This window comes from Salmo trutta, chromosome 25, assembly GCF_901001165.1.
Source record: "Salmo trutta chromosome 25, fSalTru1.1, whole genome shotgun sequence".
NCBI lineage: Eukaryota > Metazoa > Chordata > Actinopteri > Salmoniformes > Salmonidae > Salmo > Salmo trutta.
The window spans coordinates 4,080,901-4,181,925 of record NC_042981.1 but is presented as its reverse complement, the minus strand read 5'-3'; the positions used below and the strand labels follow the sequence as shown (position 1 = coordinate 4,181,925).

Below are 101,025 nucleotides of genomic sequence, written 5' to 3'. Positions count from 1 at the left end.
TGCCTATTTATACAATTTATCATCTTTAAAAATTAAAAATAAACACACTGCTAATCTTAAATTAAGAGCAAAAAGCATTTTTTTTTTTTTTTCCTATATTTTTACGATATAGCCATTTTGACTTTGTGCCTGTGCTATCTAATGGAAACCCACAAATGGAGAAGATGGCTACAAATAATTTCAAGAAAACAGTTTGAAGCACAGTCTTTCACAATGAAACATATTGCACACCGAAGAAGAGTGATGCTCCAGTAGCTTTACCAGGGGGGCTGTTTAAAAAAAATTATAATAAAGTATTTAACTAGGTAAGTCAGTTAAGAACAAATTCTTATTTACAATGACGGCCTTCCCCAGCCAAACCCGGACAACGCTGGGCCAATTGTGCACCACCCTATGGGACTCCCAACCACGGCCCGGATGTGATAGCCAGGATTCGAACCAGGGACTGTAGTGATGCCTCTTGCACTGAGATGGGGAGCCCTATTTGTTTAGCGAATCTTAAATTGTGAATTTGAAGATGTGTTTACAGTCATGACAGACGATTGTTTTTATTAAAGCGGCAGTGAAGTTAAATTAGATTTTCCTTTTTAGATATATATATATATATATACTTCCACACAATTGAAAGTTTGAAATGACACACAAAATTGTGAAAATTATGATAATGCCCTTATTGTGTAACAAATGTTTTGAAGGGGAAAAAAATCTGGAATTTCATGCTGTTTGGGATGTAGTTTTGAGACCGTTGCTCTCCAGGAAACGGGTTGGAGAGCCCTGGTCTACTCAGTACACAAGTGTTTTTTTTCCCCCAACGTCCTCCTCAGAGTTATCAGGCTCCAAAACATCCAAGTTGTATTGTTTTTCCTCTGGAATAGTGTTCAATACACATAGCAGGTTGTCAGGTACAATAAATGTGGCTCAATTCACATTTTTTTTTTGTATTTCTTTATTTCACCTTTATTTAACCAGGTAGGGCCAGTTGAGAACAAGTTCATTTACAACTGCGACCTGGCCAAGATAAAGCAAAGCAGGGCGACACAAACAACAACACAGAGTTACACATGGAATAAACAAACGTACAGTCAATAACACAATAGAAAAAGTCTATATACAGTGTGTGCAAATGGCATAAGGAGGTAAGGCAATAAATAGGCCATAGTAGCGAAGTAATTACAATTTAGCAAATTAACACTGGAGTGATAGATGTGCAGATGATGATGTGCAAGTAGAAATACTGGTGTGCAAAAGAGAGAAAAAAATAAATTAAAACAATATGGGGATGAGGTAGATAGATTGGATGGGCTATTTACAGATGGGCTGTGCACAGCTGCAGCGATCGGTAAGCTGCTCAGATAGCTGATGCTTAAAGTTAGTCTGGGAGATAAGCAGCTGTGCTGAAGTAGAAAAAACATAAATACATTGGCTATAGGAAGAGAAGACGACACTTGGTTCCAAATAAGGCAACAGGCCACTGTGGGTTGAATAGTGGCCTGACAACTAGACTTGAGTTATGTAGAAAAGGCCATAAATACATTTAGGATGGTCAAACAGAAGGGCACAGAGGAAAGGATGGCAGCAAAATGACCAAACATGCATTATTTTTGTACCACACGCGGGGGTTTCAGCCACCATTATGATATAGTCAGAAGCAGATATAGGCGTTATCCTCAAATATGGGCGTTATTCATCGGGTTGAAAGATAACGGTGGCAGAAGACCTAAGACAAATGACTTCATTTACATAAGGGATGTGCCTATGCAATGTATGGATATAAAGGCAGAGCCGGGGCTTGGGAAAGGCAGTTGTTCCGTGGACCGGCTTGGCTTTGTTACTCTGTATTAAAGTCTATATTGAATTTACAAGTTCTTGTAAGAGTGTTATATTTTTAAGACGATTTTCCACGACATTAGTGAGGGAGATATAAGTCTCCAACTTCAGCGATTTTTTTTTTGCAATTCGTTCCAGTCATTGGCAGCAGAGAACTGGAAGGAAAGGCAGTGGTTTCAGAGTCCCGCAATAAGCTAATACTTACATAGATTCCTAAATCCTTGCTAAGAATGATGAAAATGACTGCAGATTGTTTTCAGGCAGGTTACATTGGTGCTAGCTAGGTAACGTTACCAAGCTAAAGTTAGCTAGCTATCCCAGAAGTTGCTAATAACATCTGTATTTTGATCCGGCTCGTTTGATTCTAATCTAATTTCAAATGCTCACACAGATGTTTTCCCATTTGATGGAAGAAATAATGCCTTATTATCAACACAGTATAGTACAGCTTGATCGGAATGGTGGTGATTGGCTTGCACGTGCAAATTCTATAATATAATTGTGTTATTTGACGTGTCAAATTAAAAGCTTATTTGACGTGTTTTTTTTTTTTGACAATCAAAGACCCAAACGGCGTTCCATAGATATGCGTGTGAACAATAGGTACAACTAAGGCATTGCCAGAATGCCACATGCATCCACTTTATATCAGTACGTTTGTAACAGCCTAAACATTACGAAACTTCTATTCGATTAAATAAGCCTCACGCAATTAGACACTCTCACATAGACCTCCATACAGAAAAAAGGGTTTATCTCAAACGGGATTTGATTTTTAGTATCAAATCAAATCAAATTGTATTAGTCACATGCGCCGAATACAACAGGTGTAGACCTTACAGTGAAATGCTTACTTACGAGCCCCTAAACAACAATGCAGTTTAAAAAAAAATACAGATAAGAATAAGAGATTAAAGTAACAAGTACCAAGATCACACAGTCTTCTGGAACAGCTGGTACTCTCATGCATGTTTCAGTGTTATTTGCCTCGAAGCGAGCATAGAAGTAGTTTAGCTCATCTGGTAGGCTTGTGTCACTGGGCAGCTCTCGGCTGTGTTTCCTTTTGTAGTCTGTATTGGTTTGCAATACCTGCCACATCCGATGAGTGTCAGAGCCGGTGTAGTACGATTTGCCTCTTTTGATGGTTCGTCGGAGGGCATAGCGGGTTAGAGTCCCACTCCTTGAAAGCGGCAGCTCTAGCCTTTAGCTCAGTGCGGATGCTGCCTGTAATCCATGGCTTCTGGTTGGGGTATGTACGTACAGTCACTGTGGGGACGACGTCATCAATGCACTTATTGATGAAGCCAATGACTGATGTGGAGTACTCCTCATTGCCATCGGAAGAATCCCCGGAACATATTCCAGTCTGTGCTAGCAAAACAGTCCTCTAGCTTAGCATCTGCTTCCTCTGACCACTATTTTATTGCTCTAGTCACTGGTGCTTCCTCCTTTAATCTTTGCTTGTAAGCCGGAATCAGGAGGATAGAATTATGGTCAGATTTGAAAAATGGAGGGCGAGGGAGAGCTTTGTATGCGTCTCTTTGTGTGGAGTATAGGTGGTCCAGAGTTCTTTTTCCTCTGGTTGCACATTTAACATGCTGATAGAAACTTGGTAAAACGGATTTAAGTTTCCCTGCATTAAAGTCCCCGGTTACTAGGAGCGTTCTCTTGTTTGCTTATGGCGGAATACAGCTCATTCAATGCTGTCTTAGTGCCAGCTTCTGACTGTTGTGGTATGTAAACAGCTACAAAGAATACAGATGAAAACTCTCTCGGTAGGTAGTGTGGTCTACAGCTTATCATGAGACACTCTACCTCAGGCGAGCAATAGCTCGAGACTTCTTTGTACATCATGCACCAGCTGTTGTTTACAAAAATACATAGACCGCCGCCCCTTGTCTTACCAGACGCCGCTGTTCTATCCTGCCGGTACAGCGTTTAACCAGCCAGCTGTATGTTGATGTTGTCGTCGTTCAGCCACGACTCCGTGAAGCATAAGATGTTACAGTTTTTAATGTCCCGTTGGTAGTTGAATCTTCCCAATAACTCGCCCATTTTATTGTCCAAAGATGTTTGCGAGTAGAATTGAGGGAAGTGGGGGTTTATTCGATCGTCTGCGAATTCTCAGAAGGCACCCCGACCTTCGCACCCTCTTTCTCTGCCTCCTCTTCACGCAGATCATGGGATCGGGGCCTGTTCCCGAGGAAGCAGTGTATCCTTCGCGTCGAGCTCGTCGGAGTCGTGAAAGGAAAAAGAGGATCCTGCTAGTCCGTGGTGAGTAATCACAGTCCTGATGTCTAGAAGTTATTTTCGGTCATACGAGACGGTAGCGGCAACATTATGTACAAAATAAGTAACAAAATAAGTTACAAACAACGCAAATAAACAATTTTAAAAAACACATTGGAGGCATGTAAAACGTCTGCCATCCTGTCCAGCGCCATCTTACAATTATTTAGATGAGGGATTTGGACTACTGATATTGAAATAAAAATGAATATGACACATTTTTCAAATTAATATTAAGGAAATAGTAATAATCAAAGCCCAATGCAATATTTATATAACCATTATTTAACTAGGCAAGTCAGTTAAGAACAATTTCTTATTTACAATGACATCCTACCCTGATCAAACTCGTACAACGCTGGGCCAGTTGTGCACCGCCCTATGGGACTCCCAATCACAACCGGATGTGATACAGCCTGGATTCGAACCAAGGACTGTAGTGATGCCTCTTGCACTGAGATGCAGTGCCTTAGACCACTGCGCCACTCGGGAGCCCTAATATAACAGTGGTCAACAATTTCTCTCCTGAAATGTGTTCAAAACCAATTATTTGTTATAACTAAACCAAGATAGACAATGGCCTGTCGTTTCCAATAGGAGCAAATGAATCCTAGTGGGCAGACCCAAGTACGAGTTATCGAGATCCTATTGGTGCGTTCTATCATTATTTGCATATTTCAGTTAGGGAACGCCAACACTGAAGTGCCCTTGCACTCCATCTAAACAACAAACACATTTTAAACTTTGGAAAATGGTAAAGTCTACAAATTTAGCCCCTCTCTGTTCGTAACATATTGTAGTTTTGGGAACACAAAACAGTATTGAGATCAAATGTTTCATGATGAGAATATTTGTAGAAAGTCTGCCAAATTGCATCACATTCAATATCCCCCCGCCCCTCCACTTGGATTCATCTCATCACCTTGGTGTTGAGTGGAAATGCCAACCGGATACTTCAGATTTATACATTCGGTGAAACATCTGGTTTTACTGTTCTATCTGTGTTAAAATTCTTGACAGCTGGGTTGTATTTTAATCAGGCATTAAGATAGGCGTTCTGTTTTTTGGGGGGGTCCTTGCGGTAGTTCCTGGTCCACGTATGAGACAGATCCAAACGCAAATATTTAGCTAACAAAGATTTACCAGATAATGTGTAAATGTGACACTATAATCTATCTGTTGATGATTCATCCCGGTCTATAAATTGTCTGGGATATTTTTAGTTTTGGACGTCGTCGTCGTTGTTATACGGTAAGTCGACTAGCTAGTTAGCGCTAATGGATACTAGTATGTTAAGATAGTTTAGTTGTCGAAACCTGTGTAATCCATCCCTGATTTATGCTGAAAGTTGATATCTCACTATGTTGTTAAACCTACCCACACAGACCATTTATACTATTTTGAGGGTTAACTTGAGGGTTGAGGGTTAACCCGGATTTCTAGCTAGGCTTCAAAGATGTTAGCCATAACATCAACAATCTTGCTATCTGTTGGACGGTAGAAGCTATGTCATCATAACATTTTGCATTATCTTTTGGTTTTAGGAGACGGTCTTTTGACATGAGATTTTGTCACAAAAGCTATTTTGTTATTTAATTTCTGAATCTGACAAACTGATTTAATTTGTGTTTCTAGGATGCAGAATGTCTTGGTTGGCCGACCTGGCAGGGAAAGCTGAAGACTTCCTGAATAAAGTGGATGCAGGAGCTGCCAGCCTGACCAAACCCCAAGGCCGCACCTCCTCCTTCTCCTCGGCCTACGATGCTCCTGACTCCACCGAAACCTCTCAGTACAGTAGCACCGGCTACAGCACCAACACATCAGAGACACAGCAACACCCCTATGGGAACTCCACCTCCCACAATGCACCAGGATCTGGTTTCATTACTGCAGCTGCTGGCAACATCAAAAAATCCAAAGGGTCCCTGTTGACTAGCTCAACCACAGTCTCCACTACCAGCACCCTTCCCCTGGGGTCTTCCAGCACTGCCTCCTCCTCCAGCTCCATCAAACCCTCCTCCAGCTTTGTGAGGCCCAGTAAGAAGAGTCAGAGTGAGCAAGATGTGGATGATGACCTGTTGTTTGACTTCCTTAACAGCTCAGATCCTCCGGCGGCCAGCGAGAGGAGGGAGGTCAGACCAAGAGAACCTCTCAGAGTGTCTCCTGAAGGATCAGGCTCCCCACAGCCAGCACCTCCTGCCTTGGCTGCTGCCCCCCTCATGGTCCCCTCAGCCCCCTCCACGCCCCCCTCCCTACGGGGCATGTCTCGTACCTCTAGCTACAGCTCTCTATCCACCAGTACTCACAGTGCCAAAACAGGGGGTTCAGAGGACGGCTCTGCCAAAGAAAGTCAAGGTACTGACACTTAAACTGGTAATGTTAATGTCCTGGCACATACGTGTATGCCTTTTTTGTTCTTTTATCTCAATGTTTGGTCGACATCATACAAGTTGCTGAAATAATCGACACAGTGTTCTAGTTACAATTGCTAATTTAAGTCAGCTCAATGTTCCCTCCTTTATATGTATTCTCTCTTTCTCCCAGACACACCTGATGGTTCTGACTCTGGGTTGGCTGTTCCCCAGTCTATCACCTACATATCAGAGTCTCCGGCCACATACGAGGCCCCTCCCCCAGCCCTGGCCCCGCCCCCTATAGAGGAGCAGCAGAGTCAGATGATGTCCAGTCTGCGTTTGGAGAACCAGCTACTGAGGTCAGAGGTCACCTCCCTCAACCAGGAACTGGCATCCATCATCCAGAGAGCCAAAGACACTCAGGAGGGTGAGAGAGCTGAGAGAGAGAAGACTCATGTCCGGTACCAAATCTGTTTATGCTGTCTTGCCAACTCCTATGGTCGTTGTCATGCCGATGGATGTTGTCTTGCCAACACAGCACTGACAGATCTGGGACCAGGTTATGCTCATGTATGTGTAGTAGACACCTAAATAATGTGGGTTGGTTATGTCTGTCGTGGGCGTAACTATGGTCATAATCTCTTTCCTACAGAATTGAACCAGGCACGGTTACGCACAGAGAAGTGGAATTCGGACCAGTCTCGCACAGACCGCACGGTCAGGGAGCTGCGGTCGCAGGTTGATGACCTCACGGAGGCCCTCGGTGCTAAGGACGGGCAGTTGGCCGTGCTGAAGGTCAGGCTAGATGAGGCAGATCAGTTACTGAAGTCACGGAGCTCTGCTCTGGAGGAGGCACAGACTGAGAGGTCCCGGTATGTTTACAATCTTTGTAGAAGTACTAAATCTGTCTGCTTCATTCATTATTAGTTAAAGACAACTACATTTGTCAGAAGGTATGTTTAATTAACCAAATCTTTGTGAATGAATAGATCCAGTCAATGAGGCTGTCCTACTGCTTCAACGTTTATATATTAGTAAAAAATATATATATATTTTTTTAAAGTCTAAGAATAATCAACATGCAACAGTGCTTACATGGGTAAAAATGGTGTTGACTCCGGAGGCTCTGTGTGAGGTGCTCTCTGAATAGCTAGTCTATGTGTAACGGAGGTAAGAACGTGCCGTAAGCTCACTCCACAGCTAGCTTGAAAGGTCGCTATTGAATCGGATCCTTTTCTGTAGGACAACTGGTCGGTACGTCGTCAAGGAGGCCGGTCACGTGTCTTTATGGTCCGAGCCCAGTAACTAAGGGAACCGGGACAGTGGAGGAAGCGACGCTGTTAGCATCACACTGAAGTTGGTTTTGTATAGCACTAGGGAGACAACAACTAACTTTGTACCCCCATCATGTCCAGGATCCTCCAGGACCACACAGAAGGAAGCAGTATGCAGTCCCAGGCCATGACGACCATGCAGGAGAGACTGAGGGAGGCAGACATGGCTCTACGCAGGGAACAGGACGGCTATAGACAGATGCAGGTAGATATACATACACACACACACACACACGGTCCCAACTCTCAAGTACACATTGATATTTGTTTTAAAATCTTTTTTTATCTTTAATCTGTCAAATACAAATGAAGGATGGCATGTGTAACTAGTGGAAACGGGGCACGTTCTTCATGTACAGTGCATTCAGACAGTATACATCCCTTGACTTTTTCCACATTTTGTTACGTTACAGCCTTATTCCTAATCAATCTACACACAATACCCCATAATATCACATTTACATAAGCATTCAGACCCTTTACTCTGTACTTTGAAGAAGCACCTTTGGCAGAGATTATAGCCTTCTTGGGTATGATGCTATTTACCCGGGGCGGCAGGTAGCCTAGTGGTTAGAGCGTTGGACCAGTAACCGAAAGGTTGCTAGATTGAATCCCTGAGCTGACCAGATAAAAATCTGTCGTTCTGCCCTGAATAAGGCAGTTAACCCACTGTTCCCCGGTAGGCCGTCATTGTAAATAAGAATTTGTTCTTAACTGACTTACCTAGTTAATTAAATAAAAATACAAGCTTGGCACACCTGTATTTGGGGAGTTTCTCCCGTTCTTCTCTGCAGATTCTCAAGCGCTGTTAGGTTGGATGGGGAGTGTTGCTGCACAGCTATTTTCAGGTCTCTCCAGAGATGTTTGATCGGGTTCAGGTCCGGTCTCTGGCTGGGCCACTCAAGGACATTCAGAGACTTGTCCTGAAGTCTTGGCTGTGTTCTTAGAGTCGTTGTCCTGTTGGAAGGTGAACCTTTGCCCCAGTCTGAGGTCCTGAGCGCTCTGGAGCAGGTTTTCATCAAGGATCTCTCTGTACGTTGCACCGTTCATCTTTCCCTCGATCCTGACTAGTCTCCCAGTCCCTGCCTCTGAAAAACATCCCCACAGTATGATGCTGCCACCACCATGCTTCAACAGAGGTATGGAGCCAAGTTTCCTCCAGACGTGACTCTTGGATTCAGGCCAAAGAGTTGAATCTTGGTTTCATTAGACCAGAGAATCTTGTTTCTCATGGTCAGAGTCCTTTAGGTGCCTTTTGGCAAACTCCAAGCTGCTGCAGAGATGATTGTCCTTCTGGATTGTTCTCCCATCTGGAGCTCTGGCAGTGACCATTGGGTTCTTGGTGGCCTCCCTGACCAAGGCCCTTCTCCCCCGATTGCTCAGTTTGGCCGGGCGGCCAGCTCTAGGAAGAGTCTTGGTGGTTCCAAACTTCTTCCATTTAAGAATGATGGCAGCTACTGTATTCTTGGGGACCTTTCAATACTGCAGAAATGTTTTGGTACCCTTCCCCAGATCTGTATCTCGACACAATCCTTTATTTAATAAAAAAAAATATATATTTTTACTTTTACCCCCTTTTTTTCTCCCCAGTTTTGCAGTATCCAATTGGTAGTTACAGTCTTGTCTCATCGCTGCAACTCCCGTATGGACTCGGGAGAGGCGAAGGTCACCTGGTGACTGTGTCAGCGTACACTGCGCCCGGCCTGCCACAGGAGTTGCTAGAGTGCGATGTGACAAGGACATCCCTGCCGGCCAAACCCTCCCCTAAGCAGGACGACGCTGGGCCAGTTGTGCGCTGCCCCATGGGTCTCCCGGCTGCGACAGAGCCTAGACTCTAACCAGGATCTCTAATGGAACAGCTGGCAACTGCGATGCAGTACTTTAGATCACAGCGGCGCTCGGGAGGCCCTGCCTCGACACAATCCTCTCAGTGCTCTATGGACAATTCCTTCGACCTCTTGGTTTTTGCTCTGACATGCACTGCCAACTGTGGGACCTTATACAGTATATATTTGATCCCCTGCTGATTTTGTACGTTTGCTCACTGATAAAGAAAGGATCAGTCTATAATTTTAATGGTAGGTTTATTTGAACAGTGAGAGACAGAATAACAACAACAAATATCCAGAAAAACGCATGTCAAAAATTTTATAAATTGATTTGCATTTTAATGAGGGAAATAAGTATTTGACCCCCTCTCAATCAGAAAGATTTCTGGCTCCCAGGTGTCTTTTATACAGGTAACAAGCTGAGATTAGGAGCACACTCTTAAAGGGAGTGCTCCTAATCTCGGCTTGTTACCTGTATGAAAGACACCTGTCCACAGAAGCAATCAATGAATCAGATTCCAAACTCTCCACCATGGCCAAGACCAAAGAGCACTCCAAGGATGTCAGGGACAATATTTGTAGACCTACACAAGGCTGGAATGGGCTACAAGACCATCGCCAAGCAGCTTGGTGAGAAGGTGACAACAGTTGGTGCGATTATTTGCAAATGGAAGAAACACAAAAGAACTGTCAATATCCCTCGGCCTGGGGCTCCATGCAAGGTCTCACCTCGTGGGGTTGCAATGATCATGAGAACGGTGAGGGATCAGCCCAGAACTACATGAGAGGATCTTGTCAATGATCTCAAGGCAGCTGGGACCATTGTCACCAAGAAATCAATTGGTAACACACTACGCCGTGAAGGACTGAAATCCTGCAGCGCCCGCAAGGTTCCCCTGCTCAGGAATACATATACATGCCCGTCTGAAGTTTGCCAATGAACATCTGAATGATTCAGAGGACAACTGGGTGAAAGTGTTGTGGTTAGATGAGACCAAAATGGAGCTCTTTGGCATCAACTCAACTCACTGTGTTTGGAGGAGGAGGAATGCTGCCTATGACCCCAAGAACACCATCCCACCGTCAAACATGGAGGTGGAAACATTATGCTTTGGGGGTGTTTTTCTGCTAAGGGGACAGGACAACTTCACCGCATCATTTGACGGGGCCATGTACTGTCAAATCTTGGGTGAGAACCTCCTTCCCTCAGCCAGGGCATTGAAAATGGGTCGTGGATGGGTATTCCAGCATGACCCAAATGACCCAAAACACACGGCCAAGGCAACAAAGGAGTGGCTCAAGAAGAAGCACATTTAGGTCCTGGAGTGGCCTAGCCAGTCTCCAGACCTTAATCCCATAGAAAATCTGTGGAGGGAGCTGAAGGTTCGAGTTGCCAAACGTCAGCCTCAACCTTAATGACTTGGAGAAGATCTGCAAAGAGGAGTGGGACAAAATCCCTCCTGAGATGTGTGCAAACCTGGTGGCCAACTACAAGAAACGTCTGACCTCTGTGATTGCCAACAAGGTTTTTGCCACCAAGTACTAAGTCATGTTTTGCAGAGGGGTCAAATATTATTTCCCTCATGAAAATGCAAATCATTTTATAACATTTTTGACATGCGTTTTTCTGGATTTTTGTTGTTGTTATTCTGTCTCACTGTTCATATAAACCTACCATTAAAATTATAGACTGAGCATTTCTTTGTAAGTGGGCAAACGTACAAAATCAGCAGGGGACCAAAACATTTCCCCCCCACTGTATAGACAGGTGTGTGCCTTTCCAAATCATGTCCAATCAAGTTGTAGAAACATTTCAAGGATGATCAATGGAAACAGGATGCACCTGAGCGCAACTTCGAGTCTCATAGCAAAGTGTCTGAATACTTATGTAAATAATGTATTTCTGTTTTTTTTTTTTTTTTTTTTATAAATATGCAAATAAAAAAATATGTGGTACTGTGTGTAGATTTGATTTTGTTTTATTTAATACATTTTAGAACAAGGATGTAATGTAACAAAGTGGAAAAAGTCAAGGGGTCTGAATACTTTATGAAGGGTCCTGGTCTCTAAGTCAATCATAGATTAGAACATGTCGTCTCCTTGGTTTCCACAGAGTGAGTTTGCGGTGCGGCTATCCAAGATGGAGGCTGAGAGGCAGACGCTAGCGGAGGCTGTGACTGGCGCAGAAAGACGGGCATCGGAGGATAAGCACCGGGTCGAGGACCTCCAACAGCAGATGAGGAGTGCCCGGAACACAGCCGAGACTGCCAAGCAGGAGTTACAGGACTATAAACACAAAGCCTCCCGCATACTACAGGTAGGAGATAGAGATTGACTCTTTTTTTAATTTATTTTTTATCCGTCACATATGGGAGATTTAGGACACAACTCACTATTTCCTTTCTAATGCTTTTGTTTTGTTGTACCACCTGTATGTGTGTGTGTCCTCTCCAGTCCAAAGAGAAGCTGATCAGCAGCCTGAAGGAGGGGTCAGGCTTGGATGGTCTGGAAGGAGGAGGAACAGGTGCTTTGGAGCTGGAGGAGCTTAGACATGAGAAGGAGCTCCAGAGAGATGAGATTCAGAAACTACAGGGACAGATGCAGACGCTCCGAGCTGAGATACAGGTGAGAAGGGACTGGAGATGGTTTCAATGATATATCCCTCTCTCGGCCACCCCCCCCCCCTCCCCTTAGCACACATACAAAGCAACTTACAGTACAGTGTGAGTGCATACAATTCTGTAGTATGTTGATGTGATTCCTGCAGTATCCCTGCGGGAATTGAACTCCTCACCTTGCCGTTGCTAGCACCAACTGAGCCACACAGGACATGCTTACTTCAAGACAACCTTGGTGGCTGGATGACCTGGCTGTAAGAGTGAGATGTTGTGACCTTTTTTCTCCCAGGACTTGGAGGTAGCGGCCCTGACTGAGGCAGAGACGTGGAGAGAGCAGCAGCTGGAGATCCAGGAGCAACAGACCCGACAGACCAGAGCCAAGCAGGAAGTGGAGGCCGAGGTGGAGCGCTACAAACAGGTAGCGGAATATATCTTCTTATACCACGCCGTTGTTGAATACTCCTTTCTGATTGGCTCTGAAGGGCATTCTAGAGCATGCGTTATTTCTCTGTAATGTACAGTATAATTCAATGGCTCTGAAGTTCATTCTTGTATGTTTTATGTTTGAGCTGCTTTTGAAAGCAAAAATCGTTTTTTTTTTTTAAACATTATTGGCATTGTTGAAAAATCGAATTTCATAATAGCAAGCTAGGACCGACGCTTTGGTTAGCAAAGCTAGGAAGTCTTTTTGTTTTGGCCACCAAGGCAACTACTGTAGCAGTCTAGTAAACTTGCTAGCTTCTTCAGTGGATGTTGAATACATTTCTTGCAGCAAAAATAGCCTTTGTATAAGCGGGAAAATATTGCAACTCCGTGGGAAGTGAGATGGGAGGAATCACTTGTGTCTTACTAGTGGGTAAGATGGCGGCGTTCAGGAGGTTGCCGGTTCCTGCTCAACTTTGATTATAATTTTCTTTATGGTCATTTTTTGCGTTAATTGTTACTTTGTTTGCTCAGAATGTTTCTTGCAATAATTTTCTACGACCAACAAAAACACTTCAGCGAACTGTACAAGATCATAAGCCATTCTACAAATCCTCTCACCCGGGAGAAGTCTTTTATTGTTGCTGGTGATCATTTGGGTTTATCACCGACATGTATCCTGCGGACGACCACACCGTGTTTCGCTCCTATCAGGTAAAAACAAGAAGTGGCTCCTGTGGGCACGCGATCAGCACGGATCCCGGTTATTGTTGAGTCAGGATTTGGCCCCATCATGTCATCCTGCCTGTTTAATGGTACAGGCTTGTGGTGTAATGGTGCGGGGGGGGAACGTTTTTTTCTGGAACACGTTAGTTCCCTAAATATCAATTGAGCAATGTTTCCATGCCTCAAAGAATTCAGGCTGTTCTGGAGGCAAAGGGGGTTCCAACCAGGTACTAGATGGGTGTAGCTAATAAACTGTGTGCACATCAGTCACAGGCTTTATTAGGAAATATGTTGAACCCACAATAACAATCTGGACCAATAAAAATCTGTTCAATGTCAGCAGCACGAACCCTGATGACTCTGTGACGTGCGACGTGTACAAGGCAAGCAGGTACAAGCTCCGCAAAATCCATTAGGGGGACAAACTTCAATTGATGTTCCACTCAGACTCACGTCGCAAATGCAGGTGTGGTGTGCCCCCCCCCCCCCCCCCCCCCCCGAAGCCTCCCTCCCAGACGAGCTTAATGCATTCTATGCTCGCTTCAAGGCAAATTACCTGACAATCCAGGAGGACTCTCGCTGCTCTGGACGACCAGGTGCTATCACTCGGCGTACAATTGGCCCAGCGTTGTCTTGCTTAGGGGAGGGTTTGGCCGGCAGGGATGTCCTTGTCCCATCGCGCTCTAGCGACTCCTGTGGCGGGCCGGGCGCAGTGCACGCTGACACGGTCGCCAGGTGACCGGTGTTTCCTCCGACACATTGGTGTAGCTGGCTTCCGGGTTAAGCGGGCATTATGTCAAGAAGCAGTGCGGCTTGGTTGTGTCGTGTTTCGGAGGACGCACGGCTCTCGACCTTCGCCTCTCCCAAGTCCGTACGGGAGTTGCAGCGATGAGGCAAGACTGTAACTACCAATTGGATACCGCGAAACTGGGGAGAAAAAAGGGTAAAAGTTTTTTAAAAAACGTTTAAAAAGAATGCTGTTCATTGACTACAGTTCAGCATTCAACACTATTGTTCCATCCAAGCTCGACACGGGTCTGGACACCACCCAGTGCAACTGGATTCTGGTCTTACTGACGAGCAGACTACAGGCTGTGCGTTTTGGCAACAACATCTCCTCCACGACTGACTCTTAAAACAGGGGCCCCCCAGGTATGTGTCCTCAGTCCTCTGCTGTACTTCCTGTTCACCCACGACTGGGCGGCTTTGCACGACACCTACTCCATCATCTGGTCTCCATGACGACACCACGATTGTAGTCCTGACAACTAACAGTGATGAGTCAGCCTTTAGGGAAGACGTCAGTGAACTGGCATTGTGGTGTCGTGACAACAACCTCTCTCTCTCTCAATGTCAGCAAAACAAAGGAGTTGATTGTTGACTTCAGGAAGCAGAGGGGACATGCCCCTGATTCACATCAATGGGACTGCAGTAAAGAGAATCACGATTTTTAAGTTTATTGGCGTCCACATCACCAAAGACTTGACACGGACCAACAACACCACCACTCTTGTCAAGAGGGCGCAACAGCGTCTCTACTTCCTAAGGCGGCTGAATAAATTCGGCATGCCACCCCTCCAGATCCTCACCAAATACTACCGCTGCACCGTCGAGTGCGTCCTACCAGTTGCATCACAGCCTGGTAAGGGAATTACTCCATATACGACCGCAAGGCCTTCCAGCGGGTGGTGAAGATGGCTCAGTACATCCCTGGGACCAGAACATCTACTCAAAATGGTGTCTGAGGAAGCATCATCAAGGACCCCACACACCCCAGCCACGAGCTGTTCTCTCCCTAACCGTCGGGCAGACAGTATCGAAGCACGAGGTCTGATACCAACAGATTCAGAGACAGTTTCTATCTACAAGCCATCAGACTGCTGAACACTTGAGCTGGACTGACCATCTGCTCTTATTCTCCACACCTCAGCACTCGCTCACTCACACACAGACATACACAAAGTATGTGGACACAGCTTTTTCAGCCACACCCGTTGCTGACAGGTGTATAAAATCGAGCACACAGCCCAGCAATCTCCGTAGACGAACATTGGCAGTTGAATAGCCTTACTGAAGGATGCCACCTTTCCAACAAGTCAGTTTGTCAAATTTCTTCCTTGCTAGAGCTGTCCCGCTCACCTGTAAATGCTGTTATTGTGAAGTGGAAATGTCGAGGAGCAACAATGGCTCAGGCGCAATGTGGTAGGCCAGACAATCTCACAGAACGGGACCGCCGAGTGCTGTCCTCGGTTACAACACTCACTACCTAGTCCCAAACTGCTTCTGGAAGCAACATCGGCACAAGAACTGTTCATCGGGAGCTTCATGAAATGGGTTTCCATGGCCGAGCAGCCGCACACAAGCCTAAGATCGCCATGCACAATGCCAAGCGTCGGCTGGAGTGGTGTAAAGCTCGCCGCTATTGGACTCTGGAGCAGTGGAAACCCGTTTTCTGGAGTGATGAATCACGCTTCAACATCTGGCAGTTCGACTGACGAATCTGGGTTTGGCGGATGCCAGGAGAACTGCCCGAAATATAGTGCCAACTGTAAAGTTTGGTGGAGGAGGAATAATGGTCTGGGGCTGTTTTTCATGGTTCGGGCTAGACCCCTTAGTTCCACTGAAGGGCAACCTTAACTCTACGGCATACAGTGACATTCTAGACGATTCTGTGCTTCCAACTTTATGGCAACAGTTTGGGGAAAGCCCTTTCCTGTTTCAGCATGACAATGCACAAAGCAAGGTCCCATTCAAAAATGGTTTGTCGAGATCGGTGTGGAAGAACTTGACTGGCCTGCACAGAGCCCTGACCTTGACTCCATCGAACACCTTTGGAATCTTTTGAATTGGAACACCGACTGCGAGCCAGGCCTAATTGCCCAACATCAGTCCCCAACCTCACTAATGCTCTTGTGGCTGAATGGAAGCAAGTCACCTGCAGCAATGTTCCAACATCTCGCCTTTCCATGAAGAGTGGAGGCTGTTATAACAGCAAAGGGGGGGACCGACTCCATATTAATGCCCATGGTTTTGGAATGAGATGTTCGACGAGGATGTGTTTCACATACGTTTGGCCATGTAGTGTACGTTCATGCTACACACATCACAACTGCTGCTACCAGACTCATATTATACTACATTTACATTTACGTCATTTAGCAGACGCTCTTATCCAGAGCGACTTACAAATTGGTGCATTCACCTTATGCTCAGTTTATACACTGCCCCCATCCCCCCTTCTCCAATACACGTGTAAATATTATAAATTGTGCCTTCCTGTATTATACCGATGCTAAAATGTGTATTATATATTCTTTTGTATTGTTATTTTTTTCTTAATTGTTGCATTGTCGAAGTAACCTGCAAGTAAGCATTTCATTGGACAATATCTACCAAGCATATCCAATGCATCCGACTAATAAAACTTTAAACTTAGGTCCTATTCATTTAAGGCAATGGGAAAAACATTTATGATACGTTTTGCAATGGAAAATGTGTGTTTCTTAAATCGACCACATGTCCAGGTAGTCCCTGCCTGTTTCTTTCTCTATATCTGGGCTAAGGGGAACTTTTTGTGTGTGTGTGTGATGTAGGAGCTACAGTATGTAGAGGAGGAAAACCATCGTTCCAAGACCACACTGCAGAGTCGCATCAAGGATCGGGAGGATGAGATACAGAAACTCAGAAACCAGGTATATAGACATACCAGTTGGAAGTCCGAAGTTTACATACACTTAGGTTGGAGTCATTTAAAAACTTGTTTTTCAACCACTTCACAAATTTCTTGTTAACAAACTATAGTTTTGGCAAGTCGGTTAGGACATCTACTTTTGTGCATGACACAAGTAATTTTGCCTAGAAGGCCAGCATCCTGGAGTCGCCTCTTCGCTGTTGACGTTGAGACTGGTGTTTTGCGGGTACTATTTAATGAAGCTGCCATTTGAGGACTTGTGAGGTGTCTGTTTCTCAAACTAGACACTCTATGTACTTGTCCTCTTGCTCAGTTGTGCACCGGGGCCTCCCACTCCTCTTTCTATTCAGGTTAGAGCCAGTTCGCGCTGTTCTGTGAAGGGAGTAGTACACTGCGTTGTACGAGATCTTCAGTTTCTTGGCAATTTCTGAGCATGGAATAGCCTTAATTTCTCAGAACAAGAATAGACTGACAAGTTTCAGAAGAAATGTATTTGTTTCTGGCTATTTTGAGCCTGTAATCACACCCACAAATGCTGATGCTCCAGATACTCAACTAGTCTAAAGAAGGCCAGTTTTATTGCTTCTTTAATCAGGACAACAGTTTTCAGCTGTGCTAACATAATTGCAAAAGGGTATTTTAATGATTAATTAGCCTTTTTAAAATGATAAACTTTGATTAGCTAACACAACGTGCCATTGGAACACAGGAGTGATGGCTGCTGATAATGGGCCTCTGTACACCTATGTAGATATTCCATAAGAAATCAGCTGTTTCCTGCTACAATTGTTAATGTTGTAAATTACTCTGTCTACACTGTATTTCTGATCAATTTGATGTTATTTTAATGGACAGAAAATGTGTTTCTCTTTTAAAAAAACAAGGACATTTCTAAGTGACCCCAAACTTTTTTGAACGGTAGTGTATGTCAATGAAGTTCACATAATAAACATATAAAATGTGACTTTTATTGACATTCTACTGCATTGTTAGGAGCTAGGAACGTAAGCATTTCACTGCACGTGTTTATAACATCTGCTAAATTGTATGCAACCAATAAACTTATTTGATTTTAGAAGTAGCACAGGTAACGTTACATTTCCCTGTCCCGCCCTCTTCCTCCTCCCTCCTGCCTCCCTAGCTGACCAATAAGGCTCTGAGCAGCAGTAGCCAGGTGGAGCTAGAGAGCAGGTTACACCAGCTGACAGAGACTCTGATTCAGAAGCAGACCATGCTGGAATCCCTGGGAACAGAGAAGAGCTCTCTGGTCTTCCAGCTAGAGAGGCTGGAGACTCAGCTGAAGAGCGTCCAGGGAGGAGGGCAGACCGGGGGGCCGGCCATTAACATGAGCAGCATGGAGAGCCCAGGTGAGGCTGAGGCTGTTTTTAAAAAGAAAAATACCACCCTATATACATTAGTACACTATTTTTGACCAGCTGAGGTGAGACTGATGTCGTGTGTGGATGGATATGATTAGGTAGCCTGGTTGGCCCAGATATGTTAATAATGTGTAACCAACTCCTTTCGGTATTGGTCTGGGTCCAGGCTAATGGCTAGTTCAGGGTGGGGAATTATTATTTTGGGGGGGAAAAGCAAACTCCAGGCTACTCTTAAATGTCTAAAACTAGATAAAGTATGTAGAAATTATAATGGACCTTTTTTTTTTATATATATATTTTTTTAAATAACTGCCCTTTTGCTGGCCTGCAAATTGTTTTTGACGAACAAATCGGTCTGAAAATGAATCTGTGCTCGCGGTGTTACCCTCGAGCCAAAATGTTTGCCAACCCCTGGACTAGTTGGTTAAAGTTAGTGCTTTTCTTGATGCTCAGCTAACTTTTATTTGATAGATCGTCGTTGCAAGTAAATAAATACATTGATTTTGAGATTTGGGAAGTATTTTTTTTGATGAACAAGCACTCAGCTCAAGCTCTTTACTTGATTTATTATTAAAAAAAAATTTATTTGTGTTCAGATGGCCACTCAAATTGTTGGTGTATGTAAAGCATTTCCCACACTGAGAGCAGAGGTAGGGTCTCTCCTGTGGGAACTCTCTTGCACTTACTGAGTGTGAAGGAATGACGACAACTCTTTCCACACTCTGTAGAAGAGAAGGCTATTTCTTCTGTGTGGATCACCTGGTGGCTTGTAAGATCACTGGTGTTCGGCAAATGTCTTCCCACATTCAGTGCAGTGATAAGGGCGTTCTCATGTGTGCCGTGCCTCGTGTCTCTAAGTTTACACTGCTAGTGAAATTCATCACAGGTCTTTAATCCAGTGTGGATCATCATGTGTTTATCAAGCTCATCTTTTCGACGAAGATGTACCATATTGTTGGCAACAGTGGTGTTTTTCCTCCTGTGTGGATTATCTTGTGCCTACTGAGAGTGTACGACGGAAACTCTCTTTACACACGCTGTACAAGAGATCTTTCTCCTGTGTGGATCTGCGCTGGTGCTTTATAAGATCCACAGTGTGAAAACATACTCCCACATTCAGTGTAGTGGTAGTGCTTTTCTCTTGTGTGACCTGGCTAGTGTGTCTCTTAAGTTTTTTTCTCTGCTGGTGAAGCCCTTCCTGTATCCATCACAAGATGTATGATCTTTTCCCCAGTGTGTTATCATGGGTCTTTTTCAGCAGGTATTTTTTTTGACCGAAAGCTTTTCCACACAGAAATGATTTCTGTTTCTATCTTCCTTTTCGTCTCCTTTGGATTTCTAACCTTGTGTGTTTTTGTTCAGATTATTTCCAGGTGTTTTGGTGGGTTGGGAACCTGTTTTGTTCAGATCTGTGCATTTAGGATGTCCTTTATCTGACATCGTGGCGCATTTGTACTTTAGAGACAAACTCGGATCCTTCTCTCTTCTTCAAACTCGCTTAACAACAAGACATCAGCCCGTTTCATTTCGATGTTCAGATTCCTGTATAATCCCCCTTTTTGATTCTCAAAGTCTCTATTTAAAAAGTAATCGAGGCATTCAGACGGGTGACTCTTCAAACCCGCTTCAGTTTTGATGTGAATATTTGGCCCAGGAGTAATACTTATGTATTGACAACATGTTTCCAGGCTTCTTCACACTCCTGTCTGGAAAAGGCCTGTTTGTTGGTCAGCTGCTGGTCCAAAATCAGGCTCACTTTTCACAAAAACAGGAAGCAGGGAGGAAAAGCTGGTTCTGGTCAACAAATCACAGCTCACCTCACAGCTAGATCCTATATGAAAACACACCACAAAAGTGTTATTCCATGTGGACTAAACATGGCCAAGACATGAATACTTTATTTTACAACAGACAACATTTCTCTAGGTTTTTCTACAGAAGCTTTTTAGACATCTGCATAAAATCATAACTGAGAAATATTTAATCAAAGAAATCTGTAGATTTAAAAAATTTGCAGTGTGTGTGTGCTCACTACTCAGAATAACAACTTCAATATTAATTTGAGTCTTCACAACGTTTTTCAGAGATTGAACCAACAAGATTACATTTAAACATGACAACCAACAGAACTAAACAAAACTGATTCACTTTCAGTTCTCTACTCTCTTACAATGTTTCATTGCCCCTAAAGTTCTTTGTTTTTGTCATTAAGTTAACTGTAGCATAGTGTATCAGAGGCCTTACAGCTACACCCCAAGAGGAAAAATACAACTAATACAACAAGAAAGCAGAATCAAAATGACCAGAGTCCAGTTGTACATCGGAAGACTCATAGATTCACCATTTTTTATATTGACACTTCTCGGGGGCAACAGCAAGATTAGGGGGCAACAGCAAGATTAGGGGGCAACAGCAAGATTAGGGGGCAACAGCAAGATTAGGGGGCAACAGCAAGATTAGGGGGCAACAGCAAGATTAGGGGGCAACAGATAGTAAAAAGGAGTCCCATGTTGTATAGAAGTCTTCTCCCTTGTTCCTAAATATAGCACTCCTTTTCTCCAGTGGTGGTAGGACTTTTTAAAGATCTCACAATTCCACAGATTTTATTGTTCGTGGCTGTTTTTTTTTATCCAGTTCAAGAGAATGTATTTGCAGGCCTCAGAGTCATTTTTTTGTTGTTTTTTTTTTAAGGAGATTTGAGCAGATTTTTGGGGAAGTTGAGATGTTACTAGTAAAAGATGTGAGATTTGTTTTGTTTCACCATAACCTCTTGGATGGCAGGACTGAAAAGGTCTTTATGTTAACTTCACACAGGGACACGACAGAGGAACGCACCAATCCTGTTCAACGACCACGACAGTCCAGGAGTGTATGGACAGGTACGCAAGGCAGCCAGCACCATCGACCGGTTCAGGTGAGCTATTATACCAGAGGGTTGGCCTTATCAAAACAGACTTTTTCTTGTGTTATTTAAAAGGAGTGTTTTTAAAAAAAAAAAATTATGCTTTATTCAGACAGTACAGAAACAGAGGTAGACAGGCCAGACAGGGCAATCAACCACAAGACCTTTAATAAGGCTCTTATGTTAGTTTCAGGAATGTTACCATACAACTATACCTCCAAGTTAAGTTTTGAGGAATTGTTTAGTAATGTTAACTTGTCACAAATACATGAGCTGTTTTTTGTTGTTGTTTTGTTTGTTAATAAAGAGCCAGTGGAATTTCGTTCTCGTTCTGTATGTTGTGATGCTGTATTCAGATTTTATAGGCACGAATGTTTACCATTCAGCCACACCAGTGTCACATTTTTATATCTCACCTCGTCAATAATCAGGAAAATCTTGTCCTTCCAGCATCCGATTAGGAATCTTCCTGAGACGCTACCCCGTTGCTCGGGTTTTTGTAATACTGTATATGGTGAGTGTCTTTTTTGTATCGCAAACTTTTATCGCAACTACTATATTTACTGCACGTGTAACGCTGACCAAAATATACGTTAAAATTCTCTCTTCCTTTTTTTAACTAAATAAAACCAATGAAACCAGTACAGAACTCAGAAACCAGTACAGAACCAGTACAGAACTCAGAAACCAGTACAGAACCAGTACAGAACTCAGAAACCAGTACAGAACCAGTACAGAACTCAGAAACCAGTACAGAACCAGTACAGAACCAGTACAGAACCAGTACAGAACCAGTACAGAACCAGTACAGAACCAGTACAGAACTCAGAAACCAGTACAGAACCAGTACAGAACCAGTACAGAACTCAGAAACCAGTACAGAACCAGTACAGAACTCAGAAACCAGTACAGAACCAGTACAGAACTCAGAAACCAGTACAGAACCAGTACAGAACTCAGAAACCAGTACAGAACCAGTACAGAACCAGTACAGAAACCAGTACAGAACCAGTACAGAACCAGTACAGAACTCAGAAACCAGTACAGAACCAGTACAGAACTCAGAAACCAGTACAGAACCAGTACAGAACTCAGAAACCAGTACAGAACCAGTACAGAACTCAGAAACCAGTACAGAACCAGTACAGAACTCTTGCTGTTTTAAAAAAAAATAATACATGTTTTACACTTTTTTTTGTTAGAAATAAACGTGTCACAATGATCTTTTAAAGCCCAGTTTGTTTGTTTTTTTTCAGGCACTACTGCACCTATGGGTCATGATTGTTCTGTTGACCTATTCCCCAGAGATGCATGAGATCCACGACCATCCTGCAGGGAGATAGAACACAAGGCCTGAACACAAGGCCTGAACAATGTCATGATAGAGCTTTATATATATATATATGTTGTTGTGATTTAGGGTAAGGTGAAGATGAGTTCTCTTTGCCATCGAAGACTAGCCTGGTGCCAGGTCTGTTTGTGCTGTTCAGACCTGCCTACCATACACGCAACTTTAGGTCAAAAGTACGCTGGTATGGAAGAGGGGGGGGAAGAAAAAAAAAACATTTTTTTTTTTAAATAGCACAAATAGGCTTTTAGTTGGCGAATTGTGGCTTTTGACTCAACCGTCTGAAGTTGGAGCTGAGCCAATCAGAGGACATGGGCGAGGAGGAAAAATCTCTCTCTCAGCTACAGCCCGTAACCCTAAAGTCAGTACTATTTCCCTCTCTCAGGCTTGGCTGGCAGCTCTCCGCCACGTCCGTTGATACTACTGATGTGTGAGGGGAAAAAGGAGAACGAATTGTTTTTGCTTAATTAATACGTTTTCCCAAAATTGTGTGTTTTTAGTCAAGCACATAATCACTATTATTTAGTAGTTAGCTCCTTGGTTAAGGCGTCACTACGACGAAAGTAGTTAGCTACAGCGTTTTATTAAACGAACCCGAGAACATTTTCTTGACCGTACATGCTTTTGATCTCCGCAACAGCGCATTGACGAGCAAAGGGGAAATGTGCGCGTCGCTGCGCGGATGGAAAACGGTCATGGCAAGGAGAGCTCTTCCGCCGGTACCGTCCTTCACAGAAAAGTTCTGTTTATAGACCTTTTTAACGATTTAGTAGGCCAATGTTAATGAATCAGTTTCTTGATTATAGCTAAATGTCAACAGTAGGCTGCTAATGCTGTGGTAAATCAGTTCACCGATGACGACGGGGCATGTTGAATAAATCCTAGTCTAGTCGTCAGGCCTGATGAATTTAACTAGATCAGGGATAGAGATCTGAAACCAGCTCCGATACCATCTCTGACAGCCCTAGTTGTTTCATATTCCATATAGCCTACAGTAAGCTAGACTAATACATTACATCCAGTAATTGAATTATTCTGAATTCTCCCCAAACAAAATGAAGAAGCCAGTTTACACTTTCACTAAACTCTATCCACATAAAGACATATATTAATTAGAATTACCCCTAAATTGAACCTAGAAAAAAAATGTGAAAGTGTCATTGAGACCAGCTCAATTTTATTTAGGATCAATCACAAGACTACATTTTGATATCATTTAGGACTAGGTTTCAGGTAATGGCAGTTTTTTTTTACGTTTTTTTTTTTTTTAAAGAAAATTTGCAAAATGGCGTCTGTGGTGCCGCGCTGAAGTGATACTTCAAGGTTGGCAGGTCTGTGTTTTGCCAGCTCCGTTCTCCGTTGGCATGACGATGACCATAGGAGTTGGCTAGAAAGCACACCTAGATCTGAGACCAAAAGGCTAGTTGGAGTAGGGATGGAGCAAGCTGCTGATTTAAAATGATTCAATAACGCACAGAACTGACATGCTATCTACTCTATGGGACACTGACTGACTTGGGATCACTTTTCCCCGTTTTCTACCTCCTTAAAGGGTTGCAAAATACTTGTAACTTTCCCCCAAAAATTTACAGGTTTTCCAGACATTCTCTTTGGAGGTTTACTGGAATCAGGAGAATAACCAAGGAGGGAATCGGGGGGGAATCCACTAACTGGAATCCTCCAACTAGGATGTCTGGGGAAACCTGGGAATTTGGAGAAGTTACTAGAATTATGCAACCCTCCCTGTCCCTTGTCCCCCCCTGTCCCTTGTCCCCCCCTGTCCCTTGTCCCCCCCTGTCCCTTGACCCCTTGTCCCCCCCTGTCCCTTGACCCCTTGTCCCCCCCCTGTCCCTTGACCCCTTGTCCCCCCCCTGTCCCTTGACCCCTTGTCCCCCCCTGTCCCTTGTCCCCCCCTGTTCCTTGTCCCCCCCCTGTCCCTTGTCCCTCCCCTGTCCCTTGTCCCTCCCCTGTCCCTTGTCCCTCCCCTGTCCCTTGTCCCTCCCCTGTCCCTTGTCCCCCCCTGTCCCTTGACCCCCTGTCCCCCTCGTCCTACCTAAAGATCCACAGGTCAGTCACAGTAGAATGGGGTTTTATAGCTGTTACACAGTCAGATGCTGGTGGGTAGTGCAGTGATGACGGCATATTCATTACAGTTATATTCATTTCTCCTTATCCCTTCTCCTGTACGATGTTACTCTCCCTATCTTAAATCTGTTCGTTTATTTTCCCCCATAGAAACTTATGTTTCCATTCACAGTTTTTATGTGAGTAAAGTCATACCTAAAAAAAAATAAAGATCATTTAAAGCTGGGATGGAAACCGAAAAGTTTCGGTACAATTGTAGAAATGCCGACGGATAATTTGTTCGTTCAACATGGTGGGTTCTTTTTTGTGTCGGTAAAATGTATTACGCGAGAAATGGCAGTGGAAACGTCTTTTTTTTTTTATGCGCAGACGTAAACTTGGAGTCACGCAATGATATGATGTGTGTGTGTGTCTGGTCCTTCCACTACGACTGGGGAAACCATGCAGTTTACTAGGCTACAGATGAAATAGGTTATGATGAACTTCACAGGGAGGTGTAAAAGTGCACGGTGATCTTGATGCACTTATCCAATAAATATCGAGGGTGTTATTCTGGTGACATGATGATCGATGCTTGACTGCTGTTTTGACAAATAAACATTTGCATATTTTCTTTTATGAGGATTCTAGAATATTCACATGAAAATCTGTCTCTCCAATTGGATGGAAATTTAGCTACTGAGGATTATTTAAATGTGAAAAGGATTATTTTAATAAACATCAAACCTGAAGATAAAAACACTTTGTTTTTGTTTCATCTGTCTGTGGATGCATAAATTATTTGCATCAGTTAAAACACAACACTGCTTTTCTTAGCAGTGCATAGTTGCCTGACAGGAAATTGCCATGCTGTAGATTAATTATAGCCGATTCCTCCTTGGAAACTATCGTAGGCCTACATACCCTGTTGGAACAACCAGAGGTGAGTCCCTGCTAACACTGGCCTGGCCAAAACTCATTATCTACCTGACCCTACATGCACTACATGACCAAAAGTATGTGGACACCTGCTCGTTGAACATCTCATTCCAAAATCATGGGCATTAATATGGAGTTGGTCCCTTTTGCTGCTATAACAGCCTCCAGTCTTCTGGAAAGGCTTTCCACTCGATGATGGAACATTGCTGCGGGGACTTGCTTCCATTCAGCCACAAGAGCATTAGTGAGGTCAGGTACTGATGTTGGGAGATTAGGCCTGGCTGGCAGTCGGCGTTCCAATTCATCCCAAAGGTGTTCGATGGGGTTGAGGTCAGGGCTCTGTGCACGCCAGTCAAGTTCTTCCACACTGATTTCGACAAACCATTTCTGTATGGACCTCTGGCTTTGTGCACAAGGGAATTGTCATGCTGAAACAGGGAAGGGCCTTCCCCAAACTGTTGCCACAAAGTTGGAAGCACAGAATCGTCTAGAATGTCATTGTATGCTGAAACGTTAAGATTTCCCTTCAGTAGAACTAAGGGGCCTAGCCGGAACCATGAAAAACAGCCCCAGACCATTATTCCTCCTTCACCAAACTTTCGTTTACACAATGCATCGGGGCAGATGGCATCCGCCAAACCCAGATTTGTCAGTCGGACTGGTCATGGCTCATAACACCAGTGGAGGCTCCTCAGAGGAGGAAGTGGCGGACCATCCTCCAGTGATTTTCATAAAAATAAAAATTGTCAAACATATAAAAAGTTGTACTTTTATCTATAAACTATACTAAATATATTCACGTCACCAAATAATTGATTAAAACACACTGTTTTGCAATGAAGGTCTACAGTAGCCTCAACAGCACTCTGTAGGGTAGCACCATGGTGTAGCCGGAGGACAGCTAGCTTCCATCCTCCTCTGGGTACATTGACTTCAATACAAAACCTAGGAGGCTCATGGTTCTCACCCCCTTCCATCGACTTACACAGTAATTATGACAACTTCCGGAGAACATCCTCCAACCTATCAGAGCTCTTACAGCATGAACTGAAATGTTGTCTACCCAATCAAAGGATCAGAGAATGAATCTAGTACTGAAAGCATAAACTACAGCTAGCTAGCACTGCAGTGCATAAAAAGTGGTGAGAATTTGACTCAAACAGAGAGAAAGACAATAATTGAACAGTTTTGAACAAATTAATTTCTTCCAAAATGGAGGCGAGAGAGATTTTCAGTTTCATTGTAAGCAAATGCAGCTAGCTAAGTTTAGCCTATTCAGCATCCCTCTGTTTGCAAGGCACTACAGAGGGTAGTGCGAACGGCCCAGTACATCACTGGGGCCAAGCTTCCTGCCATCCAGGACCTCTATACCAGGCGGTGTCAGAAGAAGGCCCTAAAAATTGTCAAAGACTCCAGCCACCTTAGTCATAGACTGTTCTCTCTGCTACCTCACGGCAAGCGGTACCGGAATGCCATGTCTAGGTCCAAAAGGCTCCTTAACAGCTTCTACCCCCAAGCCATCAGACCGCTGAACAGTTAATCAAACGGCTACCCAGACTATTTGCATTGTCCGCAGTTGCTACTCGCTGTTTATTATCTATACATGGTTTGATTTGATTAGATTTGAACATTGTCATACAAAAAGGTCATATGAACTTGCAAAAAAGGTCATAGGAACTTATTGATAATATGAAATCTACATTATGGAGAAAAGCGCATTATAATTTCCATGACAGCATTTAATAACAGTGTGGAAAGCATTGTGGTCTCGGAAGAGGGTAGCGTATCAAATAGGCTGCTGGAAGGCATGAAGCGAGACGGTGGAACTTGGCTGAGTTTGTTCTCGGGCTGCGGACGGTGGAACTTGGCTGAGTTTGTTCTCGGGCTGCGGACGGTGGAACTTGGCTGAGTTTGTTCTCGGGCTGCGGACGGTGAAACTTGGCTGAGTTTGTTCTCGGGCTGCGGACGGTGGAACTTGGCTGAGTTTGTTCTCGGGCTGCGGACGGTGGAACTTGGCTGAGTTTGTTCTCGGGCTGCGGACGGTGGAACTTGGCTGAGTTTGTTCTCGGGCTGCGGACGGTGGAACTTGGCTGAGTTTGTTCTCGGGCTGCGGACGGTGGAACTTGGCTGAGTTTGTTCTCGGGCTGCGGACGGTGGAACTTGGCTGAGTTTGTTCTCGGGCTGCGGACGGTGGAACTTGGCTGAGTTTGTTCTCGGGCTGCGGACGGTGGAACTTGGCTGAGTTTGTTCTCGGGCTGCGGACGGTGGAACTTGGCTGAGTTTGTTCTCGGGCTGCGGACGGTGGAACTTGGCTGAGTTTGTTCTCGGGCTGCGGACGGTGGAACTTGGCTGAGTTTGTTCTCGGGCTGCGGACGGTGGAACTTGGCTGAGTTTGTTCTCGGGCTGCGGACGGTGGAACTTGGCTGAGTTTGTTCTCGGGCTGCGGACGGTGGAACTTGGCTGAGTTTGTTCTCGGGCTGCGGACGGTGGAACTTGGCTGAGTTTGTTCTCGGGCTGCGGACGGTGGAACTTGGCTGAGTTTGTTCTCGGGCTGCGGACGGTGGAACTTGGCTGAGTTTGTTCTCGGGCTGCGGACGGTGGAACTTGGCTGAGTTTGTTCTCGGGCTGCGGACGGTGGAACTTGGCTGAGTTTGTTCTCGGGCTGCGGACGGTGGAACTTGGCTGAGTTTGTTCTCGGGCTGCGGACGGTGGAACTTGGCTGAGTTTGTTCTCGGGCTGCGGACGGTGGAACTTGGCTGAGTTTGTTCTCGGGCTGCGGACGGTGGAACTTGGCTGAGTTTGTTCTCGGGCTGCGGACGGTGGAACTTGGCTGAGTTTGTTCTCGGGCTGCGGACGGTGGAACTTGGCTGAGTTTGTTCTCGGGCTGCGGACGGTGGAACTTGGCTGAGTTTGTTCTCGGGCTGCGGACGGTGGAACTTGGCTGAGTTTGTTCTCGGGCTGCGGACGGTGGAACTTGGCTGAGTTTGTTCTCGGGCTGCGGACGGTGGAACTTGGCTGAGTTTGTTCTCGGGCTGCGGACGGTGGAACTTGGCTGAGTTTGTTCTCGGGCTGCGGACGGTGGAACTTGGCTGAGTTTGTTCTCGGGCTGCGGACGGTGGAACTTGGCTGAGTTTGTTCTCGGGCTGCGGACGGTGGAACTTGGCTGAGTTTGTTCTCGGGCTGCGGACGGTGGAACTTGGCTGAGTTTGTTCTCGGGCTGCGGACGGTGGAACTTGGCTGAGTTTGTTCTCGGGCTGCGGACGGTGGAACTTGGCTGAGTTTGTTCTCGGGCTGCGGACGGTGGAACTTGGCTGAGTTTGTTCTCGGGCTGCGGACGGTGGAACTTGGCTGAGTTTGTTCTCGGGCTGCGGACGGTGGAACTTGGCTGAGTTTGTTCTCGGGCTGCGGACGGTGGAACTTGGCTGAGTTTGTTCTCGGGCTGCGGACGGTGGAACTTGGCTGAGTTTGTTCTCGGGCTGCGGACGGTGGAACTTGGCTGAGTTTGTTCTCGGGCTGCGGACGGTGGAACTTGGCTGAGTTTGTTCTCGGGCTGCGGACGGTGGAACTTGGCTGAGTTTGTTCTCGGGCTGCGGACGGTGGAACTTGGCTGAGTTTGTTCTCGGGCTGCGGACGGTGGAACTTGGCTGAGTTTGTTCTCGGGCTGCGGACGGTGGAACTTGGCTGAGTTTGTTCTCGGGCTGCGGACGGTGGAACTTGGCTGAGTTTGTTCTCGGGCTGCGGACGGTGGAACTTGGCTGAGTTTGTTCTCGGGCTGCGGACGGTGGAACTTGGCTGAGTTTGTTCTCGGGCTGCGGACGGTGGAACTTGGCTGAGTTTGTTCTCGGGCTGCGGACGGTGGAACTTGGCTGAGTTTGTTCTCGGGCTGCGGACGGTGGAACTTGGCTGAGTTTGTTCTCGGGCTGCGGACGGTGGAACTTGGCTGAGTTTGTTCTCGGGCTGCGGACGGTGGAACTTGGCTGAGTTTGTTCTCGGGCTGCGGACGGTGGAACTTGGCTGAGTTTGTTCTCGGGCTGCGGACGGTGGAACTTGGCTGAGTTTGTTCTCGGGCTGCGGACGGTGGAACTTGGCTGAGTTTGTTCTCAGGCTGCGGTGAAGCGAGACGGTGGATGGTGGTTGGAAGAGCGTTGCGGTAGCTTTTGATGAAAAAGAAGATCGAGACGAAGCGGCTGCTTTATAAGTGGGATGAACTGTTGAGCGCTATACATCCCGAGGGGTTCGTGCTGATTGTACGGAGATTGTGACAGCCGGTTAAATGGCGTCCCTTGACAAGGCAAGAACTAGATGTATGTTAGGAGAAATGCAGTATTATCATAAGGAGACGTATACTTGGAATACAGAGGAGGAATGGAGGGAAAAAGAGAGGCAGAGGAGGTCTGAGAGAGAGGGAGGAAGAGGGTGAGCTTGAGTCGGTTAAAAATGGTGGAAAAAGGGAGATGGTTTGTTAAAGAAGAATGGTAGAAAGTGTAAGCAGAGTGAGTTGAAGACAGGAGGAGAAATGGAAGTGAATGAGGTCAAAGTATCAGAGGTCGTAGGTGTGGTGAAATTCTCGGAAAACGAGGCTGGCACCGAGGGTCAGGTTAAAGATGAATCTGTGACGTTTTTGGAAAAAGTGGACCCTTGCCTTTTGGCTGATCCATTTGTGGTTTCAGAGAGGGTGAAAACAGAGTTGGGTGCTGTGGAATCGGTGAGGGTAAACAGAAGTGGTCTTGTGATAATTGTTTGTGTGTTTCTGCTGGTCAGAGAGAGAAGGCGCTCCGCTTTAAACGAACAGGGGCAAGAAATGTGAATTGTTTTGCTCTCAAGAAAAGGGCGCCAATGAAAGGAGTGATTACTGGTGTAGCAGTAAATGTAAAAGTTGACCAACTGAAGGGGAAGATTCCCGGTGTTTGTGATGCTCGTCGTTTGGTGCGACGCAGACAGGGTGGCGTGACTCAGACCGGGTGGCGTGAGTGGTGAAACAGAAGAGTCATTGTCTGTTCTTTTGAGTTTTGATGTTGAGTCTTTCCCCGACAAAGTGATGTTAGGATATATAAGTTATCCTGTATGAGCTTTTGTGCCGAATACATTACGTTGTTACAGATGTCAAGCTTATGGGCATGTGGCAGCAGTGTGTATGTGGGAGGATCCTGGGTGTGAGAAATGTGCAGAAGTGCATGAGACAAAGGAATGTGTAGCATCGGGGAAAGTAGTGGTATGTGTTAATTGTAGGGTTGCCCGTGGGACTGGGGATCAGAAATGTACCATGCGAGAGAGAGGCAGGTTGAGATTTCCAGGGTTGGAGTAGTGAATAAGTTGTCATATGCTGAGGCAGTGAAGAAAGTAGAGGAAGATGGGTCAAGGTGGAGGGATCCTGAGAGGAGTGGTGTGACTAATAGATCTGTACCAGTACAGCGGGATAAACCAACAAGTGATATATGTTTCAGTAAGATTGGATTTATAGCATTGGTTATCAACTGTACTGCAGAGATGGAACGTAAGTTGCAGAAAATGGAGGTTGTGGTGGCAGATGCATTTGGTGTGGTATTTGGGTGTGTGAGACTTGACATCAGTAGAGTTACAGGGTGTTGGCTTGAAGTAGGACTAAATATATTTAAATAGTGGAGTAGGGTGGTGTTAGTTAGATGGTATGGTATTTGATTATTTATTTACTTTTCAAGCTAAGTGTAAGGGAGTTGTACTCCAGTCTAGTAGGTGGCGGTAATGCAACATTTATTGGATGCCAACCGCCGTTAAACCTCGAAGAAGAACATTGTGGCCTTGAATGCAGCCCAAGTATAATCAAATATTTGTATAACTAAACCAAGATAGACCACATCCTGTCGTTTCCAATAGGAACAAATGAGTCATAGTTTGCAGAACAAGCAAGGAGGTGGGCAAAGCCAAGAACGAGCTAGCGAGATCCTATTTACCTGTTATAGCATATATCTGCATATTTCCGTTAGGGAACGCCTAGTTCTGTGAAGTTCACGCTTGCACTCCTAAACAATGCGATTTAAAAATAAAATTAAAAAAACACGTAGTCCACACTGTTCAAAACAGATTCTAGTTTTGGCAACAGAAAACTGTATTGAGATTAAATGTTTAATCGATTAGGAAATTAGCAGAATGTCGGCCCCAAAATCCATCTCCTTCCATCTTCTCCCACCGTTTGCCACTGGGCTTCCTACTCACTACCATATTTGGTAATGAGTGAAAACACCAACCGGATGCTTCACATTTATACATCCGGTGAAATATCTGTGTCATTGTTCTATCTTTTATGTTCCTCCAATGTCCCATGATTCCGTGTTGCGGCTGGTCTGTCCACGTCAAGCTCTGTCTGTGACAACACAGCACCAAGCTGAGATGGCAGACCTAGTACGTTGTCTGAACCGGTATATATACATACACGATAAAGACGACTGATATAATAGACCAGATAATCCTCTCGTTTAAAATGTTACGCGGATTATCCATTATCGAGTTTGTTTAGGTTCGTAAATCCACGGGACAAATCTGACTGCAGTAAGTGACACATCCAGCTAGCAAGCCTACGTTAGCATACCAGCTAACTAGCTATCCGGCTAACTACAGTAGCTAGCTTGTCAACCAGTTTCACTCTACCAAATTGACAACTTCACAAAGTTGACAAAAGCTAGTTTTAAGAAGTGCAAGAAATCAGGAAGAAAAAAAAACGTTTCTATGAGTTTTGACAGAGAGCTGAATTGTATGAAGGTAGGGTCGAAGTTGATCGCCACTTTACTAGCTAGTTAGCCTAGCCAGTGTTAGGCCTGTTTGTTATTGTTTAGCTAACTAGCTAACATTAGTTATTCTCCAAAATGTCATCGTGGCTGGGTGGACTGGGCTCCGGCCTGGGCCAGTCTCTCGGCCAGGTCGGGGGAAGCCTCTCCTCATTCACCGGACAAATATCAACCTTCACCAAAGATATGCTTCTGGAAGGAGTTGAAGAAGTTGGAGGTGAGTAAAAACAGATGGCAGAAGTTTAGCTACAGTAGGTTCCTCACAGCCAGCAGGGAACTCAAGTCAACAGGAAAGTAATAGCTAGAAGCTATTTAACTGAGCTGTTTCAGTTCTTAGGTGAGCAAGTTCAGGGCTACTACACAATTGTGAAACGTCTGGGAGAGGAGAGGTTTGAGAACCACTGCGCTACAGGACATGTTGCTTGTTGTTTATTCTATAACCGGACTACAGTAAGCCTGATCAAGATAGCTTTCTATTTGAGCTATGATCAGATTCCAAGATTGCAATATGAGCATAACATATCAGTGTCAATGTAAACGTTAATGGAGAATAGCATTTGCTTTCTAGTATGTATGTATGTATGTATGTATGTATGTATGTATGTATACACTTCCGGTCCAAAGTTTTAGAACACCTACTCATTCAAGGGTTTTTCTTTATTTTTACTGTTTTCTACATTGTAGAATAATAGTTAAGCCATCACCACTATGAAATATCACACATGGAATCATGTAGTAACCAAAAAAGTGTTATATATATTTGAGATTTTTCAAATAGCCACCCTTTACCTTGATGACAGCTTTGCACACTCTTGGCATTCTCTCAACCAGCTTCATCTGGAATGCTTTTCCAACAGTCTTGAATGAGTTCCACATATGCTGAGCACTTGTTGGCTGCTTTTCCTTCACTCTGCGGTCCAACTCATCCCAAACCATCTTATTTGGGTTGAGGTCTGGTGATTGTGGTGGCCAGGTCATCTGATGCAGCACTCCATCACTCTCCTCCTTGGTAAAATAGCCCTTGCACAGCATGGAGGTGTGTTGGGTCATTGTCCTGTTGAAAAACAAATGATAATCTCGCTAAACCCAAACCAGATGGGATGGCGTATGACTGCAGAATGCTGTGGTAGCCATGCTGGTTACGTGTGTCTTGAATTCTAAATAAATCACAGACAGTATTACCAGCAAAGCACCCACCCACACCATTTTTTATTTATTTTATTTAACCTTTATTGAACTAGGCAAGTCAGTTAAGAACACATTTTTATTTACAGTGATGGCCTAACCATAACAACACCTCATCCATGCTTCACGGTGGGAACCACACATGCAGAGATCATCCGTTCACCCACACGGCGTCTCCCAAAGACACGACAGTTGGAACCAAAACTCTTACATTTGGACTCCAGACCAAAGGACAAATTTCCACCGGTCTAATGTCCATTGCTCGTGTTTCTTGGCCCAAGCAAGTCTTTTCTTCTTATTGGTGTCCTTTAGTAGTGATTTCTTTGCAGCAATTTGACCATGAAGGCCTGATTCACACAGTCTCCTCTGAACAGTTGATGTTGAGATGTCTGTTACTTGAACTCTGTGAAGCATTCATTTGGGCTGCAATTTCTGAGGCTGGTAACTCTAATGAACTTATCCTCTGCAGCAGAGGTAACTCTGGGTCTTCCTTTCCTGTGGTGGTCCTCATGAGAGACAGTTTCATCATAGCGCTTGATGGTTTTTGCAACTGCACTTGAAGAAACTTTCAAAGTTCTTAAAATGTTCTGACCTTCATGTCCTTCATGTCTTAAAGTAATGATGGACTGTCGTTTCTCTTTGCTTATTTGAGCTGTTGTTGCCGTAATATGGACTTTGGTCTTTTACCAAATAGGGCTATCTTCTGTATTCCCCGCTACCTTGTCATAACACAACTGATTGGCTCAAATGCATTAAGGAGGAAAGAAATTCCACAAATTAACTTTTAACAAGGCACACCTGTTAATTGAAATGCATTCCAGGTGACTACCTCATGAAACTGGTTGAGAGAATGCCAAGATTGTGCAAAGCTGTCATCAAGGCAAAGGGTGGCTATTTGAAGAATCTCAAATATAAAATATATTTTGATTTGTTTACACTTTTTTGGTTAGTACATGATTCCGTATGTGTTATTTCATAGTTTTTATGTCTTTGCTATTATTCTACAATGTAGAAAACGGTAAAAATAAAGAAAAACCCTCGAATGACTAGGTGTGTCTCTAATTTTGACTGGTACTGTAAATGTAATTTTGTTTTGTAATACATTTCTGTCTCTATACTTTAGTGTGTGGAGGCTTTCACTAATCCTCTTACTTTGACCAGAAAGACTACTGTTGTCATAAGTAAACAATGTTTGACTGATAGACTTGTGACAGAGAGACGGACAGGAACCACAGAGAACTTTGATCACTACGTTCCAACCGACACATACTGTAACACAAAGCAAGATTACGCATGACTCATATCAGTAACTCGTGGAGGGCTGCTTCAGTTCTGAAATTAACACACAGCCTACAGTACATTTTTGTTGTTGTTGTTGTATTAAATAAACATATTACATAACTATTGAGAACAAGGCTAATTGGACTGAAAATATGTTTTTAATTATAGGATTTAGTTAGAAAATGTATTTTGTTTGTGGGATCATGTAGAGAGTGCTGGTGAAGGTATGCTTGTTTGCCTTTTAGAATGTTGTTTTGTCACGTAAAAGACTTTAAGCAGATCTCTTCATATGTGTCACATGTAGTTGCCAACCCCAGTAGTGCCTCATAGCTGCCGGATAGATAAAATACCTCATCACCTTCCAGACAATATCAGATAACCTCGGAATGGCAGTAGCCTATTTTAAAAGCACAAAAATCAATATTCTATCAGGGTTTCCCAACCGTAACGTCATTAAATGTAGATAGTTGCTCAGCGATAAATCCATATTTGGTGAGTAATGAATGTATTTTGACATTTTTATAACGCTTGCAGAGCTGTCTAATGGGATTTTAATCTCAGTTCAGGAATGTAATCTAGGTTAAGGACTGTTGCTGCCACTATGGACTGTAATCTAGGTTCAGGACTGTTGCTGCCACTATGGACTGTAAACTAGGTTCAGGACTGTTGCTGCCACTATGGACTGTAAACTAGGTTCAGGACTGTTGCTGCCACTATGGACTGTAAACTAGGTTCAGGACTGTTGCTGCCACTATGGACTGTAAACTAGGTTCAGGACTGTTGCTGCCACTATGGACTGTAATCTAGGTTCAGGACTGTTGCAACAGGATGAGGTTAGTTAGTTCTGGCTTGTAAGGCCTGTAGGTAGCCAGGAAGGTTAGGATGTACATTTTTTTTTTTTTTACATTTTAGTAATTTAGCAGACGCTCTTATCCAGAGCGACTTACAGTAGTGAATGCATACATTTCATACATTTTTTTTTTCTCCCCGTACTGGTTCCCCGTGGAAATCGAACCCACAACCCTGGCGTTGCAAACACCATGCTCTACCAACTGAGCCACACGGGACCTGTATTAGGATGAGGTTAGGAGTTGTGGCTTGTAAGGCCTGTAGGTAGCCAGGAAGGATGTATTAGGATGGATTTGATTTGTGTAGGTACAATTACCGGCTAACAGCAACTGTATATTAGGCCAAGACACACCCAGTACAAATGAAGTGTTGAACTAAAACTTGATTGGTTTTAGCAAATGTTATTTTTTACATGTGGCACATGGGTATGTGGAGGATGCATGTGGAGGATGCATGTGGAGGATGCATGTGGAGGATGCATGTGGAGGATGCATGTGGAGGATGCATGTGGAGGATGCATGTGGAGGATGCATGTGAAGGATGCATGTGGAGGATGCATGTGGAGGATGCATGTGGAGGATGCATGTGGAGGATGCATGACTGTGATTGGTAGTCCACTTGTTATTACAAAGTATTTCCTACTTTTCTTCCAGATGCTTCCACTGAGCTGCTGGTGTCCAGTTCTAAGCTGGAGCAAGTGGAGGCTGAGGTACGAGGATTCTTACCATAATAGGGGCCGGGTTTCCAAGACACAACATTTAAATCCTAATCCTGCACTTAAAAGCAATTTCAATTAAGATTCTCCATTGAGTTATGTTTTGAAATCCAGGACTAGATTTAATAGTGTCTGTGACAGCATTCCTAAAAGTATAGATTTGTAACAGATTCCCTGTGTATTTATTGTTCATCGGAGTCTGATAGTTGTTTATGTCCTTCTTCCTGTTTCTCTGTGTTGCAGTATGAGGGTTTTTAAGGGTAAAAAATATATTTTTTTTTTTACAAAATATTTTTTACAACTGCTAACTTCAAAGAATTGGTCTGATGGTAATTTGTGATGTCATCAGCCTCCCCCTCGCTTGGGGAACAAAAGAGGACCCCCCCCCCCACTTGTACCATGTTATACCTGGACCACCTATTTATTAGTTCATTAAATCAATATTTAAATGAGGTGAAAAGGAGACTGGAGAAGGACTTTAATTATTTTCTTTTCATCTTGTTTCAGTATGAGCGTTTAAAGAGGATCCATGCAGAGCAGGAGGAGAAGCTGGAGGCCTCAGAGATCCAGAATAAACGGCAGTCTGCTGAATACAGGACCCTGATGCAACAGAAAGATGTACGGTCTGATACATAGAATTATATTATACACTCAATGAAACTGAAAATGTCACCATCTTGGAATATGGATACATAAACTACAGTTTTCTGAGAGAGCATTTCACAGTGTGCTGGTATCCATCTGTCTGTCAGGACATAACTTTTTTTTTGTACCTTTTTAAACCTGCAAGTTACTGGATGTGTCTTCTCTACTTTTAAACTGTGTCGTCATGTCACCTGTCCAGGTGGAGATCAGTCACCTGAAAGCCCGTCAGAGTGGACTACAGGAAGAGGTCCAGAAGCTACAACACTCTGCTCAATCAGTTTCCTCCGACCCTGCTGTACTTCCTGTCACCGCCGCCTCCACCACCACCACCGCCGCCGCCCTCCACCAGGGTTTCCATGGCAGCGACGAGATGGACTTCGGCGACGTCATTTGGTCCCAGCAGGAGATTAACCGCCTGTCTACGGAGGTGATGAGGCTGGAGGCTGAGGTCTCCCATTGGAGACGAGTGTCTCAGGTCGGTTTCTCTGCAACGTCGTTCGTTACGTCGACTATTAACACATTTTGATCTATTACCGTTTACTATAAGGATTCTAAAGGTTCATGTTAAATTCCAATTTAAAAAATCCTCGGTATGAAATTCAGAGGTTTCTTCTCTAGTAATACATACACGTAAAAACCCACATTTTAAATTGAGGGATGGAATCATATCTTAATTCTGATGTTTCTATTTTTCCGCAGGCATCCGTAGCCCCAGGGGCAGGAAACGGTGACCAGGGAGAGGTCCTGAAGCTTCAGAGGATCATCAAGGTGGGAGTTTGCATGTGCTTTCTCCTTGGTAGTCTAGGCCGGGTTACTGTAAAGCAGGGCTCTCCAACCCTGTTCCTGGGGAAAGACCCTCCTGCAGGTTTTAACTCCAACCCTGTTCCTGGAGAGATACCGTCCTGTAGGTTTTAACTCCAACCCTGTTCATGGAGAGATACCCTCCTGTAGGTTTTCACTCCAACCCTGTTCCTGGAGAGATACCCTCCTGTAGGTTTTAACTCCAACCCTGTTCCTGGAGAGATACCCTCCTGTAGGTTTTCACTCCAACCCTGTTCCTGGAGAGATACCCTCCTGTAGGTTTTAACTCCAACCCTGTTCCTGGAGAGATACCCTCCTGTAGGTTTTCACTCCAACCCTGTTCCTGGAGAGATACCCTCCTGTAGGTTTTCACTCCAACCCTGTTCCTGGAGAGATACCCTCCTGTAGGTCTTAACTCCAACCCTGTTCCTGGAGAGATACCCTCCTGTAGGTTTTAACTCCAACCCCAGTTGTAACTAACCTGGTTCAGTTTATCAACCAGCTAATTATTAGAATCAGGTGCAGCTAGATTAGGGTTTGAGTGAAAACCTACAGGAGGGTATCTCTCCAGGAACAGGGTTGGAGTTAAAACCTACAGGATGGTATCTCTCCAGGAACAGGGTTGGAGTGAAAACCTACAGGAGGGTATCTCTCCATGAACAGGGTTGGAGTTAAAACCTACAGGAGGGTATCTCTCCAGGAACAGGGTTGGAGAGCCTTGCTGTAGACCCCTTTTGCCAACTGTTTATGTAAAAAGGGCTTTATGAATCCAATTAAAATGATTGTTGAAAACCCTGCTTGGACTAAGAGAGACTGACCGTCTATATTTCCTCTTTGTGTGGAACATTCTATATGATTCTATTCTACTGGGACAGGAGCTGCGTGAGGAGATGGGTCGTGAGGTAGACGAACACCAGCACGAGTTAGCAGCGCTGCAGGACGCTCAGAGACAGAAGATGGCCGACGTCATACGGCGCCACCGGGACGAGCTGGCAGAGTACGAGGAGAGGATAGAGGAGCTGGAGGAACAGAAACAGACTGGAGGTGAGGAGGAACAGGAGGAACAGGAACAAACTGGGAGGAGGAGGAGAGGATAGAGGAGCTGGAGGAACAGAAACAGACTGGGGAGGGGGAGCTGGAGGAACAGAAACAGACTGGGGAGGGGGAGCTGGAGGAACAGAAACAGACTGGGGAGGGGGAGCTGGAGGAACAGAAACAGACTGGGGAGGGGGAGCTGGAGGAACAGAAACAGACTGGGGAGGGGGAGCTGGAGGAACAGAAACAGACTGGGGAGGGGGAGCTGGAGGAACAGAAACAGACTGGGGAGGGGGAGCTGGAGGAACAGAAACAGACTGGGGAGGGGGAGGAACAGAAACAGACTGGGGAGGGGGAGCTGGAGGAACAGAAACAGACTGGGGAGGGGGAGCTGGAGGAACAGAAACAGACTGGGGAGCTGGAGGAACAGAAACAGACTGGGGAGGGGGAGGAACAGAAACAGACTGGAGGTGAGGAGGAACAGGAGGAACAGAAACAGACTAGGGGGAGAACAGGAACAAACTGGGAGGAGGAGGAGAGGATAGAGGAGCTGGAGGAACAGAAACATATTGGAGGTGAGGAGGAACAGGAACAGACTGGGGGGAGGAGCTGGAGGAACAGAAACAGACTGGAGGGGGGAGCTGGAGAAACAGAAACAGACTGGGGAGGGGGAGCTGGAGGAACAGAAACAGACTGGGGAGGGGGAGCTGGAGGAACAGAAACAGACTGGGGAGGGGGAGCTGGAGGAACAGAAACAGACTGGGGAGGGGGAGCTGGAGGAACAGAAACAGACTGGGGAGGGGGAGCTGGAGGAACAGAAACAGACTGGGGAGGGGGAGCTGGAGGAACAGAAACAGACTGGGGAGGGGGAGCTGGAGGAACAGAAACAGACTGGGGGGAGGAGGAGGAACAGACTAGGAGGGAGGAGGAAGCATGGGCTTTAGCTTACTCTGTGTTTGCATTTCAAAAACATGCAATGTGTATTTCTGTTCGTTTAAGGCCCAATGCAGCTGTTTTTATATCAGTATCAAATCATTTCCGGGTAACAATGAAGTATCTTAATGCAGTGGGGAGAGAAACTGAAAACTAGTTGTTATTGGCAGAGAGGTTTAGAACTCATTTTTTTCTTATTGGTCTATTAACCAATTGACCGCATGGCAGTGTTGTGTTCAAGACCATCTCAAGTCAGTCCGAGTTAAGACCACAACAACGCGAGTCCGATACTTCCACCGTGATTGGAATTTTGTCAGATCGTCACCGTAATAATTGCTCAAAATGTCCGTTATTTTTGTGTTAAAAGATATTCTCCTGTACTTTTTGTATACTTTTTAGCCAGTTGTTCTGAAAGTAGCACCCACGAGCCCATAAAAAGTGGTCCCCGAAAATTGCGTTCTACGTCACATTTGTCCATATATGTGCACCACTTCGTTTCTCGCTCTCTGCCGTGTGTGTATCTTTCTAGCTGTGACTCAAATTACGAGGGGCTGGTACTCATTGGCTGAATCTTGAATTGCTAGGCTGCTGGCCCACACGGGGGGGGGGGGGGGGGGGGGGGGTAAATGTAGGGAAAATGGTGCTGCACAGGTTCCAGAAAAGTTGCTTTCAAACTAGGGATTTCGTAGCTAATTGAGGTAAAACAGTAATTCTGCTCATATTATGCATGTATGAACTACACATTGACACATCCAGCCCAAAGCGGGAGGATTAAAAAGTACTTACTAGTCGCCAGCGTACGTTAGCCAGCGCCGTAGCCAGTATTAATGAATGCAGTTAAAAGTCTTTTAATATTTCAGAAGAACATATGGATTCTTCAGCCGTTCAGAATGGTAAAACAAAATGGACGCTGAGGGCAAATAGTCACTCTACAAACTATCACTAAATAATAGATTAGACAAATAGATATGTTAGAATTCACGGTCTCTCCATAGCGAGCCAGCTACTCAAAAACACTTACATTTTAGTCATTTAGCAGATGGTCTTATCCAGAGCAGCTTAGTTAGGCCATTCATCTCCACAAAGTTACAACAGATACAACAGATGTAAAAGATAGTAATGTTATGAGTAAAGTAGGAAGCCCGGGTTTCAATAGGTGATATGATATACAGGGCATTCCAAAAAGTATTCAGACCCCTTGACTTTTTCTACGTTTTGTTACTTTACAGCCTTATTCTAAAATGGATAAAATTGCTTTTTCCCCTCATCAATCTACAAACAATACCCCATAATGACATCACAATACCCCATAATGACATCACAATAACCCATAATGACATCACAATACCCCATAATGACATCACAATAACCCATAATGACATCACAATAACCCATAATGACATCACAATAACCCATAATGACATCACAATACCCCATAATGACATCACAATAACCCATAATGACATCACAATTCCCCATAATGACGTAACAATAATCTACAAGGACAATGCAAAAACTGGATTTTAGCCATTTTCACATTTACAGTGAGGGAAAAAAGTATTTGATCCCCTGCTGATTTTGTACGTTTGCCCACTTACAAAGACATGATCAGTCTATAATTTTAATAGTAGGTTTATTTGAACAGTGAGAGAATGAATAAAATAAAAAAAATCTAGAAAAACGCATGTCAAAAATGTTAGAAAATGATTTACATTTTAATGAGGGAAATAAGTATTTGACTCCTCTGCAAAACATGACTTAGTACTTGGTGGCAAAACCCTTGTTGGCAATCACAGAGGTCAGATGTTTCTTGTAGTTGGCCACCAGGTTTGCACACATCTCAGGAGGGATTTTGTCCCACTCCTCTTTGCAGATCTTCTCCAAGTCATTAAGGTTTCGAGCTGACGTTTGGCAACTCGAACCTTCAGCTCCCTCCACAGATTTTCTACGGGATTAAGGTCTGGAGACAGGCTAGGCCACTCCAGGGCCTTAATGTGCTTCTTCTTGAGCCACTCCTTTGTTGCCTTGGCCGTGTGTTTTGGGTCATTGTCATGCTGGAATACCCATCCACGACCCATTTTCAATGCCCTGGCTGAGGGAAGGAGGTTCTCACCCAAGATTTGATGGTACATGGCCCCGTCCATCGTCCCTTTGATGCGGTGAAGTTGTCCTGTCCCCATAGCAGAAAAACACCCCCAAAGCATAATGTTTCCACCTCCATGTTTGACGGTGGGGATGGTGTTCTTGGGGTCATAGGCAGCATTCCTTCTCCTCCAAACACAGCGAGTTGAGTTGATGTCAAAGAGCTCCATTTTGGTCTCATCTGACCACAACACTTTCACCAGTTGTCCTCTGAATCATTCAGATGTTCATTGGCAGACTTCAGGCGGGCCTGAAAATGTATTCTTGAGCAGGGGGACCTTGCGGGCACTGCAGGATTTCAGTCCTTCATGGCGTAGTGTGTTACCAATTGTTTTCTTGGTGACTATGGTCCCAGCTGCCATGAGATCATTGACAAGATCCTCCCGTGTAGTTCTGGGCTGATTCCTCACCGTTCTCATGATCATTGCAACTCCACGACGTGAGATCTTGCATGGAGCCCCAGGCCGAGGGATATTGACAGTTCTTTTGTGTTTCTTCCATTTGCGAATAATCGCACCAAATGTTGTCACCTTCTCACCAAGCTGCTTGGCGATGGTCTTGTAGCCCATTCCAGCCTTGTGTAGGTCTTCAATCTTGTCCCTGACATCCTTGGAGAGCTCTTTGGTCTTGGCCATGGTGGAGAGTTTGGAATCTGATTGATTGATTGCTTCTGTGGACAGATGTCTTTTTTACAGGTAACAAGCTGCGGTTAGGAGCACACCCTTTAAGAGTGTGCTCCTAATCTCAGATCGTTACCTGTATAAAAGACACCTGGGAGCCAGAAATCTTTCTGATTGAGAGGAGGTCAAATACTTATTTCCCTCATTAAAATGCAAATCAATTTATAACATTTTTGACATGCGTTTTTCTGGATATTTTTGTCTCTCACTGTTCAAATAAACCTACCATTGAAATTATAGACTGATCCTTTCTTTGTCAGTGGGCAAACGTACAAAATCAGCAGGGGATCAAATACTTTTTCCCCCCACTGTATATAAAAAAAAAAAACTGGAAATGTCACATTTACATAATTATTCTGACCCTTTACTCAGTACTTTGTTGAAGCGCCTTTGGCAGCGATTACAGCTTCAAGTCTTCTTGGGTATGATGCTACAAGCTTGGCACGCCTGTATTTGGGGAGTTTCTCCCATTCTTCTCTGCAGATCCTCTCAAGCTCTGTTAGGTTGGATGGGGAGCGTTGCTGCACAGCTATTTTCAGGTCTCTCCAGAGATGTTCAATCTGGTTCAAGTCCGGGCTCTGGCTGGGCCACTCAAGGACATTCAGAGACTTGTTCCAAAGCCACTCCTGAGTTTTCATGTCTGTATGCTTAGGGTCGTTGTCCTGTTGGAAGGTGAACCTTCACCCCAGTCTGAGGTCCTGAGCGCTCTGGAGCAGGTTTTCTTTAAGGATATCGTTGTACTTTGCTCTGTTAATCTTTCCTTCGATCCTTTCTAGTGTCCCAGTCCCTGCCGCTGAAAAACATCCCCACAGCATGATGCTGCCACCATCAGATGTGACGCTTGGCATTCAGGCCAAAGAGTTCAATTTTTGTTTCATCAGGCCAGAGAATCTTGTTTCTCATGGTCAGAGTCCTTTAGGTGCCTTTTGGTCAACTCCAAACAGGCTGTCATGTGGCTTTTACTGAGAAGTGGCTTCCATCTGGCAACTCTACCATAAAGGCCTGATTGGTGGAGTGCATCAGAGATGGTTGTCCTTCTGGAAGATTCTCCCATCTCCACAGAGGAACTCTGGAGCTCTGTCAGAGTGACCATTGGGTTCTTGGTCACCTCCCTGACCAAGGCCCTTCTCCCCCGATTGCTCAGTTTGGCCGGGCGGCCAGCTCTAGGAAGAGTCTGTGGTTCCAAACTTCTTCCATTTAAGAATGATGGAGGCCACTGTGGTCTTGGTGGCCTTCTATGCTGCAGAAATGTTTTGGTACCCTTCCCCAGATATGTGCCTTGACACAATCCTGTCTCGGAGCTCTACGGACAATTCCTTTTACAATTACAATTAAACCTCATGGCTTGGTTTTTGCTCTGACATGTACTGTCAACTGTGGGACCTTATATAGACAGGTGTGTGCCTTTCCAAATCATGTCCAATCAATTAAATTTACCACAGCTGGACTCCAATCAAGTTCTAGAAACATCTCAAGGATGATCGATGGAAACAGGATGCACCTGAGCTCAATTTAGAGTCTCATAGCAAAGGATCTGAATACTTTTATGTAAATATTTCTAAAAACCTGTTTTTACTTTGTCATTTTTGGGGGTATTGTGTGTAGATTGATGAGGGATTTTTTTTTATTTAATCCATTTTAGAATAAGGCTGTAACGTAACAATATGTGGACAAAGGGAAGTGTCTCAATACTCTCCGAATGCACTGTACCTGTGACTGATTTCTCCACCCTGACCTAAGACTCTCATACATTTCCCTTACATGTTACCCTCTGTATCCAAACTTTTCCAGGTACTAGTCCAGCCACAGCCAACACTCTTCAGGAGTCCTCCATGCTCTCAGACCTCCAGAACACCATCCAGTCCCTACAGGAGGCAGCAGAGGAGCAGGAGGAGCGGCTGAAGGAGGTGACAGCTAATCTGGAGGAGGCAGGGAGGAGACAGGCCACGCTGCAGCAGGAGAAAGAGGAGGCGCAGGCAGAGAACGCCGAGCTGCTGCAGAACTACACCCGGCTGCAGACGTCTGTCACAGAGCTCCAGTCCCGTGTCCAGGAGCAGGAGGGGAAAGCCCGGAATAAGGCTCAGCTAGACCAGGAGATACAGGGGCTGAGGAATGCTCTCGCAGGTACAGTCTCCGTATTTATTAGATTTTTAATTTTTTTATTTAACATTTATTTTAACAGGTAAGACATATTATGAGACCTAGGTCTCTTTTACAAATGCTCCCTGTATAATACAATATAAATATACACAAAGTATAGTGAGGGTAAACTGAAATTCAAATTTTCCGTTCAGGTTACTGACTGAATTGATTCTATCCCTTGACTGGGTTTTAGTTATTTGTCAAAAGCTCAGGTTAACTCCAACTTTTTTGGGGGTCATCTTTTCAAGGTGCAGAGAAGGAGATCTCTACTCTGAAGAGTCTTCAGGTATCTATCCTGATCACGTAATGTATTTACAATGGTGTCGAAATATGTCGTTTATTCTGTGATCGTCCTGCTTTAATGATCGTGTTGATTGTTTGGAACAGAGTGAAACAAAGATGGAGGTGGAACACGCCGACATTCTAGAACTCAACACTATCATCGGGACGTTGAGGAAGGAGAACGAATTGGTGGAACAAGACAAGGTGGGTGTTTACTCTCAAATGGAAACTTCACTTGGGAAATTACTTTTTTATACAAGTTAACACAACTTAAAGTTGTATATGAGTTGAGTTCTGTTTGCTAATGGCCATCATTTGTAAAATAATTTGTTCTTAACTGACTTGCCTAGTTACATAAGGTTCAATAAAAAATGTAATATATATATATATATATATCAAATGTATTTATAAAGCCCTTCTTACATCAGCTGATATCTCAAAGTGCTGTACAGAAACCCAGCCTAAAACCCCAAACAGCAAGCAATGCAGGTGTAGAAGCACGGTGGCTAGGAAAAACTCCCTAGAAAGGCCAGAACCTAGGAAGAAACCTAGAGACGAACCAGGCTATGAGGGGTGGCCAGTCCTCTTCTGGCTGTGCCGGGTGGAGATTATAACAGAACATGGCCAAGATGTTCAAATGTTCATAGATGACCAACAGGGTCAAATAATAATAATCACAGTGGATGTCAAGGGTGCAACAAGTCAGCACCTCAGGTCAGCACCTGCCGCAGGCAGAACAGTTGAAACTGGAGCAGCAGCATGGCCAGGTGGACTGGGGACAGCAAGGAGTCATCAGGCCAGGTAGTCCTGAGGCATGGTCCAGAGCCTTTCCGTTCACCTTCACACTCCTGGGCCAGATTACACTCAATCATAGGACCTACTGAAGAAATTAGTCTTCAATAAAGACTTAAAGGTTGAGACTGAGTCTGCGTCTCTCACATGGATAGGCAGACCATTCCATAAAAATGGAGCTCTGTAGGAGAAAGCCCTGCCTCCAGCTGTTTGCTTAGAAATTCTATGGACAGTAAGGAGGCCTGCATCTTGTGACCGTAGCGTACGTGTAGGTATGTACGGCAGGACCAAATCGGAAAGATAGGTAGGAGCAAGCCCATGAAATGCTTTGTCGGTTAGCAGTAAAACCTTGAAATCAGCCCTAGCCTTAAAACTTCTTTGGGCTATGTGGGACGCTAGCGTGCCACCCGTGGCGCACCCTATCAACAGCAGGTGCATTTCAAGAGCGGCAAATTTGAAACCAAATAAATGTCAAAATTCAAGTTTTTCAAACATACAACTATCTGACACCCTTTGAAAGATAAACATCTCCTTAATCTAACCACGTTTTCCGATTTCAAAAAGGTTTTACGGCGAAAGCATAAAGTTAGGTTATGTTAGGAGAGTACATTGACAATAGTTGTGTGTAATGTATTGTCAATTCAAAGACAGGCGTCACCAAAACCATAAAATCAGCTAAAATTATGCACTAACCTTTTACAATCTCCATCAGATGACACTCCTAGGACATTATGTTAGACAATGCATGCATTTTTAGTTCTATCAAGTTCATATTTATATCTAAAAACAGCGTTTTACTATGGCGTTGATGTTCAGGAAATCGTTTCCCTCCAATACCGGCAGTCAAGTCATCACAACAAAATAATTAATTAATATTAGAAAACATTGGTAAAATATTATATTGTCATTCAAAGAATTATAGATTTACATCTCTTGAACGCAATCGACTTGCCAGATTTAAAAATAACCTTCCTGGGAAATCACACTTTGCAATAATCTGAGCACTGCGCCCAGAAAAATACGCTTTGCGATACAGACTAACCGCCATGTTGGAGAGATCTAAAATCGAAAATACTATGTAAATAATCCATTACCTTTGATTCTCTTCATCAGATGTCACTTCCAAGGAATCCCAGGTCCATAACGAATGTAGTTTTGTTCAAAAAAGCTCATCATTTATGTCCAAAAAGCTCCGTGTTGTTAGCACATGATCTAAGCCAGCCGGACTTGTCTTCATGAACGAGGGGAAAAAATATATTTACGTTCGTTCAAACATGTCAAACGTTGTATAGCTTAAATCATTAGTGCCTTTTTTAACCAGAACATGAATAAAATTCAAGGCGGACGATTGGGATCTCTTTTAAAACGTTTCGGAACGAGAGTACCCACCATCAACTCGCACGCCAGGTGTCTAATGGGCCATCACCGTTCCATGGCTCTTGTTCGGTCAGATCTCACTGTAGAAGACTCAAAACACTTTGTAAAGGCTGGTGACATCTAGTGGAAGCAATAGGAAGTGCCAAAACATTCCTTAGCCCCTTTGTTTTTCAATGGCATAGGCTTAAAGTCAATTCAACACATCAGGTATCCACTTCCTGTCAGAATCTGTCTCAGGGTTTTGCCTGCCAAATGAGTTCTGTTATACTCACAGACACCATTCAAACAGTTTTAGAAACTTTAGGGTGTTTTCTATCCAAACCTGAACAATAATATGCATATTCTAGCTTCTGAGTTGGTGTAGGAGGCAGTTAAAAATGGGCACATATTTTTTCCAAAATTCTCAATACTGCCCCCTAGCCCGTAGAGGTTTTAACAGGAAGCCAGTGTAGGGAGGCTAGCACTGGAGTAATATGATCACATTGTTTGGTTCTAGTCAAGATTCTAGCAGCCGTGTTTAGCACTAACTGAAGTTTATTTAGTGCTTTATCCGGGTAGCCGGAAGGTAGAGCATTGCAGTAGTCTAATCTAGAAGTGACAAAAGCATGGATACATTTTTCTGCATAATTTTTGGACAGAAAGTTTCAGATTTTTGCAATGTTACGTAGATGGGAAAAAAGCTGTCCTTGAAACAGTCTTGATATGTTCGTCAAAAGAGAGATCAGGGTCCAGAGTAACGCCGAGGTCCTTCACAGTTTTATTTGAGACGACTGTACAACCATCCAGATTAATTGTCAGATTCAACAGAAGATCTCTTTGTTTCTTGGGACCTAGAACAAGAATCTCTGTTTTGTCCGAGTTTAAAAGTAGAACATTTGCATTGTATGTATGTATGTATGTATGTATGTATGTATGTTTAACTGTCCCGGCACCTCTGTTAGAAGGTGTAATATAAACTATGCCAGTTTATTAGGTACACCATCCCGTTCATGAAAATGGTTCATTCCTACAGACAGTGAGTCGCGTGGCTGTGGCTTGCTATATAAAGCAGCCAGACAGGCATCGAGGCATTCAGTTACTGTCTGATTGAACGTTAGAATGGGCAAAACGAGGTATGATCGTCGGTGCCAGTCGTGCTGGTTCCGGTATCTCACAAACGGCTAGCCTCCTGGGCTTGTCAAACACAAGTGTATAGGGGTTTTACCGATAACGGTGCGACAAACAAAAAAAACATCCAGTCAGCGGCAGTCCTGTGGGTGAAAAACAGCTCGTTGACGAGAGAGGTCCAAGGAGAACGGCAAGAATTGTGCAAGTTAACAGGCGGGCCACAAACAGGCAAATAACGGCTCAGTACAACAGCGGCGCGCAGAACGGCATCTCAGAACACACAACTCATCGATTCTTGTCACGGATGGGCTGTTGCAGCAGACGACCACACCGGGTTCCAGTCCTATCGGCTAAAAACAAGAAGAAGCGGCTCCAGTGGGCACGTGATCACCAACACTGGACAATTGAAGAGTGGAAAAACATATCCTGGTCCGATGAATCCCGGTTCCTGTTAACATCATTCTGATGGCGTTGTCAGTTTTTGGCATAAGCAGCATGAGTCCATGGCCCCATCCTGTCTGGTTTCAACGGTACAGGCTGGGTAATGATAACTAGGCTATATACACAGGGTACCAGGCTATATACACAGGGTACCAGGCTATATACACAGGGTACCAGGCTATATACACAGGGTACCAGGCTATATACACAGGGTACCAGGCTATATACACAGGGTACCAGGCTATATACACAGGGTACCAGGCTATATACACAGGGTACCAGGCTATATACACAGGGTACCAGTACTGAGTCAATGTGCAGGGGTACGAGGTAATTGAGGTAGATACGTACATATAACTATGAATAAAGTGTAATAGTGAGTTGCCTCAGAGAGGGTTAGACTGGGCCCTGAGAAGGGTTTTCTACGTTGGCGTTTGCTGTTCGATGAGAGCTATTTTCAGTTGGATTATTTCATTACTGTTGACATTTTTTTGTTTTAATGTTTTTCTTTTTTCCTCCTCAGCGGGATCTACAGGAGAGACTTGCCAGGCGCGAGGAGAGAGGGGAGTCAGACAGCCTTGATGGAGGGGAGTCCTCCCTAGCCGCCACAGAGCAGGTATCAGTGCTGAGGGCAGAGCTAGAGAAGAGTGAGCAGTCGTTGAGAGAGATCCAGGAGGAACGAGATACCCTCCTCAACGAGCTGGAAGAACTGGACAGACAGAACCAGCAGGCTACACAGGTCTGGTTTGAACTTGTACAGACTACACTGGGTTTTTTTTTTACAGGGAAATGGTCATTTCATTGTGAATTTATTTAAAGACAAGGTTACGTGATCAGTTTGATTTGTCACTCACATTTGTGTTATGCTATCAAACAAGTCTACAGTCTACAAAGCTTATATTAGTCAGACACACAGCAAAGTAACACTACTTAGACGAGGTTATTGACATGCTGTCTATTGTTTTTTGTGTTGTGTCTCCACTTTACAGCATGTGATCTCAGTGAAGGAGCAGCTCTCTGTTCAGCTAAAGGAATCTGAAGCTGTTGTGGCGAGGCTTCAATCAGAGCTCAGTACCACCACCGACCAGACGGTGGCACTGCAGCAAGAGCTACAGACCCAGCAAGAGAAACTGAGCCAGAGTGCCTTCACTCTCAACGACCTACACATGGGCAAGCAGCAGCTGGAGGGCACCATTAAGGAGCTGAGAGACAAACTTGGACGGGTAACAGAGATGGGCAAGGAGGCACGCAGGGAGACCCAGGAATTCCAAAGAACCATACTGGAGAGGGAAGAGCAGCTGTCTGCTGCCCGGGCAGAGCTGTGTGAGGCTGGGGAGAGAGGGAGAGAATCCGGGGGGTCCAGAGAGGAGCTGGAGGAGCTCAGGAGAGAGCTGGCTGAGATGAGGAGCTCCCAGGAGGAAGTGATGTCAGAAGACTATGAGATGAAGATGGAGAAGCAGAGGCTGAAGACAGAGGCTGAGCAGGCCCAGGGGAGGATAGAGGAGCTGGCCAGGCAGGTCAGGGAGGTCCAGGCCGCTCTCACCAGGACGGTCCTGGAGAAGGACACCCGTATCGAGGCTCTGAAGCTGGAGAAGAGCCAGCTGGAAGGGGAACTGAGCCAGGCAGAGAAGGGACTACAGGAGCAGGCCAGGCAGTACCAGCTAACCATCGAGGAGCTGACCGCTGCCCGCTCCATGGACGCCTCGGCACTGCAGGTCCACTGTTGTTTTAATCAATTTATCTATCTATCTATCTTAATTTCATTTTTATTTATATATTTGAGATATTTTCAAGCTATTTTCTGATGTTTATTGAACAGAGAGAGATGGATGTCAGTGGGCAGGTACAGAGAGAGGTAATGTCAAAGGCCCCTAGTCTGGATTTTAACATATGCAGACATTGTAAGCCAGGGGTGTCAAACTCATTCCATGGAGGGATTTGTGTCTGCAGGTTTTTTGGGTTTCTCCTTTCAATTAGGACCTAGACATCCAGGTGAGGGGAGTTCCTAACTCATTTGTGACCTCATTTCATCAATCAAGTACAAGGGAGGAGCAAAAATCCGCAGACTCTCGGCCATCCGTGGACCCATGTTGTAGACAATGTGTGCCGGAGACTGCTGCATTAGGATACTGCTAGACCAGCCAGGACACTTAATATATTTGTTTATCATTAGGATACTGTTAGACTAGCCAGGACACTTAATATCTTCGTTTATCATTAGGATACTGTTAGACCAGACAGGACACTTAGTATCTTCATGTATCATTTGGGGAGGCAGGTAGCCTAGTGGTTAGAGCGTTGGGACAGTAACCAGCAGGTAGCCTAGTGGTTAGAGCTTTGGGACAGTAACCGAAAGGTTGCTGAATCGAATCCCCGAGCTGACAAGGTACAAATCTGTCGTTCTGTCCCTGAACAAGGCAGTTAACCCACTGTTCCCCGGTAGGCCGTCATTGAAAATAAGAATTTGTTCTTAACTGACTTGCGTAGTTAAATAACTTTTTTTTTTTTAATTAAGAATTTAAAAAATCATTAGGATACTGTTCGAGACCAGCCAGGACACTTAATATCTTAATTTATCATTAGGATACTGTTAGATTAGCCAGGACACTTAATATCTTCATTTATCATTAGGATACTGTTAGACCAGCCAGGACACTTAATATCTTCATGTATCATTAGGATACTGTTAGACCAGCCAGGACACTTAATATCTTAATTTATCATTAGGATACTGTTAGACCAGCCAGGACACTTAATATCTTCATGTATCATTAGGATACTGTTAGACCAGCCAGGACACTTAATATCTTAATTTATCTGTCTTCATTTCATATCTAGAAAGTTGTTTTATCTTTCTCACTTAATATTTTCATTTAATTTGTTAGGCATTGACTTTCAACCAAATGTTTTGTTTAAAGTGCTATATAAATCAAGTTTGATTTGATTACTTGCAGACGGAGCATGAGAGGACCGTGAGGCTGAACCAGGAGAAAGATCTGGAGATCTTCCAGCTCAGAAGAGATGTGGAGCAGATGGCCTCCGACCACAGAGACACCAACGAGATGTTGTCCATCACCGTGGCCGGACAGAAACAGCTGACCGACCTCCTCCAGGTCAGCTGACATACCATAGAGTTAGATAGAGGACTCATCTTTTACGTTATAAACGGGTATATCCACGAGTCCTTTTTATCTAACTCTGTGACAGACCTTTCTGACATTAAAGGGTCAATCTGCAGTTAAAACAACTACAAAGCGGGTCACCCCGCCACCCTTTGGGGTATTAAGGATAGATATGGCTGCAGAAATGTAATGACTCTCATAATTCATAGATGCAAGGACTGACTACAAGATCAAAATGATCAATGGAACCGTGTGTTGGAGCTATACAGTGTTTGTTTACAATTACGTTGTTTACAAACAATGGAGTGAAATGTTTGCTTTCTGATGGGGACAGTTGAACGAAGCTCATGAGACATTTCTAAGTTATATATTTTTTTTCTATAATCAATGCCGTTATATATCACTAATTTATAAGTCCAAAAATGTATGTAGGAATTGGAGATTGCGCCTTTAAAAAAAAAAAAAAAATTTTATGATTCCAAATGTGAATCTCCAGGAGAAGGACTCCTTCACAGAGAGCCTGAGAGCTAACATGGCCGCCACCCAGAGGGAGCTGGAGGCTGTGGTCCAGGCAGCCACCCAGGAGGCTGAGACCCTGAGAGGAGCTCTGGAGGAGAAGGACAAGCAGCTGGGAGGCATGAAGGAGGACAAGAGCCACCTGAAGGTACGTCTACAATATGTATAACATGGGTAACGTGCGATGTATCTATTATGCTATTAATTTGGGTAGTGACACATGTTGAGTGTGTAATGTACAGTGTCTATTTTGTATACAGCAGTACTGTGTGTCTGTTACTTTTCCCCTCGGGGAAATTAAAGTTCATTCTCACGCTTACCTTTCTCACTGACAACTCAACCATGACTGAACTCCCCGGCCTGCCTTGACTGAACTCCCCGGCCTGCCTTGACTGAACTCCCCGGCCTGCCTTGACTGAACTCCCCGGCCTGCCTTGACTGAACTCCCCGGCCTGCCTTGACTGAACTCCCCGGCCTGCCTTGACTGAACTCCCCGGCCTGCCTTGACTGAACTCCCCGGCCTGCCACGATTGTCCATCTAATCATTAGTTATTTGTTTTTGTTTTTTTAAATTGCAGTGTTGTAAATAAATAAATGAATGTAAATAAAAGTGTAATAACAGATGATTATCCTATCAGGAGGAGATTGATCGCCTCAGGGACCAGCAGAACAGACCCCAGCACTCCGGCCTGGCCGAGCCACGCACCCTGGACATCATCACGGGTAAATAGAATTGGCTGTCTGCTGTTGTTTATAATATGATGTGATTTCGTCTGTATGTATTGTCATAGCTCCAGACTAACGTTTTCCCTTGGTGGCACCAGCCCATGATTTGGTGTCACCCCCAAAAAATAAGTTTTGCAGCCGTCACGTAATAAATACATTTCAAATCAAAGTTTATTTGTCACGTGCGCCGAATACAACAGGTGTAGACCTTACAGTGAAATGCTTACTTACAGGCTCTAACCAACAGTGCAATTTTTAAGTAAAAAAATAGGTATTAGGTGAACAATAGATAACTAAAGAAAAAACAGTAAAAAAAAAACAACAGTAAAAAGACAATAAATAATAACAGTAGAGGCTGTATACAGTAGAGGCTGTATACAGTAGAGGCTGTATACAGTAGAGGCTGTATACAGTAGAGGCTGTATACAGTAGAGGCTGTATACAGTAGAGGCTGTATACAGTAGGGGCTGTATACAGTAGGGGCTGTATACAGTAGGGGCTGTATACAGTAGAGGGGCTGTATACAGTAGCGAGGCTATATACAGTAGAGGCTATATACAGTAGAGTGGCTATATACAGTAGAGAGGCTATATACAGTAGAGAGGCTATATACAGTAGAGGGGCTATATACAGTAGAGAGGCTACATACAGTAGAGAGGCTACATACAGTAGAGAGGCTACATACAGTAGAGGCTATATACAGTAGAGAGGCTACATACAGTAGACAGGTTATATACAGTAGAGAGGCTATATACAGTAGAGAGGCTACATACAGACACTGGTTAGTCAGGCTGATTGAGGTAGTATGTACATGTAGATATGGTTAAAGTGACTATGCATATATGATAAGCAGAGTAGCAGCAGCGTAAAAGAGGGGTTGGCGGGTGGTGGGACACAATGCAGATAGTCCGGGTAGCCAGTGTGTAGGGGCACTGGTTGGTCGGGCTAATTAAGGTATGTACATGTAGATATGGTTAAAGTGACTATGCATATATGATAAGCAGAGTAGCAGCAGTGTAAAAGAGGTGTTGGGGGACACACACAATAAGTGTAATTATTGTGATAATTATTTATATTATTATATAGTAATAATTTGTATTATTATTATTATTATAAATAATTATAATTATTTATTCATAGGTAATTATGAAGTCATTCACAATACTTTATTAAGAAGTGTAATAGACTCGTGAAATTGTATTCAATAAATATGTTGTTACGTCTAACAGTCCAAACAGGAATACGTGATAATAAATATTTTGTTATGCATCCTCAATCCACTGATTTCATATGAGTTTTGGGTTGAACATTGCTCATTTTATTATATCTTACTGTCAAAACAGGGCTCAAGGAATTTTTATATATATTTTTTTGGTTCGATTTTGAGTCATTTTCCTTCATCTTTTATATGCGACGCACTAACATTTTTTTATATATAGGCCTAATTCGATTGGTTCTAGCTCACCACCTGAGGAAGTAGAAACACTAAACACGTTAGCTAGATCGCTAACTTTAAACACGTTAGCTAGATCGCTAACTTTAAACACAACACCAGGTATTAATCTAACAGTAAATGTAAAAGTTTGAATAAAAAAATCAGTTGCGATGTGGCCTAGTTCACTCGTGATGGCCGATGTTGTCACGTATTACAAAGCCATACCAGATTAGACGTCTTGATTTGTAAAATAGTTTGTACTTTGCGCTCGGTAATGAGCGTTAAGAAGTAAACATTACACCTATAGAAAGCGTTGACCGTCCTCTCTTTAATTTGGTCAAATAATTACTTCCAAAGTAGTCGTTTTGAAGCAATTCTGAGAGGTGTGAGAGAGGCTCACTCATTACAGCAGCCGGTCCCAGCGAAACAGGCACAGCGGTAGGGGCAGACCCTTTTTTATTACAGCAATCATGAGGATAATGCCTTTTACTGTTTAACAAATTCATGGTTTTATCCGCCCCAGAAAATAGGAAGTTTTGATTGAGGTGACCAGGTAGAATGTTCAGTGCGAACAATTAAAAATATAACTCGTACAAACGGTCGCAAAATACTTTAAAAAAAAAAAAGTCGCAGTCTGGAGTCCTGCAAAAAGGAATTGCCTCATTGACGACAGTCACATTCAGATTCAGAAAATGTGAATCACAGAACTGGAGAATGAGATCAGCCAGCTGAAGAGCTCCAGAGACGGGCTGGAGGACGAGGGGCACTCCCTGAAGAGGAGAGTGGAGGAGCAGCGGGGTCACCTCCTCTCCTCCCAGCAGTCTCTCCTGGCGCAGCAGAATGAGTTGGAGCAGGCCCACCAACGCCACGAGCAGAGCAGAGAGAACTACGATAGGCTGATCCACGCCAAGGACGAGGAGATTGGGCGCCTGCAGCAGGAAGTAGATCACCTCGGCCACACTCACTCCTCCCAGGAACAGGAAGGGGTCATCCTCCAACAGGAAGACAAGACCCAGTCGTCCCTGAATAACGGAGAGAACGACAACGAGAAACATGACCTGTCGAAGGTGGAGATAAACCGTCTGGTGAAGGTATTTCCTGCATTTTATTATTTCATATTATTATAATAATCTACAAAATAATCTGACTTCTGTTAAATTACAAAAAAAAAAAAGAAAAATAAATGTAATGACATCATCCATCTCACTTGACTTGAGCAACAGTGGGCCTTCTTGCTAATACATCTGATCTGAACCTGAAGGGCATCAAGGAGAAGGAGACTGAGATCAGCCAGCTGAATGAGAGGAACATGAACTTGACCAGACAGCTGGACCAGCTGGTGGTCTCCAGAGAGGAGATTGGGAAACTCTCCCAGATGGTCTTGCAGAAGGTATGTATCTTTAAAAGGACAATATGCAGTTCAAACAACTGTTTTAGTAAAAAGCTGGAGGGATGGGGGCTGGAGAAATGTAACGTCTCTCAAATTCATCGACGGTACTATGGATGCGAAGAATTGACCATCCTTGATATCAAATGTATAGTTTAACCATGTTTTGAGGCTACGTAACGTTTTGTCTTATTGAAATTTACTGTTTATTTCTCTCAAGGACCTGGAGATCCAGACACTGCATGCAAGAGTCTCCCTTGGGGGAGGAGGCCACAACCAGGACGTGATATTCCTGCAGCAGCAACTGCAGGCTTACGCTGTTGAGAGAGAGCAGGTCACAATCACAATCAGAATAAACTTTATTTGTCAAGTAGACTGCATGTAGACTACAGTTCAAAAGTCTGGGGTCACTTAGAAATGTCCTTGTTTTTGAAAGAAAAGCACTTTTTTTTTTTTTTTTTCCATTTTTAAAATAGCATGAAATTGATCAGAAATACAGTGTAGACATTGTTGATGTTGTAAATGACTATTGTAGCTGGAGACGGCAGATTTTTTTTTATTGAATATCTACATAGGCGTACAGAGACCCATTATCAGCAACCATCACTGCTGTGTTCCAATGGCACGTTGTGTTAACTAATCCAAGTTTTATAATTTTAAAAGGCTAATTGATCATTAGAAAACCATTTTGCAATTATGTTAGCACAACTGAAAACTGTTCTGGTTAAAGAAGGAATAAAACTGGCCTTCTTTAGACTGAGTATCTGGAGCATCAGCATTTGTGGGTTTGATTACAGGCTCAAAATGGCCAGAAACAAAGAACTTTCTTCTGAAACTTGTCGGTCTATTCTTGTTCTGAGAAATTAAGGCTATTTCATGCGAGAAATTGCCAAGAAACTGAAGATCTCGTACAACGCTGTGTACTACTCCCTTCACAGAACAACGCAAACTGGCTCTAACCAGAATAGAAAGAGGAATCGGAGGCCCCGGTGCACAACTGAGCAAGAGGACAAGTAGGTTAGTGTCTAGTTTGAGAAACAGACGCCTCACAAGTCCTCAACTGGCAGCTTCATTAAATAGTACCCGCAAACACCAGTCTCAACGTCAACAGTGAAGAGGCGACTCCGGGATGCTGACCTTCTAGGCAGAGTTCCTCTGTCCAGTGTCTGTGTTCTTTTGCCCATCTTAATCTTTTCTTTTTATTGGCCAGTCTGAGATATGGCTTTTTCTTTGCAACTCTGCCTAGAAGGCCAGCATCCCGGAGTCGCCTCTTCACTGTTGACGTTGAGACTGGTGTTTTGCGGGTGTTCTGCATTTGCCTAATGACAAATTAGCCTTTTAAAATGATAAATCTTGGATTAGCTAACACAACGTGCCACTGGAACAAAGTAGTGATGGCTGCTGATAATGGGCCTCTGTACGCCTATGTAGATATTCCATAAAAAATCTGCCGTTTCCAGCTACAATAGTCATTTACAACATTAACAATGTCTACACTGTATTTCTGATCAATTTGATGTTATTTCAATGGACCAAAAATGTACTTTTCTTTCAAAAACAAGGACATTTCTAAGTGGCCCCAAACCTTTGAACGGTAGTGTATATATGTAGTATGTAGTCTACATATAGTATATAGTATAGATGTAGTAGTCTACATATAGTATATAGTATAGATGTAGTAGTCTACATATAGTATATAGTATAGATGTAGTAGTATATAGTATAGATGTAGTAGTAATAGTCTACATATAGTATATAGTATAGATGTAGTAGTATATAGTATAGATGTAGTAGTCTACATATAGTATATAGTATAGATGTAGTCTGTATATAGTATAGATGTAGTAGTCTACATATAGTATATAGTATAGATGTAGTAGTAGTAGTCTACATATAGTATAGATGTAGTAGTAGTAGTCTACATATAGTATAGATGTAGTAGTAATAGTCTACATATAGTATATAGTATAGATGTAGTAGTAGTAGTCTACATATAGTATAGATGTAGTAGTAATAGTCTACATATAGTATATAGTATAGATGTAGTAGTCTACATATAGTATATAGTATAGATGTAATACTCTACATGTAGTATATAGTATAGATGTAATACTCTACATGTAGTATATAGTATAGATGTAGTAGTCTACATGTAGTATATAGTATAGATGTAGTAGTCTACATGTAGTATATAGTATAGATGTAGTAGTAATAGTCTACATGTAGTATATAGTATAGATGTAGTAGTAGTAGTCTACATGTAGTATATAGTCTAGATGTAGTAGTCTACATGTAGTATATAGTATAGATGTAGTAGTCTACATGTAGTATATAGTATAGATGTAGTAGTCTACATGTAGTATATAGTCTAGATGTAGTAGTCTACATGTAGTTGTCTACATGTAATATATAGTCTAGATGTAGTAGTAGTCTGTATATAGAGGTAGTAGTAGTCTACATGTAGTATATAGTATAGATGTAGTAGTAGTAGTCTACATATAGTATATAGTATAGATGTAGTAGTCTACATGTAGTATATAGTATAGATGTAGTAGTCTACATGTAGTATATAGTATAGATGTAGTAGTCTACATGTAGTATATAGTATAGATGTAGTAGTCTACATGTAGTATATCGTATATAGTAGTAGTCTACATGTAGTATATAGTAGTAGTCTACATGTAGTATATCGTATATAGTAGTAGTCTACATGTAGTATATCGTATATAGTAGTAGTCTACATGTAGTATATCGTATATAGTAGTAGTCTACATGTAGTATATCGTATATAGTAGTAGTCTGTATATAGAGGTAGTAGTAGTCTACATGTAGTATATAGTATAGATGTAGTAGTAATAGTCTACATGTAGTATATAGTATAGATGTAGTAGTCTACATATAGTATATAGTATAGATGTAGTAGTATATAGTATAAATGTAGTAGTAATAGTCTACATATAGTATATAGTATAGATGTAGTAGTAATAGTCTACATATAGTATATAGTATAGATGTAGTAGTAATAGTCTACATATAGTATATAGTATAGATGTAGTCTGTATATAGATGTAGTAGTCTACATGTAGTATATAGTATAGATGTAGTAGTCTACATGTAGTATATAGTCTAGATGTAGTAGTAGTAGTCTACATGTAGTATATAGTATAGATGTAGTAGTCTACATGTAGTATATAGTCTAGATGTAGTAGTCTACATGTAGTATATAGTCTAGATGTAGTAGTCTACATGTAGTTGTCTACATGTAGTATATAGTCTAGATGTAGTAGTAGTCTGTATATAGAGGTAGTAGTAGTCTACATGTAGTATATAGTATAGATGTAGTAGTAGTAGTCTACATATAGTATATAGTATAGATGTAGTAGTAGTAGTCTACATGTAGTATATAGTCTAGATGTAGTAGTAGTCTGTATATAGAGGTAGTAGTAGTCTACATATAGTATAGATGTAGTAGTAGTAGTAGTCTACATGTAGTATATAGTATAGATGTAGTAGTCTACATGTAGTATATAGTATAGATGTAGTAGTCTACATGTAGTATATAGTATAGATGTAGTAGTCTACATGTAGTATATAGTATAGATGTAGTAGTCTACATGTAGTATATCGTATATAGTAGTAGTCTACATGTAGTATATCGTATATAGTAGTAGTCTACATGTAGTATATCGTATATAGTAGTAGTCTACATGTAGTATATCGTATATAGTAGTAGTCTACATGTAGTATATCGTATATAGTAGTAGTCTACATGTAGTATATCGTATATAGTAGTAGTCTACATGTAGTATATAGTATAGATGTAGTAGTCTACATGTAGTATATAGTATAGATGTAGTAGTCTACATGTAGTATATAGTATAGATGTAGTAGTAATAGTCTACATGTAGTATATAGTATAGATGTAGTAGTAGTAGTCTACATGTAGTATATAGTCTAGATGTAGTAGTCTACATGTAGTATATAGTATAGATGTAGTAGTCTACATGTAGTATATAGTCTAGATGTAGTAGTAGTAGTCTACATGTAGTATATAGTATAGATGTAGTAGTCTACATGTAGTATATAGTCTAGATGTAGTAGTCTACATGTAGTATATAGTCTAGATGTAGTAGTCTACATGTAGTTGTCTACATGTAATATATAGTCTAGATGTAGTAGTAGTCTGTATATAGAGGTAGTAGTAGTCTACATGTAGTATATAGTATAGATGTAGTAGTAGTAGTCTACATATAGTATATAGTATAGATGTAGTAGTAGTAGTAGTCTACATGTAGTATATAGTATAGATGTAGTAGTCTACATGTAGTATATAGTATAGATGTAGTAGTCTACATGTAGTATATAGTATAGATGTAGTAGTCTACATGTAGTATATCGTATATAGTAGTAGTCTACATGTAGTATATAGTAGTAGTCTACATGTAGTATATCGTATATAGTAGTAGTCTACATATAGTATATAGTAGTAGTCTACATGTAGTATATCGTATATAGTAGTAGTCTACATGTAGTATATCGTATATAGTAGTAGTCTACATGTAGTATATCGTATATAGTAGTAGTCTACATGTAGTATATCGTATATAGTAGTAGTCTGTATATAGAGGTAGTAGTAGTCTACATGTAGTATATAGTATAGATGTAGTAGTAATAGTCTACATGTAGTATATAGTATAGATGTAGTAGTCTACATATAGTATATAGTATAGATGTAGTAGTATATAGTATAAATGTAGTAGTAATAGTCTACATATAGTATATAGTATAGATGTAGTAGTAATAGTCTACATATAGTATATAGTATAGATGTAGTCTGTATATAGATGTAGTAGTCTACATGTAGTATATAGTATAGATGTAGTAGTCTACATGTAGTATATAGTCTAGATGTAGTAGTCTACATGTAGTATATAGTATAGATGTAGTAGTCTACATGTAGTATATAGTCTAGATGTAGTAGTCTACATGTAGTATATAGTCTAGATGTAGTAGTCTACATGTAGTTGTCTACATGTAGTATATAGTCTAGATGTAGTAGTAGTCTGTATATAGAGGTAGTAGTAGTCTACATGTAGTATATAGTATAGATGTAGTAGTAGTAGTCTACATATAGTATATAGTATAGATGTAGTAGTAGTAGTCTACATGTAGTATATAGTCTAGATGTAGTAGTAGTCTGTATATAGAGGTAGTAGTAGTCTACATATAGTATAGATGTAGTAGTAGTAGTCTACATGTAGTATATAGTATAGATGTAGTAGTCTACATGTAGTATATAGTATAGATGTAGTAGTCTACATGTAGTATATAGTATAGATGTAGTAGTCTACATGTAGTATATCGTATATAGTAGTAGTCTACATGTAGTATATCGTATATAGTAGTAGTCTACATGTAGTATATCGTATATAGTAGTAGTCTACATGTAGTATATCGTATATAGTAGTAGTCTACATGTAGTATATCGTATATAGTAGTAGTCTACATGTAGTATATCGTATATAGTAGTAGTCTACATGTAGTATATAGTATAGATGTAGTAGTCTACATGTAGTATATAGTATAGATGTAGTAGTCTACATGTAGTATATAGTATAGATGTAGTAGTCTACATGTAGTATATAGTATAGATGTAGTAGTCTACATGTAGTATATCGTATAGATGTAGTACTCTACATGTAGTATATCGTATATAGTAGTAGTCTACATGTAGTATATCGTATATAGTAGTAGTCTACATGTAGTATATCGTATATAGTAGTAGTCTACATGTAGTATATCGTATATAGTAGTAGTCTACATGTAGTAGTACAGATGTTGTAAAAACAGAACAATAAGAGGATATAATAAACAAATGAACAATTTTTTTAAAACTTGGTTTTACTTGATTATTGGTGACTTTGTAAAGTGAATTTGGGTTTCTTAAAGTAAAATGTATTATTATTAATTTAGGTGCTGGCGGTGCTGAATGAGAAGACGAGGGAGAACAGTCAGCTGAGGTCAGACTACCATCGCATCATGGACATTGTAGCAGGGAAGGAAGCTGTGCTCCTCAAGGTCCAGCAGGAGAACCAGAGGCTGTCCACCATGTCTGACCCCTCAGGCAGCCAGGAGATGTTCAGAGAGACCATCCAGAACCTGTCCCGGATCATCAGGTATAGTTGTGTTGTACATTTGGTACAAAAATACAGTAACTCAGTTGGTAGGACAAGGCGCTTGAAACTCCAGGATAGTGGATTCCATTCCCGGGAATGCGTACATGACTGCAAGTCCATTTGAATTAAAGTGTTTGCTAAATGATATACACTACCGTTCAAAAGTTTGGGGTCCATAAAAAAAAAAAGCCGTATCTGAGACTGGCCAATAAGATTAAGATGGGCAAAAGAACACAGACACCGGACAGAGGAACTCTGCCTAGAAAGCCAGCATCCCGGAGTCGCCTCATCACTGTTGACGTTGAGACTGGTGTTTTGCGGGTACTATTTAATGAAGCTGCCAGTTGAGGACTTGTGAGGCATCTGCTTCTCAAACCAGACACTCTAATGTACTTGTCCACTTGCTCAGTTGTGCACCGGGGCCTCCCACTCCTCTTTCTATTCTGGTTAGAGCCAGTTTGCGTTGTTCTGTGAAGGGAGTAGTACACAGCGTTGTACGAGATCTTCAGTTTCATGGCAATTTCTCGCATGGAATAGCCTTCATTTCTCAGAACAAGAAGAGACTGACAAGTTTCAGAAGAAAGGTCTTTGTTTCTGGCCATTTTGAGCCTGTAATCAAACTCACAAATGCTGATGCTCCAGATACTCAACTAGTCGAAAGAAGGACAGTTTTATTCCTTCTTTAATCAGTACAACAGTTTTCAGCTGTGCTAACATAATTGCAAAAGGGTTTTCTAATGATCAATTAGCCTTTTGAAGATTGCTGATAATGGACCTCTGTACGCCTATGTAGATATTCCATTAAAAATCAGCCGTTTCCAGCTACAATAGTCATTTACAACATTAACAATGTCTACACTGTATTTCTGATCAATTTGATGTTATTTTAAAAATGGACAAAAACTGTGCTCTTCTTTCAAACACAAGTACATTTCTAAGTGACCCCAAACTTTTGAACTGTAGTGCATGTATGCATGTATGCGTATGCGTGTGTGTGTGTGTGTGTGTGTGTGTGTGTGTGTGTAATATATAGTTGTGTTTTCGTGCCATCGTGCCCCCTCTAGTGTTCTGTGCCCTACTTGGTAATGTTATGTTTCTATGTGCTGTTTAATTCTATTCTCGTGTCCTTGAGTATGCAAATACAAATTATTATTATTGTTGTTGTTGTTGTTATCAGAGAGAAGGACATTGAGATCGACGCGCTGACACAGAAGTGCCAGACCCTGGTGTCGGTGCTGCAGGCAGGAGACTCTGGAGGCGTCAGCTCCAACCAGTTTGAAGAGCTGCTGCAGGAGAGGGACACACTGAAACAACAGGCAAGATAAAAAAATATTAGCGTTTTGTCTGTTTTTACGAAACTATGCCATGTGTCATAAAACCTTCTCACAGGACATAGAAACATTATTCACATCACAGATGAGGAATCACTGTTTTTAAAGTGCAATAGTGCAATTCCTTATATAAAGATTTGTCTAATGTATATATTGAAGGTGCCTAGTGTAGCTGAGGCCTAGTGTAGCTGAGGCCTAGTGTAGCTGAGGCCTAGTGTAGCTGAGGCCTAGTGTAGCTGAGGCCTAGTGTAGCTGAGGCCTAGTGTAGCTGAGGCCTAGTGTAGCTGAGGCCTAGTGTAGCTGAGGCCTAGTGTAGCTGTGTCTTTTAATTATTTCACTAGGCAAGTCGGTTAAGAACAAATTCTAATTTACAATGACGGCCAAACCCGGACGACGCTGGGCCAATTGTGCACCGCCCTATGGGACTCTCAATCACGGCCGTATGTGATACAGCCCGGATTCGAACCGAGGGACTGTAGTGACGCCTCTTGCACCGAGTGTCTAATGTAGCTGTGTCTAATGTATGTATTGTAATGTATCCAGGTGAAGAAGATGGAGGAGTGGAAGATGCAGGTGATCACCACGGTAAAGAACATGCAGCATGAATCTGCCCAGCTGGTAGAAGAGCTCCACAAGCTACAGGGACAGGTAACCATGATAACATATTAAAATAATGAATCGTGTGTAATACGTAATGATAATGAGCCTCCCCAGCAGTAATAATGTTGAGATAGAGTACTAACACGGTTGGCGAAGTCACCCTAAACGGAAACTCCCGCAGATGAACCCAATGTCCCGTCCCCCTTCCCAAATGAAAAAGATGGCGAGAACTTGTGAAATCCTGATTTTTATCCAAATAATCATTATTGAAATATTCTGCATACCTGAACAAAGGTACAACTAAACGTCTGTTGACTGATGCTACGATGACAGTTCTGTAATGTGTGTCTGTCCACCAGAGATTATGATAATGATGACTGTTATCATCGTGGGGATATTTAGTATGCAGCTCTTGTGCGTACATTAAAATATCATCAAGCATGCAAAGGACACAACAACAAATACACACAATGGATAGAGTAGACATCACCGTAACCGTAGACCCTATAGACATCACCGTAACCATAGACCCTATAGACATCACAGTAGACCCTATAGACATCACCGTAGACCCTATAGACATCACCGTAGACCCTATAGACATCACCGTAGACCCTATATAGACATCACCGTAGACCCTATAGACATCACCGTAGACCCTATAGACCCTATAGACATCACCATAGACCCTATAGACATCACTGTAGACCCTATAGACCCTATAGACATCACCGTAGACCCTATAGACCCTATAGACATCACCGTAGACCCTATAGACATCACTGTAGACCCTATAGACATCACCATAGACCCTATAGACATCACCATAGACCCTATAGACATCACCGTAGACCCTATAGACCCTATAGACATCACCGTAGACCCTATAGACATCACCGTAGACCCTATAGACATCACCGTAGACATCACCGTAGACCCTATAGACATCACCGTAGACCCTATAGACATCACCATAGACCCTATAGAAATCACCGTAGACCCTATAGACATCACCGTAGACCCTATAGACATCACCGTAGACCCTATAGACCCTATAGACATCACCATAGACCCTATAGACATCACCGTAGACCCTATAGAAATCACCGTAGACCCTATAGACATCACCGTAGACCCTATAGACATCACCGTAGACCCTATAGACAGCACCGTAGACCCTATAGACAGCACCGTAGACCCTATAGACATCACCGTAGACCCTATAGACATCACCGTAGACCCTATAGACCCTATAGACAGCACCGTAGACCCTATAGACATCACCGTAGACCCTATAGACCCTATAGACATCACCGTAGACCCTATAGACCCTATAGACATCACCGTAGACCCTATAGACCCTATAGACATCACCGTAGACCCTATAGACATCACCATAGACCCTATAGACATCACCATAGACCCTATAGACATCACTGTAGACCCTATAGACATCACAGTAGACCCTATAGACATCACCATAGACCCTATAGACCCTATAGACATCACCGTAGACCCTATAGACATCACCGTAGACCCTATAGACATCACCGTAGACCCTATAGACCCTATAGACCCTATAGACATCACCGTAGACCCTATAGACATCACCATAGACCCTATAGACCCTATAGACATCACCGTAGACCCTATAGACCTTATAGACATCACCGTAGACCCTATAGACATCACCGTAGACCCTATAGACATCACCGTAGACCCTATAGACATCACCGTAGACCCTATAGACATCACCGTAGACCCTGTAGACCCTGTAGACATCACCGTAGACCCTATAGACCCTATAGACATCACCATAGACCCTATAGACATCACCGTAGACCCTATAGACATCACCATAGACATCACCGTAGACCCTATAGACATCACCGTAGACCCTATAGACCCTATAGACAGCACCGTAGACCCTATAGACATCACTGTAGACCCTATAGACATCACCATAGACCCTGTAGACATCACCGTAGACCCTATAGACCCTATAGACATCACCATAGACCATATAGACCCTATAGACAGCACCGTAGACCCTATAGACATCACCATAGACCCTGTAGACCCTATAGACAGCACCATAGACCCTATAGACATCACCGTAGACCCTATAGACATCACCATAGACATCACCGTAGACCCTATAGACATCACCGTAGACCCTATAGACCCTATAGACATCACCATAGACCCTATAGACATCACCATAGACCCTATAGACATCACCATAGACCCTATAGACATCACTGTAGACCCTATAGACATCACCGTAGACCCTATAGACATCACCGTAGACCCTATAGACATCACTGTAGACCCTATAGACATCACCATAGACCCTATAGACATCACCATAGACCCTATAGACCCTATAGACATCACCATAGACCCTATAGACATCACCGTAGACCCTATAGACCCTATAGACATCACCGTAGACCCTATAGACCCTATAGACATCACCGTAGACCCTATAGACCCTATAGACATCACCGTAGACCCTATAGACCCTATAAACATCACCGTAGACCCTATAGACCCTATAGACATCACCGTAGACCCTATAGACCCTATAGACATCACCGTAGACCCTATAGACATCACCGTAGACCCTATAGACCCTATAGACATCACCGTAGACCCTATAGACATTACCGTAGACATCACCGTAGACCCTATAGAAATCACCGTAGACGCTATAGACATCACCGTAGACCCTATAGACATCACCGTAGACCCTATAGACATCACCATAGACCCTATAGACCCTATAGACATCACCATAGACCCTATAGACATCACCGTAGACCCTATAGAAATCACCGTAGACCCTATAGAAATCACCGTAGACCCTATAGAAATCACCGTAGACCCTATAGACATCACCGTAGACCAGTGGTTCTTAACCTGGGTTCGATCGAACCCCAGGGGTTCGGTGAGTCAGTCTCAGGGGTTCGGCGGAGGTCAAGACACACACCCGACTCATATGATTCGTGATGACACGCCCCGCTTGGCCATCATTGGCTGCAGGTGATCACGCAACATCGCTTGGCCTATCTGTGCTGCAGGGAATTTGGCGCGCTCAGTAGTCGAATTGTGACTGTCGTGATGGTACGTCGTGTGATTTCTTTCTTAATATTTTAATCCCTTCATACTAACTATGTCGAGCAAAAAACTAACAAAACTAAGAGAAGACTTCCTTAAGCTGCATGGAGATGGACAATACAAGAACACAACGCTCGCTGAATTCAAGGTGAAGAGAGCCATTTTTCCAATTAAGAAGGGTTCGGTGAATGCACATATGAAACTGGTAGGGGTCAGTACCTCCAACAAGGTTAAGAACCACTGCCATAGACCCTATAGACATCACCATAGACATCACCGTAGACCCTATAGACATCACCGTAGACCCTATAGACCCTATAGACAGCACCGTAGACCCTATAGACAGCACCGTAGACCCTATAGACATCACCGTAGACCCTATAGACATCACCATAGACCCTGTAGACATCACCGTAGACCCTATAGACCCTATAGACATCACCATAGACCCTATAGACCCTATAGACAGCACCGTAGACCCTATAGACATCACCATAGACCCTGTAGACCCTATAGACATCACCGTAGACCCTATAGACCCTGTAGACAGCACCGTAGACCCTATAGACATCACCGTAGACCCTATAGACATCACCGTAGACATCACCGTAGACCCTATAGACATCACCGTAGACCCTATAGACCCTATAGACATCACCATATACCCTATAGACATCACTGTAGACCCTATAGACCCTATAGACATCACTGTAGACCCTATAGACCCTATAGACATCACCGTAGACCCTATAGACCCTATAGACATCACCTTAGACCCTATAGACATCACTGTAGACCCTATAGACATCACCATAGACCCTATAGACATCACCATAGACCCTATAGACCCTATAGACATCACCGTAGACCCTATAGACCCTATAGACATCACCGTAGACCCTATATACATCACCGTAGACCCTATAGACATCACCGTAGACATCACCGTAGACCCTATAGACATCACCGTAGACCCTATAGACATCACCATAGACCCTATAGACATCACCATAGACCCTATAGAAATCACCGTAGACCCTATAGAAATCACCGTAGACCCTATAGAAATCACCGTAGACCCTATAGAAATCACCGTAGACCCTATAGACATCACCGTAGACCCTATAGACATCACCATAGACCCTATAGACATCACCGTAGACCCTATAGAAATCACCGTAGACCCTATAGAAATCACCGTAGACCCTATAGAAATCACCGTAGACCCTATAGAAATCACCGTAGACCCTATAGAAATCACCGTAGACCCTATAGACATCACCGTAGACCCTATAGACATCACCGTAGACTCTATAGACATCACCGTAGACCCTATAGACAGCACCGTAGACCCTATAGACAGCACCGTAGACCCTATAGACATCACCGTAGACCCTATAGACATCACCATAGACCCTATAGACATCACCGTAGACCCTATAGACAGCACCGTAGACCCTATAGACATCACCGTAGACCCTATAGACATCACCGTAGGCCCTATAGACATCACCGTAGGCCCTATAGACATCACCATAGACCCTATAGACATCACCATAGACCCTATAGACATCACCGTAGACCCTATAGACATCACCGTAGACCCTATAGACATCACCGTAGACCCTATAGACATCACCGTAGACCCTATAGACATCACCGTAGACCCTATAGACATCACCGTAGACCCTATAGACATCACCATAGACCCTATAGACATCACCATAGACCCTATAGACATCACCATAGACCCTATAGACATCACCATAGACCCTATAGACATCACCATAGACCCTATAGACATCACCATAGACCCTATAGACATCACCGTAGACCCTATAGACCCTATAGACATCACCATAGACCCTATAGACATCACCGTAGACCCTATAGACATCACCGTAGACCCTATAGACCCTATAGACATCACCGTAGACCCTATAGACCCTATAGACATCACCATAGACCCTATAGACATCACCGTAGACCCTATACACATCACCATAGACATCACCATAGACCCTATAGACATCACCGTAGACCCTATAGACCCTATAGACAGCACCGTAGACCCTATAGACAGCACCGTAGACCCTATAGACATCACCGTAGACCCTATAGACATCACCATAGACCCTGTAGACATCACCGTAGACCCTATAGACATCACCATAGACCCTATAGACCCTATAGACAGCACCGTAGACCCTATAGACATCCCCATAGACCCTGTAGACCCTATAGACATCACCGTAGACCCTATAGACCCTATAGACAGCACCGTAGACCCTATAGACATCACCGTAGACCCTATAGACATCACCATAGACCCTGTAGACCCTATAGACATCACCGTAGACCCTATAGACCCTATAGACAGCACCGTAGACCCTATAGACAGCACCGTAGACCCTATAGACCCTATAGACATCACCGTAGACCCTATAGACATCACCATAGACCCTATAGACATCACCGTAGACCCTACAGACATCACCATAGACCCTATAGACCCTATAGACATCACCGTAGACCCCATAGACCCTATAGACATCACCATAGACCCTATAGACATCACCATAGACCCTATAGACATCACCGTAGACCCTATAGACATCACCGTAGACCCTATAGACATCACCGTAGACCCTGTAGACCCTATAGACATCACCGTAGACCCTATAGACCCGATAGACATCACCGTAGACCCTGTAGACCCTATAGACATCACCGTAGACCCTATAGACCCTATAGACATCACCATAGACCCTATAGACCCTATAGACATCACCATAGACCCTATAGACATCACCATAGACCCTATAGACATCACCATAGACCCTATAGACATCACCGTAGACCCTATAGACCCTATAGACATCACCATAGACCCTATAGACCCTATAGACATCACCATAGACCCTATAGACCCTATAGACATCACCGTAGACCCTATAGACATCACCATAGACATCACCGTAGACCCTATAGACATCACCATAGACACCATATACACTCATCACACAGTCACTGGTCCATCATGATGTAGTCCTATAACCTAACTCACTACGTTAAGGCAACCTGTTCCTCATCAGTCACTGGTCCATCCTATAACCTAACTCACTACGTTAAGACAGCCTGTTCCTCATCAGACACTAGTCCATCCTATAACCTAACTCACTACGTTAAGACAGCCTGTTCCTCATCAGTCACTGGTCCATCACTGACACACAGACAGACCTCTTCTTCTCCTCCACCTGAAAGGAAAGTCTTTCAACAACATTATCATTTGTCATGTTTTTTTTTTGTTTTTTTTAGCTGAGTTTTCTGTTTTGTTTTTTTGAGGGTTCCCAATTGGGGTGTAAATCATAATGTTTTATGGGTACATGATCACGATAGGACGAAGGTTGACATCGCCCAACCCTACTGTCAACTACAATGTGACGTGTAGGCCAGCCCGCTGAACCTACTAGTGATTGTCACTCAGCAGCCTTATTGGGATGAATAAAGGAGTGTTTGGCTCTAATCCTATAGGTGGATGCTGACAACGACTGCACCTCGAATCTCTCCGTGGATTACAGCCGTCTGATCCACAGCTATGAGCAGAAGGAGAGGAAACTAGGCAGTCTCAGTCACGAGCTAGCCCACGTCCAACAGACCATCAGCCAGCTGAGCAGTACTAAAGATGTCCTCTTGGGGAAACTGGACAGTGTGGCGCAGAGTCCCCAAGTCACCACACTGTCTGCTGCTCTGACGTCTACTGCCCAGCCTCCTACTGCAGTGGAACCTCCCAGACACCAGGTGGCAGCACCTGCAACACCAGGGAACCAGGAAGGGCTGAGACAGGAGCTGGAGTCTGTGAGAGCCCTCCTGTCTGAGAGGGAGACTATGATCAGGACCTTGCAGGAGAACAACCACCGCTTGTCTAACTCAGCCCAGGTTTCAGACAGCGAGCAGCGCGGCCAAGCTGAGGAGTCCAGACAGGTCAGAGAGAGACTGGACGCTCTGCAGCGCTCTGTCAGGGAGAAAGACCTGCTCATCAAGACTAAAGGAGATCAACTCACCCAGGTGTGTGTGTGTGTGTGTGTGTGTGTGTGTGTGTGTGTGTGTGTGTGTGTGTGTGTGTGTGTGTGTGTGTGTGTGTGTGTGAGAGATATAAGGAAGGCACAGCGTATGCTGTTAAGACATGTAACTTTAAATAAGATCTATATTCAATAGAATCTATATTTAATAAAATCTATATTCAATTGCAACTGAATCAAGTGAGTAATGACCCCTTCATTAGAATGAGTACAACGGTCAATTCAGGTGAATTATATTATAATGGGTGGACTGGCACATAGGTGCAAAGCAGGAAGTTGTAGCAGCCATTTTGAGTGTCCACATAGGTGCAAAGCAGGAAGTTGTAGCAGCCATTTTGAGTGTCCACATAGGTGCAAAGCAGGAAGTTGTAGCAGCCATTTTGAGTGTCCACATAGATGCAAAGCAGGAAGTTCTAGCAGCCATTTTGAGTGTCCACATAGGTGCAAAGCAGGAAGTTGTAGCAGCCATTTTGAGTGTCCACATAGGTGCAAAGCAGGAAGTTGTAGCAGCCATTTTGAGTGTCCACATAGGTGCAAAGCAGGAAGTTCTAGCAGCCATTTTGAGTGTCCACATAGGTGCAAAACAGGAAGTTCTAGCAGCCATTTTGAGTGTCCACATAGGTACAAAGCAGGAAGTTCTAGCAGCCATTTTGAGTGTCCATATAGGTGCAAAGCAGGAAGTTCTAGCAGCCGTTTTGAGTGTCCACATAGGTGCAAAGCAGGAAGTTCTAGCAGCCGTTTTGAGTGTCCACATAGGTGCAAAGCAGGAAGTTCTAGCAGCCGTTTTGAGTGTCCACATAGGTGCAAAACAGGAAGTTCTAGCAGCCGTTTTGAGTGTCCACATAGGTGCAAAGCAGGAAGTTCTAGCAGCCGTTTTGAGTGTCCACATAGGTGCAAAGCAGGAAGTTCTAGCAGCCGTTTTGAGTGTCCACATAGGTGCAACGCAGGAAGTTCTAGCAGCCATTTTGAGTGTCCACATAGGTGCAAAGCAGGAAGTTCTAGCAGCCGTTCAATCTGTGTATTTGTTTATTTCTCCAGGTGAGCGAGAGCCTGAGGAACCGTGAGAGCGACAACGAGGTGTTAAAACAAGCCGTGACCAACCTGAAGGAGCGAGCCCTTATCCTGGAGATGGATACCAGGAAGCTGAAGGTAGGTAGCCCAGCGGCTAAGGAGTTAAAGCTTTTAGCCGGAAGGTAGCCAGTTCCAATCCTGGGCTGGATTGATCTGAAATCTGGAGGGCTGCTAAGTTCACATCCTAAAGATGTTGGGTTCTTGAGCAAGGCCCTTAAACCCACAACATGCAGCGGCACTGCACTGCAACTGTGAGGGTCAAGTGTGAGGGTCAAGTGTGCTGTCTGGAGGGGGTTGAGAGTGGAGCAGAAGACACATTTCCCTTGTTGGCTGAAACCTGGACCATAAAGTTGTGTTGTTTTGAAGGATGAGAACGAGGCTGTGGCTCAGCGGAGCCGGGAGAAGGAGTCAGAGTTCAGAGCCCTGCAGGAGACCAACATGCAGGTGTCCCTCCTCATGAGGGAGAAGGAGTTTGAGAGGAGCACCATGTCGGAGAAGGCTGCCGCCATGGAGAAGATGCTCAAGGACAGAGAACAGGTTAGGATGTTTGTACTGTACAAAATAATTTAATGTAAACTACTAACTACACATTTTTGAGAGAATGATCATTTGAGACTTGAAATGCTATAACTTAAATCCTTTATTGAAGCAGGAAGACCAGAGGAGGAGTGGTATATGGCCAATATACCACGTCTAAGGGCTGTTCTTAGGCACAACACAATGCGGAGTACCTGGATACAGCCCTTAGCCGTGGTATATTGGCCATAATCCACTAACCCCCGAGGTGCCTTATTGCTATTATAAACTGGTTACCAACGTAATTAGAGCAGTAAAAATACATGTTTTGTCATATCCGTGGTATACGGTCTGATATACCACAGCTGTCAGCCATTCAGCATTCAGGGCTCAAACCACCCAGTTTATAATGAGTAATACATTACAGATCTAGTGAAAGAAAAGAAAAATTCAATCGAAGTAAAATAGGCTATTAAATAGTTTAAATAAATTGACAAACACTTGGTTAAATCTTTTCACAAACCGATCAATAATGTATTATTTCCTGACCCTGTAAAACAACACATTTCACTGCACCTATCCGGTATATGTGACTATATATATATATGTGTGTGTGTGTGTGTTTTTATAACCTGACCGTTCCATTGCGGTGTCCCATGGCAACAGTCAGAAGTCCGGAGAGCTGAACCAGCTGATTGATTTGTATTGATACGTTTCCCAGGGCAACAGTCAGAAGAGCAGGAAGCTGAACCAGCTGATTGATTTGTATTGATATGTTTCCCAGGGCAACAGCCAGAAGAGCAGGAAGCAGAACCAGCTGATTGATTTGTATTGATATGTTTCCCAGGGCAACAGTCAGAAGTCTGGAGAGCTGAACCAGCTGATTGATTTGTATTGATATGTTTCCCAGGGCAACAGTCAGAAGTCTGGAGAGCTGAACCAGCTGATTGATTTGTATTGACACGTTTCCCAGGGCAACAGTCAGAAGTCTGGAGAGCTGAACCAGCTGATTGATTTGTATTGACACGTTTCCCAGGGCAACAGTCAAAAGTCTGGAGAGCTGAACCAGCTGATTGATTTGTATTGACACGTTTCCCAGGGCAACAGTCAGAAGTCTGGAGAGCTGAACCAGCTGATTGATTTGTATTGATATGTTTCCCAGGGCAACAGTCAGAAGTCTGGAGAGCTGAACCAGCTGATTGATTTGTATTGACACGTTTCCCAGGGCAACAGTCAGAAGTCTGGAGAGCTGAACCAGCTGATTGATTTGTATTGATACGTTTCCCAGGGCAACAGTCAGAAGTCCGGAGAGCTGAACCAGCTGCTGAATGAGCTGAGGTCCATGCAGGAGAAAGCTGTGGCCTTCCAGCAGGAGAGAGACCAGGTCATGCTGGCTCTCAAACAGAAACAGATGGATACCACAGCCCTACAGACAGAGGTAGGATGGATGGATACACACCAGGGTTTCCGTTAGGAAAATGGTGGCCTTTTATTATTCAAAAACATAATGGCGTAGAAAATGTTAAATGTATCGTAAGATATTTTGGCCATATCGCCCACCCCATCACATACTGCTATTATTAACACCTGTTAGGGGGGTTGTTACACAGTCATAACCACTACGTAACACATTCATAACCACTACGTAACACGTTCATAACAATACATAACCAATAAGTAACACATTCATAACCACTACGTAACAGTCATAACAATACGTAGCACGTTCATAACCAATACGTAGCACGTTCATAACCAATACATAACACATTCATAACCAATACAAAACACATTCATAACCAATACGTAACACATTCATAACCAATACGTAACAGTCATAACCAATACGTAACACATTCATAACCAATACGTAACACATTCATACCAATAAGTAACACATTCATAACCAATAAGTAACACAGTCATAACCAATACATAACACATTCATAACCAATACGTAACACATTCATAACCAATAAGTAACACAGTCATAACCAATACATAACACATTCATAACCAATACGTAACACATTCATAACCAATACGTAACATTCATAACCAATACATAACACAGTCATAACCAATACATAACACAGTCATAACCAATAAGTTACACATTCATGATACATTCCTTATCAGATATATTTATGGATAGTATATGGCAATCAAATATTATTTGCAGTGAAATATTCTGCTATTGGTAAATATCAAACCCCCATGTGACCACTCTCCCTGTGTCTCTCTTTCCCTCTCTCTCCCCCCTGTCTCTTTCTTCTCTCTCTCCTTATGGCTCTCTCTCTTTTGGTCTGTCTCTCTCTCCCTGTCTTTCTCGCTCCGTCTGTCTCCTCTCTCTCTCCCTCTCTTTCTCGCTCCGTCTGTCTCCTCTCTCTCTCTCCCTCTCTTTCTCGCTCCGTCTGTCTCCTCTCTCTCTCTCTCTCTCCCTCTCTTTCTCGCTCTGTCTGTCTCCTCTCTCTCTCCCTCTCTTTCTCGCTCCGTCTGTCTCCTCTCTCTCTCTCTCTCCCTGTCTTTCTCGCTCCGTCTGTCTCCTCTCTCTCTCTCTCTCTCCCTCTCTTTCTCGTTCCGTCTGTCTCCTCTCTCTCTCTCTCTCTCTCTCCGTCTTTCTCGCTCCATCTGTCTCCTCTCTCTCTCTCTCTCCCTGTCTTTCTCGCTCCGTTTGTCTCCTCTCTCTCAGCTGCAGCATGTGAAGGACAGAGAGCAGCGGTTAAAGTTGGAGCTGGACCGGCTACGTAACCACCTGCTGGAGATAGAGGACTCCTACACACGGGAGGTCCTGGCTGCTGAGGACAGGGAGGCGGAGCTACGCAAGAGAGTCACGCTATTGGACGACAGACTGGCCACTTCCTCCAGTCAGGTGGAGAGCACCAGGTAAACATGTTCAGTAGGCACAAAGATGAAACAGGGAAGTACTATCTGAACGTTTTGAAACGTCTTGAAAACATTTTTTGCTACTATGTGTCCTAATGAACAAGACCCTGAAAACAGATGGTCTGTTTATCACTGGTGATGGTTGAGTTACAGACGGATAAATACTTTATCGTCCCGTGTCCACGAACACAGAAATGTACGTACAATGGAAAGTTTGTGTTCTGCACTATCCCAACCCCTCTGAAAGAGGTTTGGGTAGCAAAAAAGGGGAGTAGAAAAAACCATAAGTCATCTTCTTTATTTGTCTTGTAGCCACCAGGCATCTCTCCAAGTGGAGTCTCTCCAAGAGCAGCTGAGTGGAACGGTGAGGCAGAGAGACGAGGCCTTGATCCAGCTCAGAGCAGCACAGGACCAGGTCAACCAGTACGCCATGTCCCTGTCCAACCTCCAGATGGTGCTAGAGCAGTTCCAGCAAGGCAAGACTACTGGCCCTCCCGCTAGTCTGATCCCAGATCAGTTTGTGCTGTGTAGATAGCGTCTATGATCGTCGTAATGCCATGATAAGGACCATTGGAGTTGGCAAGACCACTAACCGGTCTGGGACCAGGCTAGCCTCTCTGCTGCAATGCATGTTGATTATGTTTGGTATCCAGATCTGTTGGTGTTGTATAGCCAACTCTATGGTCTCTGAGGCTGTAGGGAGAATATAGCCTAGTGTTGTATAGCCAACTCTATGGTCTCTGAGGCTGTAGTGAGAATATAGCCTGGTATCCAGATCTGTTGGTGTTGTATAGCCAACTCTATGGTCTCTGAGGCTGTAGTGAGAATATAGCCTGGTATCCAGATCTGTTGGTGTTGTATAGCCAACTCTATGGTCTCTGAGGCTGTAGTGAGAATATAGCCTGGTATCCAGATCTGTTGGTGTTGTATAGCCAACTCTATGGTCTCTGAGGCTGTAGTGAGAATATAGCCTGGTATCCAGATCTGTTGGTGTTGTATAGCCAACTCTATGGTCTCTGAGGCTGTAGTGAGAATATAGCCTGGTATCCAGATCTGTTGGTGTTGTATAGCCAACTCTATGGTCTCTGAGGCTGTAGGGAGAATATAGCCTGGTATCCAGATCTGTTGGTGTTGTATAGCCAACTCTATGGTCTCTGAGGCTGTAGGGAGAATATAGCCTAGTGTTGTATAGCCAACTCTATGGTCTCTGAGGCTGTAGTGAGAATATAGCCTGGTATCCAGATCTGTTGGTGTTGTATAGCCAACTCTATGGTCTCTGAGGCTGTAGGGAGAATATAGCCTAGTGTTGTATAGCCAACTCTATGGTCTCTGAGGCTGTAGTGAGAATATAGCCTGGTATCCAGATCTGTTGGTGTTGTATAGCCAACTCTATGGTCTCTGAGGCTGTAGGGAGAATATAGCCTAGTGTTGTATAGCCAACTCTATGGTCTCTGAGGCTGTAGTGAGAATATAGCCTGGTATCCAGATCTGTTGGTGTTGTATAGCCAACTCTATGGTCTCTGAGGCTGTAGGGAGAATATAGCCTAGTGTTGTATAGCCAACTCTATGGTCTCTGAGGCTGTAGTGAGAATATAGCCTGGTATCCAGATCTGTTGGTGTTGTATAGCCAACTCTATGGTCTCTGAGGCTGTAGGGAGAATATAGCCTAGTGTTGTATAGCCAACTCTATGGTCTCTGAGGCTGTAGTGAGAATATAGCCTGGTATCCAGATCTGTTGGTGTTGTATAGCCAACTCTATGGTCTCTGAGGCTGTAGGGAGAATATAGCCTAGTGTTGTATAGCCAACTCTATGGTCTCTGAGGCTGTAGGGAGAATATAGCCTGGTATCCAGATCTGTTAGTGTTGTATAGCCAACTCTATGGTCTCTGAGGCTGTAGGGAGAATATAGCCTAGTGTTGTATAGCCAACTCTATGGTCACTGAGGCTGTAGTGGGAATATAGCCTGGTGTCCAGATCTGTTTGTGCTCAATAGCCAACTTGATGCTATCCCACACACAGATCTGGGACCGGTCTAATCTAAAGGCAACATCAACTCCGATAGAGAAAATAGAGCTCTTCTGGTCTTTATAAAGATATGAACCTCTTCTCTCTGTTCTCTTCCCAACAGAAGAGAAAGCGATGTATTCGTCAGAGCTTGATAAATACAAGAGGGAGAAGGACGAGTGGAGGAGAAAAGCACTTCAACTGGAGGACAGAGCCTCAGCACTTCAGGTAGGACACTTCATAACGACTCTCATCAAGTACACATTCACTCCTCAATCATATAGTCCTTATGTTACATTCTGACTTATTGGTCTACTTATCATATCCCTGTCTCGCTCTGTCTCTCTCGCTCTCTGTCTCTCTCTCGCGCTCTGTCTCTCTCTCGCGCTCTGTCTCTCTCTCGCGCTCTGTCTCTCTCTCGCGCTCTGTCTCTCTCTCGCGCTCTGTCTCTCTCTCGCGCTCTGTCTCTCTGTCTCTCTCTCGCTCTCTCTTGCTCTGTCTCTCTCGCTCTGTCTCTGTCTCTCGCTCTGTTACTCTCTCAGATCAACCTAGATGAGGCTAATGCAGCGCTGGACTCAGCCTCCAGACTCACTGACCAGCTGGACCTAAAGGAAGAACAGCTAGAAGAGCTCAAGAAACAAGGTGGGAGAGAGGAGGGGGGGAGAGCAGCCATCTTATGTCAGGCTTTTTTATCCAGCATGAAGGAACATGAAGAAGAGAGAGCTTATAATAAAGCCAGGCTGAGTTTGGAGGCCTGTGTAAGAGGTTTTATATAGTGGTCAAGGCTGTGGTTTTAGGCATGGAGGACTCTATAGTATCCCTTCACTTTACATTTCATTCTTATCATATAAAATAACATAGTAGAAACAGAGTGTCCTCATTGTCTCCTAACCCAACATGTCTGACCTGATGTTCTGTCTGGATCAAACACCTGTCCTCCTCCTCCTGCTGTAACTAGAGATGTTCTGGATGACATGCGTTCCTGTTCCGTTCCTCTGCTGTCTTCCTGACAGTCTGTACATGTCATACCTGTTGGCATCGTCAAGTTCCTCTTTTGAACACTGGTCTGCTTTTTCCTTTGTCTTCATAGTAGGTTTAGCGAGGCTCTAGATGGAACACTAGTTCCCAGTGTAGTGTTCTACTTCTGACTAGGGCCTTATGGGAAATAAAGTGTTCTACTTCTGACTAGGGCCTTATGGGAAATAAAGTGTTCTACTTCTGACTAGGGCCTTATGGGAAATCAAGTGTTCTACTTCTGACCAGGGCCTTATGGGAAATAAAGTGTTCTACTTCTGACCAGGGCCTTATGGGAAATAAAGTGTTCTACTTCTGACCAGGGCCTTATGGGAAATAAAGTGTTCTACTTCTGACCAGGGCCTTATGGGAAATAAAGTGTTCTACTTCTGACCAGGGCCTTATGGGAAATAAAGTGTTCTACTTCTGACCAGGGCCTTATGGGAAATAAAGTGTTCTACTTCTGACCAGGGCCTTATGGGAAATAAAGTGTTCTACTTCTGACTAGGGCCTTATGGGAAATAAAGTGTTCTACTTCTGACTAGGGCCTTATGGGAAATAAAGTGTTCTACTTCTGACCAGGGCCTTATGGGAAATAAAGTGTTCTACTTCTGACCAGGGCCTTATGGGAAATAAAGTGCACTACTTCTGACCAGTCAAAGTGGAATGCCAAGAAAGTGTGTACCAGGTTCCTCTGTCTAAGCTGATGAACCTGGTACACCCTTTCAGCTTCAGACGGGGTCCTCTGGGTGACAGGATCCTCTGGGGTATAGTTTCACCCTTTCAGCTTCAGACGGGGTCCTCTGGGTGACAGGATCCTCTGGGGTATAGTTTTACCCTTTCAGCTTCAGACAGGATCCTCTGGGGTATAGTTTCACCCTTTCAGCTTCAGACGGGGTCCTCTGGGGTATAGTTTCACCCTTTCAGCTTCAGACGGGGTCCTCTGGGGTATAGTTTCAGCTTCAGACAGGGTCCTTTGGGGTATAGTTTCACCCTTTCAGCTTCAGACAGGGTCCTCTGGGGTATAGTTTCACCCTTTCAGTTACAGACAGGGTACTCTGGGTGACAGGGTCCTCTGGGGTATAGTTTCACCCTTTCAGCTTCAGACAGGGTCTTCTGGGGTATAGTTTCACCCTTTCAGCTTCAGACAGGGTCCTCTGGGGTATAGTTTCACCCTTTCAGCTTCAGACGGGGTCCTCTGGGGTATAGTTTCACCCTTTCAGCTTCAGACAGGGTCCTCTGGGGTATAGTTTCACCCTTTCAGTTACAGACAGGGTCCTCTGGGTGACAGGGTCCTCTGGGGTATAGTTTCACCCTTTCAGCTTCAGACGGGGTCCTCTGGGGTATAGTTTCACCCTTTCAGCTTCAGACAGGGTCCTCTGGGGCATAGTTTCACCCTTTCAGCTTCAGACGGGGTCCTCTGGGGTATAGTTTCACCCTTTCAGCTTCAGACAGGGTCCTCTGGGGTATAGTTTCACCCTTTCAGCTTCAGACAGGGTCCTCTGGGGTATAGTTTCACCCTTTCAGCTTCAGACAGGGTCCTCTGGGGTATAGTTTCACCCTTTCAGTTACAGACAGGGTCCTCTGGGTGACAGGGTCCTCTGGGGTATAGTTTCACCCTTTCAGCTTCAGACGGGGTCCTCTGGGGTATAGTTTCACCCTTTCAGCTTCAGACAGGGTCCTCTGGGGTATAGTTTCACCCTTTCAGCTTCAGACAGGGTCCTCTGGGGTATAGTTTCACCCTTTCAGCTTCAGACGGGGTCCTCTGGGGTATAGTTTCACCCTTTCAGCTTCAGACAGGGTCCTCTGGGGTATAGTTTCACCCTTTCAGCTTCAGACAGGGGCATCACAACACATTCTCAGACGAACACACACACTTATATACACACACGAGACACACACACACATGTTTTCATACGCCATAGAAATAGACATTTGTGAGCTGTGAGGGTATCCATTTTATTAAACTAATAAGGCTGTTAAAGGGTGGGGGTCTGGATTTTGTCCTGAGGACCAGCATGCCCTGATCTGCCTCCCTGATGACTGAAGCTTTCTTTGGCATGGTTGCCTCTGTTACACAAATATGTCAACGTTTTAGTCCAACGGACAGACTTAACTGTTGAGGTATAGCCACACTAACCGTGCTTCAGACTTCTGAGGAGCTGCAGCGCATTGAACGTGTGTTTGTGTGTGTGTGTGTGTGTGTGTGTGTGTGTGTGTGTGTGTGGGTGTGTGTTACAGTTGATGTGAGGCAGGAGATGTTGGAAGAGTCTCAGGACAAGTTAATGAACCTGCTGAATAGCACAGAGGGACAAGTAGACCAGTAAGTCCAGCACTACACTGACTAAATATCATGCATTTAGACACTACACTGACTAAATATCATGCATTTAGACACTACACTGACTAAATATCATGCATTTAGACACTACACTGACTAAATATCATGCATTTAGACACTACACTGACTAAATATCATGCATTTAGACACTACACTGACTAAATATCATGCATTTAGACACTACACTGACTAAATATCATGCATTTAGACACTACACTGACTAAATATCATGCATTTAGACACTACACTGACTAAATATCATGCATTTAGACACTACACTGACTAAATATCATGCATTTAGACACTACACTGACTAAATATCATGCATTTAGACACTACACTGACTAAATATCATGCATTTAGACACTACACTGACTAAATATCATGCATTTAGACACTACACTGACTAAATATCATGTATTTAGACAATACACTGACTAAATATCATGCATTTAGACACTACACTGACTAAATATCATGCATTTAGACACTACACTGACTAAATATCATGCATTTAGACACTACACTGACTAAATATCATGCATTTAGACACTACACTGACTAAATATCATGCATTTAGACACTACACTGACTAAATATCATGCATTTAGACACTACACTGACTAAATATCATGCATTTAGACACTACACTGACTAAATATCATGCATTTAGACACTACACTGACTAAATATCATGTATTTAGACACTACACTGACTAAATATCATGCATTTAGACACTACACTGACTAAATATCATGTATTTAGACACTACACTGACTAAATATCATGCATTTAGACACTACACTGACTAAATATCATGCATTTAGACACTACACTGACTAAATATCATGTATTTAGACACTACACTGACTAAATATCATGTATTTAGACAATACACTGACTAAATATCATGCATTTAGACACTACACTGACTAAATATCATGCATTTAGACACTACACTGACTAAATATCATGCATTTAGACACTACACTGACTAAATATCATGCATTTAGCCACTACACTGACTAAATATCATGCATTTAGACACTACACTGACTAAATATCATGCATTTAGACACTACACTGACTAAATATCATGCATTTAGACACTACACTGACTAAATATCATGCATTTAGACACTACACTGACTAAATATCATGCATTTAGACACTACACTGACTAAATATCATGCATTTAGACACTACACTGACTAAATATCATGTATTTAGACACTACACTGACTAAATATCATGCATTTAGACACTACACTGACTAAATATCATGCATTTAGACACTACACTGACTAAATATCATGCATTTAGACACTACACTGACTAAATATCATGTATTTAGACACTACACTGACTAAATATCATGCATTTAGACACTACACTGACTAAATATCATGTATTTAGACACTACACTGACTAAATATCATGCATTTAGACACTACACTGACTAAATATCATGTATTTAGACACTACACTGACTAAATATCATGCATTTAGACACTACACTGACTAAATATCATGTATTTAGACACTACACTGACTAAATATCATGCATTTAGACACTACACTGACTAAATATCATGTATTTAGACACTACACTGACTAAATATCATGCATTTAGACACTACACTGACTAAATATCATGTATTTAACAGGGCTGGGGACAATTCAAATGAAAGTCATTAAATTCAGGAAGTGATTTGAATTTATAATTAAAAGATGGAATAACTTTTTTAAATAGTTTTTCCTTTTTCGGGCTTATTGAATTGGAATTTCAGTTTACTTCCTGAATTGTCTGACTTCAATTGGAATTGACCCCAACCCTGGTATTTCATCTCATATTTCATCTTTCATGTAAATTGATCAGAGGTTGTGATTATAACGACTGAAGTTTACAGTGTTAACAACATCTTAATGTATTTCTTCTCAAACGAATGTTGAAAATTTCCGTTTGATATTGTCCACCACACAGAGCTATATGTAATAGAGTGTAGGCCGTGTTAATAGAGCTATATGTAATAGAGTGTAGGCCGTGTTAATAGAGCTATATGTAATAGAGTGTAGGCCGTGTTAATAGAGCTATATGTAATAGAGTGTAGGCCGTGTTAATAGAGCTATATGTAATAGATAGTAGGCCGTGTTAATAGAGCTATATGTAATAGAGTGTAGGCCGTGTTATTAGAGCTATATGTAATAGAGTGTAGGCCGTGTTATTAGAGCTATATGTAATAGATTAATAGAGCTATATGTTAATAGAGCTATATATGTTAATAGAGCTATATGTTAATAGAGCTATATGTAATAGATAGTAGGCCGTGTTAATAGAGCTATATGTAATAGAGTGTAGGCCGTGTTAATAGAGCTATATGTAATAGAGTGTAGGCCGTGTTAATAGAGCTATATGTAATAGAGTGTAGGCCGTGTTAATAGAGCTATATGTAATAGATTGTAGGCCGTGTTAATAGAGCTATATGTAATAGATTGTAGGCCGTGTTAATAGAGCTATATGTAATAGATAGTAGGCCGTGTTAATAGAGCTATATGTAATAGATTGTAGGCCGTGTTATTAGAGCTATATGTAATAGATTATAGGCCGTGTTAATAGAGCTATATGTAATAGATTGTAGGCCGTGTTAATAGAGCTATATGTAATAGATTGTAGGCCGTGTTATTTTCCCTATCATGCATGTGTAATGACTCTGTGGTTGAGTATTTTGTCCACTCAGACGTCCTCTCCAGGGGGTGTACTTGTACATCAAGCTGCCTCACGCTACAGAAACACGAGATAGGGGAGGAGCCTATGTGCTGTTCTGGCTCGGATATGGCTGCTTACTTTTCTTTATATTCTGTCTGCTCAGGGCTCTGATGCGGAACCTGTTCATGGGGTACTTCCACACCCCCAAACCCAAACGCTCCGAGGTGCTGAGGCTCATGGGTAGTGTCCTGGGACTGGACAAGGATGAGGTCAACCAGGTGACTGACAACACCCCTCCTCTTTTCTACCACTTTCTGCCCCTCCTCTCCTTACTTCCTCTTTCTGACCTCCCTCTCCTTACTTCCTCTTTCTGGCCCTCCTCTCCTTACTTCCTCTTTCTGACCCTCCTCTCCTTACTTCCTCTTTCTGACCCTCCCTCTCCTTAATTCCTCTTTCTGCCCCTCCTCTCCTTACTTCCTCTTTCTGACCCTCCTCTCCTTACTTCCTCTTTCTGACCCTCCCTCTCCTTATTTCCTCTTTCTGACCTCCCTCTCCTTACTTCCTCTTTCTGCCCCTCCTCTCCTTATTTCCTCTTTCTGCCCCTCCTCTCCTTATTTCCTCTTTCTGACCTCCCTCTCCTTACTTCCTCTTTCTGCCCCTCCTCTCCTTATTTCCTCTTTCTGACCTCCCTCTCCTTACTTCCTCTTTCTGACCTCCCTCTCCTTACTTCCTCTTTCTGACCTCCCTCTCCTTACTTCCTCTTTCTGCCCCTCCTCTCCTTACTTCCTCTTTCTGACCTCCCTCTCCTTACTTCCTTGTTTTTATCTCTTATCCTTATTTGGGATCCTCTCCTATGCTTCTGTTTGTTCTTTTTTCACTTCAATCATCTGTTTTATTCATCTTGTCTTTTCAAACCTGTATCTGTCTCCCTCTGTGATTTTCTGAATATCTCTTGGCTAGAAGGCTGAAAAGGTATGGAATGTTTTTACATTTAGACATGTTTGTCATCCCTTTAGTCCAACCACAACTGATCTGGCGTCAGTCTCTAGATAATGACACGTTAACATTCTCTGTGGCTTTGAATCCCTAGCTTGGTCCTAGATCAGTTTGTGTTGTCTTGCCAACTCTTGGGGTCGTTGTCATTTGCTAGTAAATCCCCTGACCATTCTAAAGGCGTCCTCATACATAGGCTGGGTTTGCTCCTAGCTGAACTTGGCTAGGCGAAGTGAGAGTCTCGCATACTCCCTTAAAATACCTTCGCTTGAAAAATAAATTAACTCAATGTGTTAATTCATTCGGAGGTTTTTTTTGTCACGGAGGTCTGTTTCCACTGAGAAGCATACATTCCTACCAAGACAGCAGTTGAAAACACGTGTCTCGTGGACTCCTGTTTGTTTGTTTGCGAGGGTTTTGTTATAATCATTCCAAATACAACGGTATTTTTTTCTGTTCTATCCTGTATTTCTATCTGATAGTATGACATCTAGTTTCCCTTCTGGGTACTTTAGATTACCACTGTTATCTGCAATTACCTCTGGCTCGCTGTGTGGCATTATCTGTCCCACTATTGACTGTGGAGATATGCTCTGATGGAGGTCGACTGATCGAAAGCTCAGCTATATTAAAATACATTTCCATCTGACGAAGTGTGCAGAGACTTTTTTTCGGTTGCTTCTTAAAATACAATTTCTAGATGGTCTGAGAAGAACAACATTGGCAGGGCGATTCAAGTTAAGCCCAATATACAGCGATTAATGTATTGGGCCTATAGTTTACTGCACAAACCTCATTGCTACAGAACTGTTTTTAATCGGTTAATTTTGCATAGGCATATGTTGTTGTTTTTTATCATCTTGGCTTGCATTCTGACTCAGATGAGGTTGGTGACCACTGCTGTTCAGTATCCCCTACTGTTGTAGTTTCCCCTCAACTTGCTATTGTTTCAGAACAGTGTTTTGAACCAATCAGCGATTACTCAAGGAGTATTGTACTGGGTTGGAACAGTGTTTTGAACCAATCAGCGATCACTCAAGGAGTATTGTACTGGGTTGGAACAGTGTTTTGGACCAATCAGCGACCACTCAAGGAGTATTGTACTGGGTTGGAACAGTGTTTTGGACCAATCAGCGACCACTCAAGGAGTATTGTACTGGGTTGGAACAGTGTTTTGGACCAATCAGCGACCACTCAAGGAGTATTGTACTGGGTTGGAACAGTGTTTTGGACCAATCACTCAGTCTCACTGATTCAAAACCCTTGTCTGTAGGTGTTTTTTTTACGTTCCGTTGAGGAAGCATGTGTTTTTCCTGGTTTTACACCACTGAGCTTATCGGGACAGGAAACAAGCCCAGATCAGTGACCCCGGTCAGAGTCCAACCACAGATAGGCTGACCCCTCCGGCCTGGCCTGAGGTGATTATAATGTGTCCTCTGAGAGCGCAGCACTAACTGATGATGTGAGGACTGCCAGGGTTTGAATTATAGAAGCTGGGCAATGGGCCCCCCCATAGCAAATCAGAACCCCCCCCATAACAATTGAAATATCCCCTAGCCTCAAGTGTCCAAGATATAATTGTCGGGAACCCCCCCACCCCTATCAAGACTTAGCAAGAGTCAATATGTAAAACTCTTGAGTGTAACACTAAGTGCTGACTAGCTGTGGACGACTTCAAAGATCTGTGGACGACTCCAGGGCTCTGTGGACGGCTCTGTGGACGACTCCAGGGTTATGTGGACGACTCCAGGGTTATGTGGACGACTCCAGGGCTCTGTGGACGACTCCAGGGCTCTGTGGACGACTCCAGGGCTCTGTGGACGACTCCAGGGATCTTTGGAGTCGGCTCTCTCCCGACTTCTACATCACAAAACTAAAATGAGCTATAATTAGCTACAGCTGCGACGTCAGTATGTTTGCGCAAACTAATGCACTGATTAGCACTGATTAGCACTGATTAGCACTGATTAGCACTGATTTAGCACTGATTAGCACTGCATATGGAGCCGTCTGACAATCACTACTAAATATTCAAGGATAATCAGTAGCCTACGTCAGCTGCCTGGGGGGGGAAAATGGAACGACTCTGGGATTTTTTTTAAACATTTTTTAGAGTCGACTCCGGCTCTCGGTGGTCGAGGAATCAACTAATTTGAAGTCGACTATCCACCGCTATGTAACCTCTAATCCCGGATTGGTGGGTCACCTCACTCTGTCCCTGACTAATGGTGAACTCTGACCTCTGTCCCTGTAGCTGTTGGAGGAGGAGGGAGGCCATGGTGTCGGCGGCTGGGTGTCCGGCTGGTTGGGAGGCAGAGCTGTACAGAGTGTCCCCAACACACCACAGAGACCAGGAGCAGGACAGGGGGGCTTCAACAACGTGAGTATATGGACATTATGCACACAGATATGGACACACACAGATATGGACACACACAGATATGGACACACACACACAGATATGGACACACACACACAGATATGGACACACACACACAGATATGGACACACACACACAGATATGGACACACACACACAGATATGGACACACACACACAGATATGGACACACACACACAGATATGGACACACACACACAGATATGGACACACACACACAGATATGGACACACACACACACATATGGACACACACACACACAGATATGGACACACACAGATATGGACACACACACACACAGATATGGACACACACACACACAGATATGGACACACACACACACAGATATGGACACACACACACACACACACAGATATGGACACACACACACACAGATATGGACACACACACACACAGATATGGACACACACAGATGTGGACACACACACACACAGATGTGGACACACACACACACACACACACACAGATATAGACACACACAGATATAGACACACACAGATATAGACACACACAGATATAGACACACACAGATATAGACACACACAGATATAGACACACACACACAGATATAGACACACACACACACAGATATAGACACACGTACCTAAACTAACTTTGGTACCTAGCTTCCCTACTTTGATCTTCTTTTCCTGTTCTCCTGTAGTTCTCTGTTGTTCTCCTGTAGTTCTCTGTTCTTCTTCTCCTGTAGTTCTCTGTTGTTCTCCTGTAGTTCTCTGTTGTTCTCCTGTAGTTCTCTGTTCTTCTTCTCCAGTAGTTCTCTGTTCTTCTCCTGTAGTTCTCTGTTGTTCTCCTGTAGTTCTCTGTTCTTCTCCTGTAGTTCTCTGTTGTTCTCCTGTAGTTCTCTGTTCTTCTCCTGTAGTTCTCTGTTCTTCTTCTCCTGTAGTTCTCTGTTCTTCTTCTCCTGTAGTTCTCTGTTCTTCTCCTGTAGTTCTCTGTTCTTCTCCTGTAGTTCTCTGTTCTTCTCCTGTAGTTCTCTGTTCTTCTCCTGTAGTTCTCTGTTGTTCTCCTGTAGTTCTCTGTTCTTCTCCTGTAGTTCTCTGTTCTTCTTCTCCAGTAGTTCTCTGTTCTTCTTCTCCTGTAGTTCTCTGTTCTTCTTCTCCTGTAGTTCTCTGTTCTTCTCCTGTAGTTCTCTGTTCTTCTTCTCCTGTAGTTCTCTGTTCTTCTCCTGTAGTTCTCTGTTCTTCTCCTGTAGTTCTCTGTTCTTCTCCTGTAGTTCTCTGTTCTTCTCCTGTAGTTCTCTGTTGTTCTCCTGTAGTTCTCTGTTCTTCTCCTGTAGTTCTCTGTTCTTCTCCTGTAGTTCTCTGTTGTTCTCCTGTAGTTCTCTGTTCTTCTCCTGTAGTTCTCTGTTCTTCTCCTGTAGTTCTCTGTTGTTCTCCTGTAGTTCTCTGTTCTTCTCCTGTAGTTCTCTGTTCTTCTTCTCCTGTAGTTCTCTGTTCTTCTCCTGTAGTTCTCTGTTCTTCTTCTCCTGTAGTTCTCTGTTGTTCTCCAGTAGTTCTCTGTTCTTCTCCTGTAGTTCTCTGTTGTTCTCCTGTAGTTCTCTGTTCTTCTCCTGTAGTTCTCTGTTCTTCTCCTGTAGTTCTCTGTTGTTCTCCTGTAGTTCTCTCTTCTTCTCCTGTAGTTCTCTCTTCTTCTCCTGTAGTTCTCTCTTCTTCTCCTGTAGTTCTCTGTTCTTCTCCTGTAGTTCTCTGTTCTTCTCCTGTAGTTCTCTGTTCTTCTCCTGTAGTTCTCTGTTGTTCTCCTGTAGTTCTCTGTTGTTCTCCTGTAGTTCTCTGTTCTTCTCCTGTAGTTCTCTGTTCTTCTCCTGTAGTTCTCTGTTCTTCTCCTGTAGTTCTCTGTTCTTCTTCTCCTGTAGTTCTCTGTTCTTCTTCTCCTGTAGTTCTCTGTTCTTCTCCTGTAGTTCTCTGTTCTTCTCCTGTAGTTCTCTGTTCTTCTCCTGTAGTTCTCTGTTCTTCTCCTGTAGTTCTCTGTTCTTCTCCTGTAGTTCTCTGTTCTTCTCCTGTAGTTCTCTGTTCTTCTCCTATAGTTCTCTGTTCTTCTCCTGTAGTTCTGTTCTTCTCCAGTAGTTCTCTGTTCTTCTCCTGTAGTTCTCTGTTGTTCTTCTCCTGTAGTTCTCTGTTGTTCTTCTCCTGTAGTTCTCTGTTCTTCTCCAGTAGTTCTCTGTTCTTCTTCTCCTGTAGTTCTCTGTTCTTCTTCTCCAGTAGTTCTCTGTTGTTCTTCTCCTGTAGTTCTCTGTTCTTCTTCTCCTGTAGTTCTCTGTTCTTCTTCTCCTGTAGTTCTCTGTTCTTCTTCTCCTGTAGTTCTCTGTTCTTCTTCTCCTGTAGTTCTCTGTTCTTCTCCAGTAGTTCTCTGTTCTTCTTCTCCTGTAGTTCTCTGTTCTTCTTCTCCTGTAGTTCTCTGTTCTTCTTCTCCTGTAGTTCTCTGTTCTTCTTCTCCTGTAGTTCTCTGTTCTTCTTCTCCTGTAGTTCTCTGTTCTTCTTCTCCTGTAGTTCTCTGTTCTTCTTCTCCTGTAGTTCTCTGTTGTTCTTCTCCGGTAGTACTTCTCTGATCTCTTCTGTTCTTTTCCAGTCGTTCTCTGAGATGTTTGTAAAGTTCCTGGAGGTGGAGTCTAGGCCGGCGCTCCCTGCCCCCAGACTTCCTGTCTATGATATCAAACCTCTCAGTGCCCCGCCTCCTGGGAGGACCACCAGCTCAGCCTGGGCTCAACAACCAGAAGGTAATGCTGTCATGGTTATATTGTTCCAGGGTGAGGTAATGCTATCATGGTAATATTGTTCCAGGTTGAAATAATGCTGTCGTGGTAGTATTGTTCCAGGGTGAGGTAATGCTGTCATGGTTATATTGTTCCAGGGTGAGGTAATGCTATCATGGTAATATTGTTCCAGGTTGAAATAATGCTGTCGTGGTAGTATTGTTCCAGGGTGAGGTAATGCTGTCATGGTTATATTGTTCCAGGGTGAGGTAATGCTGTCGTGGTAATATTGTTCCAGGTTGAAATAATGCTGTCATGGTAGTATTGTTCCAGGGTGAAATAATGCTGTCATGGTTATATTGTTCCAGGGTGAGGTAATGTTGAAATGGTTATATTGTTTCGGGTGAGGTAATGCTGCCGTGGTTATATTGTTCCGGGTTGAGGTAATGCTGTCGTGGTAATATTGCTCCAGGGTGAGGTAATGCTGTCGTGGTAATATTGCTTCACGGTGAGGTAATGCTGTCGTGGTAGTATTGCTCCAGGGTGAGGTAATGCTGTCATGGTAATATTGTTCCAGGGTGAGGTAATGCTGTCGTGGTAATATTGTTCCAGGGTGAGGTAATGCTGTCATGGTAGTATTGTTCCAGGGTGAAATAATGCTGTCATGGTTATATTGTTCCAGGGTGAGGTAATGTTGAAATGGTTATATTGTTTCGGGTGAGGTAATGCTGTCGTGGTTATATTGTTCCAGGGTGAGGTAATGCTGTCGTGGTAGTATTGCTTCAGGGTGAAGTAATGCTGTCGTGGTAATATTGTTCCAGGGTGAGGTAATGCTGTCGTGGTAGTATTGCTCCAGGGTGAGGTAATGCTGTCATGGTAATATTGTTCCAGGGTGAGGTAATGCTGTCGTGGTAATATTGTTCCAGGGTGAGGTAATGCTGTCGTGGTAGTATTGCTCCAGGGTGAGGTAATGCTGTCGTGGTTATATTGTTCCAGGGTGAGGTAATGCTGTCGTGGTAATATTGCTCCAGGGTGAGGTAATGCTGTCGTGGTAATATTGTTCCAGGGTGAGGTAATGCTGTCGTGGTAATATTGTTCCAGGGTGAGGTAATGCTGTCGTGGTAATATTGTTCCAGGGTGAGGTAATGCTGTCGTGGTAATATTGTTCCAGGGTGAGGTAATGCTGTCGTGGTAATATTGTTCCAGGGTGAGGTAATGCTGTCGTGGTAATATTGTTCCAGGGTGAGGTAATGCTGTCGTGGTAATATTGTTCCAGGGTGAGGTAATGCTGTCGTGGTAGTATTGCTTCAGGGTGAGGTAATGCTGTCGTGCTTATATTGTTCCAGGGTGAGGTAATGCTGTCGTGGTAATATTGTTCCAGGGTGAGGTAATGCTGTCGTGGTAATATTGTTCCAGGGTGAGGTAATGCTGTCGTGGTTATATTGTTCCAGGGTGAGGTAATGCTGTCGTGGTTATATTGTTCCAGGGTGAGGTAATGCTGTCGTGGTAATATTGTTTCAGGGTGAGGTAATGCTGTCGTGGTAATATTGCTCCAGGGTGAGGTAATGCTGTCGTGCTTATATTGTTCCAGGGTGAGGTAATGCTGTCGTGGTAATATTGTTCCAGGGTGAGGTAATGCTGTCGTGGTTATATTGTTCCAGGGTGAGGTAATGCTGTTGTGGTAATATTGTTCCAGGGTGAGGTAATGCTGTCGTGGTAATATTGTTCCAGGGTGAGGTAATGCTGTCGTGGTAGTACTGCTTCAGGGTTAGGTAATGCTATCGTGGTAGTATTGCTTCAGGGTGAGGTAATGCTGTCGTGGTAATATTGCTCCAGGGTGAGGTAATGCTGTCGTGGTAGTATTGCTCCAGGGTGAGGTAGTGCTGTCGTGGTAATATTGTTCCAGGGTGAGGTAATGCTATCGTGGTTATATTGTTCCAGGGTGAGGTAATGCTGTCATGGTTATATTGTTCCAGGGTGAGGTAATGCTGTCATGGTAATATTGTTCCAGGGTGAGGTAATGCTGTCGTGGTAGTATTGTTCCAGGGTGAGGTAATGCTGTCGTGGTAGTATTGCTTCAGGGTAGGTAATGCTATCGTGGTAGTATTGCTTCAGGGTGAGGTAATGCTGTCGTGGTAGTATTGCTTCAGGGTGAGGTAATGCTGTCGTGGTAGTATTGTTCCAGGGTGAAGTAATGCTGTCATGGTAGTATTGTTCCAGGGTGAGGTAATGCTGTCGTGGTTATATTGCTTCAGGGTGAGGTAATGCTATCGTGGTAGTATTGTTCCAGGGTGAGGTAATGCTGTCATGGTAATATTGTTCCAGGGTGAGGTAATGCTGTCGTGGTAATATTGTTCTAGGGTGAGGTAATGCTGTCGTGGTAGTATTGCTTCAGGGTGAGGTAATGCTGTCGTGGTTATATTGTTCCAGGGTGAGGTAATGCTTTCGTGGTAGTATTGCTTCAGGGTGAGGTAATGCTGTCGTGGTAATATTGCTTCAGGGTGAGGTAATGCTTTCGTGGTAGTATTGCTTCAGGGTTAGGTAATGCTATCGTGGTAGTATTGCTTCAGGGTGAGGTAATGCTGTCGTGGTAGTATTGTTCCAGGGTGAAGTAATGCTGTCGTGGTTATATTGTTCCAGGGTGAGGTAATGCTATCGTGGTTATATTGTTCCAGGGTGAGGTAATGTTGTCGTGGTTATATTGTTCCAGGGTGAGGTAATGCTGTCGTGGTAGTATTGCTTCAGGGTGAGGTAATGCTGTCGTGCTTATATTGTTCCAGGGTGAGGTAATGCTGTCGTGGTTATATTGTTCCAGGGTGAGGTAATGCTGTCGTGGTAGTATTGTTCTAGGGTGAGGTAATGCTGTCGTGGTAGTATTGCTTCAGGGTGAGGTAATGCTGTCGTGGTTATATTGTTCCAGGGTGAGGTAATGCTTTCGTGGTAGTATTGCTTCAGGTTGAGGTAATGCTGTCGTGGTAATGTTGCTTCAGGGTGAGGTAATGCTTTCGTGGTAGTATTGCTTCAGGGTTAGGTAATGCTATCGTGGTAGTATTGCTTCAGGGTGAGGTAATGCTGTCGTGGTAGTATTGTTCCAGGGTGAAGTAATGCTGTCGTGGTTATATTGTTCCAGGGTGAGGTAATGCTGTCGTGGTTATATTGTTCCAGGGTGAGGTAATGTTGTCGTGGTTATATTGTTCCAGGGTGAGGTAATGCTGTCGTGGTAGTATTGCTTCAGGGTGAGGTAATGCTGTCGTGCTTATATTGTTCCAGGGTGAGGTAATGCTGTCGTGGTAATATTGTTCCAGGGTGAGGTAATGCTGTCGTGGTAATATTGTTCCAGGGTGAGGTAATGCTGTCGTGGTTATATTGTTCCAGGGTGAGGTAATGCTGTCGTGGTAATATTGTTCCAGGGTGAGGTAATGCTGTCCTGGTTATATTGTTCCAGGGTGAGGTAATGCTGTCGTGGTAATATTGCTCCAGGGTGAGGTAATGCTGTCGTGGTAATATTGCTCCAGGGTGAGGTAATGCTGTCGTGCTTATATTGTTCCAGGGTGAGGTAATGCTGTCGTGGTAGTATTGCTCCAGGGTGAGGTAATGCTGTCGTGGTAATATTGCTCCAGGGTGAAGTTTAGCGGGCAGTGTAGCAGTGTTTCTGACTCGGGTTGAGACTGAGGGCAGAATAACCCACGTTGCATGAAATATGAAGAACCTGGCCAGGGTTGAGTGAGAGCATGGAATGATTTACAGTAGGAGACAGCTAGGCACCAGTTGCTCCCAGAGGGATCGTTCAGAATATCAACCATACCCGGACCCTTCTACCCAGACTCCTCTGCCCTCAGTCTCACCTCTAGCCAGAACCTCTGTAGAGACTTGTTTGTTTACTTCTTAAGAACAGGTTCCGGGTCATCTCAATCCCTGCCGCCTCCATTTTATTCCGACCTCTGATCTCTAACCTCTGTTTCCTCCTCAGGAGGGGCGGCAGCCGGCAGGGGACAGAGAGCAGCCGGGGAGTCCAACCCCTTCCTGGCTCCCCGCTCTGCGGCCGTACCACTGATGCATCATGGGAGTGGTAGTTCCAGTGCGTCGGGAGGACACCACCCCCACCTCCTAATGAAACCCATCTCAGACAACTTGCCTACCTTCACCCCCGTGCCCGTCTCCGCTGAGAGCGGAGGGCAGGTGCTCAAAGACTTACTCAAGCAGTGATTGGAGCCACGGCCTGTCACTCAAAGCTCCTCATCCAATCAGGAGGAGCGTAGACACAGACTGAGATGGAGGAGGACCGTTTTTACTGTGTGGCGATTTCTTCCAACAGTCATTCAGTGATGGTTCTACTGACTTCCACACAGGATGATGGTTCTACTAACTTCTACACAAGATGGTGGTTCTACACAGGATGATGGTTCTACACAGGATGATGGTTCCACACAGGATGATGGTTCTACTAACTTCTACACAGGATGATGGTTCTACTAACTTCTACACAGGATGGTGGTTCTACACAGGATGGTGGTTCTACACAGGATGGTGGTTCTACACAGGATGATGGTTCCACACAGGATGATGGTTCTACTAACTTCTACACAGGATGATGGTTCCACACAGGATAATGGTTCCACACAGGATGATGGTTCCACACAGGATGATGGTTCTACTAACCTCCAAACAGCAGGACATGTCAGCCAGACCCTCTCTGATTTACTGTCAGTTTGTTATCGGATTGATATTGTTGATATTTCGTTGGCACTATTAAAGGGGAACTCTGCATTGGTACATACGTTTTTGGTTGTTTGAGCTACAGATTGCCCGCTTTAAAGAGACGAGGTAGAATCAGGACTTGCTGTTCAATGCCCGGAGTGTCCCACCCACTCACTCAGTCTTTGTAACCTTTTTCTGCCACCGTATATTGTTACAGACGGAGAGTTTATGCATTGAACCAAGAGGGAAAACTGTGTGTGAGTGACTCCTGAGTATAGCTGTGTCATGTGACGTATGTGAGTGAGGGAGAACATCTCTACTGGTTGGACAATTGGGGATGTAGAAGTTTTCGTAATGTTTTGTATTCTTTCATTTTAGCCATAGGCCTTCAGTATAATCTGTCTGATCCGGCAAAATGGCACCCTAATCCCTACGATCCCTACCAGAGCCTTAGTCAAATGTAGTACACTATAGGGAATAAGGTGCTATTTGGACGCATTATATAACACTGCTGTATGTATTAAACATACAATGCTATTATATATACACACACACACACACACACACACACACACACACACACACACACAGAATCAGTCAAAAGTTTGGACACACCTACTCATTCCAGAGTTTCTTTATTTTTACTATTTTCTAGATTGTAGAGGCAGCAGTTGCTCCAAACTATGAAATAACACACATGGAATCATGTAGTAACCAGAAAAGTGTTAAACAAATCAAAATATATTTTAGGTTCTTCAAAGTAGCCACCGTTTGCCTTGATGACAGCTTTGCACACTCTTGGCTTTCTCTCAACCAGCTTCACCTGGATTGCTTTTCCAACAGTCTTCCCACATATGCTGAGCACTTGTTGGCTGCTTTTCCTTCACTCTGCGGTCCAACTCAAACCCAAAACATCTCAATTGGGTTGAGGTCAGGTGCTTGTGGAGGCCAGGTCATCTGATGCAGCAATCCATCACTCTCCTTGGTCAAATAGCCCTCACACAGCCTGGAGGTGTGTTGGGTCATTGTCCTGTTGAAAAACAAATGATAGTCCCACTAAGTGCAAACCAGATGGGATGGCGTATTGCTGCAGAATGCTGTGGTAGCCATGCTGGTTAAGTGTGCCTTGAATTCTAAATAAATCACTGATAGTCATCAGCAAAGCACCCCCACACCATCACATCTCTTCCTCCATGCTTTACGGTGGGAAAAACACATGCAGAGATCATCCGTTCACCTACTCTGCATCTCACAAAGACACGGGGGTTGGAACCAAAAATAAAAAATTTGGACTCAGACCAAAGGACAGATTTCTCTAATGTCCATTGCTCGTGTTTCTTGGCCCAAACAAGTCTTCTTATTGGTGTCCTTTAGTAGTGGTTTCTTTGCAGCAATTCGACCATGAAGGCCTGATTCACGCAGTCTCCTCTGAACAGTTGTTGAGATGTGTCTGTTACTTGAACTTTGTTGAAGCATTTATTTGAGGCTTCTAACTAATCTAACAATTTATGAGTCTGGTAACAAATGAACTTGTCCTCTGCAGCAGAGGTAACTCTGGGTCATCCTTTCCTGTGGCGGTCCTCATGAGAGACAGTTTCATCATAGCGCTTGATGGTTTTTGCAGCTGCACTTGAAAAAAACTTTCAACGTTCTTCAAATGTTCCGTATTGACTGACCTTCATGTCTTAAAGTAATGATGGACTGTCGTTTCTCTTTGCTTATTTGAGCTGTTCTTGCCATAATATGGACTTGGTATTTTACCAAATAGGGCTATCTTCTGTATACCACCCATACCTTGTCACAACACAACTGATTGGCTCAAACACATTAAGAAGGAAAGAAATTCCACAAATTCACTTTTAACAAGTCACACCTGTTAATTGAAATGCATTCCAGGTGACTACCTCATGAAGCTGGTTGAGAGAATGCCAAGAGGTCATCAAGGCAAAGGGTGGCTACTTTGAAGAATCTCACATATAAAATATATTTACATTTTTTGGCTACTACATGATTTAATATGTATTATTTAATAGTTTTGATGTCTTCACTATTATTCTACAATGTAGAAAATAGTAAAAAAATAAAGAAAAACCCTTGAATGAGTAGGTGTGTCCAAACTTTAGGCTGGTAGTGTGTGTGTAAATGGGTGATATTTTAATAATAATTAAGGCAGTTCTGGAAGTACTGTCCAAAGTGTCTATCAATTTTGCTATTAAGATATAAAGGTATGTATAAATTATTAAATACAAATATATATTTACAAAGTTGTAAAAACAACTGCACATATTAAGCTTTACCTCTCCCCAACTCTACATTTTTCTTGGAATATCCTCCACAGTCAACTGCTGGAAAATGATTTTCACCCATACTTCTGAGATAAAATAGTCAAATAATATTGAAATTATATATCCTCATACTCCCCAAAACATGTTAATGAATTATTAGGAAACCCCTCAGATAGAGAAGTGTTAATGAATTATTCGGGAAAAAAACTAAAAATGGAAGAACACTCAGAAATTCACTAGCTATGTTGGTTGTTTTGATAAAAATAAAGGCATTACTACCCCTCAAAAGTATGTAGGTCTGTCTCCTCCTTTTGAGTTCAAGCTATTGGCTGCGTCTCAAATTGCACCCTATTCCCTGTACACATTGCACTACTTTTGACCGGGACTCATAGGGTTCCATGAGGTTCCCATAAGATTCCCATAGGGCCCATAGCGTTCCATAAGATGCCCATAGCGTTCCGGTCAAAAGTAGTGCACGTTATGGGGAATCGGTGCCATTTGAGACGCTGCCTTTTGAGTTTGAGCCAAAAACCACTGATTTGTCAGCCTAATATGTTTCATGATCTCCACAAGCATCTCCAGGTATTTTGAATTTCCACCATTTTCCACCCTGACCTCCTCAGCAAAGAACAGCTAGCCTCTGTATAAGCACCAACTGAGAACAGCGAGCCTCTGTAGATGCTGCAACTGAGAACAGCTAGCCTCTGTATATGCTGCAACTGAGAACAGCTAGCCTCTGTATATGCTGCAACTGAGAACAGCTAGCCTCTGTATATGCTGCAACTGAGAACAGCTAGCCTCTGTATATGCTGCAACTCAGAACAACTAGCCTTTACAGCTGCAACATCGAGATCATCCTGACTGGTTGCATCACTGCCTGGTACGGCAACTGCTCAGCCTCTGACCGCAAGGCACTACAGAGGGTAGTGCGAACGGCCCAGTACATCACTGGGGCTAAGCTTCCTGCCATACAGGACCTTTATACCAGGCGGTGTCAGAGGAAGGCCCTAAAAAAATTCTGCCTCCAGCTACCCTAGTCATAGACTCTCTCTGCTACTGCACGGCAAGCGTTACCGGAGCACCAAGTCTAGGTCCAAGAGGCTCCTAAATAGCTTCTACTCCCAAGCCATACTGTAAGACTCCTGAACAGCAAATCAAATGGCTACCCAGACTATTTCCCCATAATGACAAAGCAAAAACAGGTTTTTAGAACATTTTGCAAATGTATTCAATATTTAAAAAAAACGAATATTTACATTTTTCAGACCCTTTACTCAGTACTTTGTTGAAGCACCTTTGGCAGAGATTACAGCCTCGAGTCTTTTTGGAGGCCACTGTGTTCTTGGGGACCTTCAATGCTGCAGACATTTTTTTGGTACCCTTCTCCAGAACTGTGCTTTGACACAATCCTGTCTCGGAGCTCTATGGACAATTCCTTCAACCTCACGGCTTGGTTTTTGCTCTGACATGCACTGTCAACTGTGGGACCTTATATAGACAGGTGTGCGCCTTTCCAAATCATGTCCAATCAATTGAATTTACCACAGGTGGACTCCAATCAAGTTGTAGAAACATCTCAAGTATGATCAATGGAAACAGGATGCACCTGAGCTCAATTTCAAGGCTCATAGTAGAAGGTCTGAATACTTATGTAAATAAGCTATTTTTTTATTTGTAATTTGCTTTCGCGTTGTCATTACGGGATATTGGATTTTCAATTTTACAATAAGGCTAACGTAACAAAATGTGGAAAAGGGGAAGGGGTCTGAATACTTTACGAATGAAGTGTATATACGCTCCTATGCATATCAGAAAAGTTACCTAACTTATGTTACAAAGTGTCTGAATATTCTACACTTGGTCATATAGGGCTCAGTGGTCTAAGGCACTGCATCTCAGTGCAAGAAGCGACACTACAGTCCCCGGTTCGAATCCAGGCTGAATCACATCCGGACGTGATTGGGAGTCCCATAGGGCTGTGCACAATTGGCCCAGCATCGTCCGGGGGGGGGTAGGCCGTCATTGTAAAGAAGAATTTGTTCTTAACTGACTTGCCTAATTAAATAAAGGTTAAATAAATAAAAATATATGACTAATTTATCTCTGAATGTTCTGCTGTTGGAGGCGTACCAGGTATTTCTAATATTGTTCTGGTGTCGGCGAGTCAACAGGAGGTCGATCGTCTTCCATCCAACTGCGATTTAACAGATCACTGCCTTCATAGAAACAATGTGGATTATGTACATTGTGCTTTAAAAGAGTGGCTCAGTTGGTAGAGTGTGGCGCTTGCAACGCCAAGGATCTTGGGTTTTGATTCCCGCATGGAGCCACCCATACGTAAAAAATATGCACACATGAATGTAAGTCACTTTGGATAAACGCACCTGCTAAATGGCATATAATGGCATTATTATCAAATCAAAGTTTATTGGTCTCATACACAGATATCCAGATGTTATCACAGATGTAGCAAAATGCTTGTTTCTAGTTCCCAACTTGCCGTAATACCTAGCAATACAAAAATAACAGTACACACAATCCAGAAAAATTCAAAAATAAGCTACATAGGATAAGCCATGACTAGAATACAGTATATATACAAACATATAAAGTGGGTGAAACAGTATGTAAACAGTAAAGTGATCAGTGTTTAATTTCTATGTACATAAGGCAGCAGTCTCTAAAGATGCAGGGTAGAGTACCCGATGGTAGCCGGCAATGTTCCCTAAAAAACAAAAAGGCTGTACCCGCTTTAAGTTAATTATAACAGTGGAATCCTGAGGCTGTACCCGCTTTAAGTTAGTTATAACAGTGGAATCCTGAGGCTGTACCCGCTTTAAGTTAGTTATAACAGTGGAATCCTGAGGCTGTACCGCTTTATGTTAGGATGCAACCACTCCCCCATTGCTGACTAGAAATGAGCTAAAACAGGACTAATAACTCAACTCACTAGCAAAGAATATGAACAAATGAGCACATGTGGCTTCATGCAGCTCTCGTTTTGATCTCAAAACAAGCACATCTAATCGCGACCACTCATGCTGTAAACACAGTCCAGTTCAAAGTGAATGGCACAGATCCAGCACTGATTGGTTATGGCGCACCAGTCTGGTAGAGTATGAGTTGTGCCCAGTGGCGATTTTAGCATGTAAATCTTGATTTACATGCAAAAAAAAAAAAAATGCCAGCAAAGCCACAACAATAAACAATACATTAATTGCACTATAACGGTGACAAACAGTGCCTACAAACTGTTAGAGGCCTACATAAAACTGTCCCAACAGCAGAGTCCCAACAGCAGTCCCAGCACCTTACCGTTGCTACACCTGGCCATCAGCAGAGCCTTGTCTGGCAGAGAAACAGTTAATTCAGCCTCATTTACTGCCTTTTAAAAAAACATACCTGATATGGCTGACTTGCTTGAAACAAATGTGGTTTCTACTGACAATTGAGATGTACAAACTATAGCATAAGGGGACGACGAGCGGATAACAATGAGGCAATCCGTAATTTCGATGAAGACATTAATGAGCGAGCCAGGACGGACGTAGTCAATATAACTGTTTGTTCAGCACTTTTGAAATGTACAGCGACAGAATTCAGAACATGGGCCGTTCTTACGGTAGTCTCATAACCGTAGGATAAACCATAGGATCAATAAAGGGGCCATATAAACAGACAATTAAAGCTCAATATACAATATTTGATTATTACATTTTTCTAAAACAGGCTATAGGCTACATGTGCACCACCAAGTCAGAACAGTAGGTGAAATCATGAGGGGAAAATGGACCAAATTATTAGGGTGAGCGACATGGGCTACTAAAAGTTTACTACCCAACATACATTCTTGTGGGACGCTGCTATAGACCACCAAGTGCTAACAGTCAGTATTAGGATAATGTATGTGATATCAACAGAGGTATATTTTCTGGGTGATTTTTAAATATTGACTGGCTTTCATCAAGCTGCCCTACTCAAGAAAAAGCTTCAA

General features: G+C 43.5%; 3 protein-coding genes across 3 annotated transcripts; 2 read left to right on the top strand and 1 right to left on the bottom strand.

Moving 5' to 3' along the window:
* Positions 1-5,065: 5,065 nt before the first annotated feature.
* Positions 5,066-23,858, top strand: golga5 (golgin A5). The gene is made up of 13 exons (XM_029712686.1): positions 5,066-5,367; positions 5,752-6,471; positions 6,661-6,897; positions 7,123-7,342; positions 7,886-8,009; positions 11,747-11,950; positions 12,088-12,258; positions 12,541-12,669; positions 16,994-17,092; positions 18,233-18,458; positions 21,285-21,384; positions 21,823-21,886; positions 22,629-23,858. The coding sequence occupies exons 2-13, from the start codon at positions 5,760-5,762 to the stop codon at positions 22,713-22,715; spliced, it is 2,373 nt and encodes a 790-aa protein (XP_029568546.1). The 5' UTR covers positions 5,066-5,367; positions 5,752-5,759; the 3' UTR covers positions 22,716-23,858.
* A 3,651-nt stretch (positions 23,859-27,509) lies between these two features.
* Positions 27,510-31,921, bottom strand: LOC115161759 (serine/arginine repetitive matrix protein 1-like). The gene is made up of 2 exons (XM_029712544.1): positions 31,890-31,921; positions 27,510-29,910 (listed from the first exon to the last, which is right to left on the bottom strand). The coding sequence occupies exons 1-2, from the start codon at positions 31,919-31,921 to the stop codon at positions 27,510-27,512; spliced, it is 2,433 nt and encodes an 810-aa protein (XP_029568404.1).
* A 115-nt stretch (positions 31,922-32,036) lies between these two features.
* On the top strand, positions 32,037-94,821 carry trip11 (thyroid hormone receptor interactor 11). The gene is made up of 33 exons (XM_029712685.1): positions 32,037-32,701; positions 36,453-36,508; positions 37,022-37,132; positions 37,359-37,634; positions 37,859-37,927; positions 38,836-39,004; positions 44,542-44,874; positions 45,141-45,178; positions 45,280-45,378; positions 49,415-49,630; positions 49,881-50,606; positions 51,846-52,004; positions 52,510-52,677; positions 53,168-53,252; positions 55,396-55,781; positions 55,952-56,080; positions 56,298-56,411; positions 62,051-62,253; positions 63,431-63,569; positions 64,128-64,232; positions 70,839-71,372; positions 72,425-72,535; positions 72,824-72,994; positions 74,262-74,411; positions 75,666-75,859; positions 76,172-76,335; positions 77,988-78,091; positions 78,406-78,505; positions 81,119-81,200; positions 84,090-84,204; positions 87,174-87,299; positions 89,925-90,072; positions 94,019-94,821. Exons 1-33 carry the CDS (start codon positions 32,563-32,565, stop codon positions 94,252-94,254), a joined length of 5,955 nt encoding a protein of 1,984 aa, XP_029568545.1. The 5' UTR covers positions 32,037-32,562; the 3' UTR covers positions 94,255-94,821.
* Positions 94,822-101,025: the final 6,204 nt, after the last annotated feature.

Bases quoted from the DNA above. Each gene is read 5' to 3' on its own strand.
- LOC115161759 (XM_029712544.1), bottom strand. From the start codon at position 31,921: ATGGTAGTGAGTAGGAAGCCCAGTGGCAAACG. The intron at 29,911-31,889 runs GTGGGAGAAGAT...CTTATAAAGCAG, and splicing joins AGGAAGCCCAGTGGCAAACG to CCGCTTCGTCTCGATCTTCT.
- golga5 (XM_029712686.1), top strand. From the start codon at position 5,760: ATGTCTTGGTTGGCCGACCTGGCAGGGAAAGCTGAAGACTTCCTGAAT. The intron at 11,951-12,087 runs GTAGGAGATAGA...TGTCCTCTCCAG, and splicing joins AAGCCTCCCGCATACTACAG to TCCAAAGAGAAGCTGATCAG. The intron at 12,259-12,540 runs GTGAGAAGGGAC...TTTTTCTCCCAG, and splicing joins CGCTCCGAGCTGAGATACAG to GACTTGGAGGTAGCGGCCCT.
- trip11 (XM_029712685.1), top strand. From the start codon at position 32,563: ATGTCATCGTGGCTGGGTGGACTGGGCTCCGGCCTGGGCCAGTCTCTC. The intron at 37,133-37,358 runs GTACGGTCTGAT...TCACCTGTCCAG, and splicing joins CCCTGATGCAACAGAAAGAT to GTGGAGATCAGTCACCTGAA. The intron at 72,536-72,823 runs GTAGGTAGCCCA...GTTGTTTTGAAG, and splicing joins TGGATACCAGGAAGCTGAAG to GATGAGAACGAGGCTGTGGC.